We start from the raw sequence: 144,179 nt of genomic DNA on the forward strand, positions 1-144,179 counted from the left end.
CTTCTCTGGTATTGTTACATTCCATCCTGGATTTTCCATTGTTTGATATCAGCTTTCATATGTTTCATAAGAAATGTGGGTTTACAATAAGAGGCATTCCCTACAGTCAAAATATACAATTAAGTGTGACTATCACACTGGTATGTGCAGATAATTAGGACTTTGTGGGATGGGGTGTATTTAAATTCTTTGCTGTGGTCGATGACACTTTACCCATAGGATACTTCACACTTTCATGAACTCAGTACATAAAGCAGGGATATTCCTTGTAGCAAATTTTATTATGAAATAAGTGCACTGTTAATCAAGATGATTCCTTAGTAACACAGATATTATTCTGCAAATCTGCTATTCTCTTGACACATTTTAACACATTTCTCCAACTTCTAAGGCAACATGCAAATGGTACATGAAGCAACAAAATAAAGGGATTACAGAGCTTTTGGCACATTTTATTGTACATATAAATATATACCACTCATGTGTACATAAATTTTGTGTAACAACACATATCTGACTAGATCACAAGTGAATTAACATTCAAGAAAATCGATCACAAAATACAAGTCACCATCAAAAACAGACTTAATAACAGTTACATAGTACAAAAGGCAATTTCAATCAATAACCACATATCTCAAATACAGCAAGTCACAAAAATAATTTTTCTAGTGAAACTTTGTTCAGTCCCCTTCCCTGAAAGAGATTCAAACAGATTCCATACAACACCAACAATCATAAACTCTTTTCTAAAACTGTGTTATGGATAGATTTTTGTGAAACAATGACAAATATAATAACTGTACTTTATCTCAATTGTGCAAATGAAAGCACACACAAAAAATTTTAATCTGTTTTCTTGGCACTTGCATAGCTCCATTTTTGTTCCTTAAAATTGATTACAACAACTGTTATATTATCCAAGGAACCTCTGTAATATGATTGCAAAGTAATGCTCTTTGCACCATAATGGGGTTCATTTAGTCTCTCCTTAATGAAGGCAACTGCCTCCTCATTTGTGAAAGTGTCCCATAATCCATCTGAAGCTAATATTAAAAATTGTGGTTTATGGTCTGATAAATCAAATGTCAGAATGTCTGGATCAGCAATTACCAGCTTTTTATCTTTCAAAGGGTAATCACCAAGAGCTCGGGATGTAGCTAATATACCAGCCACACGCCACACTCCATTAAAAGTGACAAAACCACCAGCCTCTTTTATTCGTTTCTTTTCGCGCACCTGGGAAAATAAAGAGGAAAGCATATATGATTGAGGAATGTATGTCAATGGCAGTTGATGTGAACAGTCGAAAGAAAATGATACCAACGCTTACATTAATGATAATTTCTAACACCTTCTTAATAAATTCCCATTCATAGCAATTAAAGTTCAAGATAAATGTTTCAAAACAACATGTCAGGTCTGTGAAAAAACCCTAAGTATTAGACGTATTGCACAGAAAAGCTGCAACATGACTGCTTTCTAAATGGTTACAAAATTAACAGCTTTCTGCAGCTACCAGTGTGCAAAATGGATTCAGTTTAAATTCTGCTCTCAGTAAGAATTAAAATACAGCACATGGCATATAAATTATGTTTTGCATAGACTGGTAGTGGCTATCTTCTATGCCAAGCAACAACATTAATCAACTTTTCAAATTAAAAGTCAAATGTATATGAATTCCTAAGGGACCAAACTGCTGAGGTCATCAGTCCCTAGACTTACACACTACTTAAACTAACTTATGCTGAGAACACCACACACACACACACACACACACACACACACACACACACACACACACACACACACACACACGAGGGAAATTAAAAGTCTCATCATGCAGAAAGATTACTCTTTTACAAAGTAACACTCGCATTACCATTATTTTCTAGTTCGGAATGTTAGTGTCATAGCAAATTTTCCCTTCATTTTCTAATCATCTAGGAGTAGCCTGAGTGCTGAAGCAATTTATCTACAGCAAGCATATAAGGGTGATCTGCTACAACATTTTGGCTCATTTTCTGTCTGTCTTTGTCATTTTCTTTGTGCACTTGTATCCAAGCCACAATTATAATTAAGTGGTGCTCATTTTAAAGTCGTAGCAATTCAATGTTGTCAGCTCCAAATGTTTGTCAGATACTTTGAACTAGAATAAAATTAGCGTTTTTATGATTCCAATTTGAATGAAACCGGATTTCAAAGATATTTATCCTTTAAGAGAGTTTTAAATTTTAAAATATTGCTGAGGAAGTAATGAATTATTTGCTGAGTGAAGGACAGGTATAGCACCCATTTCAAGAAGAATCTCAACAGCCATATAAAAGCAAGAGCAAAGAAGTAACTAAAGACATAATACCCACTTTTGTAATTTTTAATTAGTTTAGCTCAAAGAGGTGGTGAGGAACTATAATCTTTTATAACACAATACATCCCAAATGTACCTGTTGCTTAAGACAAGACACCATTAAACATGTGGAATCATAACTGTATTAGTACTCCAGCGGACAGGTCATATGCATAAAGGATACTGGCAAAAATGTATTGGTGGTGAGAAGACTAGTGTTAGATGACAATTGGCTAGATATAGGTTTCAAACACATTGAGATTGTATCAAAGTGTATCTGAACGACAGATAACAACACAGCAAACATCTATCCCTCTCTCTCGCTCTTTTTAAGGATTCCGTGCCTCAGTTGTCCATCTGTCTGTCTGCTCACCATTAAGAACCCTTTTTCTCAGGAACAGCCCCATATATCAAGTTCAAATCTGTCACATATTAAGGTCTATGGGTCCTTTGGGGATGTAAAAATTTTAAGCTTTTAAGTCACTTCAATTGAAAAATAAGGCCATTTACGTCAAATATTTTGATACTTGAAAACTCACTGATCATAACCTATAGCGTGTTTCCAATTGACTGAGAATTATGAAATTTCGCAGCAAGCAAGGCTTCACAGCACAAGTAAAGGAAAAAGTCCGAAAACCGTTAATTTTTAATTATATCACACAATTTGTTTTCTTTTTCATCCTGTGTCTCTCTGTATGTCTTTTATGATCCCTTTTTCTCTCGAATATGTTGGCGTATCAAGTTCATATTTATGTTACATAATGAAGTGTATCATTCCTTGGCAGTGTAAAAAACTTAAGCTTCTACATCAATGGGAAAGGTTTGGTCATTTACGTCACACATTTTAAACAAACTCACTCTTGAAACACCTATAAGGTACTTCCTGTTTACATAGAATCATGAAATTCAGCATGAAGCAAGATTACACAGCACAAGTAAAAAAAAAAAAGAGAGAGAGACAGAGAGAGATCTGAAGCTTTTTAAATTACATCACATAAAAAAATCTTTTGCCATGTGAACACACACTACATTCATCATCCGTCAAAAGAATAACAGACGAACATTACTGTATGTAAACACAAAATGAAAGTTGTAGTCCTGTTGCAGTAAGTAAATAAAAATGTTTTATTTAAGTCCTCTTTTTCTACAAATATAAACCCAATTACTCTACTCGCTTCTGTCTGTATATCCAGGTTAGCCTAAGGAACTGCTGTAGAGGTTTTGATATGCTCTTGGAATTCCCAGGACCAATATCTTGCCAGTATCGATACTGATAACAGACAAAGATCATTGATATTCTTGAGCCCCAGGATGGATGAACTATACATATACATATTAAGTTTGTATGGAACACTCAGTGTGCGAGTCCTACTCACACTTGGCCAATTTTTATACAACACAATGGGAATTGCAGGCAACTAAATACCCGGGTTTGATTGTAAAACTGTTGTTTTAAATATGCTGATGTTTCCTTTACCTTAAGTCATTTAATAGCATTTTATTGTTAAACTTTTAAGATCTGTACAGTCACATCAATTCATTCACACTTTAAAGAAGTGTCCAAATGCTGCCTTTAAATTGTTACAAGTGATCATACTGAGGTGCAACATTAACCATTTATTTTTTAAATCTATCATTTGGCCAAGTAGTTTGTTTACTGTGAGAATATAAAGAAATAGCATTGTAAAAAAAAAAGAATTCAAATTTAGTTTTTGATCAGATGATTTTTTTATGATTTTTATAAATATCTAACTCAATGTCAATGCCTCAAATTGCTTGGTTCAACCATATAGTGCAGACACTGAGTTGCAGATAGGCACAACAAAAAGACTGTTATGAATAAGCTTTTGGCCAGCAAGGCCTTCATCAGAAATAGATGACACACACACACACACACACACACACATACACACAAGACTGTAGTCCCTGGCAACTGAAGTCTGGGTGAAATTTAAACTTTTTCAGCATACGGGAGAACTACCTGATGTCTGCAACTTGCTGTCGCGATATTTCAGCACAGAGTCTTTTGGTCATCTTCAGGCGAATACTGATGAAAATTAACTGAAGGAAGGAAGATTGAGTTTAACGTCCTGTTGACATCGAGGTCTTCAGAGACAGAGTACCAGCTTGGATTGAGGCAAGGATGGGGAAGGAAATCTGCTGTGCCCTTCTGGTGTATGCCTGAAGCGACTCAAGAAAATCGTGGAAAACCTGAATCTGGATAGCTGGATGCAGGTTTGAACTGAGGTCCTCCCAAATGTAGGTCCAGTGTGCTAACAACTGCATCACCTTGCTCGGTGAAAATGCACCGAGCTCATATATTTAAGACCCTCACTGGCACATGCTGGCTGTATCAGGTTGGTATAGGTCATGTGTTGTTTGAGTGCATATGCTTCTGCTCCAAGTCTGTACAATGTGCTGCGCAGCTCACCCTCTGTGGTGAAAGCTTACCTCACCAATATCAAATCAATTGTCTTTGTACAGATAATCACACAATGACCTTGGCTAGGCACAGCATGAAGTTTTTCTGTCACGGGATTCCACGCAAAATGTAACTGGAAACTGCCATCTCAATTTTAAATGCAGCAAGACCATCTTCATTGTCTTGGGAGTGGGTAGATGGTGTGACATGAACCAAAGCAAACTGGATTCACAACAATGCTATGAGGAGGCAGACTGCAAAGATTCTCAGACTGTCGACACAGATGTCACAGTAAGTTCCTACTCAACAATCCATTATCAACATGATGGAGAAATCTAGAGATGACGCAACTGTATCCATTTTGGCAAGAGGTCTTAATTTTGCTCCTACACTTGCTTCACCACCACTAGTGGACTTTGTCAGTACCATCAAAGAGGCTGTATGGCATCTTGCAACAGAGGCAGCTGAGGACACTCTTCATGAGTCATACCATATGTTGACAAGAGCCGCACCACCGAACAGCAATCTCTCACCTGCAGCAAGGGCAGCCCTCCTTAACTTATGAGCAGAAGTGGATATGGTAATCTGCAGGTCTGATACAGGTAATGCTACTGTGGTCATGCCACAGGAGAATATATTAATAAGAGCAATGTTTTTATTGTGTGACTCCATGTATCGCAAGATCAATAACGATTCTACTGACTGACTGATGCGAAAAATAGCAGAACTTCTATAGAAAAGTTCTCTACCAAAGGTGGACATTAAGAGACTGAGGCCAATCAGTTCAGTTCAATCTAGGCTTTATAGACCGCCCAATGTCCAAAAAGAAGAGGTGCAGTTGCATCCTACAGTGAGCAATATGACTTGGAGGTATTTGGTGTCTTTATTCAAACCCATCGTACACAGATGCCCACATCATATAAGAAATTCCAGCTATTTTATCAGATGACTTCAGTGACTTAAGCTGGAAAGAAATGACTTGGTCAGATTTGATGTTATTTCACTTTTTACATACATGCCTCTGGTGGACACTCTACATCTCATCAGCAATAGATTTGGGGCTGAATTAAATGTTGTTCGAGCATACTCCTCCCTGACATACTTTTTATTTAACAATGAGTTTTCCTGAACAGTCTAATGAAATCGCCATGGGGTGTCCTTCATATTCCCTGGTGGCCAATCTTTTTATGGAAGATGTTGAGGAGCAAGCTGTCACCTCAGCTATTTTAGAACCAACAATATTTTGGCAACACATTGATGACACTTTTATAGTTTGGTCTCATGGTTTGGACAGTCTCTAAGAGTTCCTTCAATGTCTGAACTCCACGCATGGAAACATAAAATTTGCTATGGAGATGGAGAAAGATGGTTGCTTGTCATTTTTATACATCTTCGCATGACGTATGGGCAACTGCGCACTTGGGCATTCGATGTTTAAAAAGCCCACTCATATAGATCTGTATTTACAAGCTACTAATTGCCACCATCTGGCACAAATGATGGGCATTCTAAAGACCATCTTGGATACCGATAAACTATAACTGGAACACCGGCAAACTATGTTCCTGAACAGTAGATAGTCACATATCAGCAGGTACAGTGAGCACTACAGACATATAAACAACAGAACAAAGAAGAGACTGGGGCCTCCAAAACAACAGCTTACCTACCACATATTGGAAATGTTTCAGTGAAAATACGCAGGATATTAAAAAGACAAAGCTGAAGTAATCTTTCATCCTCCTTCCAAAATCTTGGCACTATTGGTCCCTGTGAAGTGAAGGATGACTTAGAGCTGCCCTTTGTAAAGCATTAGCGGCTTATTCGCCTCCTCCAAGCCAATAAGTCAGCTATCGCCAAACACTGTATCTCCACTGGTCATTTGATGAAATACAATGAAACAAAAATTGTGGTCCACACATCAAACTTTTGGAGCTCCATCATCAATGAATCAGTGGGAAATACCACTGTTTGTATATCTTATTAATCAAGACAGTTGCTTGCAGTTAAATTCTGCAATGTGTCCTGTCACAAAAAAGCTTCATGCTCTGCATAGCTGGCATCGTTCTGCAATTTTACCAAATGAGGACAATTGATTTGATATTGCTGAGATGAGCTTTCACCATGGAGGGTGTGCAGCACAAGCGCATGTGCGACACCAACTGGACACACCACATGTGGCGGTGGCATCTTAAATACAGGAGCTCAGTGCATTTTCACCAGCATTCACTTGAAGATGGCCAAAAGACTGCAGTGAAATATAATGGCAGCAAGGTGCAGACATCTTGCAACTCTCCTGAAGTTTTATGGAACAACTGTCTGGGTATTCTAACACTGACCGAAACCAACAAAAGTGGTTCATTACTGAAGAAAATAGTCCCTTGTTTCTTTGGTTACAATGGACATGTCAAAATCATTGTTTTGTAGGATATAAAAACACTTAATGCTGAATGGTGTACAACTACTTGTTTGCCCCAGGTTATTAACGAAATTGGAAAACACAACAAAAAATAATCGCATCTTTCTTCATCGTGTCAATGCCAGCTGTCACGCAGAACATCAAACAGTTCATTATTTGACAGAAAAAGCTAGCTCTCTCTCTCTCTCTCTCTCTCTCACACACACACACACACACACACACACAAACACACACAAACACACACACAAACGCGCGCAGCACACGCACGCACCTGTGCGTGAGCAAAGTAGTAATTGACATCGACGCAACCATTACTTGTCACCGAACTGTTGAGGTAATTAATTAACTCAGTACATAATGAAAACAGCATGATGGCGGATAAAACTGCCTGATACTTGCAGTTGTGTAGTCAGATATCGGGCGCTACTTTTATTGCGAGTTTAATATATCTGCGAATACTATACCCTGCAGTCTCTCCAGAGTGCAATTCAGTTCCACGAATCTGCTTTTAACCTTTCTGCCAAACTGGATCACTCTATAAAGACATTATTAAAACTGATCATTTTAAGCTGGATTGTAATTAATATTCACTGTACGCACTCACCTGAATTATCACCTAACAACGTCTTTTTGTTCCCTCTTGTTAAATAAGGAATACACAGACAGCAATTTCCATCATTGTGAGAAGAGTTATCAAACCCTTCCAAAATAACATTTTTGAGGTAACATCAGAGTGCGAAAATATTTCCAGAATTAGTTAAAAATCCATATGAGAGTGTACAAATTTTAAATGTGAATATTTTGAGAAACAATAAAATAACCTGTGTCAAATGTTTTCCTCTAATTGTTCTTGGTAAAAGTTTAAAAAGTGGCCATCACAGACAAGAAAAATGTCAAAGTGTGTCGTGGTTCAGTGTGTGCCAAGCCTAATAGTATAACTGTTGTGCTCAAACCAACCTTCAAGTTGTGGACAACTTTACTATTGTTCAAATTTTCACAGCATCACTTTTTTACCAATCACTTCTTATTTTTATTGCAGTAAGTTTCCTTTGGTGGCAGGATAACTCAGGTGCTAATGTTCCTTGTGCTCGCAATTAAAAAAAGTAGACAACAGGTTTGAAAATGCTTTTATACTTCAATGTAATGTGCACATGACAGTGGTAGTACAATTTGCCTGAAAGCAGGCAGTATAAAAATGGATTGCCATTGTTGGAACCCAAGCCCAAGATCCAACATCTGTGGTAATTATGGTTCATATCTCATGGTAGTCATTGGAACACTGTAATGAAAGATCCGTTCTTTACATGTAGCGTTGTGGGTTCATCACTTACACCACCACAAGCACTGTATTTTTTGGTGATATATCCTCCATGTGGTACACTGAGACAGCTCGTACCAGTGGTAACAGTGTGCTTGGAATATAGTGACTGTACAACTGCCTCCGAGGCAATCTTCAGTTGCCAGGCCTATACAGTGTTATCATGATTTCAATTGCCAGAAAATTGTTGACTGCAATTGTATACATGATAAATGAAAGTCCTGGGTGGAATACAAATAATGGAAATAATTTATTGAACCTTACTCAGCTTTCAGACAATGTGCTTCCTCAGAGCACATACACAACTACCTTGTAACAGCAAATTAAATAGTCTTGATGCTACAGTTTGACTGGGCCAAAGAGCAGCCAAGTGGATTGGGAGAGGTAAACAAAGAGGCCAGGAGGGGAAAAGATAGTGATGGCTAGGAAGGAGATACAGTATGGGATGAGGTGGCAATGTGGCAGTGATGAGCCAAATCTGGCACAGGCAAGGCAAAGTTGCATGTGGTTCTCTATAAGGTGTAGGGATAGAACAGACCACAAAGGAGATTGCTGAGCCAAAGAAATGAAGTAAAGTAAATGACACAAGGACAGGGATACAGGTGGACAAAAACCACTTCCTTTCTCACCTCTCAATCATCCCCACCCCATTACAGCCTGGATCTACTGTTAATGTCAATGCCACGACCCTATATGCCATCATCCTATACCACAACATCCTAATGCCCTGCATTGGAAGTCTGCACAGAGTGAATATCTGCTATTAGAACTACTTGGCAGGTAGAAGACTGCAGAAAATGTGGATACATATACCAGTAAATCTGTGGATATATGCAACAATAATTACTTTTGGATAGAAGTTAAAGGACAGTATCAGTATTATAACTTTGGTCTATTTGCGCTGTAAGTAATCATAATACAAGGGTGTGCTGGAAAACGATTCCTCCGAATTTTTCATGTGAAAACTCTTAAAGCTTTATCTTCATTCTTCATATCTACATATTTGCAGCCCTCTAGTGCAGTGTGTAATGTAACTATGTTGGTGCATGAGAAACAGTGTGTTGTAGCCAAGTTTTGAATTCGAAGAATTCATCCACACATGGAGTACGCTCTTCTTCAGCATGACAATACCAGACCACTTATGAGAGCTTAGACATCTGCAAAGCACTCTGACACATTGTGTTCACTGTTATTGATCATCCTCCGTACAGTCCCTATCTGGCTCCATCCAATTTTCATCTGTTTCCAAAACTTAAAGAACATCTTCAGGACTTCACTTTGATAGTCATAAAGTTGTACAAGCAGAGGTGAGGTTGCGGCTCCAATAACAAAGTCAAACATAATACAGTGAGGACATCAACAAACTGGTCTCTCATTGGTACAAACATGTTCATCACGAGGCTTACTACGTAGAGAAATACAAGCAAATATGCAGACATAAAGAATAAGGATGTAGAAAGTTAACGTTCATTTTATTTAAAAACCTTTAAAAGTTCTCACATAAGAAAATCTGGATGTGTTACTTTTCAGCACCTCCTCATAATACTTGGAGTGACACTATATTTGTTTCAATGCACAGTGTCATAGAAAGGTTTGATGTGTTGTTGATGTATGCAAAGGCTAAGGAATGCAACATGGTCTTCTTCCCAGTATTATGTACAATTACACAAGCACCCTGTTCCCACTGAACCAATAATTGCCTTACGTCTGGTGAAAATTAGCTTTATGTGCCTAACCCTCCTACTTCCCTTCTCTCTCCTCAACACTCTCCAGCTACAGTTTGGTGCAATGCCTATTTGGGTGCCTTCCTGGCAGTGGTAGCTGGTGATATTTGAAACTGAGAGTTGCGCCAAAGTTTTCTGCATTACATTTTCTTAAGAGAAACTTAGAGGGAAACAATTGCTTAACCCGAAACCTCACTTCACGATACATCATCCCAATAAATTATACTTCAAAATACACCTTTCTGTGACCTTGTGCAGATTATCACACATAGAAACTCTAAAAATCTGACACCAAAATATAAGAAAGCAAAATGTGTGACTTCAGTTAATTCCAATATGTTGGACATGCAAAAGTCTGCCATCAGCTAGTAAGAATGCAGGAATGTTTTAACTCGTACCCTGGCCTCCATGCGAGTTCCCCACCAAGCAGGCACAGAACGCAGAATAGCACATTTTTAATGGCACAGTCACATAATCTCTATTTTTATAAATATTCATTATAAATGTTGTCTCAAACTGTTGATTTCCAGTATTAAAATTTTGCACAATATTTAAATCCAGTACTTGTGTTCCAAGAGTTTTTACTGTAAGTGTTACTCTCATAAGAAATCTAGGAAAGCTCTCTAACTTGTAACTTACACTATTCATTTTCACTCACACTCTATTACACTGAGAAAGTAAGGAATCTATCTGATATTGCAATACCTAGAACATTGTCTGTAACCAACACTCACAAATCATCTCCAAACACCACCAAATGCATAATTGACAAAAATATGAAAAGACGTTAAGCTGATGAGAAAACACTTCCTTTATCTGTGTATGAACCACATGTTTATGATTGTGATAAAATACATGTTGGTAAGTTGGTAATGTTGTGGGCGGACAGTAAAGCATATCCTAGCAGCACGGAAAGAAACTGCCATTATGAGAGTGGAGAAAGGAAGAATGAAATCATCTCTGCAGAGTTTTTCGATGCAATGATGACATTTGAAACTTGTTTTCTCAAAGGGGTTATGTGGTGTACTACTGTATACATGGACAAGTAAGTGCAAGCATTCTACCTGCTGCTAACTACAGGATCGGGTTAGGTGGTGTACTACTGTATACATGGACAAGTAAGTGCAAGCACTCTGCTTGCTGCTAACTACAGGATCAGACTCAGGATCATCCCCGATGAAACTACACTGCAGCATTCTGTCCATTGCTGAACAGCAGTAGGAAAGTTTGATCTGAAGCTGAAAGTTTTTATTGGTCCACTATGAACGACTGGGATACTGAGTGGTCAAAGATGATTGATTTTAACATAGGAGGGTGGTTTGAAAAGTTCTCGGAATCACCACGAGAGGTCAGCACTAGCACAAGTTGATCACGTGATATTCATTGGACTGTTGCCTGTAAACACATGCTACACCAGTGCTCTTGGAAGAGAGCTATGGCAGTGACAGGGCTCTGCTGTTGTTCCCACATAGTGATTTGTGAAGAGAGGGGGGCAAGGAAAAAAAAAAAAAAAAAAAAAAAAAAAAAAGGAAAAGAAACGAGATTCGAGCAGTGATTAAGTACTTCGTAAAGAAAGGTATGAAAGCAAAGGACATTCATGCTGATTTCCAGAATATACTTGGGGACTCTACTCTTTCATACTCAACTGTTGCCAAGTGGACAAATGAAGTTAAATTTGGCTAGGAGAGCTTAGATGATGATCTGCGCAGTGGTCAGCCAAGATGTGTCACTACTCCAGGAATCATTGCAAAAATTTACAAAATGGTCATGGAGGATTGCCAACTGAAAGTGCATGACATTGCTCACGCTTGCCAGATATCATTTGAAAGGGAATATCAGATTTTAACTGAAGAATTAAAAATGAAAAAATTATCTGCGATATGGGTGCCGCGACTCTTGACACTGGATCAAAAACGCATGAGAATGGACATATCGGAACAATGTTTGACCCATTTTAGGGGAAACAAACAAGATTTTTTGCACCGGTTTTTGACCACAGATGGAACTTCGGTGAACTAGTGTACCCCAGAGACAAAACAACAGTCAAAGCAGTGGAAATATGCTGATTCTCTGCCACCAATAAAAGCAACGACAATTTCTTCAGCGGGAAAGGTCATGGCATCACTGTTCTGGGATGAGAAGGGGATTCTGTTTGTAGATTATCTCCCCACTGGGCAAACAATTATCGGAGAATACTATTCCAACCTTCTGGACAAACTGCAACAAAAAATATGCAAAAAAAGGCCAGGTTTAGCAAGGAAGAAAGTTACCTTCCATCAAGACAATATGCCCATACACGTGCTGTCGCCATGGCCAAATTACGCAAACGAAGGTATGAAATGTCACCACACCCAACTTATTCATCTGATATGGCTCCGTCAGACTTCTACCTCTTCCCAAAACTGAAAATTTTTCTTGGTGGACGAAGATTCACTTCAAATGACAACTATTTCGCAAGCCTGGAGGAAACTCATTTTCAAGATGTGATCAAGGCACTGGAAAACCACTGGACCAAGTGCATTAATCTACAAGAAGACTACACTGAAAAATAAAAAAGTTTCAGTGATGCAAGTATTTTTTTTTTTTTTTTTTTTTTCCTATTCTGTTCCGAGAACTTTTCAAACCACCCTCATATTTTAGAGGATATGTTGAGTTTATTAAATTAAAACATTAGAAGAAAAGGCAGCAAGTGACTGGACAATTTTAAGAGTTGTGCAATGCTGCAATAACTCATCAGTCTCTCCATTTCCATTCTCCTTTCATCAAAATCTATTGGAAAATAAAAGCTATCTTTTCTTATTGCTCCACAACAATGTTGTTGCACTTCTTTCATGAGGGTTGAAAGTAAAATAGTCAATTTGAAAGCTGATTTCAACATCTCAGCTGCGCCCTTTGCTAAGTAAGATCCTATCAGAGGTACACAATTTCCTTTCCACCAACATGTTCCACCAACCACTAATACAAGGTCCTGTAGCTTAATATGGAATCTTAACAGTGGTGTAACTTTAATTTCATACACTCAAAACAATGCTTGAGGTAAGAGTCAAATTAGCTGTCTGAATAAATCCTAGGACCTACTAGGCAACGAATCCAGCACCAATAGTTTGAAACTTGACACCTACCAGTGGGTAATTATTATTTTAAAAAATGCCTAACTATAGCTCATCAGTGCTATTTTCTGCCCACTGTTTAATTTTCCCCATGTAAATTTCACACTGTTATAATCATTCAATTTTATTTGCCGTATAAACATTGCATCCCTATTTTACTGATTTGTTTGGGGTATTTAGAAACACAATGTAGTGCTTTACTTGAAATGATGTGTCTGCATGCTACACTTGACCATTTAACTTAGTGTCATATACACTGACGAGTCAAAATATAACTAGTGGCCACTGTGAGATTGAATGCAACCTGATGGCACTACAGGCACATATGCAGTAGGAAAAGTATATAAGCAATGCAGAGATGAACAAGAAATCACTCTAGTGACAATATAGGTTGCAAATAATTTTAGTGATGTAAGCTACTCTGACAAAAGGAAGATCGTTATGGCTTGGCATCTCAGAATGAATGTCTTGAAAATGGTGAAGCTGGTCTACTGTTCAGGCACTACTGTCATGAGCATCCATAGAAAGTGACTGAAGTATCGTGAAACCACAGGTAGGGGACTGTGACTGGGACATTCATGCCTCACCACAGAACATTGAGGTCGAAAGCTTGCCTGCTCTGTAAAGCAGGGAAGGCAGTGATCTGTGGCAGATCTGAACACTAAAATACAATGCTGGTGCAGGCACAAGTGTTTCAGAGCTCACATTGCTGATGACCCCTGCGTGTTCCCATGCTGATCTGAGAACATCATTGATTAAAACTGCATTGCTGACAGGATTGTCGAGATTGTACAGTGCACCAATGGAAATGTGTTGTATGATTAGATGATTAAAATTCCTAGTTACACCAGGTTGAGAGTCATGTTCGTCCAGATACACCACCATCCAGACCAAAAGTACTCGAGACATATAGCAGGCCATGGACACATGCCATTATAGACAGTACTTAGCTATGGAGGCCATGCATATGAACTTCTATGGGTAATTGAAGACACCATAACAGATGGAACACATTTGTATGCACAAACAGTTCGCCCATAATTTACGGGACTGAGTGACCTATGGTTAGACATATGGGGCTACATATCTCTTGAAACTACCAAGGACTTGTCAAATCCTTGCCATACAGATATGCAGCTCCACTGAATTCCAAAGGTCACTGAATACGGTATTGGTAAGTTTGTTGTAAAGTTTTGGCTCATCAGTGTGTATTCCATGGGCTACCACAATTCGATGTATATAAGTTACATATGTTACATACCATCTTTTGTGACTGTAATAAAAGTCTTATTATGGCCAAACATGTTTTGCTTTATTTTAAAACAACTTCAGTGGTCACTGTAACAATATGGTTTTTCCTCATAATTTTGTTTTCTAGGATCAGAACAGTTCTCGAGCTTTAACTTTCTACTATAAGCAGTACTAATTATTAACGTTACTAACTTGTTTGCTCCATACATCATTCTTCCTCTTCTTCTAAATATATGTGAAACAATGCCAGCTTGCCATTTAACATATATAAACAAAGATGATGTAACTTACCAAACGAAAGCACTGGCATGTTGATAGACACACAAACAAACACAAACATACACCAAAAATTCAAGCTTTTGCAACCAACGGTTGCTTCATCCGGAAGGAGGGAAGGAGAGGGAAAGACGAAAGGATGTGGGTTTTAAGGGAGAGGGTAAGGAGTCATTTCAATCCCGGGAACGGAAAGAGTTACCTTATGGGGAAAAAGGACAGGTATACACACACACACACACACACCCATATCCAGCCGCACATACACAGACACAAGCAGACATTGAAAATGTCAAGGTAATCCCATTCCTTATGTCCAGGCGGAGCTACAAGGAATCCTCAAAACCTTAGGCCCCCTACAAAACCTTTCACCTGACTCCATCAACCTCCTGACCCCACCAACACCCTGCACCCCTACCTTCTACCTTCTTCCTAAAATTCACAAACCCAATCATCCCGGCCGTCCCATTGTAGCCCCCACAGAACGTATTTCTGCCTACGTAGATCAACACCTTCAACCCATTACATGCAGTCTCCCATCCTTCATCAAGGACACCAACCACTTTCTCGAACGCCTGGAATCCTTACCCAGTCTGTTACCCCCGGAAACCATCCTTGTAACCATTGATGCCACTTCCTTATACACAAATATCCCGCACGTCCAGGGCCTCGCTGCGATGGAGCACTTCCTTTCACGCCGATCACCTGCCACCCTACCTAAAACCTCTTTCCTCATCACCTTAGCCAGCTTCATCCTGACCCACAACTTCTTCACTTTTGAAGGCCGGACATACCAACAATTAAAGGGAACGGCCATGGGTACCAGGATGGCCCCCCTCGTACGCCAACCTATTCATGGGTCGCTTAGAGGAAGCCTTCTTGGTTACCCAGGCCTGCCAACCCAAAGTTTGGTACAGATTTATTGATGACATCTTCATGATCTGGACTCACAGTGAAGAAGAACTCCAGAATTTCCTCTCCAACCTCAACTCCTTTGGTTCCATCAGATTCACCTGGTCCTACTCCAAATCCCATGCCACTTTCCTTGACATTGACCTCCATCTGTCCAATGGCCAGCTTCACACGTCCGTCCACATCAAACGCACCAACAAGCAACAGTACCTCAATTATGACAGCTGCCACCCATTCCACATCAAACAGTCCCTTCCCTACAGCCTAGGTCTTCCTGGCAAACGAATCTGCTCCAGTCCGGAATCCCTGAACCATTACACCAACAACCTGAAAACAGCTTTCGCATCCCTCAACTACCCTCCCGACCTGGTACAGAAGCAAATAACCAGAGCCACTTCCTCATCCCTTCAAACCCAGAACCTCCCAGAGAAGAACCACAAAAGTGCCCCACTTGTAACAGGATAATTTCCGAAACTGGACCAGACTCTGACCGGGGCTCTCCAGCAGGGATACGACTTCCTCAAATCCTGCCCTGAAATTAGATCCAGCCTTCATGAAATCCTCCCCACTCCACCAAGAGTGTCTTTCCGTCGTCCACCTAACCTTCGTAACCTCTTAGTTCATCCCTATGAAATCCCCCAACCACCTTCCCTACCCTCTGGCTCCTACCCATGTAACTGCCCCCGGTGTAAAACCTGTCCCATGCACCCTCCCACCACCACCTACTCCAGTCCTGTAACCCGGAAGGTGTACACGATCAAAGGCAGAGCCACGTGTGAAAGCACCCACGTGATTTACCAACTAACCTGCCTACACTGTGAAGCTTTCTATGTGGGAATGACCAGCAACAAACTGTCCATTCGCATGAATGGATACAGGCAGACAGTGTATGTTGGTAATGTGGATCACCCTGTGGCTAAACATGCCTTGGTGCACGGCCAGCACATCTTGGCACAGTGTTACACCGTCCGGGTTATCTGGATACTTCCCACTAACACCAACCTGTCAGAACTCCGGAGATGGGAACTTGCCCTTCAGTATATCCTCTCTTCTCGTTATCCGCCAGGCCTCAACCTCCGCTAATTTCAAGTTGCCGCCGCTCATACCTCACCTGTCGTTCAACAACATCTTTGCCCCTTTACTTCCGCCTCGACTGACATCTCTGCCCAAACTCTTTGCCTTTACAAATGTCTGCTTGTGTCTGTGGATGTGCGGATGGATGTGTGTGTGTGTGTGTGTGTGTGTGTGTGTGTGTGTGTATATACCCGTCCTTTTTACCCCCTAAGGTAAGTCTTTCCACTCCCGGGATTGGGATGACTCCTTACCCTCTCCCTTAAAACCCACATCCTTTCGCCTTTCCCTCTCCTTCCCTCTTTCCTGATGAAGCAACCGTTGGTTGCGAAAGCTAGAATTTTGTGTGTATGTTTGTGTGTCTATCGACCTGCCAGCACTTTTGTTTGGTAAGTCTTATCATCTTTGTTTTTAGATATATTTTTCCCACGTGGAATGTTTCCCTCTATTATATATATATAATGTCCGAACTTTTATTATACGTGTAAATTATTGCTTTACAATGGTACAGTGGGGGTGCTCTACGGCTCGGTATTGCCTAATTTATGACATTTTGTGGTGTCATGGGTTTTGTTCTTTATCTACTGTATGTTTTATTATTTTAAATTTTTGTTTGGTCATTTATTATATGTTTCTTCTCTATTGTTGCCTTTTGGATTTGGGAATTCTCTTGTAGGGTTACGAGATGTTTCTCATTACTGAATACTACTGTTTTCATGACTTTTTCTATTGTGATAGGGTGTTCTGCAAATGTTGAATGGCTAGTACCATATTTCCATACTCTTTTATATTATTTAAATCTTGTTTCAAAAGTTTGGTGGTCTGTGCTAAGTATAGAGCATCACAACTGTTACACTGGAGTTGGTAAATACCAGATTTTCTTTTTATATTCAGAGGAATATAATACCTGTGTACACTAAGACACTTGCGGGCACACTCAAATAACTTCTGCAAACCATTCAAATAAAAGGTCTTTGATTTTGAGTCCAACCAAGCATTCACAGCAATCAATCACTGCATCATCATTGTCAAATCATCATCCTTTGAGGTCTCTTTTTAAGTTTGGGAAAAGAAAACTGTCGGAAAAGAAAACACTCTGATGGAACCAATTCTGAAGAACATGGCAGATGACTTAACAATTCGAACCCACAGTCACACAAGAGTTTCCAGTGTTGTGAGGGCTTTGTGCTCCGGTGTGTTGTCCTGACGCAAAAGAACTCTGCGCGCCAATTTTCCTCGCCTTTTCCTCTTCATCTCTTCTCTCAAATGGCACAGGAGGGTGCAATAGTATGATGCATTGATAGTTATGCCCTTTTGCAAGTAATCCGCCAGAAGGGGCTTCTGCATCCCAGAAGACTGATGCCATCACCTTGCCAGCTGATTTTTGCACCCAGAATTGTTTTGGGTTAGGATATGAAAATGTTTCCATTGCTGCGACTGTTGTTTTGTTTCAGGTTCAAAGTGGTGAATCTACATTTCATACAGTGTCACACACCTTGCAAGAAAGGTATCTTCATCTGCTTTAAATTGGCGGACGATTTCTTCACAACACCGCACATGCTCCCAAATCTGATCTGTATTCAAGTCTTTTGGGATTAACTTAAGTGAAACTTTAAGTTTTGAACATGGCTGTGTTATCAGCGACTGTTTACAAAGCAAAATTAAAGCAACAACAGCCCTCAGTCGCAAAAATGAAGTTTTTTGACCTAGGTTTCAGCAACTATAAAGAGTGCCTTCATCAAAAGTAAAAAGTTCAAACTGGCATGTCACGTATAAAATAAGTACCAAGCAATAAAGCTTTATTGATATGAAACTTTCCACATTCCCAAAATACCCACAATAATGTCATGAATATGCCCATGGGAGATTCCAAATGTAATTTCAATGTGCTGCAACATTATTCAACAATCCTGCAAAATCTTATCATGAATTGCAGTCACTGCTTCATCAGTGGCGATGGTGACATGCCTTCCGATCCTTGGTGCATCTTCCAAATTTTTTCTTCCACATTTGGAGTCGGACAACCAGTTTCTGTGTCTCTAGATATCTGTGGTATTTTGGTTTTATTTTATTTTATTTTTATTCTTATAGTTCTTCTGGATTTTCTTGTTCAGAAAGAGCAAGCAGGTCAAATACACTTCCTAGATATATCCATTACAAAGAAAAATAACTGATATTCATTCAGCATTTACAGGAAAAACACCACAACACACTACATCAATCATCTAATCACTCACAGGCCCTAAAAGCAGCAGCTCTCAGATATATGCTCCACATATTAAACACAGTACCACTTGACAAAAACAACTGCAACAATGAGCTGGATATTACAATTCAGAATACAAAAAAAGATACCACGAATCTCAAGCTACAAAACTGAACAAAAAATCCACAGAAACATAAAAATTAAAAAAAATCAAGTAGAAATAAAAAATGACACCACTCAAATCCACAGATTCACAACACCCAACAACACCAACACTATACAACAAGGGCACAACACAGATACTCAGAAGACAAGCTGGTACACATACAGAAATAAACTGAAACACACAATTGTGAATATTCTACATCTACATCTACATCCATACTCCGCAAGCCACCTGACGGTGTGTGGCGGAGGGTACCTTGAGTACCTCTATCGGTTCTCCCTTCTATTCCAGTCTCGTATTGTTCGTGGAAAGAAGGATTGTCGGTATGCCTCTGTGTGGGCTCTAATCTCTCTGATTTTATCCTCATGGTCTCTTCGCGAGATATACATAGGAGGGAGCAATATACTGCTTGACTCTTCGGTGAAGGTATGTTCTCGAAACTTTGACAAAAGCCCGTACCGAGCTACTGAGCGTCTCTCCTGCAGAGTCTTCCACTGGAGTTTATCTATCATCTCCGTAACGCTTTCGCGATTACTAAATGATCCTGTAACGAAGCGCGCTGCTCTCCGTTGGATCTTCTCTATATCTTCTATCAACCCTCTCTGGTACGGATCCCACACTGCTGAGCAGTATTCAAGCAGTGGGCGAACAAGCGTACTGTGACCTACTTCCTTTGTTTTCGGATTGCATTTCCTTAGGATTCTTCCAATGAATCTCAGTCTGGCGTCTGCTTTACCGACGATGAACATTATATGATCATTCCATTTTAAATCACTCCTAATGCGTACTCCCAGATAATTTATGGTATTAACTGCTTCCAGTTGCTGACCTGCTATTTTGTAGCTAAATGATAAAGGATCTATCTTTCTGTGTATTCGCAGCACATTACACTTGTCTACATTGAGATTCAATTGCCACTTCCTGCACCATGCGTCAATTCGCTGCAGATCCTCCTGCATATCAGTACAATTTTCCATTGTTACAACCTCTCGATACACCACAGCATCATCTGCAAAAAGCCTCAGTGAACTTCCGATGTCATCCACAAGGTCATTTATGTATATTGTGAATAGCAACGATCCTATGACACTCCCCTGCGGCACACCTGAAATCACTCTTACTTCAGAAGACTTCTCTCCATTGAGAATGACATGCTGCGTCCTGTTATCTAGGAACTCCTCAATCCAATCACACAATTGGTCTGATAGTCCATATGCTCTTACTTTGTTCATTAAACGACTGTGGGGAACTGTATCGAACGCCTTGCGGAAGTCAAGAAACACGGCATCTACCTGTGAACCCGTGTCTATGGCCCTCTGAGTCTCGTGGACGAATAGCGCGAGCTGGGTTTCACATGACCGTCTTTTTCGAAACCCATGCTGATTCCTACAGAGTAGATTTCTAGTCTCCAGAAAATTCATTATACTCGAACACAATACGTGTTCCAAAATTCTACAACTGATCGACGTTAGAGATATAGGTCTATAGTTCTGCACATCTGCTCGATGTCCCTTCTTGAAAACGGGGATGACCTGTGCCCTTTTCCAATCCTTTGGAACGCTACGCTCTTCTAGAGACCTACGGTACACCGCTGCAAGAAGGGGGGCAAGACCCTTCGCGTACTCTGTATAAATTGAACTGGTATCCCATCAGGTCCAGAGGCCTTTCCTCTTTTGAGCGATTTTAATTGTTTCTCTATCCCTCTGTCGTCTATTTCGATATCTACCATTCTGTCATCTGTGCGACAATCTAGAGAAGGAATTACAGTGCAATCTTCCTCTGTGAAACAACTTTGGAAAAAGACATTTAGTATTTCGGCCTTTAGTCTGTCATCCTCTGTTTCAGTACCACTTTGGTCACAGAGTGTCTGGACCTTTTTGTTTTGATCCACCTACCGCTTTGACATAAGACCAAAATTTCTTAGGATTTTCTGCCAAGTCAGTACATAGAACTTTACTTTCGAATTCATTGAACGCCTCTCGCATAGCCCTCCTCACACTACATTTCGCTTCGCCTAATTTTTGTTTGTCTGCAAGGCTTTGGCTATGTTTATGTTTGCTGTGAAGTTCCCTTTGCTTCCGCAGCAGTTTTCTAACTCGGTTGTTGTACCACGGTGGCTCTTTTCCATCTCTTACGATCTTCTCAAGGAAGAAGAAATAAAAATAGCATACTAAAGCACTGACACAATACAGAAATGTCTAAAGAAGGAAGATGATATAAATATGGCATTTATCAACCCCAGTGTAACATTGTGATGCTCTATACTTAGGGCATACCAGCAGAACTTTTGAAACATGATTTAAATAAGATAAAAGAGGATGGAAATATGGTACCAGCCATTTGCAGAACACCTCTGACAAGAAAACCACCACCCTACCACAATAGAAAAAGATGTGAAAATAGTCATATTCAGTAATAAAGAGAAACATCTCTTAACCCTACAAGAGAACTTCCAAATTCAAAATGCAATAATAGAGAAGAAACACTTAATAAATGACCAAACAAATGTCAGCAATCAAATGTTACTTAAACTGATAACATATATAGTAGATAAAGAACAACCCCCTAGACACCACAAAATATCAAGCTAGGCAATATCCCCATTCTAGATCACCCCCACTGTACCATTGTAAAGCAATAACTGACACACATAGAAGTTAGGCAAATGCTCCTGCTACCATCAAAACAAGCAAAAGAACATATCTCGTAATAGCAAAACAAAGTACACTAAATGGTGAGATGGCAATGTTTCTTCACACAAAAACATGAATATATTTAGTCAAACAATGAAAAATCCAGGGTGGGGTGTTATTTAGTGTTAGCAAAAGGGCTGTATGTTAAAATCTACCACATATGTTTATAAGAACAGGAAGGATTATGTATGAAACAACCAAACTATAACGATAATACAGGGTGTACATAAAGTCCGGGAACACTTTCAATTATTTATTGGATAAGAACCAAACATTGTACAGATATCATAAATATGTCATTTTGAAGAGAAACCCTGAAAGTTTTTTTTCCACGTATACCACCACAGCATAGTTTGGTAATTTGCCAATAGTCAGCGCTAGTCACAAACATGGCCGTGATACAGAAGGGGACAGCTGTTTCATGAAATGGCCTCCCCAACCACCAGATCTCACTCCGTGTGACTTTTTTCTGTGAGGACACATTAAAGATCTGGTGCATGTACTGCCTCTACCAAGTGATGTAGCAGAGCCCCAGGAGAGAATACGGGAAGCGACTGCCACAGTCAACAATGCCATTCTGGGACAGGTATGGCAAGAATTCGATTACCGTATTGACATCTGCCAGGTCACTCATGGTTCACAAAACGAAGTTTGTAAAAAAAAAAACTTTCAGAGTTTCTCTTCAAAATGCAATATGTATGACATCTGTACAATGTTTAGTTCTTGTGCAATAAATAATTGAAAGTGTTCCCAGACTTTATGTAGACCCTGTACATTTACATCTACATGGATACTCTGCAAATCACATTTAAGTGACTGGCAGAGGGTTCTAACCACCTTCACAATTCTCTATTATTACAATCTCGTACAGTGCACGGAAAGAACGAACACCTATATCTTTTCGTACGAACTCTGATTTCCCTTATTTTATCGTGGTGATCTTTCTCCATATGTAGGTCGGTGTCAACAAAATATTTTCGAATTCGGAGGAGAAAGTTGGAGATTGGAATTTTGTGAGAAGATTCCGTCGCAACGAAAAACGATTTTCTTTTAATAATGTCCAGCCCAAATCCTGTATCATTTCAGTAACACTCTCTCCCGTATATCACGATAATACAAAATGTGCTGCCTTTCTTTGAACTTTTCAATGTACTCTGTCAGTCCTATCTGGTAAGGAACCCACACTGTGCAGCAATATTCTAAAAGAGGATGGACAAGCTTAGGGTAGCCAGTCTCCTTAGTAGTTCTGTTACATTTTCTAAGTGTCCTGCCAATAAAACACAGTCTTTGGATTGCCTACATTTTCTATGTGTTCCTTCCAATTTAAGTTGTTCGTAATTATAATACCTAGGTATTTAGTTGAATTTATGGCTTTTAAATTAGACTGATTAATCGTGTAACCAAAGTTTAACGAATTCCTTTCAGCATTCATGCACATGGCCTCACACTTTTCATCATTTAGGGTCAACTGCCAATTTTAGCACCATTCAGATGTTTTTTTCTAAATCATTTTGCAATTTGTATTGATCTTCTGATGACTTTATTAGTCGATAAACGACAGCATCATCTGTAAACAACCTAAGACAGCTGCTCAGATTGTCTCCCAAATTGTTTATATAGATAAGGAACAGCAAAGGGCCTGTAACACTGCCTTGGTGAATGCCAGAAATCATTTCTATTTTACTCGATGACTTTCCGTCAATTACTACAAACTGTGACCTCTCCGACAGGAAATCACAAATCCAGTCACATAACTGAGATGATATTCCATAAGCACACAATTTCACTGCAAACCGCTTATGTGGTACAGTGTCAAAAGCCATCCAGAAATACAGAATCTATCTGAAATCCCTTGTCAATAGCATCCAACATTTCATGTGAACGACGTTTTCTAAGCTCATGTTGACTGTGTGTCAATAGACTTTTCTTCAAGGTAATTCATAATGTTTGAACACAATATATGCTCCAGAATCCTGCTGCATATCGATGTTAACGATACGCTCCTGTAATTTAGTGGATTACTCCTGCGACCTTTCTTGAATATTGGTGTGACCTGTGCAACTTTCCAGTCTTTAGGTACGTATCTTTCATCAAGCACACAGTTGTATATGATTGTTAAGTCTGGAGCTAACGCAACAGCATATTCCGAAAGGAACCTAATTGGTATACAGTCTGGAATGAAGACTTCCTTTTATTACGTGATTCAAGTTACTTCACTACTCCAAGGATATTTACTTCTATGTTACTCATGTTGGCAGCTGTTCTCAATTCGAATTCTGAAATATTTACTTCCGTCTTCTTTTGTGAAGGCATTTCGGAAAGCTGTGTTTAGTAACTCTGCTTTGGCAGCACTGTCTTCGATAGTATTTCCATCGCTATTGTGCAGAGAAGGCATTGATCGTTTTTGCCACTGACATACGACCGGAATCTCTTTGGATTTTCTGTCAAGTTTCGAGACAAAGTTTCATTGCAGAAACTGTTGTAAGCATCTTGCATTGAAGTCTGCACTAAATTAATAATATATCAATATTGTTTAGAGTAGTAAGTTAAAGTTGAGAACTATTCACGATCCTAGAAAACAAAACTGTAAAAAAATAAAATAAAAGCCATATGTAAAACAAAGCAAAACTAATTTGTTATAAGACTTTCGTTAGTCGCACAAGATGGTACTTAAGGGGGCAAACCACATTAGGAGGTTAAAAAAAAATCTGATTTTTTAAAATTATATGTAACTTTAGTTTCACTATCCAAGAATACATTGTCAAAATTTCAAAGCAAAATTCGTGTTTGTTTACATTTTATGAGCACAGAACCGAGTGAACATTGGGTACAAGCTATAACTACATACTATTGTATGATTTACATGGATGAAAATCCTCGATATGAGTACTGCCCAGTGGTAGAAGACGCTGGTGCGAGTGGCAGAAATGAACAGCATCCTACTCCATTGCACCCCGACATACAGAAGGAAATTTTTCCAATATAAGAAGATTCATCAAGGGATGAATTACTGGAGAGATGTTTAGGTGATCACACACAAAATTCGAATGAAAATTTTAATTCCACTATTTGGCAATTAGCTCCTAAACACTTGCACTACGGACTAAAAGTCGTTGAATTGGCATCATATTTAGCAGCGGGCTTATTCAATGAAGGAAATTCATCCCTTCTGATGGTCATGAATGAGGTAGGAATTGTAGTAGACACGCAAAGCTTTGATTATGCCGAACAAATGACTAACCAGCGTGTGAGCCAGCAGAATCAATGTAGTTCATTGGAATCAAAGGAAGGTCAGAAAGCTTGGAAAGCGCTGTTGCAAGTGCAAAACAAAGCCTACGAGGAAAAAGAAGGATTACTATATGGTGCTGGAATCGCAGATTAATCAGTAAGCATTTTACATTATTGTTAACTTTGTTGAATTTCTAGTTTCCGATATTTTATTTTTGAAACGCAATTATCTCCAAATGACTTTTTTCACATTTGTGTGCAATCTAATTCAAAAACTATATAACTGATCATTACAAAAATTGATAGTGCGATTCTTTATAAAATTACGAATTATATGAACCAACTTCTGGGATGATATAATGATTTTAAGGGTATTTTTCTATGCATAATTAGAGAAAAAAATCGTGAAAATCAAAGTAAATTGTTCCAAAGCTTGCAAAATGTTTCATTTTCAATTATTTTCACCTGCATTGAGGTTCACATTCTTAGAAAGTAAGTTATTATTGTAAAATCAAAACCTTTTTGGTTTTAGATGAAAATTGGAATGGCTACATGGCACACAATTTGAGAACTATGCTCACAATCTTCAGTGGACGTCACAGTGTAACTTTGTAATTTTTGGCTGAAATTATTCCAAAAAATTCACAGAAACTGTTAGAAATATGAAAGAAATTATGTCAAAATTTGATTAAATTCTAATTAATTCTTCCCAGCAAAAAAAAAAAAATCACAAAAATCAGTGTCAAACAGCCTCATAATGTTGTTTCCCCCCTTAACCTATATAAGATGTACGACTGCAACTGTGGAAAAATAGGCCACAAAACAAAGAAGACAACATTAATATATATGTTTCAAATATTTAAGTAAATTATTGTGTCACGGTTACACAATGTGGCTTGCAGGGCTCCAAATGGTTTATGGGATACTAGGGGTTCCTTTATATCCGCCAAAGGCAGCAGGTACTGCTTTTCAAGTGGCACTTTGTTGGCCTAGTGGCAGGTATTGAACTATTTTGAAAGTACATCAGGTTATTTGAATACTTGATACTGTGTGTGTCAGCAACCAAGGACTTTGTGCCTCTTGATGATTGTTGCCTTTCAACATCTCATCTCAAGGGAGAGAAAATAATTTTTCTTGTTCCTCCCATACACATGGTGCAGAAGGAAGCCGAGTCTTGAGGTCGGCAATTTTCAAATAGAAAATTCAGTTGTGAACCTTCCGATTTACAAGAAACACCTGTGTAACAGAAGCTGTTCAGCCTTTTTTAACAAATTTATTAGTATTACTCATCACAGACAAGTGTAATAGGCTTGCAACAACACTATTCAGATTATTAATCTTTCCAGGCATTTAAATGACTTTGGTTTCCTAATATTCACATTATTAATCTTTTTAGGCATTTAAACGACTTTGGTTTCCTAATAAAGATGTACACACAGCACCAATATATTGTTTTGCAATTGTAACTCTCTTTATGAGAAGAACTAATAAAGTGAGCTAGTCTGAATACTGGTAAAAGGATTCTCTTCTTTGAAATGACATTATTTGTCAAACAATGTCCCATGATGATTACTTATTGTTGCTTTGGGTGCCACATTTTTACAATAACAATATTCCAGTTAAAGATTAAAACTTATACAAAATAAGGTCACTTGTTTGGTGTCCAAGAAGGATGTTCTGTATGGTTCTCATGCCATTCCAAAAAGTCTGTACTGGCCGAAGTTCCTTGTTGTTCAAATAACACTTGGTGTTCAAACAACACAAGCTATCTGAAAGAAGTGTTTATGCAAGATAGCCTGCACTGGTTTATACAAGATAGCCTACACTGGTGCAAACTGTGACACAGATACCAGTAATGACTATTTGGGAAAGACAGGAAATACTGTGACAAATTTTGGAAGCATATTTGTGAAGAGGACAGTCATATGCAAGCCCTAATCCCTCCAGTCCTTGCAGGAAAGAGTAACAAAAGCATTTGGTACAGTTCACATGATCAGGAAAGCCAAGTCAAAACTTGAAGGCAACCTACAAATGGGAGAAATGGAGTTTAGCTCAACAAACACTATGGTGAATATTGAATGGAATGACAAAAGAAATATAAATTTTGGACATGTGCGATACAGCCAAAATTATTTCAACTGGGGAATTGGACTAGCATATTTAATTCAATGGAATGTGCTCCCAAATTACAAAATGATACAAGAAAACTCTGTTATCCATACCTTGATACATGTGTTCTAAATTTTCAAGTCCTTTACAAGATACATAAGAGAAATATTACCAAGAAAGAATGGCATTAGCAGGTCTCAAATCAGATGAGAAAAATCGCATGTGACTTTCAGAAACGCACTTTCCAAGAGCTGCTGAATTTTCACTAAAACAAAATCACGCAGTAAAAAACATGCCAGATGCAACAAGAATAAAAAAAAAAACAATAAGAATTGCCTTAGTTCTGTAAACAAAGTGACGTTGGACAGTATGACGATACTTTTTTTGAAATATGTCACTAAAGAATTGAAATGTGCTTTTTTAAAAGTTATCCAGTTCTTGGTCAGAATAACTACATAAGAAGCAGGGAAAGTAACTACCTAGTGCAGAAGATGATGCAGTCTGTAGCACGTGAAAGCACTCAGAACAGTAGGCAATTACACGCGGAGTGCCAAGTTACACACAACAGTGAAATTATCAAGCATCATAGTGAACAACAAATAACAACACCAAATATACAGAGTTTAAAAATGAATAATATTTTGTGTGTGCAATAGAGCTATAAATGAAAGTGATATTTTACTAAGTAAGTTCATAGTTCCACCAAGGCAACAGCCACAATAAGTTCAAATAATGCATCAAAATGCATGTGCCACAAAATGCCACACATTTAGAAATGAAATTAAAGGTGTACTACTATGCCTACACAGTTGATTATTTGCACACTAGAGGGTGTAAAACCTGTAACTGATATTGTGATGCAACTCAGTTCTGAGAATACCATACAATAACAGTTTCACAACAACACTGTTGGGTTACAGAGTGTTAAAGAAAGTGTCCAAGAGTATACCCATAGGAGCAATGACATAACAATATTGTAAATAGAAGAGTCCATTCATAAACGATAATTTTATAACTGATACTATAGTCCTAGAGCTTAACTATCCAAAGAACATCAGAATGTCACACTACTCCAATATGTGAGGGTAAGTCAAAAAAATCTATACAATATTTTTCTTGTTTATTATGATGTCAGAACAACAGGGAAACATTCCACGTGGGAAAAATATATCTAAAAACAAAGATGATGTGACTTACCAAACGAAAGTGCTGGCAGGTCGTTGAACCCAACAATTACGTTTGTTGTTGTCACTGTTGCATTTCGAAATCTTTGCTGTCATCTTATTTTCTCTTTCTGTTTTTGCAAGTAGTTTCACTTTGTATTCACCTTCTCCTCTTTACCGAATCTACCATACAATTTTATCCCGCCTCTCCTTCCCTCTTTCCTGATGAAGCAGCCGTTTGTTGCGAAAGCTTGAATTTTGTGTGTACGTTTGTGTGTCTATCAACCTGCCAGCACTTCCGTTTGGTAAGTCACATCATCTTTGTTTTATATATAATAGAGGGAAACATTCCACGTGGGAAAAATATATCTAAAAACAAAGATGATGAGACTTACCAAACAAAAGCGCTGGCAGGTCGATAGACACACAAACAAACACAATCATACACACAAAATTCTAGCTTTCACAACCAACGGTTGCTTCATCAGGAAAGAGGGAAGGAGAGGGAAAGACGAAAGGATGTGGGTTTTAAGGGAGAGGGTAAGGAGTCATCCCAATCCCGGGAGTGGAAAGACTTACCTTAGGGGGTAAAAAGGACGGGTATACACACAAACACACACACACACACACACACACACACACACACACACATCCATCCACACATCCACAGACACAAGCAGACATTTGTAAAGGCAAAGAGTTTAGGCAGAGATGTCAGTCGAGGCGGAAGTAAAGAGGCAAAGATGTTGTTGAAAGACAGGTGAGGTATGAGCGGCGGCAACTTGAAATTAGCGGAGGTTGAGGCCTGGCGGATAACGAGAAGAGAGGATATACTGAAGGGCAAGTTCCCATCTCCGGAGTTCTGACAGGTTGGTGTTAGTGGGAAGTATCCAGATAACCCGGACGGTGTAACACTGTGCCAAGATGTGCTGGCCGTGCACCAAGGCATGTTTAGCCACAGGGTGATCCTCATTACCAACATACACTGTCTGCCTGTGTCCATTCATGCGAATGGACAGTTTGTTGCTGGTCATTCCCACATAGAAAGCTTCACAGTGTAGGTAGGTCAGTTGGTAAATCACGTGGATGCTTTCACACGTGGCTCTGCCTTTGATCGTGTACACCTTCCGGGTTACAGGACTGGAGTAGGTGGTGGTGGGAGGGTGCATGGGACAGGCTTTACACCTGGGGCGGTTACAAGGGTAGGAGCCAGAGAGTAGGGAAGGTGGTTTGGGGATTTCATAGGGATGAACTAAGAGGTTACGAAGGTTAGGTGGACGGCAGAAAGACACTCTTGGTGGAGTGGGGAGGATTTCATGAAGGATGGATCTCATTTCAGGGCAGGATTTCAGGAAGTCGTATCCCTGCTTTGAATGTGGCTTTTCAATGCACTTGGTCCATTGTTTCCAACACGCTCAGAAAAAAAGATGTTCTGCTGAGCACCAAACGACACATGCACTGCTTCCTTCACTGTTCCTCAGAGGTGAATCAATAGGCTCTTCAACCACCTTTAAGTGAACCGAACGAATGCAAAACATCTGATAACTGACCTCAGTTACCAAGCACATCACACTAACTGCTCCAGAACTGCCCCCTGTGTATTCCAAAAAACAGTTAGCATCACTTTCCTGCAGATGGTTGATTCTTTAATTTCTTTTCAGCTGCAGATTTAAGTGTTTCCATTCCATTTTTTGGCATTTGCTCTCTGGTTCAAAGAGTTGAACCCATTTTTCATCTCCAGCAGTGATTGATTCATAAAACATTTCAACTTCTTTAACATGGCTGTTCAAGTAGCTGCCAACAGGTTCTCACAAGACTGTGCTTGTTCTCTTTATTGAGTTGTTCATTTGACCAATCTTGCACAGACATTATGACAATTGAGCCTTTTATGAATGATGTATGCACAACCATGACTAATGTGTATTTGGTCTACAGCTTCATCAGCAGACACATGTTGGTTATTCAAAATTAGGCTCCACACTTGCTCAATGTTGGCCATCCTGCTCTTTCCTTGTTCTTCACACTTGTTCAGTCACTTACCAATTGTTCAATCCACTGGGAAAAACTACAACATGGTAAAATATTGTTCTTTTATTGTGTTAAGAGTCTTATATCAATTCCAGTTCCTGGTACACTTTCAGACCGCAAAACTGATCAGATAATGCTGTTCTTCATCGATGCAAAAGGAGAATAGCACAGCAATGTTTACTTCACAATAGCACAAAATGAACTGGAGTGACAATGTTGGAAACTGCCACAAGGAAACAGAATGGTGCCATCTAGCAGCTGGTGAGAGCACTAAGTCATGCTGCCAATTTGAAGACGATTAGAATGAAATCACAGATATTTACTGACTTAACCTCATACTATTACGAAGACAATTTTTTTCTGTATATTACATTATCAAATTAGTAATGCTTTTCAGTATAAATATACATACGTACCTGCTGTGGTTTGTGATCAAAAGACAGTGGTATAGCATTGCCGCGGCTGTCACACATCACTCCCCTTGAATCTCCAACATTTGCTACTACCAACTGATTGCCTTCCAACAAAGCAATCAGAGCGGTAGTACCTGCACACAAAATTTTACTTCAGTAAGGAAAGAAAAGGAACAGGTATGGTCCAACATACATTTTATTTTACCAAAATGACTTCTTACCACTTTGAACGCAGACAAAAGCACAAGCAATAAAATGTTTTACACAAATACATAATCATTTTAGAGATATACACAGAACTTCAATAAACTCTTCTCAGTTTACAAGTTGCGTCACTTCGAACACAAGCTCAAGCTTTTGACAGCTGTCTCCCCCATCACCATCAGGGATTGAATCACTCATAGTCAGGGATGGTATGATGTTATGATTTTATAGATGAAAAAGCTGCATCTTGAAATTTCCCGAGAGCCAAAGTGATGCACATACGGAAGGCAAGTTTGGCAGCTGTCCCTTCGGCCCTCTCCGATAGGTTCCAGACACTGCTTTTGTATCTGTGTAACCAGAACAGCTTGCCAGCCCCAACAGCCAATGATTTTAACTCCTGATGATAATGGTGGAGACAGTTATTGAAAGCTTGAAAAAGCAGCATCTTGAAATTTCCCGAGAGCCAAAGTGATGCACATACGGAAGGCAAGTTTGGCAGCTGTCCCTTCGGCCCTCTCCGATAGGTTCCAGACACTGCTTTTGTATCTGTGTAACCAGAACAGGTTGCCAGCCCCAACAGCCAATGATTTTAACTCCTGATGATAATGGTGGAGACAGTTATTGAAAGCTTGTGTGTTTCATTCGACGTGACACAGCTTGTAAACTGAGAAGATTTTATTAAAACATGCCACCATGAAAGACTCAGAGGATACATACATAGGACAGTTTTGTTTAATCATTAGTTCATCCTCTTGCATAGAGAGCACTGCATCGCGTAGTACTGTACTACACTGCTTAGTACACAGAGTGCACTTCACCCAGGACAACGATACCTGAATACTAATCATTTAATTCTATTAATGCATTTTACTATTGACAGCAGCAGTTTCAGTGATGAAGATTGGTTACTTTAATTTCATTTGTACACAGCACAGTACGAATGATACAGGCTGTTCTAAATAATTTTTTGTTATTGGATTATGACCAGGTAATTGAATTTGGCATTGAATACTCATCAGTGGCACTTGGTGGTTCCTAAATATGCTTTCTTCAAATACATACTGGTAAGTGGAAACTATGATTTAAGTGTTGACATGAACTGTTTCCTTGTTCACAACAGATTGACATGCAAGACAGAAGATGACTGGCACAAAAAAAGCAATATGGCTCCGCCTCAAATGTTATATATGCTCTTTGATCTTCGGGCATATTTTTTTTTTTTTTTTTTTAAGAATTAGGATCTGTGCCAATTCCAAGTATATCAATGGATACCTCAGCACAGTATGGCAAGGAAATATCTCTGTTAAATACTAACATGAGACTCAGCGACAACGAGTCCATGACAAGAGAAATTATTTTTGAAATACCTTAAGTATACTTTTCTCTATTACCTTCAGGAGTAGACAGGAGTGGGATCACATGGAGCAAGACAAGAGTGACTGACAAACCTGTGCTACAAAGTGGTGCTTCAAAAACAAGGGAGACAAAGCCTAAATACCCATAAAGTACAAGATTTAAAAGGAATAAACAAAAGTTAGGAAAAGAAATCACTCACATGCATGTGACTCGTACACAGATCTCAGAAACACTCAACAATACAGAAATGTTACTAAATTCCAGGTAAATCGTTCTGCATTCCACAAAATATTTCTTGCTCACACACTTTGGTTAATTTTTTTTACTGCACTGCGTCACCTCAGGGTTTATTACAGACTCATGGTGCCACATTTCACGCCAACACAGAAATAAAAGCAGAAAGGAGTAACTGACTCTGCGGAGCTGTAATAGGAGAATATGTCAAATACAACTTTCTTAGGCATCAGTGTTCTGGCTGGTATAATGCAACCTGCTACAAATTCCTCTCTCACACCAATCTCTTCATTTTAGAGTGGCACTTGCACTATACATACTCAATTATTTGTTGGATGTAATCCAATCCATTTCGGCCTCTACAGTTTTTACTCTCTGCAGCTCCCTCTAGTAGCATGGACGTTATTCCCTCATGTCTTTAACATATGTCCTGTCATCCAGTCCCTTCTTGTTGTCAGCATTTTCCTAATGTTCTGTGGAGAACCTCCTCATTCCTTACCTTATCGCTCCACTTAATTTTAAACATCCATTTACAGCACCACATCTCAATCACTGCCACATGGCAGTGCTCCAAATGTAGTACAGTCTCAGAAATTTATTCATCAAATTAAAATCTATTCTTGATACTAGTACACTCCTTTTGGCCAATAATGCCCTGTTTGCCTGTGCTAGTCTGCTTTTTATGTTCTATTTGCTTCACCCATCTTGTATTATATCAAAATATGGCAAGATTTGTTCAATGAACATACTGGAGGCCAGCACTTACTTTATCTTCTAATCATTAAATCATCTACATTTATTGAAATTTCAGACATTTTCTGTACAATTTAAGTGGTAATCAACTATTAAACAACTTCTACAATAATAAGCAACAGCTTATTTAAAGACATTCAAGGTCAACTGGTTACTTTAAATCATTTTGAGCTGTATCGGCTCATTTTCTGAGCTGTTACTTGCTTACTGGCACAGTCTGTTTTCCTATTACACCACTGGGTGGCGTTTCAGTCTTCTTGTAGTTGGCTCTCTGTTTACAAGGAGTCGGAGGCAGGTTGTTGATGGGTGGGGGCGGGGCAATGAGACAGAGAAGTCTGTTATGAACAGTGAGCATGCAATCATGGGGCCTGATCAGCAGTTGCTTGTCCAAGTGAGTGGCTATTTGTACAGGGCCATGTTCGAGTGGATTGTTGAGCTCTATGCTGTTGTGCCCGACTGGATTTGGGAGTGACCATCTGTTGATGTGGGGCGTCTTGATGATACTGATTTTCTCTGGTAGCCCTACCTTATTTTTGGGTAAGGCACTTCCATTTATGGATTTTGGCACATGTGCTCCGGTGTTGAACTTGCTCCCATTAGGCTAGTTTGCCCACTTTTCTTCGTCACTCTGTACCATTTGTTTAGTGATCCTTGTGAGTATTGCTTGGGTGTGAAATCTTGTTGTAATATGTTCTAGGGCATCACATATACTACTGACCACTGACATTGTATATTGACCCTGACCCTTAAGGTGGCAATGCCCGACTTATGTATGAATTGTAACATTGGGCATGGTCATGGTGAGCAAAAGCCAGTGGCCCGATGAATGTTGGCTTGTTTTCTGTACTCATGTTGGAAGGTCTTGTTGAGAGCCAGCACTTTTCTTAAAAGAAGGAATTTATTGTTTATTGTTGTATATTTTATTACTACTGTGATCTCGTGCTTAGGTATTAGTGCTCAAGCATTTCTTGCTACTTCTTAAGTTCACAGGTCTTGTGAACAGTTGGCTACTAAATCAAATTGTTATGTTTGGTCATTACTGTCAAATGATTAACTGGTTAATCACCTTTGTTCTAGTTGTGCAGTCACTGTAACACTTAGATTTTGGTTAGTGTCCGGGATAGGGTTTGAATTTGGTATTTTTGTGTTCGGTCTTGAGAATTTTCATACTTTTTATGCTCAGTCCTGGATGAATTATATGCCTGTTTGTTTGCCCTCTGCTTCCCAAGCTGTTTGTAGTGTTGCAACCGTTGGCCCCAGCTTGTTATCCACTACCCGCCGATTCATCAGGTGTGGCTAGTCCACGTCAGCTGTGTGCTTTTGTGCAGTGTGTGTTCTGCCTCCTATTTTGCAGTAGGTACTTGCTACGTCACCTTTCTATAAGTTAAGTGCTTAATCTTTATGGCATTTGGACTTAAGTTTAAATCAAATCGTCTGCTGCCCTAAGCCATCACAGCCAAGCCTTGGCTCCACCAGCCTTGATTTAAAGATCTTTCAATCCTTTAATTGTAAATTGCTGAATCTGTAAATTTTCAAATCTTTGTTACCTTTCTGTTCCAAAATTGCTCATGACCAAAGGGCACAACAGATCTTTTTATTGTAGCCCTGAACCTGTAAATTTTAAAATATTGTTGCCTTTCCTGATTGCAAAACTGCTTATGGCAAAGAGACTCTCCAGATTCATAAAATGCTGAAATTTTGTATCTTAAAAATTTTGTAACTGTTCCTGTTTGAGAAAGCGGTAATGTCCAAATGACTTCAAATTGTCAAACGCTGAACTTGTAAAATTTTGAATATTGTTACCTTCCTGTTTGAAAGGTTCCTAATGTCAAAGAGCTCATCCACTTCTGTTTCTAAATTGCTAGCGTCTTCAAGTTATTTTTAATTGTAATCCTCAACTTGTAATTTTTTTCTAAATAAGGGCCACCTTCCTTGTTTGAAGTTCACTACCTACTGAGTGGTTCTGAAATTGTTATGGTAATGCTCCTTCCATAATCTGCCTGGTCGAAATTTTATGAGTGCACAAAGGGCTCTTGAGTCGTATGTTTATGAATGTTGGACTTGTTATTATAAAGAGGCATTACTTGTTCTATTAAAAAAAAACTGCAACTCCTAAAAGAGGTATTTAAACCACCTTGTGTAACTTTTGATACCTTGCCTTAAACTTCCTATTCTGTGAAGTTTTCAGTATATCTTGTCAAATAAAGGTCACCCACTATTGTAAAGCAACAAATGGCATTCCATAAACTCAACCTGCACCTTCCTCCCACCGATTAAGTTATTGTCATATCCTGGGGCATCTGCCGAGATCTCCCATCTCTTCACAAATTAATCAAGTCAAACACACAGACCTGTACAGCAGACATATGTTCAATAACTCACAAAGAAGTAAAATATTTCAAATTAAATTTTTTAAGCAGAATTATGTGGAAACTTAGCTACAGATCAACAAGAAAAACAATGACCATCTACATCTACATCACTGCTTTGCAATTCACACTTAAGTGTCTGGTAGAGTGTTCTTCAAACCACCTTCAAACTATTTTTCTACCGTACCACGCATCTTAACAGCATGTGGGAAAAATGAACACTTAAATCTTTCTGCAGAAGCTCTGATTTCTCTTATTTTATTATGATAATCATTTCTCTCTATGTAGGGTGGTGACAGTTAAACATTTTCACATTCATTCACATTCACAGAAGAAATCTGGTAACTGAAATTTCATGCAAAGATCTCTCTACAACGAAGAATGCCTTTTATTTATTTATTTATTTATTTTTAATAAATCCCACTCCAACTCGCTCATCATATCCGTGACACTCTCTCCCCTATTTCACAATAGCACAAAACGAACTAGTGTCCTCTGGACTTTTTTGATGTTCTCCATCAATCCTATCTGATAAGGACCTCATACCACAAAGCAGTACTCTAGCAGAGGAGGGACAGGTGTAGTGTAGGCAGTCTCTTTAGAAAACTTGTTGCATCTTCTAAGTATTCTGCCTATAAATGGAGTATTGGGTTTGCTTTCGCCACAACATTATCTATGAGACTGATCCAATATAAGCTGTACATAATTGTAATTCCTACATATTTAGTCGTATGGTTTAGCATGTAACTGAAATTTAACAGCTCTCTTTTCGTACTCATGTGGATGACTCCACACTTTTCCTTATTAGGGAGCAATGCACTCAGCAGTTTGGTCCCGTAAGAACTTACCACAAATTTCCAAAGAAATTTTTCTTATTCAGAGAGAGACAACTGCCACTTTTTGTACATAGAGGTATCACGTCCAAGTCATTTTGCAACTGATTTTGATGTTCTGACAACTTTACAAGAGGCTAAATGACAGTATCATCTGAATCGGTAACACTCCCTTGGGAACGCTCGATAACACTTCTGTTCTAATCAGTGATTTTTCATCAGTTACTATGTACTGTGACCTTTCTGACAGGAAATCATGAATCCAGTCACACAACTGAAGCAATACTCCATAGGCACCAAATTTGGTTAGGTGTATCCTGTGAGGAACAATGTCAAAAACGTTCTGGAAATCTAAAAATATGGAACCAATTTTAGATCCCCTGTTGATAGCACCCATTACTTCATCCAAATAAAGAGCTAGTTATGATTCGCACAAAATATATTTTCTGAAACCATGCTGACTATGTATCAATACACCATTACCTTCAAGGTATTTCATAGTGTTCGAACACAGTGTATGTTCCAAAATCCTAATGAAAATTGATGTCACTTATACGGGTCCAAATTCACAAGATTACTCCTATCTCCTTTCTTGAATACTGGTGTGACCTGTGCAGCTTTCCAGTCTTTTGCTATGGATTTTTTGTCGAGTGAGTGGTCGTATATGATTGCTAAGTCTGGGGCTGTTGTGTCAGTATACTCAGAAAGAAAGCTAACTGGTATGCAATCTGGACCAGAAGACTTACTCTTATTAAGTGCTTTAAGCTGATTTGCTACACCAAAGATATCAATTTCTAAGATAGTCATGTAAGCTCTTGTTCTTGATTCTAATTCTGGAATATTCACTTTATATTCTTTGGTGAAGGAATTTCAGAAAAAAATATGTGTGTGTGTGTGTGTGTGTGTGTGTGTGTGTGTGTGGAGGGGGGGGGGGCAGGGGTGGTTAAAGTTATCAGTGCCCTTATGAACTCAGTAAAAACAGATGTGGTTAAAGCACTGGAAATGTGAGAAAAGATTTAAGAGCCTATCTGAGATAAAATCGCATTCACTCTCACCCATGATCACATGCACAATCATACTAGCTCACAGAAAGGAAGATGGCGTTTAAAGTGTTCAGAAGTTCTAAAATCATCAAGTAAAACTAAGGACGACAATAGGAAACTAAAATACACATATATTCACAGAAAACTTACAAAGAACATGGATGAACCAGCCATCCTGATAACACATTTAAAACATTGCCCTAAACTTTTAGGGGACAAGTTGAACAATTCACAAAATTTTACATCATAGCACATTCTTTTGACTGTCAGCTAAAATAGAGGGCAATCTAAATGATTAATGGAAAATCTCATACAAAGATGTGAAACAAATACTAACAAACTATGCCTCCATCTTTGCTACCCTCCCTGGTTACCTTTCCCCTGTTGCTTCATAACCTGGGTTGTGAGTAATTGAATCCACTTTCCCCTCTTCCCCCTTTTTCCCCTCTATCCTCCCTGACAAAGAAACGAAGTTCCAAAAGCTAGGAACATAAATTTTCTGCTCTGTTTTGTGTATCTATTGGCTATACTGAGCTGAGGTAAGTACTGGACAGCCCCTTTGTTAAAACAGACGGCAAGTTTGTCAGCAAATGAGCTGCCACCCTTTAGTCTCAAAATAAAACGCAGTGTAGTAAAATGTGGTACACTGTGATATGTGCATCACAAGCATCTCACACTGGAGGGTCATCTTGCTGGACGAAGAAGCCTTGCATCATAGGGCAGTGGCCTATGAAAAGATGAGTAAGGAGGGCCTCATTCCACCTGTGTGGCTGGAAGGAGGTATGCCATGGTCACATTGTAGACTTTACAAGACTCCGTTTATTGTCTGTCACTTCCAGTCAATCTTCTTCACATCAATGCATGACTCTGTGCTTCAACAGTTAGGTGAGAGTGTGCAGGAGGTTAGTGCACTGAACTAACTGAGGATTATGACTTGTCTCCTTGGCTGCTACATCTGCCCTTTCATTTCCTGCAGTACCCATGTGCCATGGCACCCAGCAGAAGACACTTCCTTTCCCAGGTTTTGTAGTTCAAGGAAGTTGTCCTGGATATTCTTGACTACTTTATCTGCTTCGTGCACATGTTATAGAAAGTGAAGAGCACTCAGAGAATCAGGACAGACAAGGAATTTAGAAACTGAAACATTTCTCCTCAGCTCCAGAGCCTGCAAGATTGCACATCATTGCATGTCAAAGATAATAAGGTCTTGAGGCAGTGGGATCTTGAAGACACAATCAGGAGAAAACAACAGAGCAACTAACAGATCCATCCATAAATACTACTACTGGGTAGTGATGCTCAGATAAAAGGTCACAAAACTATCTATTAAAAACATATGCAGGAGTGCAATCTGTCCTGCACTGCACTATATCTAAAATCACTCTGGGCCTCTCCAGTAACCAGGGTGGCAGGTGGTTAAAAATGTAGGTTTTGGACTGTATTTGCTCCACATCAACTGACTCCAGCACGTGCTGCATGCAGAGCCCAAATGACCTTGTAGCTCCTGAATGACTGGAGAAAAGGTGTTCTTGAGATGGACGAGCAACAGTATGTTGTGTACGTGAATTCAGAGCAGCGAGGAGCTTATATGCCTGATGCACCACGAGGAGCTGACACCAGACAGTGAAAGGCGATTCCCCAGCTTAAGTACAGAGACTGGATAAAGGGCTGGTCCTGTAAGCACGTGTGACTAGTCTAATCCTCTCATGGCGAATAGCTCCAGTAATCTTCAGATAAGAGGGCCTCACATACCTAAATACCATGCCCCAGTCCAGCCATGATCACACAAAAGTGCCATAAAACTGGAGCAGATGCATCCTGTCCACTCCCCAAGATCTGTGGCTACAACACTTCAAGATGTTCAGTGACTTCTGTCTTCTGGCTTTCAGTTCTTTCAGGTATGATAATCACAACAATTTGGAGTCAAAAATAAGGCCTAGAAACCTCACTGAGTCTATAAACTGAGAATGGTGTCCCTCATATGCAAATCAGGTAAATTAACAATATGACAAAAATGATTACAATGAACACATACAAGTTTTTCTTCAGAAAACTGAAAACCCATCTTAGAAGCTCAGTCCTCTAACCTCTGCACTGTAAGTTGCAACTGATTAAGTGCAGTGACAACACTGGAGGTGGAACAAAAAACTGCACAATCGTTCACAAATAGAGAGAACTGAACAGGGCTCTTCACCGTAGATGTGGTACTGTTTATGGCTATGGCAAGGAGAGTGACACTTAACACACTGCCCTGTGGAACACCATTCTCCTGCTCAAAACGATCCGACACCATGTCAACAACTCAGGACTAAAAAAAGGAAGGACCTTATGAAGATGGAAATATGGCCATAAAATCCCCATTGGTGGAGCTGCTCTAGAATTTTGTGTCTCCAAGTACTGTTATACGCTTTCCTGATACCAAAGATCATACTGATGGTTATGTAGCCTGATACATAGCTGCCTCTAGCGGGGTCAGGTTGTTGGCAGTGGCCTGAAACCTCCTGAACACACACTGAGAGCTATGAAGGAGTTGCCTGGTCTCTAACATCCAGATGAGATGATGGTTAACCATTCACTGTAGGGTCTTTCCTACATAGCTCGTTAAGGTGATGTTCCAGTAACTACTGCGATAAATTCAGTCCTCTCTTGGCTTGTGGAAAGGTATCAAAATGGCCTCTCTCCACTAGCTGGGAATGTGAGCTTTCTGCCAACAAATTAAAACATTCAAGGAGTATTTCCTTTGAAAATGCCTGCAATTGTTGAAGTGTGCTGGATTTGGTTGTGACCGGTTGCAGTATCGCGAGCCTGAGGCAGTGCCGTATGCAATTCCACGTGAATAAAGGGCAGTTGTAAGACTCAGAATTGTTGCATCTGAAGTCCAACTGGATCCTCTCTACAGTCGCATGGTAGCAATGGAATGCCAGTTCTTGGTTGGTATTTGCTGTAGTCGTTGAAAATGCTCTGCTGTTATCTGAGTGATGTATCTGGGCATCATTTGGAGACAACCTTCTTTCAGCACTGCTGCTACTGGTAAGAGGGGCATTAGAAAAGTCCGTGAAAAATCCGAGAGATAGCGCCACTGGTGCGAATCAAGGAAATAATGCACACCAAGTTTCAGCCATATTGGTCTATTTCTTTGTGTTCGGCATTTGTGTGAATCAAGGAAATCGAGCGATTGTCAAAAACTGGACGAAAACGAATTTCGTGTGGTGATTAAACATTACTTGGTGAAAGGCAAAACGACTCAGGAGATTAAACACAAGCTGACTCTGCACCTTTGATTAGAACAGTTTATAAGTGGTTTCAAAATTTTCGGAGTGGCCATATGGGCACAAGTGATGCTGAACGTTCTGAACTCCCTGTGGGAGGTTACGACTCGAGAAATCATCGATAAATCCATGATATGGTGATGGATGACAGAAGAGTTAAGGTGCGTGAGATTGCTAATGCTGTGGGCATCTCAAATGAACGGGTACTTTACATTTTGCATTACTGGAAAGCTATCTGCAAGATGGGTTCCGCGATTGCTCACGCTTGATCAAAAACAGAATCGTGTGAAGTGTTGCAAGGATGGTTTGCAGCTGTTCAGGACCTTAAGCATCGTTTCATCACTATGGATGAAACATGGATACATTACTATACTCTTGAAACCAAAGAACTATCTAAACAATGGGTTAGCAAGAGAGAATCTACACCAAAAAAGGCGAAGACCATTCCTTCGGCCGGAGAGGTCATGGCGATTGTCTCTTGGGATTCGCAAGAGATAATCCTCATTGATTATCTGGAAAAGGGTAAAACTATTACAGGTGCATATTATTCATTGTTACTGGACTGTTCGAAAACCGAGCTACACGAAAAACACAGGCGTTTGGACTGCAAAAAGTCCTTTTCCATCACGACAGTGCACCAGCACACCCCTCAGCAGTTGTTGTCACGAAATTAATGGAAATAGGATTCCTACTCATATCACATCCCCCCCTATTCTCCAGACTTGGCTCCCTCAGACTACTATTTGTTTCCAAATTTGAAGAAAAGGCCGGCAGGACAAAGATTTTATTCAAACGAGGAGGTGATTGCAGCAACTACTAGCTATTTTGCAGACTTGGACAATTCCTATAATTCGGAAGGGCTCAATAAATTAGAACAGCTTTGGATGATGTGTATAAGTCTAAAAGGAGACTATGTCGAAGAATAAAAAAGGTTTACCCTAAACACGTAAGTAGTGTTTGTTTTTGCAGGGACTTTTCAAATGCCCCTGATGACCTCCCATACTATTGTAGAAAAAGTGGAATGGTTGAGAGTGTCCAGGAACGCTTTCCATGACTTTTATTGCTTTCCTTAATAACACGTTGAACTTGGCTCTTGTGACTCTAAAGGATGCAAGATGGTCTGCTGTTGGGCAGCATTTTAGACCTTCTGGTGACAAACAGACCCGAACTATTTGAAACAGTTAACGCAGAACAGGGAATCAGCGACCATTAAGCGGTTACTGCATCAATGATTTCAGCCGTAAGTAGAAATAATAAAAAAGGTAGGAAGATTTTTCTGTTTAGCAAAAGTGACAAAAAGCAGATTACAGAGTACCTGATGGCTCAACACAAAAGTTTTGTCTCAAGTACAGATAGTGTTGAGGATCAGTGGACAAAATTCAAAACCATTGTATAATATGCGTTAGATGAGTATGTGCCAAGCAAGATCATAAAAGATGGAAAAGAGCCACCGTGGTACAACAACCGAGTTAGGAAACTGCTGCGGAAGCAAAGGGAACTTCACAGCACACATAAACGTAGCCAAAGCCTTGCAGACAAACAAAAATTACGCGAAGCAAAATGTGGTGTGAGGAGGGCTATGCAAGAGACGTTCAATGAATTCGAAAGTAAAGTTCTATGTACTGACTTGGCAGAAAATCCTAAGAAATTTTGGTCTTATGTCAAAGCGGTAGGTGGATCAAAACAAAATGTCCAGACACTCTGTGACCAAAATGGTACTGAAACAGAAGATGACAGACTAAAGGCCGAAATACTAAATGCCTTTTTCCAAAGCTGTTTCACAGAGGAAGACTGCACTGTAGTTCCTTCTCTAGATTGTCGCACAGATGACAGAATGGTAGATATCGAAATAGACGACAGAGGGATAGAGAAACAATTAAAATCGCTCAAAAGAGGAAAGGCCGCTGATGGGATACCAGTTCGATTTTACACAGAGTACGCAAAGGAACTTGCCCCCCTTCTTGCAGTGGTGTACCGTAGGTCTCTAGAAGAGCATAGTGTTCCAAAGGATTGGAAAAGGGCACAGGTCATACCCGTTTTCAAGAAGGGACGTCGAACAGATGTGCAGAACTATAGACCTATATCTCTAACGTCGATCAGTTGTAGAATTTTGGAACACGTATTATGTTCGAGTATAATGACTTTTCTGGAGACTAGAAATCTACTCTGTAGGAATCAGCATGGGTTTCGAAAAAGACGGTTGTGTGAAACCCAGCTCGCGCTATTCGTCCACGAGACTCAGAGGGCCATAGACACGGGTTCACAGGTAGATGCCGTGTTTCTTGACTTCCGCAAGGCGTTCGATACAGTTCCCCACAGTCGTTTAATGAACAAAGTAAGAGCATATGGACTATCAGACCAATTGCGTGATTGGATGGAAGAGTTCCTATATAACAGAACGCAGCATGTCATTCTCAATGGAGAGAAGTCTTCCGAAGTAAGAGTGAATTCAGGTGAGCCGCAGGGGAGTGTCATAGGATCGTTGCTATTCACAATATACATAAATGACCTTGCGGATGACATCGGAAGTTCACTGAGGCTTTTTGCAGATGATGCTGTGGTGTATCAAGAGGTTGTAACAATGGAAAATTGTACTGAAATGCAGGAGGATCTGCAGCGAATTGACGCATGGTGCAGGGAATGGCAATTGAATCTCAATGTAGACAAGTGTAATGTGCTGTGAATACATACAGGGTTACTACAAATGATTGAAGCGATTTCACAGCTCTACAATAACTTTATTATTTGAGATATTTTCACAATGCTTTGCACACACATACAAAAACTCAAAAAGTTTTTTAGGCATTCACAAATGTTCGATATGTGCTCCTTTAGTGATTCAGCAGACATCAAGCCGATAATCAAGTTCCTCCCACACTCGGCGCAGCATGTCCCCATCAATGAGTTCGAAAGCATCGTTGATGCGAGCTCGCAGTTCTGGCACGTTTCTTGGTAGAGGAGGTTTAAACACTGAATCTTTCACATAACCCCACAGAAAGAAATCGCATGGGGTTAAGTCGGGAGAGCGTGGAGGCCATGACATGAATTGCTGATCATGATCTCCACCACGACCGATCCATCGGTTTTCCAATCTCCTGTTTAAGAAATGCCGAACATCATGATGGAAGTGCGGTGGAGCAGCATCCTGTTGAAAGATGAAGTCGGCGCTGTCGGTCTCCAGTTGTGGCATGAGCCAATTTTCCAGCATGTCCAGATACACGTGTCCTGTAACGTTTTTTTCGCAGAAGAAAAAGGGGCCGTAAACTTTAAACCGTAAGATTGCACAAAACACGTTAACTTTTGGTGAATTGCGAATTTGCTGCACGAATGCGTGAGGATTCTTTACCGCCCAGATTCGCACATTGTGTCTGTTCACTTCACCCATTAAGAAAAAATGTTGCTTCATCACTAAAAACAAGTTTCGCACTGAAGACATCCTCTTCCATGAGCTGTTGCAACCGCGCCGAAAATTCAAAGCGTTTGACTTTGTCATCGGGTGTCAGGGCTTGTAGCAATTGTAAACGGTAAGGCTTCTGCTTTAGCCTTTTCCGTAAGATTTTCCAAACCGTCAGCTGTGGTACGTTTAGCTCCCTGCTTGCTTTATTCGTCGAGTTCCGCAGGCTACGCGTGAAACTTGCCCGCACGCGTTCAACCGTTTCTTCGCTCACTGCAGGCCGACCCGTTGATTTCCCCTTACAGAGGCATCCAGAAGCTTTAAACTGCACATACCATCTCCGAATGGAGTTAGCAGTTGGTGGATCTTTGTTGAACTTCGTCCTGAAGTGTCGTTGCACTGTTATGACTGATTGATGTGAGTGCATTTCAAGCACGACATACGCTTTCTCGGCTCCTGTCGCCATTTTGTCTCACTGCACTCTCGAGCGCTCTGGCGGCAGAAATCTGAAGTGCGGCTTCAGCCGAACAAAACTTTATGAGTTTTTCTACGTATTTGTAATGTGTCGTGACCATATGTCAATGAATGGAGCTACAGTGAATTTATGAAATCGCTTCAATCATTTGTAATAGCTCTGTAGAAAGATAGTTCCCTTATTTAGCTACAAAATAGCAGGTCAGCAACTGGAAGCAGTTAATTCCATAAATTATCTGGGAGTACGCATTAGAAGTGATTTAAAATGGAATGATCATATAAAGTTGATCGTCGGTAAAGCAGATGCCAGACTGAGATTCATTGGAAGAATCCTAAGGAAATGCAATCCGAAAACAAAGGAAGTAGGTTACAGTACGCTTGTTCGCCCACTGCTTGAATACTGCTCAGCAGTGTGGGATCCGTACCAGATAGGGTTGATGGAAGAGATAGAGAAGATCCAACGAAGAGCAGCGCGCTTCGTTACAGGATCATTTAGTAATCGCGAAAGTGTTACGGAGATGATAGATAAACTCCAGTGGAAGACTCTGCAGAAGAGATGCTCAGTAGCTCGGTACGGGCTTTTGTTAAAGTTTAGAGAACATATCTTTACCGAAGAGTCAAGCAGTATATTGCTCCCTCCTACGTATATCTCGCGAAGAGACCATGAGGATAAAATCAAAGATTAGAGCCCACACAGAAGCATACAGACAATCCTTCTTTCCACAAACAATACGAGACTGGAATAGAAGGGAGAACCGATAGAGGTACTCAGGGTACCCTCCACCACACACTGTCAGGTGGCTTGCGGAGTATGGATGTAGATGTAGATGTAGATTTAAACTGTCATTGTGCCGCACACCTGACCCACATTGCTGAGAAGCATTCATTGGTCCACCAAGATACAGATTGCCTCCTCAGATGATCTGAGGACTTTGGGATGGACAAATCTGCAGCATGACAGGTCACTCATATGATGTGGTCCACCCACTGGACACTGCCTTAGTGTTCGCAGCCAGCTGGCTGAACAGCGTCCAGTTAGTTCCACTGACCACCCATTTTGGTGACTTCCTGTGTAGTAATACTCCATATGGTCGGGGAATTGACAGTGGGAAGTGGTCACTGGAATGAAAGTCATCAGTTGCTTCACACTCAGCAGAATCTGCAAGTGCTGGAAAGCAGCAAGAGAGGTCGATAGGTGAGGATGATCTTGTAGCCGCTAAGAAATGAGTAGGATTGCACATTTTGAGAATCCACAGCTCCTAAAACAGCTCTCCAAAACCTCCCCCAGGGCGAGTTGAGTCTGAGCTCCATAACACACTACAGACACTAAAAACTCATCAAGCAGGAGAAATAGGTTGAGAGCGGGGTGGGGCGGAGGGGGGGGGGGGGGGGGGGAGCAGTTTCTCTATAAGACCTGTGATAGCTTCGGAGTTTATTGCATCTCGTGAAGGTAAATACAGTGAGCAAACAGTGATCCTCTGACACATACGAATTTCAACTGCAACTGCTTGTAGGTCAGTAGCCAGGGGGAGGGCAGAAGAGATGTGGGAATTACTGACAAACACAGCAACCCCTCCCTTGGCTCTTCCCTGAGCGAGATCATCCTTGTGATGGAGGGTATAGCCCCATAGTAACGAGTGCATCAGACACTTTAAAATTCATTTCCCGCAAACTCTAGTACAGGGGGTGTTCCTGTGCTACGAGTTTCAGTTCCTCCACATGTCTCCTGAACCGATTAATGTTACACTGTAGTATGAGAGCTATTATCATGGTGGTTGAACTTTCACCATTTCTTTTTGCTGGCAAGTAGAGCCAGTAGGTGGAGGCTCGGTCTTGGTGAGATAAATGCTCTCCGCCAACAACAAGGTCCATCAGCTTGAAAGACAAACAATAAGAGACGTCAGGTAGAAAGAAGTTAATATTGTTGGACTGTTACTTTCCATCTTAGTCAGTGACTGATGCTTTGCCTTTTATTTTTTGGCCGGGGAGGTTTAGGAGCCACAACTGAGGCAGTAGTAGTGGCACCACTGGATGGTGGATCAGACTGAACCTTTGGAGGGGCAGAGACCTCAGTGACGTTTGCAACCACACCCTTTCTGATATTTTATATTCTTGGAAGTAACTGCAGCAGCACAAGTGCACTGACATAGGCAGGTACCAGTGCTGACACTAGCAACCTCTGTTTGTGCAACAGAATTTCTTTTCTAAACAGGTTTTTAAAGAGCTGAAGTAAATGAGATAGCGATCACAGGGGGGGGGGGGGGGGGGGGGAGGGAGGGGGGCGGCATGACCTTATACATCTCTTTGGCCTCAACATACAGGATGCACTTTGTAGTTTTAAGCTCTTGTATCTTCTGTTCTTCCAAATATACGCTGCAGTCCCTACTCCACACAGGGTCACCTCCAGAGAAATTCACACATTTCAAAGCAGATGAACGAACATCTCCTTCGTGGGCGGCCTTATTACATTTGCCACAAGTGGCTTTTCGCTTACGGCCTAAAGTGGTGGGTTTGGGACATAGGGCCTCATGTGTAAGTGAAGCAAACCTGCCTTGGCATTATCTAGGAGTTTTGTGCTACTGAACGTAAAGATGGAGGAGTTGGATATTATCAGATCCCCATCCATCCTCTTCATGATATCTTGAGCGCCGTGCATCTTCCAATTCTGCTTTGGGGATGTTCACTAGGTCTCTGCAAGTAACAACTCATTTGCTGCAATTCAAGGTTTCAAGGTAGTGTGTAGCTCAGTTTCAATGGCATACTCTTAAAGGCTTTTCACTTTCTGCAGGTTTGTCACTTGTTGCGAACTAGAGGTTTTGACCAACCGTGTCCCACTGTGTGACCACTTAACAGATTTTAATTTACCTGCTATACCCTCTAAACCCTTCTGAATACAGAAAGGGGAGACTTTCTTAAAACTTGCCTCTTTTTGTTTTAACTCTAAAAAACACATTCTGACCCACAGCACGCATTCTGTTACTAAAACCTGAAGTACTCAGAATCTGGAGGACTCATTACACAAGGCCTCTTGAGAGATTGTGTGCCGATACCTACCAGTGACCCATCCATTTCGCTGGAAGGTAGAGAGAAAATTTCGAAGGTTCCATCTTGGTCCTACAAACAACTAGGAAAATTAGTCCAATCGGACTGAACCCCGTTTGCTTGAGCAACCCCTATACAATGAAGGTGCAGCAGATTCCCCAACAGTTGCCCGCTAACAAACGTTTCACCTAAACAACCATGCATCTCATTAAAACACAGATACCTTAGGACTGGTTTATTTTTATTTTTAAAGAGGTTTTTACCATCCTTGCGATCAAGCCCCAATCCTTGTGGCACACAACATTCCACCACTGTGCCATATAGTTGTTGCTGAAGCATGCCCAGAGCTTACTTTGACAGAGGACTGGCAATGCTTACCAGTCTCAGCTCAATAACCCTAGGTTTGCCAAGCCTGAACCCAGAAAATGAATTCTGAGCCCCTGAGGGTCTGTGTTTAACAACTCTGCTTCAGTGGCGCTGTCATTACACCTAGTAGTCATTGGTATCATGCGGTGAAAGTATTGATGTGACTTGTAGTTTACAAATGACCAGAATCTCTATGGATTTTCTGTCAGATTTCAAGACAGATTTTCCTTGTGGAAGCTTTTAAAAGCATCTCCCACTGAAGTCCACACTGAGGTTCAAGCATTAGTGAAATTTGCCAATCTTGGTGATTTTGCATTTTTTTAGCATGTTTTTTCGTTACTTCTGCAACAGTGTTACGTCCTTTTTTGTGAAGCATAGGCGATCAGTACCATCATTTATTAATGTATTCAGTTTAATTCTCTCAACTGCCTAATATATTATTTCTTTAAAGTCAAGCCACATATGGTCTACACCTACATACTTAGCTGAGAGAAGTGGAGACTGTCTCTTAGGAAGGAGTCAAGCAAATTTTATCTGATTTTTTAAATAGCTATATCTTACATTTACTTTTGGTGGATTTAAATGTTGTGGTTATCAGTCTCATTACAACGAACTTGTGATCACTAACCCCTGTACCTGTCATGATGCTCACTATTTGTTCAGGATTATTTGTCACTAAGAGGTCAGTATGTCTTCATAACTATTCACACTTCAAGCAGGCTCCTTAACTAAATGCTCACAATAATTTTCAGAGAAAGCATTTAGTAGAATTTCTGATGTTGTTTTATACTTAACACCAGCTTGGAACATGTATTTTGGCCACCACCAACTGTAATTATACAAGTGGGGGTACCTATTTGAGATGACACTCAAGTTTTCTTTGAACTGTTCAGCAACTCAATCATATGAGTTATTATTAATTTATTCCAGTTGTCAATTACCCATACTAACCCACAGGAATTATCGACTTTCACAAGGTAAATGACCTCTAACAGCAAAAAATACACTGCCTCCAATTGTATTTAATCTATTCTTTCTGAACACCATTAGGTCATTTGTGAAAATTTCAACTGAACTTATCTTTTGGCTTTAGCAAGCTTTTGGTACCTATAACAATATTAGCTTCACTGCTTTCTGTTAGCACCTAGACTTCTGGTATTTATAAGCACTACTTTGCATCAAACACAACACATCATCTCATTGTGGCATTATTAATTATGTCATCCAATAATGTAGTTTTAATCTGATTGATTAGTGCAGATAACATATATACGATGTCTGCCTTTCAGACACACTGTATACCCTTTGTCATACTTCTCTTCATTATTGGTCTCCATAATTCTGAACTGGAGGTAGTTGGCTTTGGCCAATCGTGTTTTTTGTCTAGCCATTGTCAACCTTCCAGAATTAGCAATACCAATTTTGTATGTAGTGCTTACAGATACTTTGTTTCAAAACAAGTGATGAAACAATTCCAGGCGCAACATGGGCTTTTCTTGAAACTCCTCAGGGAAGAGATTTACAACACAAAGCACACCAGGGGTGCATGGGTGTCCTTGTGATCCTTATAATAGTCTAGGGGGGGGAGGGGGGGGGGGAGGTACAGAATATTTTGGAAGACGAATGGTGACTTGGTAAGTAGCCATAAAAAATTAGATTCTGTCCCTATTAACAACTTGCATAATACTAACCTTTAAATCTTTTCATGAAATAAAAACACAGACTAAACTATAGAAACTATAGTTTTTCCTTTCCTTCAGACTGCAGGGAGGGGGATGTGCAGCCCCCTCTCCCCTTTCTTGCTCCTGGGTATGGACACCCTCGCAAAGCACAGTGTGTGTAACTTCTACATTCATATGTGCTCAGTACAAAGGTCAATGCAGATGTGTAGAACCAACACATTATGAGAAGGGCAGCACTTAATCCCTTCCAATGCTCACCTCTCTGCAGCATCTATTTGCTTGGCTGAGCTTCTCGAAGTTCGAGAAATAGTAATTCAAGTTTATGACAGACTTTGAACCTCCTTACAACTATATTTTCATAATTTAAATCACTGCAACAGGAGACAAAAAATGCAGTAGAAAATAGTCTGTTTGAAATGACATTATTCACAGATTATGCCACCTATATCAAAAGCATGATAAGAACAGTATCTTACAGTGCTAAGTAGATCAGTACTACTTATCAACCTAGGAAATTTGTAAAAGTTACCTGCAACATCCAGACTCTTTTTTGCAGCTTCAACTAACAGATGATCAGCAGCAAGTACTTCATCTGTAAGAAGTCGTCCATAATCAATTGTACCTGAGGCATCCAGGTATCGAATCGGAGGGTTCGTAGGAGGTGGAGGAGCAGTTGAGGGTCGTGCCTCCCGTGTTATCGTTCTTGTACTGAGAGAACCGAGTCGCTGTAGCAGCTCGGGATCCGTTACCCCAGGAATGCCTCCAGCACGCTTTTTTACACAATCATCTGTTTGTGAAGCTGCTTTCCTGAAACTTTTCTTTCTGTCTACTGCTGGTGACCCCCCTGTTTTATTTGATTCTTGTGGCTTCTCTGCTTGTGTTGTGACATTTTCACATTCTCTGTATTTACCCTCTGCCTTCAATCTTTTGAGTTCAATGACTTTGTTGTACAAATTTTGAATCAGTTTGTCACGAGCATAGTTGGCAGCAAACTGAAAGAAAATAAAAGTAAGTTTATTGAAAACTGTCATAGAGAATTTCACAAATCTGTACAAAATGATTTTAAAGTAAATCACATTTTTTAAAAAAATATCCTGTCTCGAAATTACAGAACACTTCTTTCAAATTATCGCTGATTTAATAAATGGAATGATAACTGTAAGGAGTAAGAGCTTTATTCAAGTGGGTTGAGGCGTAGACATCATTACGCAAAAGAAACATTGTGCCTATAGGTGCACTGCTTACACTAGCATTGTGTTACAATGACTGCTCCAAATATTTGCAAAGGCGCTTCTCAGATATTATTACACGATTCTCCATCAGTACTTGGCAGCATGTGATATGATAATTATAATTACAATAAAATAAACAAAACTGAAGTTCCACGGCAATTTTATTTATCCAGAATGATATATTCACACTGCAGTGGTGTGTGCGCTGATATGAAACTTCCTGGCAGATTAAAATTGTGTGCCGGACCAAGACTCAAACTGGGGACCTTTGTCTTTCATAGACAAGTGCTCTACCGACTGAGCTACCCAAGCAGTACCTTGTCTCCTACCTTCCAAACTTCACAGACGCTCTTCTGCAGTTTGAAAGGTAGAAGACTAGGTACTGGTAGAATTGAACCTGTGAAGACGGGTTGTGAGTCGTGCTTGGGTAGCTCAGTCCGTAGAGCACTTGCCTGCGAAAGGCAAAGGTCCCCAGTTTGAGTCTCAGCTGCACACAGTTTTAATCTGCCAGGAAGCTACAATTCTATTTATTTACAAACTGGTATTCAGATTTGTACCAAGGAAGAACAGAAAGTAACACACGATAGTTTTACTACCAAAAAGCTTAACAGGAAACAAAACAAAAGTATCACAAATGAACTTACATCTTTTACCTACTTTTCTACATAGTCACCAAAGTTCTCAATACACTTCTCCCATTGTGGTACCAGTTTCAATGTGCCCGGTTCATAGTAGTCCATTTGGTAGGAGTAAAGTTATCTGTGGATTGTTGACTTCATTTCTGCATCTGGTGCAAAGCATTGGCAAGCAAGGATTTTTTTCATGGTACCAAATAGATGAAAGTCTGATGGTGCAAGGTCCGTACTATTTGGTGAATGCTGAAGCACTTTCCACCCAAATTTGATGATTTTCTCACGGACAGAAGCAGCAACACAGAGGTAAGCATTGTCTTGAATAACTTTGACACCATCAGCATTAATGTTGTGGTATTTGTCATGAAAGGTGCAATGCAGCTTAACCAAAGTTTTAATGTAGGCTGCAGCATTCACTGTGGTCCCTGTTCAGCAAAGTATGCCAATAACACACCTTGCACATCCCATAACACAGCCACAGGCACATTCCTCACAGACTGAGTCACTTTGACTTTTTTTGTACTTGGGAACAAGCATGTTCCCATTTCTTGGTTTCAGGTGTGTAGTGGTAAGCCCACACTTCATCACCAGTGATGAGCCCTTTCAGAAAGCCATGCCTTTCTGTGACGTAAGATGTCATCATTCACTGGCCTTGTGGTTGCCTGTCCAGTTCTTAGTCACAAAGTGAGTATTAACTTTAAAAAATTTCAACATCTCATGAATAATATCATACACCCCTACCACAGCAAATGTTTAACTGCTCTGGTAAGGTTCGCAGCTGCACAGACTGGTCATTCAAAATAGCTGCCTCAGTGGCTCTGACATTCTGTGGGGTTGCAGCTGTTACCAGACACCCAGAGCATGGCAAATCACTCTGGTTCACGTAGCCTCTTGGAAGAATGTACACCCCCGGAGACATTGCTACTGTCCATATAGTCGTCCTCATATATGCATGTTCCTGTGAATATCATTCAGTTTATGACCTTTGGCCCACAAGTATCAAACTACACCTCACTGCCCACCACAAGTTGATGATAGTAACATGCCTAGAAGTTGGTTGAGGGGGGGGGGGGGGGGGGGGTAATTTGGTGGGGGGGGGGGGTTGGTGGAGTGGAATATCACTTAAGAAAAGGAGAGTTGGGCCCTGCCACCGACAAATTGGTAAAATTTGGTGTTGCTTAAAGCAGTTTTGGAGTTCAGGGTAAAAAAATGTGTATTAATAAACAAGAAGATACCCATTTTAAGTTAAACGATATTTATTGGTTCACATAGTAAGCTATTTGCCGCTCTTATTCTTTTGTTAAAACGTATTTTAAATACACTGCAACCTATATTGCTACATAATTATTATAAAAATAATTTACTCTTTTGGACTAATATATTTGCTGATTTCTGAAGTCATTTTATCCAGTGTAATATGATACCCCATTGGGGGGGGGGGGGGGGGGGGCGGAGGGGGGGCTATAGCCCCCATACCCCCTCCCCTTGCCACCACCTGTGTGTGTGTGTGTGTGTGTGTGTGTGTGTGTGTAAAAATCAAGGAGGTGGCCTGAGACAACCCCCATCCCTCTGAGGTGTCAGAATCAGTATCTAGATGACTTGTGACTGTTAAAAGTCTCCAGCCCTGATACACTCTCCACTTTAGCAACACGTACTAGAGCCACAGTAACCCAACCATTACCATGTGCACTAACATTGGCATTAGTAAGTGTAAAATTCAGTATGCATCCACAAAACACTGAAGGTCCGTGCAGAATAAGTTGTGCACCTACTCCATTCTTCGTACTGATAGAAATATTATCAATGTTTATATACTGTAAGGCGCAAATGCCTTCTCCTCCTAAAATAATGCGGTGTAACAAATATATATATTTTTGTGTCATAGTTATGACCTATCTTGCTAGAGCTCTCTGTAGCACAAACTTCACATTACATCGTCATGAAATTTCAACATTCTAGCTGCAATACCAGGGGAGAAAAAAATTATTGTGCATTACTTTCCAATCCTCCTTTGTATGTTATCTTTCAGTGACAACTACCTGCTGCAATAACAAATAAAATAACCATGTAACAGAGGTACAAAGTAATACATGTTGTTGTTGTTGTTGTGGTCTTCAGTCCTGAGACTGGTTTGATGCAGCTCTTCATGCTACTCTATCCTGTGCAAGCCTCTTCATCTTCCAGTACCTACTGCAACCTACATCCTTCTGAATCTGCTTAGTGTATTCATCTCTTGGTCTCCCTCTACGATTTTTACCCTCCACGCTGCCCTCTGATACTAAATTGGTGATCCCTTGATGCCTCAGAACACGTCCTACCAACCAATCCCTTCTTCTGGTCAAGTTGTGCCACAAACTCCTCTTCTCCCCAATTCTATTCAATACCTCCTCATTAGTTATGTGATCTACCCATCTAATCTTCAGCATTCTTCTGCAGCACCACATTTCGAAAGCTTCTATTCTCTTCTAGTCCAAACTATTTATCGTCCATGTTTCACTTCCATACATGGCCACACTCCATACAAATACTTTCAGAAATGACTTCCTGACACTTAAATCTATACTCGATGTTAACAAATTTCTCTTCTTCAGAAACGCTTTCCTTGCCATTGCCAGCCTACATTTTATATCCTCTCTACTTCGACCATCATCAGTTATTTTGCTCCCCAAATAGCAAAATTCCTTTACTACTTTAAGTGCCTCATTTCCTAATCTAATTCCCTCAGCATCACCCAACTTAATTCGACTACATTCCATTATCCTCGTTTTGCTTTTGTTGATGTTCATCTTATATCCCCCTTTCAAGACACTGTCCATTCCGTTCAACTGTTCTTCCAAGTCCTTTGCTGTCTCTGACAGAATTACAATGTCATCAGCGAACCTCAAAAGTTTTTATTTCTTCTCCATCGATTTTAATACCTACTCCGAATTTTTCTTTTGTTTCCTTTACTGCTTGCTCAATATACAGATTGAATAACATCGGGGAGAGGCTACAACCCTGTCTCACTCCCTTCCCAACCACTGCTTCCCTTTCATGTCCCTCGACTCATATAACTGCCATCTGGTTTCTGTACAAATTGTAAATAGCCATTCGCTCCCTGTATTTTACCCCTGCCACCTTTAGAATTTGAAAGAGAGTATTCCAGTCAACACTGTCAAAAGCTTTCTCTAAGTCTACAAATGCTAGAAACGTAGGTTTGCCTTTCCTTAATCTTTCTTCTAAGACAAGTCGTAAGGTCAGTATTGCCTCACGTGTTCCAGTGTTTCTACGGAATCCAAACTGATCTTCCCCGAGCTCGGCTTCAACTAGTTTTTCCATTCGTCTGTAAAGAATTCGTGTTAGTATTTTGCAGCTGTGGCTTATTAAACTGATTGTTCGGTAATTTTCACACCTGTCAACACCTGCTTTCTTTAGGATTGGAATTATTATATTCTTCTTGAAGTCTGAGGGTATTTCGCCTGTTTCATACATCTTGCTCACCAGATGATAGAGTTTTGTCAGGACTGGCTCTCCCAAGGCTGTCAGTAGTTCCAATGGAATGTTGTCTACTCCCGGGGCCTTGTTTCGACTCAGGTCTTTCAGTGCTCTGCCAAACTCTTCACGCAATATCGTATCTCCCATTTCATCTTCATCTACATCCTCTTCCATTTCCATAATATTGTCCTCAAGTACATCGCCCTTGTATAGACCCTCTATATACTCCTTCGACCTTTCTGCTTTCCCTTCTTTGCTTAGAACTGGGTTTCCATCTGAACTCTTGATATTCATACAAGTGGTTCTCTTATCTCCAAAGGTCTCTTTAATTTTCCTGTAGGCAGTATCTATCTTACCCCTAGTGAGATAAGCCTCTACATCTTTACATTTGTCCTCTAGCCATCCCTGCTTAGCCATTTTGCACTTCCTGTCGATATCATTTTTGAGACGTTTGTATTCCTTTTTGCCTGCTTCATTTACTACATTTTTATATTTTCTCCTTTCATCAATTAAATTCAATATTTCTTCTGTTACCCAAGGATTTCTACTAGCCCTCGTCTTTTTACCTACTTGATCCTTTGCTGCCTTCACTACTTCATCCCTCAAAGCTACCCATTCTTCTTCTACTGTATTTCTTTCCCCCATTCCTGTCAATTGTTCCCTTATGCTCTCCCTGAAACTCTGTACAACCTCTGTTTCTTTCAGTTTATCCAAGTCCCATCTCCTTAAATTCCCACCTTTTTGCAGTTTCTTCAGTTTTAATCTACAGGTCATAACCAATATATTGTGGTTAGAGTCCACATCTGCCCCTGGAAATGTGTTACAATTTAAAACCTGGTTCCTAAATCTCTGTCTTACCATTATGTAATCTATCTGATACCTTTTAGTATCTCCAGGGTTCTTCCATGTATACAACCTTCTTTCATGATTCTTAAACCAAGTGTTAGCTATGATTATGTTGTGCTCTGTGCAAAATTCTACCAGGCGGCTTCCTCTTTCATTTCTTAGCCCTAATCCATATTCACCTACTACATTTCCTTCTCTCCCTTTTCCTACACTCGAATTCCAGTCACCCATGACTATTAAATTTTCGTCTCCCTTCACTATCTGAATAATTTCTTTTATTTCATCATACATTTCTTCAATTTCTTCGTCATCTGCAGAGGTAGTTGGCATATGAACTTGTACTGCTGTAGTAGGTGTGGGCTTCGTATCTATCTTGGCCACAATAATGCGTTCACTATGCTGTTTGTAGTAGCTTACCCGCATTCCTATTTTCCTATTCAATATTAAATCTACTCCTGCATTACCGCTATTTGATTTGGTGTTTATAACCCTGTATTCACCTGACCAGAAGTCTTGTTCCTCCTGCCACCGAACTTCACTAATTCCCACTATATCTAACTTTAACCTCTCCATTTCCCTTTTTAAATTTTCTAACCTACCTGCCCGATTAAGGGATCTGAAATTCCACGCTCCGATACATAACTTATGACATTTACAAATGTAAAGTTGATCTCAAATAGGTCTAAAACAAGTGGCTATATTTTAATACATAAATCTGATCTTATCATTTAATTACATAGTTTTTTCATAAATGCATAAACGAAATTACTGATGAAACTTTCCCTAAAGGAGGAGACTCGAAAACTGATGGTTCTTTTAAAACTATGCTAGTCTTCTATTTTGTCTATTTATTGATTTTTAATATTTACATCTTTCTTTCTTAGTTATATGAAGCATACGATTCATATATTACATGGATGGTTTCCATTAGGTCACATTCAGCAAATAGTGAATCAGGTTTCTGCAGTCCTCAGTCTCCCTCTGGTTTGACACCCGAATAGCTATGATTACCCATTATTGACCTAAATAGAATTTCTCATGGTGTTACTCGATTTGCCACTAAACTACGTGTTTATTAATATAAAACAAGGGTCTGCACTTGTAGTGTTTCAACATGTTTGCAAGAATCAAAGGGTGCAACACTTTTTTATGCTTCTGTGTGGTTCGCAGTGGCCAGCACACACAAATACAATTTTTCATTTTCTTCTTTTAGTGCAGAGTGTTATTAGAAATGTACGAACTGTACCCACTACTGAAAACGATGCGACTGATTTTCTGTAACCCCTTTTGAAAGTCTAATTTGGAGTACGCAACAAAGATGAGATGATGCATCAAAGTCACTGAAGAAATGTAAAAGCAAAGGCACATGAAGATGACTATGTTACATCAAAACTGATTACAGATGGAAGACAAAGTGATATAAATGGGACTTCACAGAATTCCGTTTGAGTAGAGACAAGCTTCAAAAGTGGAATAATACATTCCTTTTCTATTTTACCAGGAAGGAGACAGAACATACAAAAACAACCATACACCTACCAGCCCCCTTTCTGTGAAGAATAAAACTTTCATGCAAAAACCACTGAATTTTAAGCAAGCTCAGGAAACATTTTATGTCTTAATTCCATACATGTATGGAGTGTGGGAAGGCTGACGTCCATATTTCGGCAAACAATGCGAGAACAATACTGCATACCATCCCAACATTCCATTTAAGTTCACTGATAATCTCGGTTAACCTTTTGTATTGGCTATAATATTATTATTTACTGAATTTTTTTCTGGTCGCTGCTAGAGGAAGGAAGTGTAGTTGGGAGGGGGGGGACTGGAAGAGGAGACAATAGGTCCCATCCACAGACACAAATTATACAGGTAGAGAAGTGCTGCTAGGAGAGGCAGTGCCCTGCACTTTCAGTGCTGAGCAATATGTACTGAGCATCACAATAAAAATAGAGAATAATTAAACAATGGAAAAGCCAGAATAGAATGTAACAATATTATGAAAAGGAAAGTTGCCACTCACCATACAGTGAAGGTGCTGAGTCGCAGATAGGCACAACAAAAAGACTGTCACAAATAAAGCTTTCAGCCATTAAGGCCTTGTGTGTGTGTGTGTGTGTGTGTGTGTGTGTGTGTGTGTGTGTGTGTGTGTGTGTGTTCTATTGTTGACGAAGACATTAATGGTCAAAAGCTTTATTTGTGACAGTCATTTTGTTGTGCCTATCTGCGACTCAGCACCTCCACTACATGATGCGTAGCAACTTCCCTTTTCATAATAAAGAATAATTAAATCTTTCATGAAATTTCTTTACTGGCATGTTCATTTTTAATCTTTGTATGTATTACATAAAATTCTGTATCAATTGTCCCCAGCAGCATTCAATTAACTGTTACAATGAGCCAGATTTGTTTCGTCATATAGTTTGAAGCAAACGTATCCAACAGCGCAACGTAACATTACATGCTCTACATACTGTAATGGCTGCTACAAGCAATACTGCTACACACAGTACTGTCTGTTATTGTTAGATATGTGTAAGAGTGGCAATAGCTGGGTGGCCCAGTTTTCCGATTACCTCCAACATTGATCTATTATGCTGCTACAAACATGTGTCTGAATTTTCCGAGTGTCAGTTGTATTTGATGTAACACAATGCACCACTTGAAAGTCTAGTACAAAATTATAAACTGAGTAAAATCATCAAATTTCATGGAATTCACAGATTTTGAGAACATTCTGTCTCATATTCAATAAAACCTGTACTGATAACCCTTGAAGTACAAGGCATGGATTTGATACATGTCAGCAAACAAAAAGCATAAACATCAATCCAACAAGACAGTGAGAAATTTAGAATTTTAAGGAATTCTGTTCTGAGATTCTGGAGATGGCGGTCATGTGTGCGTGAGGTGTACTTGTTTGTGTGAATGAATGGTGTGTGTTTCTCTTTCTTTTGGTGATGAGGGCCGTGGCTGAAAGCTTATGTGTAAGAATCTTTTAATTGTACCTTTCTGAAACTTAATGTGTCATCTTTGTGGTAAGTAGCAATCTATCTTACATTACTGATATCCCAACCCGGAGTTTCCATTGTTTGAACTGTAAGAAATATCAGGTAAGGGGATTCTGTCTCACCAAAAGTTATTCTTAACAAACCTAGGGGAAGTTTAGGGATCTAAAACTGAGAAGAAGAAAGAATACATGCTGATGAAACATCACAGATGAACCGTCTTATTTTCACTGATAATGCTATACTGTATGCCTGTGGATAAAATACACTTTGACAACTAATTGAAGAACTTAATACAATGAGTTTGAAAGTTGGCCTGAAAATCTTTTGTATTTACACTAAAATAAGGGACACTTAACACATTAATACAAAGAATATTACACATTAATAATCAAGTCACTGAATCAGTGGGTGAGATTTTATATTTAGGGCAGTTTATGACAACTAAAGGGACAGCTGAAGAAATAAAGAGTAGTAAGAACGGTCTGGAGTGCTTTTGGTAAACTAAATAAGGTTTTCACAACAAAGGTTTCAATATCTCAGAAACAAAGTTTATAGCACAATTTATCAAGTATAGCAGGATTGGAGTCTGTGGCTGTTATGTGATACAAATTGGTAAATGTGTCATTGTGGGTATTAATAACTGCTTCAGCTGTATTGTTGGATCACTACCAGTTCTGTGGCACTAAAAGCCACATCTTCAGGCGAACATCTGTATAACAATAAATCCAGAAGGAATAGCAACCCTGAAACATATGCTGGTATGGTTAATTATTTAAAGATTTTTAAAATTTGTTAAAAATATTATAAACTTTTACAAGAGAATATCAAAATGTTAGTAATCGCATGACTAAACATTCGAGTGGAAAAGATCGGAATCTTTTTACCCAACATTCACTGTCCGTCAGAACAAAACACCATTAAAAGGCAGTATGTCACAGAATAAAACAGCTGGATTCCAATACAGAGGATGGGCCCTAAACAAATCATACCACAGTGATTCACTGGTATGGAGAAAATAAATGAAAACTATTAAGACCTAATTTTGGGCCAGAATGAATTTTTAAAACTTTAAAATGATTTATCATACTAGTGTATATCTCAGGGTTGTTATTCCTTTTGGATTTATTGTTGCACAAGTGTTCACATGAAGATGTGGCTTTTAGTGCCACGAAACCAGTAGTGATCCAATAATAAAGGACTGAATACAGCTGAAGTGGTTATTAATACCCAATATGATATTCATAGCTGTGGTTGCCCTACCAACAGATTTTTCTGTTAACTGTGTACAGCAGGAAGCAGTCACAAATTGGTCCTGGTTCACTTTATTGAAAAGTACTCTTACGGGTTTTGAACGGACACAATTCATCATCAGATGACTCGCAAGCTTTCATCAAAACGCTAAATTAACTAGTAGTTTGATGACAGCATGGAAGCCATGTGATGATGGACTGCATCAGTGCAAAACCAGCAACAGTCCTTTTTCAATAAAGTAAACCAAAACCAATTTGTGGCTGGTTGCTGCAGTACAGCATCATCAAGAAATTTTATAATCAAATTGCGTTACCAGTTTTGAGTGGTATGTAGGGAATTTTAATGTAAAAATGACTCAAAAACTGAGGGTTGTTCAGTGAACAAAAGAGAGATGCAACTTTGAAATTATTAGGAATTATACGAATGGATCACAGAACAGATTGGAGTCAAAGATGAAATTATATCTGTAATGAAAGTGAAATGGAGGAGAAGATATGTAGTCAGTTGAACAGATGATAATTGATTGAGGATGCTTGGGATATGAGAAATACTGATTTATAATTATATTCTCTCACATTCCCTTGTTTCAGGAAAAGACCTGTTTTATTCATGTAGAAAACTTTAGGAATTGTCACTTTTCATAACAGCTACAAAACTCTCCAACAAGAGATCGTTCAATTTTCACCAACTCTGTTTCATGACTTACGTGCATATGTCAGTGATGTCTACTGCTTTTTTATCCTCAGAATCTGCAGAATTTCATCGATTTCTTACTCTTGTGTGACCTTTCATCTCACTTTTTTTTTTAGTCAATGTTCTTTCTGTCTCTAAAAGATTACATATCTCTTCCATTCTCCAAGATTTCTCTTACTGTAGTTCTGTCTTCAAAACCTTAATAATTCCATGTCTTCTGTCATTCTATTTTGAGATTTTATTTGTTTTTCCTTGCAGCTTTGTTTCTCATTTCTTCTCTCTGTGCCCATCTATGCTTCATTTCCTCCTTGATTTTTATCTGATTTTCCTGCAATGATTCTACAGGGCGTTAAACAAAAAGTATTTAAAACTTTGAGAGGTGGTAGTACTCATCAAAATAAGAAAAGTAAGTCCAATAAACATGGGTACAAAAATGCATACTTTCTGAGGTAAGTCCAATAAACATGGGTCCGGAAATGCATACTTTCTGCAGTAAACGTGTTTACAGGAGGGGTTCATTCATTCATTCATTCATTCATTCATTACAATGCACCCCTCTGTCTTTCGGCATAAGGAATGATGCACCATTTGAAGTAAAACCGGTTGTTGTTGTACCTCCTGGTACACACTGAAGAGGTGAACTTATAGTGCCTGCACACCATTGACTGGTTCAAAATTCTATTGTAAACCCTGCCTCGACAGTAAACAAAATCTTGGATGAGAACAGTGGATTTTCAGCACACTTCCACAACAGCCATTGACAGAACCGATGTCTGCAATGATGATCTCTTGGTCTTAGAGCATGAACATACTGTAGATGATATTGGTACAGCAAACGATGAACTACCCTCTAGATAAGAGGGCGAGACACGCCTTCTGCTACCGCTAATCGTCACACACCAGCCCCAGGGGTTTCTCCCATTAAACATAGCACACACACCACTATGTCAGGTGTGCAGACTGTACAGGCCCACAGTCAGTCTTCTGAGGTGCATGGCCACCTGTGTCTCTCAAACGCTGGAATGGATATTTTTCAGCGCAGAGAGCATGGGCTCACCAGCTACGTCCATTTGTTAAACCATACCAGAATATCATATCTGCCATTTCATTTGCCCAGTAGTAGACTTCGATTGCTAACAAGCAATGGAAGGGAGAAAATGTAAGTGTACTACATGCAATAGCAGTAAACACTTAGTGAATCTGCGTTTGGAAGAAGGTAAAATGCCATGACACATACCCAAGGTTGACAGTACTGTCCAATAAGACACACAAACATGAGGAAAGCTAAAACAGCCTGCGGCACGACTTGAACCACACAACTGACTGCAGAGCACCTAATGATAGGTAGAGTATTGTGAGTTAGACAACAGAACACCTTGCTGACACAGCTGATGGAGTGCCAATGCGACGACTGTGCTAATATCTGCAACCAAGCATTGTACAGCCCTCCCTATAAACAAGTGCTTATCTCGGAATATATGCATTTCCAGACCCGTGCTTATTGGACTTATTTTTCTTGTTTCAGTGAGTACTACCACCTCTCAAGGTATTCAACACTTTTTTTTAGCACCTGTATATTTATAAAATCACAGAGAGAGAGAGGGGGGGGGGGGGCTGGTCAGTACTCACGTTCAATTAGCTGACAGACGCAGGTTTGGGGTCTATTAATTTACTTCTCCAAGGGGAAAAAAGGGATAGGGTGGGAAAAATTAGAAAGGGCAGCAGGTCGCTCGGACCCTAGGAAGAGAGGGACCCACCTCTTGCACCAACAATGGGAAACAAAGATTCTATATTTTGGAAGAATTCGTTTGTGATCACCATCAACTTCCAGATACAGGTTATTATGTCTGGGCTTGAATCCCACTTCCACAATGCTGCCTCAATTATATTAGTTGACCTGGAATATTCTTGATATGGCACAACAGACCATTTAAAAGTCAATGATACATTATAAATTGAGGAAAATCACCAATTTTCCTGGGATTAATAGATTCTGAGAATCTTTGGGTTTACTTTCAGCACAATTCAATTTCTTATTCCCATGTGACCTTTCATCTTACTTCTTTTTGTTAAGGTTCTTTCTGTCTGTATTTTCAGTTGTACAAGATAAAATACATAATGTTTTCTGTGTGTTTTAGATTTTGGGTTACTGATTTGCATTGTATTATCTTCACAACTCCCACATCATTGTGAGGTGACCTTTGGGTAAATGACAACTAAATGAAAACATATACTGTCTTCTTCCAGAGCATTCATGGATTATTTTAATAATTATCATCTCATATTGATCACAGAAACCTACCAGTCTTGTACCCCTCTTACTCTGTTCCTGTAATCCAAAGTTCCCTTTTCTTTGCCAAAATAAACCACTCTACTAATGGCATGTATAAGTTTGCACATACATTTCATTTTTCTTCTGGTAGCCTGGCTCTTCGTGATCATTATTTGACGTTTTAGGGATGGAGCCCGAGTCTGAAGGCATGAATTTTAATTTATTACTTCCTTAATATTAACTCCATTTGCATCACATTTTGCAGGTAGTATCAGCAAATAATACTGCAAGTACATGCAAAATTATATCATCACACAACACACAGTTCAGCATATATGATGTCTCTGGCCATGGACCAGTGTCCAGGTGTGATCTGGGCCCATTTCTAAAGTGTTCATTCATTTGTAAAGTACGACTGAATGATAACCAGGTTTGTTAAGTTTCTGATGATATTCATGATATTCATCGTCACCACAAACATGGTAACATTTGCAAATTCACTAATTTAGCATTTGTTATTACTGCAACTTCACTGTATGCAATGTGCAGTGCCTCCTATTACAGTAGACTCTTGATAGTTCAAAATGAAAGGAACCATGACCACCTTGAATTATTGAATACTTGAACTATCAAAATTTATGTGGGGAAAGGAAAGGAAACGATGTTGAAAAGAATAAGTCACATGAACAAGGCCTCACTTGCTTTGTCAAACACCAATTTCTTTCAAGTTTTTCAGTTAAGAGATTATTTCTTTCAAAGAAACTGTTTTAATTCAGTCAGTTTCTTAGCCAGTCACAACGTTAGCTTCAATGACACTGTACTCAAGAAAAACTATTTTTACTGTTTATCCTTTCTCAAGTAACTTCTGTGCTTCCACTTAACATTCAAAGTCACAAATTAAATTTCCTTTCGTTTGTTACAGCACTCATCTGTAGGTGTACAATCAAATACAGTCAACAAAGGAAATAAAACGCAACAGTGTACTGTACCAACACTTTTGACAAAAGGTTTGCTTGTTTAAACAATTAAAAATCAGGAGAAGCATATGCATGGGGTGATTGACACCAACACAACTAAGAGTAGTGAGTTGTTAGACAGGCGTTTAGCTATGAGTGGGTCGGGGAAATGGATCAAGGATCGCTGCACTGTATAGTAGCTCTTTTCTTATTTTTTTGGAGGCTCGTATTCATGGGAAACTCATAATTCCAGGATTCAGAATATTGAGACTCTATTGTACAGGCTTATATATTTAAATTAGGCTTTTGTAGGACCACTGGGGTATATATGTTGTTACAGGATTTTGGTTAGAATATTATTTTTATACAGCAGCTACAGAGAAAGGAGGGGCTGGACCATTCATTCATGAGAAAATCACATACTTTTAAGAACACTGATAATAGTTATGTAATATAGATTTTGGTCAACATACGTTTTTGGATGTATCTAATGCTGATGGTGTTAAAACATCGACATTCACATCATTTTTCATGTTAGGAGAAATTATAAAAAAGAAAAAAAAATCAGAAAATGTGTCTACCTAACCAAATTTATATGGTAATGCAACATTGCCTTAGGGTCAATCCAAATGAAGTGGTGCAATAAAAATTAAGTTGGTTGCTTGACCATTTTTAAATATTTTAATTTGTTTATATGTGATTACCCTATAATTGAGAAGGTCAAAACAGTTTTTAGAAATATTATACATTTCACCTCTACTGAATGGTGGCCATTTTCGTTTGTGAGCACACGACAATGTTTCAGTTAAAGACGTTAGCAAAAATATGAATATCTCTGCACTGGGTTAAGTTACAACATTGCAATTGACATGATTGTTTTTAGAAAAGTGTCCTCTACAACATTTCTATTATACAAAATACCTAAATTCAAAAATAACCGGTCAAAATGATGTCCAAAATTTGGTATCCAAATTTTCAAAAATCCCCTTTTTAGGCCCAAAAATAACAAACAAGGAGTGATTTATGAGAGTCTATTTTTTCCTATAGTCAGGTATCATACACTACTAGCCTCATATAGAGCAAGAACACTTACAAATGTTTCCTTAATTTTTTATGAATTTTTGATATTTGAAAATTTTCATTTTTTGTAAAGTTTGGGGTTAGTTATCTCAGGTGGGACTGAATATGTTGTTGTTGTTGTTGTGGTCTTCAGTCCTGAGACTGGTCTGATGCAGCTCTCCATGCTAATCTATCCTGTGCAAGCTCCTTCATCTCCCAGTACCTACTGCAACCTACATCCTTCTGAATCTGCTTAGTGTATTCATCTCTTGGTCTCCCTCCACGATTTTTACCCTCCGCGCTGCTCTCCAAAGATAAATTTGTGATCCCTTGATGCCTCAGGACATGTCCTACCAACCGATCCCTTCTTCTAGTCAAGTTGTGCCACAAACTTCTCTGAATATAAAAATTGATTTTTGCACAGTTTGTACACCTATATGATAGCAACGTACTGTAAAAATTTCAACATTGATATCTGACTGTAAACAAAGATATGAATTTTTGAAAATGAGGAGATAATTCACATTACTCTACAACTGATCTTATGGCTGTTGCCTATTCATGTGTGATATTGGTGGGATATAAACCATTATTATTGAGGTAAGGTACGGAATTATATACAAAATGTGGAAACATCACTGAAATTAACATTTATATTATTTTGACATACTTAAAATAAATATTTTCAATTAACATCCTTCAAGATGTGACTGTTCCTAAACCTGGTGGTGAATGTTAAGAATACTTATTTCTTCAGACAGTTTCTGTGATATAGAATAGACCTCCTAGTTGCAGTAGAAAGTTCAAGCACTGAAAGTTTCTTTAAAACATTTTTCATTGGTATCCATTTCTTGAATGATGTTCTTGGGCCAGCAGGGTGGAAAAATGCACAAAAACATCACTGTTTTCCAAACTTGTTCTTTCAACCTCTGCAAGCCACCACTGTCCATCATATACACGTCACTATGTCATTCAATGTTAAAGAAAGAGATGTAATTTTACTGACACAATGATCCTCATAAATTTTGGTTTCTGATGTTACACAGCATTGAACTAAGTTTTCTGCAATGCCAAGGAATTTGTGGAAATGTCTTGTTTTCAAATCTGGTTTGAAGTGGTGTTTTCATATGCAGAACCACTTCTTATTTCTTGATCAGAAAATAGGTAATGCCTTTAATATTATCCTTGCAAAAGACATACATGTCCTGTACTGTGAGAATTTGGTCTGTGGTTGGTTTTTGTAGGCTGGTATTACTTACTTCATGTTTTGTTGTACCTCCTACTCCATCACATGCATTTTTACCATGGCAAGATGCAAAAAAGTGCCATTCAGCCTCCAACCCAAAGTCTACTTTGTGGTTGCACAGATTTGAAAAATTCTTTTTGTTCTTATACTGACTACCACTTCCATCTGAAAAGTATATCAGCTTCTCAACCTTGGGAAAATTTTCTTTTATGTAATTTATTACATACTTTTGAAACACATGTACAGCCAAAGTGTTGTGCTCCAAATAGTCGCTTAGAATGCAAACTGAAGGACTGCAAACTTCATCTTTCTCATTTTTAAAGTAGAGAATAAATGGATGCACTGTTGCCTGGTCATTGACCCAGTGGTACCCTTGTATTGCATCCTGAATCACAAATGTAAATTTTTTGCAAAATCAGCTATCACTATGAATTCAGTTTCACGAAGTTGTGCTTTTTCGTCCTACAAAAACTTACTTTGGATTTTGGAAACATAGTGGTGACTTTTGAGTTTTCGTAAGTTATCAATTACAGATTCCAAGTAGGCTATTCTTCCTGAGATTTAACCACTATTATCATTTCTGCCCTGTTAGTTGAGACCCACTGTTTGAAAGTAATACTGTCTGGCATTTCCTCATCATATTCATGAAACAATTCAATAATGGTTTCCTTACCAGGGCATTTATTACAAAAACTCATCATGCACTCATAACTGCTAGTGTCACAGACCATTAAATCTAGTAACTCTTTGTAGTTAAGATCACCGAGTTTTGCACCCGCAATCATCAGTTTGACAAACACATATGGAGTGTGTCCCTGAGGATCCAGGCGAAATACACCACTTAGGGTGGAGGTCACAAAATTTTGACCTTCCAATTTCGCATTCAGGATGAGAATTTTTGAAAGCTACATAAACTTTATTTAAACTTGACAGCACTAGTCGTTTCTGCTTTGTTACTTTAACTCCATTTATAACAACTCTTTTGCTATCTTTGCAACCTGGGCACATTCTACTGTTTTCATCATCTTCAAAAAACTGCTTTTTCAAGTTTTTTGAAACTGACACATAAACTGTTTTGTTTCTTCACTTATACCTACTCCTTTCTTCTTTCCTAAAACTGGAAGAATGCCTTGCTCTTTCACTAATTTTCAAGTTAGTTTAATCAAACGACGAGAAACACTGAATTCATGAACTAGGCCTATTTGCTCTCTTGACCACTAGCCAGGGAGCAATCTTAAAATTTTAACCTTTTCCTCTTTAGATGTCACTGAATATTTAATTTTTAATTTCTCTATTAAGCTCAAATATACAGTGTTGGATGTATCGGTATTATTAAAACATTATTCCAAGTCTTTTCTAATTTTGTCTGAAATTTGTTGTACCTTATTTTCAATAGCTACCATTATTTTTCTTTATTTTCGAACCACGAGATACGTCTGACTTAGAACAAGCAAAATCCAATATGCTAACAGCTTCCTCATTAGGAATATAAATGTCATTAACAAGGTTACATGGTTCTGGTTCTGGATTCACAACAAATATTTTTGAGTAACAATTTGGACAGAGGGAATTTTCTGGAATCACTTTATATTTTGCTTGAGAAGCTGTTTCACTCCAACACAACAAGGGCAAATTTTCAAGTTTTATTCCCTCAAACCCTTAGTAATAGGCTTCTTACGAATTTTAAGTGGATTACAGCAATTTCTTCCAAAAATGTGGTTGTACTTCTGAATATATTTCTTCTCATGATACTCACACACTGATGTTACAGAACAACTTACTCGGAATTTGAACAAAGTTTGTCTAACTTCATTAAAGTCATTGACATTTTTCAAGTTTTTTTAAACTGACACGTAAACTGTTTTGTGACACACTTCACTTGCTATCTGTCCAACAGAGCACTGTTCATTCATGTTATTGCATTCCAGTTAATCTTTCAAAATTAATTACAGATTACACCCACAACAACGCACGTAACACATTCTACACTCTCGATGAAGTACGTACATCCACTCTAACAGAGGCTTCAGAACAGACTGAATACAACAATGCCACACCCAGCAATAATATAGTTCTACAATGCCACACCCAGCAATAATGTACTTCTTTATTGTCAATAAACCTAAATGTAAATGGGCATTTTTATTACCATCGAACAAAAGTGAAAACTCCTATTGTTTAATATTGCATTATTAAAAATAAATAAACTAAATGAACATTGGGTGGTGGTGTTAACTAAATATATGTCACAATCAAATTTTATCGCAATGAAACAATAAACCATTTAAATAGGCAACAGCCATAAGATCAGTTGTAGAGTAATGTGAATTATCTCCTCATTTTCAAAAATTCATATCTTTGTTCACAGTCAGATATCAATACAGTACATTGCTATCATATAGGCTTACAAACTGTGCAAAAAACATATTTTTATATTCAGTCCAACCTGAGATAACTAACCTCAAACTTAACAAAAAACGAAAATTTTCAAATTTCTAAAATTCATAAAAAAATTAAGGAAATGTTTGTAAGTGTTCTTGCTCTATATGAAGCTAGTATTTTATGATATCTAACAATAGGAAAAAATAGACACTAATAAAGCACTCCTTGTTTGTTATTTTTGGGCCTAAAAAGTGGATTTTTGAAAATTTGGATGCCAAACTTTGGAGGTCATATTGACTGGTTATTTTTTAATTTAGGGTATTTTGTGTAATAGACCATGTTGCAGAGGACACTTTTCTAAAAACAATCATGTCAATTGCAACGTTGTAACTTAACCGAGCGCAGATACATTCAAATTTTCACTAATGTCTCCAGACTGAAAAATTGTCGCGCACCTACAAATAAAAATGGCCACAGTACAGTAAAGGTGCAAGATAAATTATTTTAAAAAACTGTTTTGAACTTCTCAAATATAGGGTAATCACACATTAAAAAAGTTTAAAATATTTAAAATGGTCAAGCAAGCATCACTGGCCCACTTCATATGGATTGACCCTGTAACGTACTTTTTTGCATATAAGTAATAAATTAGATACAGTCACTTAGAAGTTGCTCTACTTTGAAAGTAATGAAAAATCACCCTTTATCATGAAAATGTCATGAAGAAAATCAATACTCAGTCTCAAGAAGGTGGTTCTTCGACTCATGCTCACATACATTAGGTTACTGCTAATCTGTCATGATTATCCGTTTCTTGCACTCCGTTTGACACCAACTACTACTCTTTTAATGCCTTGCTGTCATTCTGAGTAAACATCCAAGTTTGACTCTAACACATTTCAATATAAGTGGGGAACCCGAGTTCTTTGACATGCATTAACTTCCTCATTTGGAGCCAATGGAAATTACACCTTACTAGGTTTTGTTCCTGGTAATACTGGGGAGAGAGTTTTCATATTCTTGAGATGGTTAGAAGTAGGCTCCAATGCTTTGGTGAATAGCTAAGTCTCGGTTTTATATGCAGAGGTGGGAAGAGAATCATTTCCTGAAACACAAATGGTCGACATGTCAAATTTTCATGAACAACTACCAGCTCATCTCTTGTCGGTTACTTAACACGTCTGTAGAACCTCCCAGCATCCTTACTGTCCCATAACTAACTAAGCAAATAAAACATCGGTGATTTGTGTAGCCAGCTTGCAAACCCAACAAGAATGTGATATTTTCAAAATTACCTACTCCGCTCCAGTGTTCCACATAACAGCTTAGGATTTCTGTAATCTCCTTTCAATTTTATCAAATGACCTATCAGAACACTGTGGTGTTTGTTTCCATTAAGTAATAAGCAAGCTTTCAAGCTCTATAGGAGCTGTTAGTGGAAAGACATCAGTTTTGTGGATTGTAGGGATACTACTTTTTTAAAATAGACCCTCAACATATTGGCAGCAGCACAATTCATCTTAGAGCAGGAAGTGCTAAGAGAGTGTATGGTGGAAATTTCCTTTGAGTAGATATCTTGTAATTACTTAAAAGTAACACTTCAACATCATATACAGTCTGTTTCATTGTACTGGCAGGGTGAGAGGAAAAAAGATGCAAAGATGACAAAGAGGAGTGGAGTGAAGGATGGCTGAAATTTGGGAGTGAGAGGCAACAGGCAGCAATGGGGCAGGATAGGAAAGGTGGTGCCATTGAGCTTGCACTGGGACAGGCAGAAGGCGTGTGTAACATGCAATGAAGAAGAGGATTTAATTGGGAGAGTGAGATCAATATACAGGAAGAGAGAGATTGGAGAAACGAGCCCCACTGTGGTTGCAGACAAGAGAGGGTAGAGAGGGAGGGAGAGATTGAGGGAGGGTAGAATGAAGAAGTGTGGGAGCCGGGAGATGCACAAAGATAGGTGGAAATGGATGTAAACACGGCTACTGGAGTTTGAGGTTACAAGCATTGCAAGATCAAAGGATAAGTTACATGGGTACCATCCATCCATGTTAAGTCAAAAAAGCTGGTACAGGGGCAGGAGGGGCAGGGAGAGGAGGATCCACATGACAGGGGTTCTGACGCAGCCAAAGAGGTCAAGGATGTTATGCTTCTATGTGGTGAACTCCACTTTTGGCACTTCAACAGGGTAGGCTGCTGGTCATTGTCTTGTCCACATGAAGGGCTATTTAAAAGTTACACCAGAACTGGAATACGACATGACTGCTTTCATAGGTGTTCCTGTCTGTGACAGGGCAGAATGTTGCTGTAATCAGACTGTAGTAAGATGTACTGAGTGAGTGCAAAAGACAGGTCTTGCAACTGGGTCTTTCACAGGAATATGACCGATCTGGTACATAGTTTGAAGCAAGTGTGGCATAAGCGTGGACCTGAATATTTCTTGACTGTGTGAATGACAAAATACAGCCTTGGGAGAGATGAGAAGGGTGATCCTTATTTCAGGGAATAAGGAAAGTTATCTATGCCCTGAGGAAGACACCAGCTGGTTATGGTCCAGAGTGATATTGGGTTGTTCCTCTGCAGCTCATTCATGGGATTGGTTGAAGGAGTAAGGGCATGTGAGGATATGTGCAGATCTGTCTGGAGACAAGGTCTGGAGGGTATTGCCTGTCACTGCAGACTTTAGAATGATTTTCAGCATACAGGGCAAGGAATTGGTCCTCCCTGTAGATGCACAATCCACAACATGTGACAGAGACATTCTAGTATGGAAGGGATTGCGGCTATTAAAATGGAGGTCTGTTTCTGATTATGTGTCTTGACAGGGACAGAGTTTTTATGGAACCATCGGAGACATCATCCAAGAAAACGGCACACTGGGCTAGGGAGGACCAAGTGAAGTAGATAGGAGAGAAGGCATTGAGACTTTGACGGGAGGAGCATAATGTCTCTTAGCCCTGCATCCATATTGTGAAGCTTGCATCAATAAACCTAAATCAGAAATGGGGTTTAGAATCTTGGTGTGGTCAGGAAGGTTTCCTTTATACATTCCATAAAAAGGATGGAAAAGAAAATCATGGATTTGTCAGATGACACTCAGTTTGGCCTTAGGAATAAACAGTTGTTGCTGACACTGCTATCCTCATTGAAAGTGAAGAAAAATTATAGACGTGTTGAATGGAATGAGCAGACTAATGAGTACAGAATATGGATTGAGAGTAAATTGAAAGATGAAACCAATGAGAAGTTGCAGAAATGAGAACAGTGAGACACTTAATCCATTGGAATTGGGGGTCAAGAAGTACACCAAATTGAGGAATTCTGCTGCTTTGAAAGCAAAATAAACTGTGATGGACGAAGCAAGGAGGGCAAAAGTAAACTAGCACAAAGAAAGAAGGCATTCCTGGCCAAAAGAAGTCTACTATCATCGAACATAGACGTTTATTTGAGGAAGAAATTTCTGAGAATGTACATTTGGAGCACAACATTGTGTGGCTGTAAATCAAGTACTGTGAGAAAACCAGAAAAGAAAAGAATCTAACCATTTGAGAAGTGGTGCTACATAACAATATACCAGAGAAAAATGTCCATGTTATTATGGGGAGCTGTAGAAAGAAGAAACTGCAGCAGAATACAGAGATTGGAATACATCCGACAAACAACTGAAAGTGTAGAAGGCAAATGCTACTCTGTCTGAAGAGATTGGCACAGGAGAGGAGTTCATGGCAGGCTATATCAAACCAGCCACAAGATTGATGTTCAAAAAAATGTTAGCACATTGGGACGCCATACAGGTTCCCACAGCTGTGTCACTGATTTGCCTGCCTCCCCCTTGCAAGAGCATAGTTATAGTTGAAGGATATACTTTGTCAGGTGCATAATGAATGAGCTGGTGGGTTTGGAGTCTGTAAGACATTATGAGGTATGATTCAAAAGCGGCAACAGCAAAGACACGGGGGAGGATGATGTAAAAGGAGGGGGTTCCACAGTGATGAGTAGGGATCTGGGAGGTAATATGGTAGGAACAGTTGAGAGGTGATGAAGGAAGTGGTTTGTGTACTTGATATGGGAATCTTAACCAGGGGCAATTGATTGGAGGTGTTGGTAAAAAAAAGTGGAGAGCCCTTCAAAGATCACACAGTAACCAGCTACAAAAGAGCTCCTTTCGCAGTCTCCCTCTTCCCATAATTCATATTGTTAACTTACGCACTAGGATAAGCAACTGCTCAAAAACTGATGTTGATATTATCTTTACAGACAGGTCTAATTAATTATAAAACCAAGAAATAGGCAGGTCTAATTAGTTACAAAACCAATATTCAAAGGGCTCTAGCCTTATGTCTGTATTAGTATTGACAGTGATAGAAAATCAAATCCCACTGAGGTGAAGACAACAGTTAATAAGGCAAATGATTAATATTTTAGGATACTGTTCAAAAATAAGAAATGGACATATGTTTACAGTGCTCTTGATATGAATGAAAAATATTATGTTTATTAATAATGTCCTCATTTTATAAGAAAACTGTTCACGGAATCAATACTACGAATAACAACAACCTACGTAATAACTTAAAATCATTTACTCATCCAGAAATATATATATTTTATCCAAGATTCCACCTTTTTAACCACTTGCCAGCAGTCATAAAATGTTTAACTACTAATAAAGTACCCTAAATGATTTATTGGTGGCAAGATGATCCTACTACATTGGCAGTTTTTTAGCAAACAAACTAATGTACAGAAGATTTGTCACATAATGTGAATATTTTGTAATATGCGCTTTCTCCATCTTTAGGGGCCTTGTGTGGTTAACTAAGTAACGAACCAAAATTTCTGATAAAATTGAGAAATATTAACTACTTTACAGTATTTTTTTCCATTTAGATTATGCCTTTAAGCTGTAAAAATGGCTAAACAAGTATATTGTAACACAAAATGCTTGGGTAATTCAGAAAGAGAAGTTTCTCTCTCCTTATTTACACAAATCACTTTCTTGAGCACTGTAATTTCTGGTCTTAAAGGGAACTTGCAATAGTTATAATGTAGCAGGTACTGAAATTAAAACAATGTCAGTGAGGCTAATTTGCAGTTAATTGGTTAGTGTTCAAGCAAAAATGACCATGAACTGCCTAAAACGGGTGTGTTACGCAAAATGCTGTGAGTCATGCACCAGTGATAGCGAAGGTACCTCAACTACTATCCTCATCAATGATTTTGTCTGCTTCGCAAACAGTACGAACTATCACTGCTTGGCCTTTCAGTGGTATGTCTATGTGGCCCTTTTCTATCCCACTCTGCATAGGCAGATCAAAATTTATGACAATTCAGAATGGTGGAAACATAGAGATCAGTAGAACGAAATAAGTGTTCTGGAGCTAAATGGCAGCAGACCTCAGGAAGTGAATGAATAACCAAAATAAGTTCAGAGCATAGCAGTCATCTTAATTGTAGACAACAAGTAAGGGAGCAATCCAGATCACAAACATAACTTAGGCAAGGTCAAAATTTCACTGTTCAATGGATGTAACTTAAAGCTTCAGATACTAGTGAGACACTAGCTAACAACAGCCAGGCTGTGGAATTAAGAGGGCAGCATCATCTCATGTGACTGCCACAGCCACTGCGCCTCATGTGGGGGCGAGCTGCGGCATTCATTCATATGGAGCCCAACTATCTCTGGCATGTTCTCCGCAATGATACTTGGACTAGGCAGAAATCCAAATAACTGTCAATACTACAGCCCCTGTGTAGTAGAGGTGAGAACCAAAGAAAACTCTGGGTATTACACAAATCTCCCTAACATTTCCTTAATTTGCCTCCCGTTGATATGAGACACAGGATGGTTCTCGGTTGGTGAAGTGTGTTTAACTGCATCATTAGAAGTCGCTGATTTATGGAACCATTAAAAAAACTATGCAGGAGTGGCTGGGTGTTAACTTTAAGTCCATTTATCCCAGAATATAGGACCAGTATTTTTGCCACTGCCTGCAATACAATGAATGGGTTACAATGCTTACAGAAATTCACTGAGGTATGTGGAATACAGTTTTGATGCACTATTTTAGTTACTGCACAAAATTTGTAATAGTTCTGTGGTTCCGCAAAACAAGTGCCCTGTACATCCACACCTGGTAAATAAGACATTTCATATTTATGGGTGTATACTCGACACCCAGTCTCGTTGGCAAGTCATTCCCAAATGAGAAAGTAAACTACAGAGTTTCTAGTAGTTCAGATGACAAAAAAGCATCAGAAGAATAGAATTTCATGTATTGAAATGCTTCAAGCAATATCAGCATGTGAGATGCTACAAAAAGCAAGAGCTGAATGATTTATACTTAAGGCAATCTATGAAGACTCCATCTCCTCACATAAAAAGATCAAACAATAATCAAACAGAGAAACTGAAGGAAGTACAAGATGAAATTGGACAGAATGCCTGGTTCAGCAATTGTGAGCAACACCTACGTAAGTCAATACATAGTGCAGAAGTATACAAAAAGCAGTTTATTATTTTCTTGTACTACATATGGTATTATCACTGAATTTAGTAACACTTCTCAAACGCCTTAGAAAAACTTTTCAAAGTAACATGAAATTAGTTTTCCAGTCTTAACATAACTGTGAACATAAAAACTGTCCTGCTTACAGAAGGAAAACCAATTCACATTACATGAACCATTACTTTAAAGTGGAACAAAATACTGCGAGTCCACTACAATTATACTACAATTGCTCTACACAGCATGCGCTTTCAAAACATCTTTCTCATTTGATTCACTTATATAACAAATGCCTCCATTTGAATTTGGTCCTTAAACTAATTAGAATAGAAGACTAAGAAGTCTGTGGCACAAGTCTGTGACCAGACTATCTGTCTGCCTGCAGCCCTGCCATCCACTGCAGCATTAGGGAGGTAGGGATGGCAGATATCCCCCTCCCCCCCCCAGGAAAGTTCTCTGATACGCATTTGTGTATCTGGAACCATCCTTGAGGGATCACAACAAAGAAAAAAGCTAGTTACAATAACTGAACATGTTGTCTTAGTTTCTTCATGATAATTTGTAATTACTTGACATGTAACATCCAACTGAGAAAGTCCTGTCAGTAGCAGTATAAGAGGTACCAGATTTCTATCACTGGCAGACCTCATATTTACTCGTTGAATATAACGTCCATTACTTTAATGCATTTCATTCAAACAGTCAGTAAAAGCTATTATATGTAAGACCCTCCACAGCTAACACTGACATCTCAGTGTCATAATGAATTCAGGCTACTGATACATCCATTACAACTTTGTTCTTTTCTGTTGTACTAATATCACACGTACACATATTGCAAATACAGGGACTTGTAGGCTAAATGAGAAAGTGACAACATGGACTACTTCAAGAGACTTTATTTAGTCACACGCAGGAAAGGCCACTGACTGATATGATAAATTCAACTGCAGAAAAAAGTGATAATTCGTCAATTTTTCCAAGTTCAAATTAAAACAGTCTTGATCACATAAAAACATTTATTACAATGGTGACCCATTTGAGTGTATTTTTAGACCGTCTTCTGACCTTTCTCCAATGGCAGTGGGAGGTGGTGGTGGTGGTATCACCTGTTGAGAGATGAATGTCAACTGCTCTCAACAAGCAATACCTGCTCCGTGCACCACTTCTGTTCACTACCACTGGAGATTGGCCTGAAGGTAGTCTAAGATTGGACTGAAACTGTTCATCCCTGTAATAAATGTTTTTAAGCACTCAAGACTTTTAATTTTCAACTTTCAAAACATTTTTTGCATTGAGATAGCTGTTCTTATAATGTTTACAAAAACTTTATTTCCTAATTGTACTCCCAAAGTAAAGTAGTTTCTCTACATTAAGGTGAAACAAAAACTAACATGGAAACTACACGCCAATTACCATCACATCTGTTTTATTTCTGACAGAGTCAGTAGGTCCTACATTATTAGAAAGTGCATAATCTACCATGGAAGTATGAGTAAGTCCAGAACAGTGACTGAAACATAATCTATGCCTCCTGATTTTCTATGATTTAATGTCTGTATTGTCTTCCTGACTTCAAGCTCCTTTGTGGGAAACATCATTGTAGTTCTTGTGTAAGTCACCATGATTGCTAAATGTATATAATGAAGATTTTGCTGCAACTTCTCTGCAATACCAGAGAAATACCCAATTAATAAATTCACAAATTCCCCGGGATTTGTACCAATGAAGAGTAGAATATAAGTTACCTTGAGCAAAATGTGCATGCATAAAAGAAGCCAACAGAATGAGGTATAGCTGTTGTTAAGAGACTGACCTCATATTCAGGAGGATGGAGTTACTCTTTCTGGCCCATCTGATATAGATTTTCCTACTTGGCAAATGGCGGGATGGCTCTTTCATCAAGGCCATGGCCAGCCACGTATCCTACCTACATAATTTTACACTTATATATTCTGTGCATATATAAATATCTGTGCTAGTTATTTTTGTTGTTTTATGATGACAAATCTCTTATCATTTTAAGATGATCCCTAGATGAATGAATAAATAAATCAAATATATAAATAACTGACTAGGTAAGTCTGCTCAATAGATGATGCCAAGTAAAGCATAGTGGTGTTCAAACCTAACTTCTGATTGTAGCTATATCTTTTCTACAGGTACGCACAAAAAATACACCAAAATACTTGGAGACTCGTCTATCACCTGATACAGCTTTTCTGAATATAAATTACAAATTTAGCTATCATAATGAAAAGTGTGTTAAGTATGGTGCGAAAGTAGACATCATTTATACAGGTCGAGAGGAATATTTTTTAGGACTCGCTAACTTCAGCCACTGAGGTAATGTTAATGGTTGCTGTAACATCACCTTTTGATGCGTATGTTCACAGTCTTGTTGTTAGTTGGCAAGGTCAACAAACATGAAAGCAGAACAACCTGGTTATGGTGACAAATTGATCTGTAGATTAGGCCGAGTTCTACATTAGGAAAGTGTCAGTTTCTACAGCTACATACATACTCCGCAATCCACCATACAGTGCGTGGCGGAGGGTACCTTGTACCACAACTAGCATCTTCTCTCCCTGTTCCACTCCCAAACAGAACGAGGGAAAAATGACTGCCTATATGCCTCTGTACGAGCCCTAATCTCTCTTATCTTATCTTTTTGGTCTTTCCGCGAAATATAAGTTGGCGGCAGTAAAATTGTACTGCAGTCAGCCTCAAATGCTGGTTCTCTAAATTTCCTCAGTAGTGATTCATGAAAAGAATGCCTCCTTTACTCCAGAGACTCCCACCCGAGTTCCTGAAGCATTTCCGTAACACTCACGTGATGATCAAACCTACCAGTAACAAATCTAGCAGCCCACCTCTGAATTGCTTCTATGCCTCCCTCAATCCAACCTGATAAGGATCCCAAACGCTCGAGCAGTACTCAAGAATAGGTCGTATTAGTGTTTTATAAGTGGAACCATGGACCTTGCCGTTGGTGGGGAGGCATGCGTGCCTCAGCGATACAGATGGCCGTACCGTAGGTGCAACCACAACGGAGGGGTATCTGTTGAGAGGCCAGACAAACGTGTGGTTCCTGAAGAGGTGCAGCAGCCTTTTCAGTAGTTGCAGGGGCAACAGTCTGGATGATTGACTGATCTGGCCTTGCAACACTAACCAAAACGGCCTTGCTGTGCTGGTACTGCGAACAGCTGAAAGCAAGGGGAAACTACAGCCGTAATTTTTCCCGAGGGCATGCAGCTTTACTGTACAGATAAATGATGATGGTGTCCTCTTGGGTAAAATATTCCGGAGGTAAAATAGTCCCCCCATTTGGATCTCCGGGCGGGGACTACTCAAGAGGATGCCGTTATCAGGAGAAAGAAAACTGGCGTTCTACGGATTGGAGCGTAGAATGTCAGATCCCTTAATCAGGCAGGTAGGTTAGAAAATTTAAAAAGGGAAATGGATAGGTTAAAGTTAGATATAGTGGGAATTAGTGAAGTTCGGTGCCAGGAGGAACAAGACTTTTGGTCAGGTGAATACATGGTTATAAATACAAAATCAAATAGGGGTAATGCACGAGTAGGTTTAATAATGAATTAAAAAATAGGACTGCGGGTAAGCTATTTCCAACAGCATAGTGAACACATTATCGTGGCCAAGACAGACACGAAGCCCATGCCTACTACAGTAGTACAAGTTTATATGCCAACTAGCTCTGCAGATGATGAAGAAATTGATGAAATGTATGATGAGATAAAAGAAATTATTCAGGTAGTGAAGGGAGACGAAAAATTTAGTAGTCATGGGTGACTGGAATTCAAGAGTAGGAAAAGGGAGAGAAAGAAACATAGTGGGTGAATATGGATTGGGGGAGAGAAATGAAAGAGGAAGCCATCTGGTAGAATTTTGCACAGAGGATAACTTAATCATAGCTAACACTTGGTTCAAGAATCATAAGAGAAGGTTGTATACATGGAAGAATCCTGGAGATACTAGAAGGTAACAGATAGATTATATAATGGTAAGACAGAGATTTAGGAACCAGGTTTTAAATTGTCAGACATTTCCAGGGCCAGATGTGGACTCTGACCACAATCTATTGGTTATGAACTGTAAATTAAAACTGAAGAAACTGCAAAAAGGTGGGAATTTAAGGAGATGGGACCTGGATAAACTGACTAAACCAGAGGTTGTACAGAGTTTCAGGGAGAGCATAAGGGAACAATTGACAGGAATGGGGGAAAGAAATACAGTAGAAGAAGAATGGGTAGCTTTGAAGGATGAAGTAGTGAAGGCAGCAGAGGATCAAGTAGGTAAAAATCCTTGGGTAACAGAAGAGATAATGAATTTAATTGACGAAATGAGAAAATACAAATATGCAGTAAATGAAGCAGGCAAAAAGGAATACAAACGTCTCAAAAACGAGATCGACAGGAAGTGCAAAATGGCTAAGCAGGGATGGCTAGGGGACCAATGTAAGGATGTAGAGGCTTATCTCACTAGGGGTAAGATAGATACTGCCTACAGGAAAATTAAAGAGACCTTTGGAGTAAAGAGAGGCACTTGTATCAATATCAAGAGCTCAGATGGAAACCCAGTTCTAAGCAAAGAAGGGAAAGCAGAAAGGTGGAAGCAGTATACAGAGGGTCTATACAAGGGTGATGTAATTGAGGACAATATTATGGAAATGGAAGAGGATGTAGATGAAGATGAAATGGGAGATACGATATTGCGTGAAGAGTTTGACAGTGCACTGAAAGACCTGAGCCGAAACAAGGCCCCGGGAGCAGACAACATTCCATTAGAACTACTGACGGCCTTGGGAAAGCCAGTCCTGACAAAACTCTACCATCTGGTAAGCAAGATGAATGAGACAGTCAAAATACCCTCAGACTTCAAGAAGAATATAATAATTCCAATCCCAAAGAAAGCAGGTGTTGACAGATGTGAAAATTACCGAACTATCAGTTTAATAAGTCACAGCTGCAAAATACTAACACGAATTCTTTACAGACAAATGGAAAAACTGGTAGAAGCCGACTGCGGGGAACATCAGTTTGGACTCCATAGAAATGTTGGAACACGTGAGGCAATACTGACCTTATGACTTATCTTAGAAGAAAGAGTAAGGAAAGGCAAACCTACATTTCTAGCATTTGTAGACTTAGAGAAAGCTTTTGACAATGTTGACTGGAAAACTCTTTTTCAAATTCTAAAGGTGGCAGGGGTCAAATACAGGGAGCGAAAGGCTATTTACAATTTGTACAGAAACCAGATGGCAGTTATAAGAGTCGAGGGGCATGAAAGGGAAGCAGTGGCTGGGAAGGGAGTGAGACAGGGTTGTAGCCTCTCCCCGATGTTATTCAATCTGTATATTGAGCAAAGCCGATGACATTGTAATTCTGTCGGAGACAGCAAAGGACTTGGTAGAGCAGTTGAACGAAATGGACAGTGTCTTGAAACAAGGATACAAGATGAACATCAACAAAAGCAAAACTAAGATAATGGAATGTAGTCGAATTAAGTCGGGTGATGCTGAGGGAATTAGATTAGGAAATGAGACACTGAAAGTAGAAAATGGGTTTTGTTATTTGAGGAGCAAAATAATTGATGATGGTCGAAGTAGAGAGGATATAAAATGTAGAATGGCAATGGCAAGGAAAGTGTTTATGAAGAAGAAAAATTTGTTAACATCGAGTATAGATTTAAGTGTCAAGAAGTCGTTTCTGAAAGTATTTGTATGGAGTGTAGCCATGTATGGAAGTGAAACTTGGACGATAAATAGTTTGGACAAGAAGAGAATAGAAGCTTTGGAAATGTGGTGCTACAGAAGAATGCTGAAGATTAGATGGGTAGATCACATAACTAATGAGGAGGTATTGAACAGAATTGGGGAGAAGAGGAGTTGGTGGCACAACTTGACAAGAAGAAGGGACCGGTTGGTAGGACATGTTCTGAGGCATCAAGGGATCACAAGTTTAGCATTGGAGGGCAGCGTGGAGGGTAAAAATCGTAGAGGGAGACCAAGAGATGAATACACTAAGCAAATTCAGAAGGATGTAGGTTGCAGTAAGTACTGGTAGATGAAGAAGCTTGCACAGGATAGAGTAGCATGGAGAGCTGCATCAAACCAGTTTCAGGATTGAAGACAACAACAACAAGTGGTCTACTTTACAGATGAACCATATCTTCCCAAAATTCTACCAATTAACCGAAGATGACTATTCGCCTTCCCCACAACTGCCATTACATGCTTGTCCCACTTCATATCGCTCTGCAATGCTACGCCCAAATACTTAATCAACGTGACTGTGTCAAGCGCTACACTACTAATGGAGTATTCAAACATTACGGGATTCTTTTTCCTATACATCTGCATTAATTTACATTTATCTATATTTAGAGTTAGCAGCCATTCTTTACACCAATCACAAATCCTGTCCAAGTCATCTTGTATCCTCCTACAGTCACTCAACGACGACACCTTCCCGTACACCACAGCATCATCAGCAAACAGCCGCACATTGCTATCCATCCTATCCAAAAGATCATTTATGTAGACAGAAAACAACAGCGGACCCACCACACTTCCCTGGGGCACTCCAGATGATACCATCACCTCCGATGAACACTCACCATCGAGGACAACGTACTGGGTTCTATTACTTAAGAAGTCTTCGAGCCACTCACATATTTGTGAACCAATCCCATACGCTCGTACCTTAGTTAGGAGTCTGCAGTGGGGCACCGAGTCAAACGGTTTCCGGAAGTCAAGGAATATGGCATCCGCCTGATCCCCTTCATCCATGGTTCACAAGGTATCACGTGAAAAAAGGACGAGTTGCATTTCGCAGAAGCGGTGCTTTCTAAAGCTGTGCTGATGCATGGACGGCAACTTCGCTGTCTCCAGGAAATTCATTATATTCGAACTGAGAATATGTTTGAGAATCGTGCAACAAAGGATATTGGTCTGTAATTTTGAGGATCCATCCTTCTACCCTTCTTATATACAGGCGTCACCTGCGCTTTTTTCCAGTCGCTCAGGACTTTACATTGGGCAAGAGATTCGCGATAAATGCAAGCTAAGTAAGGAGCCAATGCAGTAGAGTACTCTCTGTAAAATCGAATTGGAATCCCATCAGGACCTGGCGATTTATTTTCAACCCATTCAGCTGCTTCACAACCCCAGGGATGTCTATCACTATGTCCTCCATACGGGAATCTGTACGAGACTCAAACGGCAGTATGTTTGTATGATCATCCTGTGTGAAAGATTTCTCAAATGCTAAATTTAAAATTTCAGCTTTTGTTTTGCTGTCTTCCACTGCCAGGCCAGACTGATCAGTGAGTGACTGGATGGAAGCCTTCGACCCGCTTACCGATTTTATGTAAGACCAGAATTTCCTTGGGTTTTCAGCATGATCTTTTGCTAAGGTATGACGGTGCTAGTGGTTGTATGCTTCGTGCATCGCTCTTTTTACAGCAGCACGAATCTCTACTAACTTTTGCCTGTCCTCATTCTCCTGATCTTTCTTGTACAGCGAGTGCAACTGTCTTTGCTTCCTGAGCATTCTTCGAATTGCGCTGTTAAACCACGGTGGGTCTTTTCCGTCCATAACCCACTTATTTGGCACATACTTGTCCAATGCGTGATTTACAATGTGTTTAAAATTTGCCCATAATCCTTTCACATCCATCATACCTGAAGTAAATGAAGTCGATTCATTTACTAAGTGGGATGCTAACAACTGCTTATCTGCTCTTTCTAGTAAGACTACTCTCCTAGCCTTCTTGACAGACTTTTTAACTTTCGTAACCATAGTCGTAATGACAACATCATGATCACTAATCCCTGTCTCAACACTGACTCCCTCGATGATGTCTGGTCTGTTTGTGGCTACCAGATCTAAAATATTTCCATTACGCGTTGGCTGTTAGACAGTTTTTGGATAATGTGTTCAAAAGTAATTCACATGACGGCTTGTCTGTACCACCTGTAATGAATCCGTAGACATCCCAGTCTATACTAGGTAGGTTGAAGTCGCCTCCAACTAATATAGCATGATCCGGGTACTTCTGCGATACATAATGTAGACTCCCTTTGAATGATTCTAGAACTGTCACAGTGGAACCTGGCGGCTGGTAATAACACCCAACAATTAACTTTATTTCTCCTAGCCCTGTTAAACGTGTCCAGATAACTTCACAATCACACTCTACTTCGGCCTCAGTGGACACAATATTTTTGTCAACTGCAATGAAGACACCATCTCCCACGGTGTCCAATCCGTCTTTCCAATACATGTTCCAACCCTCACTAAATATTTCAGAACTTCCTATCTCAGTTCAGCCAGGTCTCAGTCCCGAGAATAATTTGCATGCCACACGCTTCCTGGAGGGCAGTAAATTCAGGAACTTTATTCCGAACACTCTGAAAAATTACTGCTAATATCTTGATAGCTGAAGTGTCTTTACACTCAGCGTGTTCTGATTTCCTTGCATGCATGTCGAATGGTGAGTGTTCATCAGGACACCTCGCACTAATGCCTAGCCTAAAAAAAAACCATGTGGTTGTGAGTTGACGAAGCAAAACCAAGTTCATATTAGTTTGAAACCTGGTTGTGGTGACAGACTGATATGTATCTTTGGCCAAAGTCTAGTTTATGTTGGAAAGTAGCAGATAGCTTGTTAGTTTGCAAAGCCGACAAATGTGAAACTTAGAAAAAAAATCTGGTTGCAGTGACAAACTGATCTGTAGCAGTTTGAAAAAAATCACCACTGATATCACTTTATAGTCACCATATTAATTGTTGTGTTTACCGGTATCACATGTTACCTATATCACAGGTCAAAGCCGACAATTCATGCTGAATATTCCTCTTTATATGGCTATTCCTGGAAAAAACTGTTACCACAATCTTTATGTTATATTCACATTCATTGAATTTGCAAACACCCAGCCAAATTTTCATGTGCAAAACTAACCCAGACCTTGGCTTAAACTACAGATCAGTCTATCACAACAAAAAAGACTTAAGGAGGGACAGGGGCACACAATCACACACTGACCTAGCTTTATTGACAAAGACATACACATATACAAGATTGGATCACAAGTTCATGAAACAAGGACAATCCTGAATTACCTTCAAAGGATCCCATAACAGCTGGTTGAATCATAAACAACAAATTACCACACATAATAAACAGAGTGAAGAGGAAAAATAAATGCTCAGAAATAAACATAAAAATACATAGTCTACCTAACACCAGAATCTTTAGAAACTAATTACTGGAGAACGGAATTAAAAAAAAAAAAAAATTAAACACTTGCATACCGTACTTAATTTATATGTTTTCCTCCTGGAATGTTTCTGATACTGAACATTCTGTTTGTTTCAAATGCTTTCACGCAAACAGCAGACAGCTGAAGAAAAGATTACTAAGGAATGTTTGTTGTAATGTCAGTAGTGATATGCTCTACAAACGCGTTTTTCCTGGTAAATATTATTAGTAGTAACCGTATTATGTCTGTTGGAGGTTTGCTTGTTTATATACTATGACACGTACAGTACTTACTACTTTGTAAAACTGTCAGTAACAAATAACTATTACTACTGATTTCTCAAACAGGGCAGCAAACTGTGATATGTAACTCTCTTTCAGTTAACTGTATCAAGTCTCTGCCGGTAAACAAAACTCAAGTTTGGGACAGGAAACCCACAATTTTAATATTACAGATTGATTAGATCGAGCATCTTCAAACTGCAAACAAAGGTGCTGTGGTCTGCTCACTTGTACAAAGTACCCTTACAAAATCCCTAAGTAGAATTTGTGCCATCAGCAAATGGTACTGGTGCAACTACAATTACTGACAGCACAAGTTATAATGAAAACTGTAGGAATAGTAACCTCGCCTCCGTGGCCATCGAATACTGCGTACAGCGACACTCCAGTCTTATTAATATCTTCATTCACAACAAAACGGTCTTCCATTCGTGGCCTCCGACCTTGAACTGCATATGCCGCTATATTTCCTTCGCGCAGTTCCCAGCTCAATTTTTCTCCTCCAGTTACTGGTCCACTGACCAAATACTGTAACTTCTGCACTTGTGCAGCTGAGCGACCTAAAGCAGTATACTGTAACCTACCGAGCAGAGAACGACTCCATACATCAAGAGCTTGTACATAAATTAAGATTAAAAATAGAATTGCACTAAACAACAACACTTCTGGTTTCAAGACATATATTCGTAAGAAACGCCACATGCAGCTTATAGAATTTGTGTTCAAGGGAACGCCAACAGCAAACCGCGATATCAGTTTCATATGCGATATGTATGTTTGGTACAGCACACGATCCTCCAACTCGTCCTCCATATCTCACAACACAGATGTGCAAACAAAAACACTGTGATGCTTGTGAAGGGCGATATCGCACACGGCAAATCAGAGACCTCTGCTCAAAGCTAAGTACCTGCGAAGTCGAATACAGTGTTCGTTCATAACCATCGTATGTATCTATGCATCAGAAAAAGTATGATACATGAGCTCTAAAAACAGATCTGAAGAAAGAACATCTGCTGTAAATTTATTCCAACAGTTAAAAATATGGTTCACAAATTTTTAGACGTAAATGCAGTTATTCCCTTTCTGCATCGAAGTAGCAGAATGGAACCTGATAAATCATAACCATTCAGGAATTGCAGACAAAATAAATGTTCATAAGCTGTTGTGATCGAAACGATCATCGCCAAGCAACACAAAATTGTTTAAGTAACTTCTATAGTAAAATATCTCACTACAGTTTACTAAGATTGCTCACTTGGATACATGCATTTTATAACTGACTACAGTGACGCATTATGAACGTGTATAATTTTATTTTTTGTTGTGGTCACAGTAAAAATGGTGCAATATAAGCTGCCATAACGAATTTACATTGCTCGATGATGATCATTTCGATCGAAATTAATAGAAAATAAAGATTTGTTTTATCAGTACCTCCTAGTGGGGCATAAATGATAGGTAATCTAAGGAAAAGTAACCTCTGGTATATATCACATAACGATTTGCAGGTACAGATGTAATAAACCTCTTTAACGTCAGAGTAACATTGAAGCCTAATGAGAGCTACTGAAAATTAAGAGAAATGATTTGTCAGAATATGTATTTGCTTGTATTTAATTATTCACACTTTTATAGGGTGAACTTATAAACTTCAGACTATCAACATAAAAAAACTATACCTGTAAATTTGGAGTCTATAATATGTGAAGATAAAAAGCAATGTGAACTTCACACACCAAAATATCAGAGGATTAAAAAATAAAATCAATAAGTGTCTTATTTGTTTAGACGAATTGCAGCCCATAAAACATGTACATCCAATATGTATTTCTGAACACCATTTGTCTAATGAAATAACAATGCTAAACCTGTATGGATATGCCTTAGCATCCAGCAATTGCTGGCTAGCTACACTGAAAGGAGAAAAAAAAGAAAGAATAAGGTTTAACGTCTCATAGACAGTGATGTCATTGGAGATGGAGGTTGTTTCAGGTGTTGTAGTTGTTGTTGTTGTGGTCTTCAGTCCTGAGACTGGTTTGATGCAGCTCTCCATCCTACTCTATCCTGTGCAAGCTTCTTCATCTCCCAGTACCCACTGCAACCTACATCCTTCTGAATCTGCTTAGTGTATTCATCTCTTGGTCTCCCTCTACGATTTTTACCCTCCACGCTGCCCTCCAATGCTAAATTTGTGATCCCTTGATGCCTCAAAACATGTCCTACCAACCGATTCCTTCTTCTAGTCAAGTTCTGCCACAAACTTCTCTTCTCCCCAATCCTATTCAATAGCTCCTCATTAATTACGTGATCTACCCACATTATCTTCAGCATTCTTCTGTAGCACCACATTTCGAAAGCTTCTATTCTCTTCTTGTCCAAACTGGTTATCGTCCAGGTTTCACTTCCAAACATGGCTACACTCCATACAAATACTTTCAGAAACGACTTCCTGACACTTAAATCTATACTCGATGTTAACAAATTTCTCTTCTTCAGAAACGATTTCTTAGCCATTGCCAGTCTACATTTTATATCCTCTCTACTTCGACCATCATCAGTTATTTTGCTCCCCAAATAGCAAAACTCCTTTACTACTTTAAGTGTCTCATTTCTTAATCTAATCCCCTCAGAATCACCCGATTTAATTTTTTACTACATTCCATTATCCTCGTTTTGCTTTTGTTGATGTTCATCTTATATCCTCCTTTCAAGACACTGTCCATTCCGTTTAACTGCTTTTCCAAGTCCTTTGCTGTCTCTGACAGAATTACAATGTCATCGGCGACCCTCAATTTTTTTACTTCTTCTCCATTAATTTTAATACCTACTCCGAATTTTTCTTTTATTTCCTTTACTGCTTGCTCAATATACAGATTGAATAACATCGGGGAGAGGCTACAACCCTGTCTCACTCCTTTCCCAACCACTGCTTCCCTTTCATGCCCCTCGACTCTTATAACTGCCATCTGGTTTCTGTACAAATTGTAAATAGCCTTTCGCTCCCTGTATTTTACCCCTGCCACCTTCAGAACTTGAAAGAGAGTATTCCAGTTAACGTTGTCAAAAGCTTTCTCTAAGTCTACAAATGCTAGAAACGTAGGTTTGCCTTTTCTTAATCTTTCTTCTAAAATAAGTCATAAGGTTAGTATTGCCACACGTGTTCCAAAATGTCTACGGAATCCAAACTGATCTTCCCCAAGGTCTGCTTCTACCAGTTTTTCCATTCGTCTGTAAAGAATTCACGTTAGTATTTTGCAGCTGTGACTTATTAAACTGATAGTTCGGTAATTTTCACATTTGTCAACACCTGCTTTCTTTGGGATTGGAATTATTATATTCTTCTTGAAGTCTGAGGGTATTTCGCCTGTCTCATACATCTTGCTCACCAGATGGTAGAGTTTTGTCATGACTGGCTCTCCCAAGGCCATAAGTAGTTCTAATGGAATGTTTTCTACTCGCGGGGCCTTGTTTCGACTCAGGTCTTTCACTGCTCTGTCAAACTCTTCACGCAGTATCTTATCTCCCATTTCATCTTCATCTACATCCTCTTCCATTTCCATAATATTGTCCCTTGTATAAACCCTCTATATACTCCTTCCACCTTTCTGCCTTCCCTTCTTTGCTTAGAACTGGGTTGCCATCTGAGCTCTTGATATTCATACAAGTGGTTCTCTTCTCTCCAAAGGTCTCTTTAATTTTCCTGTAGGCAGTATCTATCTTACCCCTAGTGAGACAAGACTCTACATCCTTACATTTGTCCTCTAGCCATCCCTGCTTAGCCATTTTGCACTTCCTGTCGATATCATTTTTGAGACGTCTGTATTCCTTTTTGCCTGCTTCATTTACTGCATTTTTATATTTTCTCCTTTCATCAATTAAATTCAATATTTCTTCTGTTACCCAAGGATTTCTATTAGCCCTCGTCTTTTTACCTACTTGATCCTCTACTGCCTTCACTACTTCATCCCTCAGGGCTACCCATTCTTCTTCTACTGTATTTCTTTCCCCCATTCCTGTCAATTGTTCCCTTATGCTCTCCCTGAAACTCTCTACAACCTCTGGTTCTTTCAGTTTATCCAGATCCCATCTCCTTAAATTCCCAGCTTTTTGCAGTTTCTTCAGTTTCAATCTGTAGTTCATAACCAATAGATTGTGGTCAGAATCCACATCTGCCCCTGGAAATGTCTTACAATTTAAAACCTGGTTCCTAAATCTCTGTCTTACCATTATATAATCTATCTGATACCCTTTAGTATCTCCAGGATTCTTCCAGGTATACAACCTTCTTTTATGATTCTTGAACCAAGTGTTAGCTATGATTAAGTTATGCTCTGTGCAAAATTCTACAAGGCGGCTTCCTCTGTCATTTCTTCCTCCAAATCCATATTCACCTACTATGTTTCCTTCTCTCCCTTTTCCTACTGACGAATTCCAGTCACCCATGACTATTAAATTTTCGTCTCCCTTCACTACCTGAATAATTTCTTTTATCTTGTCATACATTTCATCAATTTCTTCATCATCTGCAGAGCTAGTTGGCATATAAACTTGTACTACTGTAGTAGGCATGGGCTTTGTGTCTATCTTGGCCACAATAATGCGTTCACTACGCTGTTTGTAGTAGCTAACCCGCACTCCTATTTTTTTATTCATTATTAAACCTACTCCTGCATTACCCCTATTTGATTTTGTATTTATAACCCTGTAATCACCTGACCAAAAGTCTTGTTCCTCCTGGCACCGAACTTCACTAATTCCCACTATATCTAACTATCCATTTCCCTTTTTAAATTTTCTAACCTATCTGCCCGATTAAGGGATCTGACATTCCACGCTCCGATCCGTAGAATGCCAGTTTTCTTTCTCTTGATAACGACGCCCTCTTGAGTAGTCCCCACCCGGAGATCCGAATGGGGGATATTTTACCTCCGGAATATTTTACCCAAGAGGACACCATCATCATTTAATCATACAGTAAAGCTGCATGTCCTCGGGAAAAATTACGGCTGTAGTTTCCCCTTGCTTTCAGCCGTTCGCAGTACCAGCACTACAAGGCCGTTTTGGTTAATGTCACAAGGCCAGATCAGTCAATCATCCAGACTGTTGCCCCTGCAACTACTGAAAAGGCTGCTGCCCCTCTTCAGGAACCACATGTTTGTCTGGCCTCTCAACAGATACCCCTCCGTTGTGGTTGCACCTACGGTACGGCCATCTGTATCGCTGAGGCACACAAGCCTCCCCACCAATGGCAAGGTCCATGGTTCATGTGGGGTTGTTTCAAGTATGGGGAAGGAAATCGATTGGGCCCTTTCAAAAGAACTATCCCGGCATTTGCCTGGAACGATCATGCAGGGTGGCTGGACATGTATTTGCATGACGACCTCCCGAATATGGTAAAAAGGAGGAGGTATAACTTACATGTGGAAGAGGTACTTAGCACTAACCATTCAGGTTTTGGGTCAAGTGTGGGGTAAATACTCATAACTTGTACAAAGCCAACTATCCCAAACAATTTAACAAGGCGTGACTGACTGTCCTTAAAAAGATGAATTGCGGCAAGGAAAAAGAATATATGCCAGTGCTGAAATTTGGAACAAGGAACGCATACACTCCAGCAGATAGAAGCTATGAATAGCATTGAGGAAGGGACACTAAGGTATGGAATGAGAGTTGATGCACTTCAAGAAATCAGGTAGAAGGGAAGTGGTGATTTTCCTAAGCAGATATTCTTCCGTATTTAAGAAAAGATTAAAGTAAGGGGGAGCATGAAGTTGGGTTTATAGTCTCCAAGGGTACACATAGATCTGCTATTGCTTTCACTTCGGATAATGAGTGAATATGTACTGTGCTTAGCTAAGGCAAATTTCACACTGTGACCTCTGTGAATGTATAAGTACTAACAGAAGAATGAGATAAAAATATGGTAGATTCTTCCCTGATCAGCTATGGAAGTTTGGGATAGTATACTTAGCTATAACTCCAAAATAGTCCTCGGTGACTATAATGCCAAACTGGGCAAGGATGAGATTTTCAGAAGTGTGTTTGGTAAGTAAAGTCTCCATGATAAAACTAGTAAAAATACTATGATGATTCACTAAATTTGACTCCACGTGTAACTGCTGTGTACAACGACTGCATATTATTATAAGGAAGTATAGAAATACTGCAATCAGTCGCAATCCCAATTTTTTTTTTAATTATCCTTCCATATCCAGATTTCAGCTATAAATGGCCGTCTTCCATGCATTTAAGTGAATTACAGTTCAAAAATCTCCCAGCAGTGCATGTCATCATACAACTTCATTGGTCTATAGGCAGGAGGAAACACCTGCCTGTACACCAATGAAGTTGTGTGATGATTTGTGCTGCTGGGAGTTGGTTGGTTTACAACTCACTCGAATACACTAAATAAGGCTATTTATAACAGAAATCTGGGTATGAAGATCGCTCAGTTCGCTTCTGTGGCCGTGTTAAGAGCTTCAAGTACATGTTCCCCAAGAAAAAATATTTACAAAGGAAATGGAAAATACCAATAACAAATGCAGCAAGCCAAATAGATTATATTTTTAGTGTCAAAGAGGTGGAAATCTGAGGGGCTAATTTCGATACTGACCATTAACTAGTAGGAGCTAAAATGAGACAGAAACTTGCTACAGCTTCCAAAGTAAATAGTACCAGAGTAAAGAAATGGAATACAGAACAACTGGAAGATATGTCTACTCTTCAAGAGTATCAGAACAGATTGAGGCAGAAAAAATAAACGAGAGTCTGGAGACCACACAGCATTGACAGGGAGAGCGAGCATCTGGAGCGTGAATAGTAGGTGGTGGCAGCAACTTCTTTTGGGAGCAACCAGGCTGCAGCGAGGGTGCTCCTTGATACTCCTGCATACTGGAGCCTTCGCCATCGCCAGCCTAGGGGGTGAGAGATCATTGCTTTGACTGAACCACCCAAGGACGCGAGATGGTATGCTTTGGTTCGGGAGCAGGCACTGCAGTAGCCGCCGCCACCTCCCACGTGGCAACAAGTAGCGCTTTGCACGGCGGTGCACGCCACTCGGGTGTGTGTTTGACACCTGCCCCCACAACCACTGCTCTAGGTGCACATGCCACAGCAAGCTCTTGTCACAGTGGTGTTATGGTCACCTCTGTAACATACGAATAAAGGGAAAAAATTAAACACAATGCTCAAGATTTTTTAAAAATATATGATGTAACCAATGACATTTAAGTAAATCACCATTCCTGAATAATAATTACGTGCTTAAACGGTGGCGGTCTCAACCTTTATCAGTGAGTATACATGCAACGAATGCAACAGTAACCCAACCATTACCAAGGCTGGAAGAAGTGGTACTTTTCATTAGAGAAAAATTAAATTTCGCGCCACAAAACAAGGTAGGCCCATTTAAAAGTAAAAATTGAGCAGTTTTACCTACTCCCCTAAGAACATTCTTGCCCTTAGCTGTAGATGCAGCAGCACCAAGTGTGCCGTCCACATTTACAAGTGTTTTGTAAACAAGCAATCCTAAAACAAGCAATTCCTACGATCAGCAGATGCATTTTCTCTGGTGTTTCAGCAGGTATTTGCAGCTTCGTTTTTGTACTGCGTAGCTGCAATTAGCCCCAAAAATTAGCGGTTTTAAGTCTTTGTTGCGTCTCCCAGAGTAGATGGAAGACATCTGTTTGTTTATTGCCCATTCAATAGAGGAGTCCCACATTAGTGCATTTGTTTTAGCGCCAAGCATGCTGTGTTGCTGAGTCGCTGCTGGATTGCTATTTTTCATGGAGGTATACCTCCATGCTATTTTTCCTAGTGTTTTACTGTCCTTGTTGGTACTGATCGATAAAACAAATATCGAACTAGACTAATTTGTAAGCGCTCTATCCAATGGGCAATCGAATGGGCATGCAATTCCGATTTAAGAGTAATTTTGATTGTAATCAGAAACAAACCAACACTTTCTGTTGATAAATGAAAGACATGATGAGTAGTATTTCTTTGGTCTGACTTATCTACATAAAAAACTAAATTCTAAATATATGCTGTAAAAACCAGAGAAAATGCGCCTGACGATTCTATGGAGAGAAGTCCAGTGTATTGACTTATAATAGTAAATATACAGAGAGACTCTAAGAAGCCCCTGCAGGCAGCTCTGTTAGAAACAGCACGTATTAATATCCTTTCTCGTTTTTTTAAGTTCAGCTATTTTTTTAAGTTTAACAATCTTTTGAACTTCTGCAGATTTTCCCTGGAAGATTGTAACACAGTATACCATAGAATGGAAATATTCAAAATATGACAACAGAATTGTTTCTTTGTCTCTGCGTTGAGCTTCTTTGCAAATTAGTCCATTTTCTCTGTCCATCTTAACTGACTGTCCATCTGGATAGGTAGGAATTTTGCATATGTGATCTCATTAATTTTCTGATTGTTGATATCATTCCAGGAACATAAATTTGTTTGTTTGTAATATAACACTGGATAATATTATTTATAGATTCTTCCATTACTTCTTGGTAGGACAGTTCCATATTTAGTTTTGAGTAATAAGTAAACATTTTTGTTCTACCGATTTTTATTTATTTCTGGTTTTCTCTTGTTGTCTTATTGGGCCATGTTCGTAGGCTGGATACAGGAAGAACAACTAAAAAGGTTTTTGTATGGTCGCCAACTGAAAGAAAGCAGAGAAGAGCACTAAAGCCATGAGTAGACAGTTTGGAAGAAGATATAAAACCTCCTAGAGTCAGATGGTGGTGGAAGATCGAGCTGGAGAGTGCAGAATGAGGAAACTTGTTGAAGAGGATAAGAGCTATGCATTGTTGTAAGACCATGAAAAGAAGAAGACTAAGTTTAGTTAATTTTTGCCTATAAATAATATTTTGCACTGATATTAGAAGTGTCTTGTAGCAAGTTTTATACAGACTAAACAAAATGCCTTATAAATTTACCACTAACACCGAAAAACAGTTTTTCAGTAATAGTAATGATAACAGATGGTAAGTAACAACCAAATATTGTAAATATCGCAAAAACACAGAAAATCATTTTTTTAGTAGCACATAATAAAGATAACGACCACTAGCCCACATTTCTTTACATGAAAACTTACTGGCATAAAGAAAATTGATGAAGTTATTCATGTACACTACTCTCCAGAAAAATCATAGTCATTTAAACAAACTGAAAAATGTTTTTCAAGACACTGTTTTCCACTTAGTCAATACATTATCTTCTTTTGTATTTTCAGCAGTATACTTGGTCTTCCTTTTTTTCCTGCTTCAGAAAATTGGTTTCTGCAAACAGAGTTCCACAGAGCTCGATCCTTGGGCCACTGATTTTCTCGATCTACAATAAAGATCTACGAATTACAGTTAATAACAGAGCAAAAATATTGATGTTTGTTGATGATACAAGTAATCTGCTTCAAGGGCCCAACCCCATAACACAATATGTACGCCGATAGTCACTAATCAAGTGTAAAAATTGTCCTCAGCAAATAGCCTAACACTAAATTTTTCAAAAACTGATATTTTACAAGCATACTGAGCCAAAGTTTTGTAGATGTTGAAAATTGAAACTTGATGCTGATAGGTTATCAAAGTTATTATTTTCCTTCCCAGAGAAACTCATGTACATAGTCTTCGTTTCGCTGATAGAAAGGCCTCTATGTTGTGTGGCGTCATTCAGATCATTAATTTTTCTCATCAGTGAAACTCTTCTTCTACTAATAATTCCTACATCATCAGCATATGCACATATCTAGGTTGACTCTGTGCCTAAGTAACCAGATATTTTAAGCTTTCGAATGGCTGCTTCAAGAGTCAGATTGAAAAGCATTGAAGAGAGGAAGGGGCATCCCCTTGTCTGATTCCTTTACCAATGATAAACCTTTTACCCAATTCTCCGTCCACCTGCACCGCAGCCTTAGAACCAGCCAATGTTGCTTGAGTGAGAGAAACATATTTAGATGGTACACCAAGGATAGCAAATCATTTAGCATTTCTGACCTATGAAGACTGTTGAAGTGCTTCTTGAAGCCTACCTAGTGGTTATCAAGCTCAATATTTCACTCAATGTACCTTGTCATTTATTTGCCTTGGCACAAATATCTGATCTATTATTGACCTACTTAAGTTGAAACCCACACTAACTTCCTCCCACAATCTCTTCTGCTAAGTTGAAACCAACACTAACTTCCTCCCACAATCTCTTCTGCATGTGGAGCTAGCCTGTGGTAGGTAATACTAGAGAGAATCTTATAAGTTACATTCAGTAACGTAATTACTTGGTAATTCGAATAACGTTTCTGTCTCCTTTCTTATAGATTGGTTAAATTTCATGTAAGATTCGTTCTTCCAACATTCTTTTCTGATTTTGTAGCAACTTTCTTTTGAAGACATGTATATCATTTTTCAACAGTTCTGCATTTATTCTATCAGTTTCTTGTGCTTTGTAACTTTTTAGACGTTGCGCTACCTACTATACTTTCTCTATTGTGGGTTCTTCTGTCTCTTGATCTACTGTATAATAGTGTGGCTGCTCACTCCTGGTTGGATAGTCTTCCAGAATTCTCTATCTTAGTCTTGTTTGTCTGTCAGCAGATTTCCCTCTTTATACTTACATGCTGTTATTTTTTGTTTATATTCTTGGGTTCCTTTTTTAATTTTCTTATAAAATATTCTGCTCTTATTCTTTTGGTTTTCTTCTATCTTTCTCCTTATGACTTCCCTTTTGTTCCTACATGCCACTGCTGTCTCTGCTCTCTTTTCATTATATAATGCATGATTTTATCTCGTATTTCACTGTAAGCTCTTCAGTGTTGCTTCCTTTTTCTGTTACAGTGCTTGTCTACATCCATCATCATATCAGTCTTCGCTTCTAAGTCTCCCTGTTTCGCCTATTATTTCATATGTTGTTGTCAAAATGACATTTCAATAGAGTTCCATTTTAAAAGACGTCTGATGGACTGTGAATCCAAGGAACCGGTATGTGTTGTTTGTTGTTATGCCTACACAAGAAAACAAGTTCATTAAAGTCAAGAATGCTCACTACCAGGAACGATGTTCATTTGTTTTATATGCAGATGTCGAATGTCTCCTTGCCCCTATCACCTGCTGTGAATGGAACCCCTTAGCCTCACACACCACCTTCACGCAAAAACACGTACAATATGCAGTGGTGTACCAAATTGCATATTCATATGATTCAAGTTTTAACCACTATGAATCTTATGCCAGGGATAATTCTGGCCCGGTCGGAGTGGCAGAGCGGTTCTAGATGCTACAGTCTGGAACTGCGCGACTGCTATGGTCGCAGGTTCGAATCCTGCCTCGGGCATGGATGTGTGTGATGTCCTTAGGTTAGTTAGGTTAAGTAGTTCTAAGTTCTAGGGGACTGATGACCTCAGAAGTTAAGACTCATGTGCTCAGAGCCATTTGAACCATTTTTTGGATAATCCTGTGGTTTGGTTGCTCACTGAGATTGAAAAACTCTAATGGATGTTGACAGGCTTTACAGCACCAACATCCCCATGACCAAATCAGGGGAGGATAAAAAATTATACAATCATGCGGTTAACTGTCATAGCTGTGGGCTGCTGTTAGACAGAAAAAGCTGAAACTTCACGTAGCGATCATTGTCAACTTACGGGGAAGTTCTACGGTGCAGCTCACAAGGCATGCAATTGGAAGTATCACTTACCACAACATATACCCATTTTCTTCCTAATTTAAGTGGGTATGATGCTCACTTTCTAGATGAGCAATTGGTTAATTTCAGTTTGGAGAAAAATCAGGTCAGTGTCCTGCCTGAGAGCGTTGAGATGTATATTTCATTCTCCAAATGAATGACACCAAAAATTATGCTCCACTTCCTTGACACACTACGTTTTATGCAGTCGCCACTCCAGAAACTCGTTGAAGCTCGATCTTGGGAGGATATGCATATAATCCAGTTTGCTCAACCATACAAGAAAAAGTTTTAGCTTGTGACTAGGAAAGAAGTTTTCCCTTATGAATATCTGGATAGTAAGGCAATACTAGACTAAACCAGACTGGCCAACATATCTGTATTTACCAGTACTCTCACAGGCGATGCCATTACTAGTGCAGATTATGAGCATGCCGTGAATGTCTGGCGGGAATTCAACATTCCAAATTTGGGTGAATATGCAAGACTATACACGGACAGCGACATGCACTTGGTTGCGGATGTTTTTCAGAAGTTCCAGAATGTATGTGCGACCACGTACTCTTTGGATCCTGACACCTGGATTGTCCTGGGATGCAATGCTCAAAAAAACAAGGTGCAGCATCGAACTTTTAACTGATACGAGTATGCTTCTTTTCTTTGAGTGTGGGATCCGTGAAGCACTTTGGCAGGGTCGCCATAGACATACCAAGGCAAATAATCCACATATGGATGCAGGGTTCAACGCATCCCTCAAGTTATATTCTATATTTGGATGTGAATAACTTATACTGCCAGACCATGGTGCAGCCAGTGCCGGTTGGTGGGTTTCAGTGGGTGCCCAAAAACGAATTAGAGGGATCATGTGGAAAAATATTGGGTCTGGCGGCTGATTCTGATGTAGGGTTCGTGGTGGAGGTAAATCTCATATATTCTGTTAGTTTGCATGAAATGACAAGCGACTTGCCGCTATGTCCAGAGCAACAAGTTCTATGAGGAAACAGTATCTCTAAACTGATGACCACTGTTGGACACAAGCAGAGGTATGTAATTCATTATCACGGGCTATCTCCTTCAATCTGTCCTCCTAGTTGAAGGAGTATATTGAATTAAATACCGCAAAGACGGAGGTCGCGTCTAGTGATTTAGAAAAAGAATTTTACAAATAAATGAATAATTCCATTTTCGGTAAAACCATGCAGAATGTAAGAAATGAACGCGATATTTTGATCAGGACCGAATGGGATGGGCTGTGGGACGTAAAAAAGTGCATCACCAAGTCAAATTTCAAGTGGGTCACAATTTTCAGTGAGAACTTTAGTTGCTGTAGAGATGTGGAAGGTTTCAGTAGAGTTTATGAAACCAATCTGTTTGGGTATGTGTATACCGGACATCTCCAAACTCCATATGTACCGCTTCCATAATGAGTTTGATAATACTTATTTCATGGAACCAAAGTTACTTCATATGGATACAGATAGCTTCATCTATTGTATGAAGAACTACAATCCATATGAAGTAATTAAGAGTCATGTTAATGAATTCGACACATTGGGATATCCAGCCGATAATCCTTTTGGTATTGTTCCTCAGAACAGGAAGGTTATTGACTTAATGAAAGATGAGGCGGATGGATTGCCAATTGTAGAGTTTGTGGGTCTAAGATCCAAAATGTATGCATATTGTGCAGTAGATGGAGCCACCCAGAGGCAAGCTAAGGGTGTGTGACATGTAGCATTAGATGTCCTCACGGTCAAAGGCTACTTACAGTGCCTGTTTGGTGGCGTCCGCAGTGCTCTGCATTTAGTAAAGCAAACTAGTATTCGATCACAAGGTCACAAGGTGTATTCTGTGCTGCAATCTAAAGTCGGATTGTCACCTCATGACGATACAACAGCCATTTGTGATGATGGGATCGAAACCCTCCTGTACTCACACTATTTACCTTGAAGCTCGAGAAGGGGGGGGGGGGGGGGGAATCCGACGGTGTGAATGTGAGTGAGAGCTTGTACCTAATAGTATGGCTCTTTTATCATAGTTTAAATATTGTATGTGTGATGTATGGTGCACCTGCATGTGTGAGTGCTTAAGTGTGTCCATGAGTATGCTTGTGAGTGCGTTTGGTGTGGATGTCTGTGTAAAATGCCAGTGTGTAAATATATTCTTTTTTTCTAAATAGATACCATAATATCTAGGCATATATAAGTAGTATGTGCGGGGAAAAAATTATAAAAAAGTTATTAAAAAATTAAAAACGTGCAATGTATTTATGAAAAAGATTTAAAAATTGAACCAAAATCATCGTAAAAAAATTAAGGAAAAAATAGTTTACCATATTTCTCGCTTTTGCACTTCATGTGCGTGTGTGATGGTGTGAGAGCATGTGTAAATAGATTAGTTTTTAAATTTCACCTACTGCCAGCTATCCAAGTCATATTAGTTTTAAGTGTGAGATCCACCCAGTTCATTTTAGTGCAGCTGTTTGGGATGAGATTTTAGGGCCATCCCCTTCATTGTATTATTAAGTTATTTCAGCTGCTTGAGGTGGAAAATGTTTAGCGCCATCCAGTTCAAAGTATAAATTAAGTCTTCTGTTTGCGTGGAATTTCATTAGTAATAGTATTAGTGTAAGAGAAACTATACCTCTGCAATAGCTGTAAACACAAGTGCAATGTAAAGTGCAATTTTTTTCGATCAGTACTAGTATTTTTAAAAACCAAGAACTGTAAATAAAAAATTCAAACAGTAACAAGAACTTTGAATTTAAAAGCAATATTACTTCGTGTATTGTAAAAACAACAAGATTTGTGGATGTAAAGCTGTATTACTACTGTGAGTATTTATGTCTGGATAAAATATCGTTATTCGTTACCATACGTCTTTGTTGTTATTTCACAAATCCCTACCCTTACAAATGAACTTAAAGGCACATGACTTTAGTTTAAAGCATGAAGGGGCCGGCCGCAGTGGCCAAGCGGTTCTAGGCGCAACAGTCTCGAGCCGCGCGACCGCTACGGTCGCAGGTTCGAATCCTGAATCGGGCATAGATGTGTGTGATGTCCTTAGGTTAGTTACGTTTAAGTAGTTCTAAGTTGTAGGGGACTGATGACATCAGAAGTTAAGTCCCATAGTGCTCAGAGCCATTTGAACCATTTAAAAGCATGAGGGACGTGAAGTTTGAGATGGACGATAACAAAATACATGTAATTATTGCTTGGGATTTCGCCTGTTGTACTGCACGTATAGGTTTTTGGGAACAGTCGGGAAGTGATCGTGTCCGCTTCCAAAGACATATAGTAAACATGGCTGAAATTATATCTCCTCTCCTTGAATAAAGCCACAAACATAGGATCTGGGCAAAGCTACTCACTATGTAAGTAGGAGTTAGGTAGAAAGAATAAAAAACACAGAATGTGAGGTAAAAAATTCATTTATCTTCATTAATCCAACTTAAAAGTAATTTTACATTTACACAAGCAGACACAAAACTATTTTGCAACAGCTTCTTCTTGTTGAGGTTATGGATAGCAGGACACGCATAGAATTCCAGGTCTTGAATATATGCAAACTTGAAGATTCGCTGCATCCATGAGATCTTCTCCTTGTCTTTAACATAAATGATCGTCCAGTGGAAACCATGAAAGAAATGTGTTGGCCACTTCACACTTCTCCATGTTTTAGCACAGTTCACATCCTTGAAGGGCCTCAGTGGTGCAATTCTTGCTAAGAATGTTTCTATTACACCATCATCTTCTATGTATGGTAGGCGTGCAACATATTTAAATACGAATTGTCTGCACTGATCGTCATAGAAACCTTGAATGTCAGCAACAACGTTCACACTGCAAGTTGTCATTGTGAAATGCTCTGGGCATGTCACAGCACTTGGTCATTTATACAGCACACTGCACAACACCGGTAAGTGGGCAATAGTTAATCACATGGTCATGTACAACTTGAGCATATGCTGCAGTGTGTTCTGGGAAATATGATGAAGATTGAAATTCGATTCCTACATCTGGCGGTCGTGATTTATGTATCTCATTCTGCTTAGAACAGTCTATCACGACGATGGGTTCCAGCTCCTTGAATTTCCGTGGACTGAGTAAGAATCCTTCCTCTTCAACACCTTCATAGTAAGAAGCACAGAACCTTGTATATATGTCAAATGCTAGACTATATACATTCCGACCCCACTGTAGCAGTAAATTGCCATAGTGATAGAATTCGGAATTCAAGTAGACTTTGGCTTTAGTTAAATTACAGTGGTCAAATATGGTGGAATCATTTGCTAAATTCCCCCTTCTATTGGTCTGGAATACAAGTATGATGAATCTTGGTGTTTCCAGCTGCACCGAGGTTTTAGTAGCCTGCGTTTGTCTGCTCGCTGTTGGTAGCACTGGGATCTCAAAACCCTCCCATGAGCGGAAAGTTAATGGCAGATATGTATCGGTATTCAGAGCTTTTAAAAGCTTCAAGCGCTCCTCGTCTGCCACAGTGATGTGCGGCATTTTCCATATAATTTTATTGATGATGAACTGATTCTCCTCTTGAGCTCCTTGAATGTATGTGTTGCTATCAGTTGCACTCCGTACCAAAATAAGCTCCTGTTTAGCATTCATAATAATTCGCTGCAGGTCCTCAAAGTACCCCATAAGCAATTCAGTACATCGTCGGTACTCTTCTGCTGTTCTGCCCACAGGCTCGTCTATGAACCATCCTGCAATTTCTAAGCCATTCAAACCCGAGGATGAGGATGAGACTTATGTTTTAAAGGTTGGTGCTACACCAACAGTACGTGTATGATCAATCTCTACCCTATTAAGTTCATAACGTATTTCCTGGTCTAGGAATGCCAAAGCGTTACACGTAAGCCTTGTATGGCTGCAATATTTTTTCTTATAGGATCCATCGAAATATATGAAACTTTTGCATGGAAAAATTAAAGCGTCTTGATGCTGGATGACAAGCCTAATTTCATCGTTCTTGTTAAATGTCATTGAAACATAAAGTTTATGCGAGAAGTATTTCTGGGGTACGATTGGCTCATCATATGCCACTGGGTGAGATATATTGAGCGACGACGTCATTGCGAGGTTTCAAGCCTACTGATTTTAGAAACGTGTTATCACCTTGCGGTTCTGCTGCGAAGTGCTGTACTGTGCATGACATGCACTGGTTTCATACTGCCCATCTTGCCGTAGATGTAGTCGTACAACGATTTCCTCAACACGAAAGCCAGCAAGTTGGTTATTCTGATCCACAATAAGCAGCTCCAGGTAGTCCAGTGTCTGAACTGTCAATGGAATGTATGCAGCGGTGGTAGGAGTCTCAACAATCTTATATCCTGTTCCGACTGATGAGAAGAATCTCTATCACTGAGATATGAGTTCGTTACAATCTTACATTCAACACAGATTGTGCTGACAGGGAAAACATCCACTGTTTGTAAAATTTATTGGGATCTGTCTTCAAAACCTGTCCCTTTGTGAAACCCAATAGTGGGCCTATTGAACCTTTCTGCTTAAAGTCAATAGAAGCGTTCACCATCCTTATTTCTGATTTAACCGTACTGATGTATGCATGGAGCTCAGTCCCTTTTCCAGACTGTTTTAAAACTTCGTTTAAATCACCAATATTGTATGCACCAGGTTCAATTTCTACAATTTATTCTTTACCATTAATTTCCAGATGTAGTTTATTGTTAGCCTCTGTGATTTTGGGATGGTGTTGTACGTCTTCAGTCCAATCAGCGCTTTGCTCCACTCTCCAACACTTAAATCAATTGGTGGGAAGTAATTCGCACATAGTACAGACGATTGTTCATTTAATGTCAGAGTGTATGGCATTGTATCTAAACATCGACTGGTGAATGGGTGCTTAATAACCGGTCTTATATATCATTTGTAAAAGTCAGAAGGACATGATGCATAGATGACCACACAGGAATGTATTTAAGTCTTGGTAGCGTCGAAAATTGTAGAATACATGACTTTGGCCTCTGAAGTGCCATAGTAATTCTTCTTGGGGTTGCATGTCGCTGAATGTGTCGAAATAGTAGACGGTATTTGTATTTATTTTTTTAACATATGCTACCCAGTGAGTTCCAGGTTATCCTGCTGCATCCCAATTCACAATTCCGCAGTCTCCTGATTTCCACATAGTCTTTGGTAATGTATTCTGCATAAACACACCTCGGAATGTTGAATTTCTTCATAACAAACTTAAGCAGATCTGTATTTGTAAGACTGATGACCTCAGAAGTTAAGTCCCATAGAGCTCAGCGCCATTTGTATTTGTAAGCGCCCTGTGTGGTAGGACTGTTATGGGGCTTTTTTTTTTTTTTTGTTTATGAAGAAACCTAGTCCTTTCTTGTATGGTTTCAAGTATAGCTTTTTTCCGATGGCTGCTACCTCCATCATGCGGTTATGTCGTCGTTCCTCCTGCAGTTGCCCCTGAGAGCTTTGTGCATTCTTGACTGTCCTGGAAATGGCTGCAGCACTCCCAGTCATCATACCCACCGCTGAGAGACCAGCTAAGGGAGGAATGAGGAAGGGAATAATTCCAACTGACGTCTTGGGTATTGGTAGAACTCTGGGTGCTTTAATCGATCTTTTTTTTCTCACTCCTTTCTACTCCAGGGCTCTTTTAGCTGCAGACAACGCTGTCAGAATACAGTCTTTCATGAACCCTTTGGTTTTCATCTTCTTCCTTAGCGCCCTACGTGCAATGTTCATAACTTGGCTGAACATCTTCACACCCAAACCCAAGCTAACTTTACCACACATAGCTTTTTCAACTGCAAATGCTGCAATGCATTGACCAATACCAAAATCCTTTTCGCACGTATTGCCTTAGCTTTATCAGCTTAAATTCGATCGGCGGTTTGACGATCTTTATTTGCTGCGTAAGTGATGTCAGTTCCATACTAAATTCGTTGAGTAGGTTTATTCCCTTATCACCGCGTGCCAATCGTTTTTGAAGTTTTGTTCCAGATCCACAGTAATTATATCCAAGAACGTGTAATGCGTTAGGTAGTTTGCCGAGAATACCTCCTCCTCCTCTAAATAGGTAGGTTCTAGTATTCGTTCTCTGCACGTTGGAAACTGTGAATATTTCGGTTGACCAGCTTGGCGTGTATGACTTCTCAAATGTTGTCTTGTGTTTTTGAAATACGTACTAAATCACTTACATTAAATTGCTGTTTGCTCGGATCTACCATTTTAATGCGATTGTATACTTTATCTAGAAATCTATTACCGTGAACATCGATTGGTCTCATTTTTATTGTTCGATGTTTGGTTTGATTATACTGAGCAATTATTTGTGGGAGAATATCAATCCATCTGTGTGAGTCATGAAGATTGAACTGCACTCACATATGAATTTTCACTGTTCTGTTCAAACATTCCATGACACTCGTCTTCAGGTGGGTAAACGTCGAGTAGTGATGTATTTCATACCGCTCCTTCACGGCCTTGAAATATTTATTGTAAAACCTGCCGCTGAGACCTGTTTGAAGGTTCTCTGGGCTTCAATTCGTCCCTATCTGCAGGAATCCATCAAACACATGCGCGACTTCCTTCGCTGTTTTTGCTTTCACGGGTAATGCCCCGGCATGTTTAGGAGTATCAATAACCATTAAAATATATCTGAATGCGTTATTCACACGTGAATATTCCCTCATGTCGACAAGATCCGCCTGCCACAGGCCGTTCAAACTTATAACCTCTTAATGTACCTATTTCTGACACAAAACTTTGAGAATCTTACCTTTTTTTCTACATAATTTTACACTCTCTTGAAAATGCATTCATTTTTACGTTTATCTTGAGAAATCAAAGGAGATATTGCAGTTGGGAGTAGCTAAACAGTATTATCCTGAGATAATCCACTCCTCCCATTGTACAGTTGTAGTCAAGCATAAGCTTTGGCTTTATTACTTTATGCAATCTTTTCTGAGTCTCCACCATATTCAAAGTGTGGGTAGTTGAAAGAAGTACCACATCCTTCTTTTCCTTCCAGTGCAAAACTAGTGCTTTTCTTTGTCTTTCAGCTGCAATTATCCTTTCGTAATTTCAGATTTTGGAGAGGTTGTGGCATTTCTTTATGGGTCACTCTTACTGTTCCTAACTATCAGTGGACTTCAAAATCAGGAAATCTGCTAACTGTGGAGATGTGTATAAGTTATCTGTCGTTAGACAGTAACCTTGCTTTAGGAGTGGTTTTGCAAGTGTCAAGACAACTTGTGACAACATTGGCAAGTCAGTGAAGTCTGCATCCAGCTTTGTCCCTTTCCCCGTGTAAATAATCAGGGACTGCACATATCTACTAGCCGATTCACTCAACATGTAGAATTTTATTCCAAATCTCGCCATTTTCAGTGGGATATACTGTACCCAACTCAATCTGCCCTTTCATCCATTTTAATGTTCCGTTCAGGAATATAAGCACTTTTAAATTTATTTTCAAGGTGCTGGTAAACTGGCCAAATTTTGTTCAAATTATGATTTGGGTGATTTGTGGCATCATATACTTCGTTGTCAGAAAAATGAAGATACTTTTTTCATTTGGCAAAACATCTTGCAGGACGTTATGTCATTGAAAAATGGAGTTGATATGCTTGCCGCCGTGACCAGTACACCTGCAGTTCAGGTTTCTGTCCAACACTTAGTAAAATAATTAGAGCAAAGAAAACCCGAAGTTCTTCACATGACGCGAACAAAACGTTACAGCCTGTGGTCGAAACACATTGGCGATATATTTAGCAGTTTCCGCCTGTAATATTTCCAGTAAATCCCTGTCAAGAAAGTGTTAAAATATTTGAAGTTCATCATCAGCAAAAGGAATCGTACAACCAGGATTAGCAGAAAACAGAAATCTTGGAGGAGCACAATCAGTATTTGGATTGACAACATGCCACACTATCACCTGAGACCAGTCTGTATCGGCGTCTTCCTTTCATTATTCTTCACTTGACAAAAATTCAAAAGAATCATCACCAGATTCCGAAACAGAGATGTGTTCCCAATGGTTTTCTTCACTGGAATGATCACTATTCGTTTTACACGATTCCGAACAGGTGTAATACTGCGACAACTGCACCAAAACGCTAATAAAGGTTGCGGAATTGTTGCAACGATAATAGAAACGCTACTGACGCGAGTATAATCTAGCTGGAAAATATCCCTCAACCCCCAAGCCACAGAACAAGAAAAAACCCCAAGCCTCCCAAAGGCATCAAGAGCAACACTCAGCAGCAATACACCGAAGAAGAACACGAAAAACACCAACTAGCGGCAGCAGGAGGAACAGCAACGACTATAACTGGTCGCTGGTGCTAACTAGCGGTAGCGGAAGGAACTATAACCAGTATAATTCGAATGAGCTGTATTACCAGCGGCAGCTAATGCAATGAGCATTGGCTAGTTGGGGTTGTCGTAATGTCTTTACTGCGGGAGTCAATTGCTCACTATTTTACGCTGGATGTCAATACCATCACCGCTACTATCTCTTTCATCATCCAAAATAGGTCTTATAATGCATTTGTATTTCACATTGCTTCGACTTTTTGCATTCTTATACAGATCAATTAAAAGCAATATTTCATGATACATTTCCAGATCTTTAGGCGAATAATTTACAGTTTTTGTGGATCTTAGGAAAATAATGTTCAGTAGATCGGGCGTTCTTTGAAATTTGTTTATCGCCGATCTGTATCGTTTTTTTATAGGCCCAACATGTATGGTTTCTCACCACTAATACCGAATGTTTTGTCTATACTAGCGTCGCTGTGACGGTTAATGAAATCGGCAATAGCGTCATCGTCGTCGTTGCGGAATTTCGCTGAGAGTTCATGGAGAGATTCAGTAACTGGTGTAAAGGTTTCTCGCACTGTCTGCTCCCGCTAACCTCAGCAACCGTAAATTCTCGCGAACGGCCTTCCGTGCCTCCATTACTTTATGCTTAATTGACATCTCGGTGTATACTAATCAGACTTCAGTGCAGCGTGAGGTTTTATATATCCGCTCTTCTTCATCTTATGCTGCCCCCCTTCTCAGTAACAGCTATTTTCTCTTCAGTTTAGTTGCCTATTTTCTTTTCAATTGCGTTAACCCATTCGCACAATATACCGTTCTCAATGACAGCTATTCCCCATTCAGTTAAACCGTTTACTTTCTTCTCTATTGCGTTAACCCAGTCATTCAGTGTATTGTTCAATCTCATAATTTTTGACAATATGTCTCTAGTTCCTTGCGTACACCTACAACTTTATATTCGAGAGTTTGAATTTTCGCGTCCACGTACAAGCGAATGTTTTGTCTATGTACACCCATCTTATCAAACTGAGCTCCCGTCATGCGTGCAAATTTATCCATGGTGATGCATATACTGATGTACTCACCTCTTTGCATGGCTATAGGAGCTCCTGGAAGTTCTGTCAGTACATCCTATCATTCAGTTTTCTTGTTTTATCAATAACGAGAAACCCATTCTGTGATTGATTCCAGTAGTCTGCACGTATCTTTACAAAATCATTGAACGACATGTCGGGTCCTACATGAGCCTGATAAACGTGTTTTAATTTCAGATTGTCCTGTCTGAATGCTATAATTAGATTTGCATTAGCCCTCACTAGCTGTTTTGGGATTCTGGAATATGTCTGACTCAGATAAAATACATCAATAGCCATATGGCAACCCAAACAGAAATATCGACTAATGTGATCTTGGATTTCCACAGCAACATCATCAAATATGAACACTGTGTTTGGCTTTACTTTTTCCGGTGGAGGGACATCGCTGCTCTCACTGAATGTTGTGCATGTCACACCTTCTACAACCTGCAGAATCTCTTGTAATAGTTGGTATTTGGGCTGAAACAGTGTTTTTGAAAATGCATATACATGCTCGAAGCAGACTCTATCCAGATGTGTTAGCAGCGACATGAGAACATTTGCCTTGCCACAGTTGGATGGTCCTACAATTGTTGCACGTATGTTGTCAGGAAGGAGTGCGCCATTATTCTTCTTCCGGTCTTCTTGCACACTGTCACAGCTCCAGCCGCTTACAACGAAGTCTTGATGCTTCATCTACCTTGCCATGCTACCTACTACGTCAGATACTGGCGTGCAATGGGTTTTTATAGAAAACAATGAACACTATACCCTTTCCATGATACCGACCATTTCAGGCACTGGCGTGCAATGGGCTTTTATGGAGGATGTTTCCGCTGTTGCGTGTTTCCAGTGAAAATACTGGGACAATAGCTTTAGTAATGGGAATATACTAAGAGGTAAGAAATAAAAAAAAATTACATTGTTATAAACATTTTTTTATTCAGTAATCACACACGGAATGCACTAAATCAGCTGGTTCTTTCTTTATCTTAAAGGCAGTACAGAATATATAAAATAAAGCCTTCTTGTAAGCACAGAATTCAGCAAGTATTCCTCTCAAACTTATTGGTATACATTAGTTTTCGCCGGCACCATGCTGACCCACTGTTCGAAGTCGTCTACAAGCACACTGCTCATACTTAGATAATCTGCAACGTCTCTATACACAGCTTTAACATAAGGCAGCCGTCTGTTCAGTCTTTCCAACATAATGGATAGCACCATCTGTAGATCGAAAAAGTTTTGAACGGTGGAGTTACCTGATTCCACACGGTGTACAGAGTCATTGAACATTGTTGTAATGGATAGAGTTAGAGCAGCACGGTAAATGTCCAGAGAAGGACGGCTCGTAAGATACTCGGCGGTCAACTGCTGCTTGATATACGCTTTTGCTCGACACAGTTCATCCCATGCCACCTCCATAAATCGCACTTTAATTCTTTTAGCTGCATTCTCTATCTCTGTCACAATACGCCACTCTATGTCTATGGTTGCTTCTACACCAATATGTAAACGTTTGGAACCACTAGCGGTTAAATTATTCACTGAAGAGAAGAGTAGTGGTGCACAGGGCTCAATTGGTATCTTCTCATCCACAGCATCCACACTTTATCCATGCAGTATCACCGGAATATTCTGCAATGGCGCATATGATGGAGGCCAGAACCAACCTGCATCATGCTGATTTGGACCCCAGGTGTACTTCAGCGAGTCAGGGGCTGGCTAGGTGTCTTCAACCGACAATAACAGCTGATTGTCCTGCGCCATTAAGGTGACCACGTGCACGACAGGATCCCAGGATGCTGCTGCTGCTGTTGCTGCGGGTTCCGACAGGCTGGTACATGTCGCTGTTGCAGACCCTAACAGGCTGGATGACGTCATATCCGCTGAAGAGCAAAGAAGAAAAACCGTTACAAGGGATGACAGAAGCACAAATACCCTCACACGGAAGTAAACACAGACATTAAGCAGGGGTACTTACTCTTCCGCGGCTTATTGGTATTCTATTGATGCTGTGGCTGGATGGCGCTGAACGATCTCGACTGGCGCTTCATTCTGCGTGACTGACAGCAACTGAGACTGCAGAACTGCTGGGCCCGCCTCATGTCCCAGATGTGATCGGATGCTGCGTTCCTATTGGCTATTACCAATTTCAGGCGTCTCTGGTGGTATAATTCTGTTATGAGGGGTGCACTTGGGCTTTCCATCCAGTATAATCAAGGTTCGAGTCCCGGAAAGGGTACCACCGATTTTAATTTCACTCCAGTTCAGGGTTGGGTGGTGGGGTGGGATGACAGCACATCCCTGGGACAAATAAATGGCCCACATGCAGGTCGAGAAAAACACATGATGTCATCTGCGGGTGGGGGATGGACATGCTCGGGGGTGGGGTATTAATTGATCAATGTAATTAGTTTGCATGTCAATTTGATATCAAAATTGGGCTGATGCCGCCAACTTCCTACTATTATCATTAAAGTGACTTATTCAATTGAACTGCCCATTTCCTCCAACAATAAGCAATACGCGAGGCCTTGACGAGTCTGGGAACTTACCAAATAACATTTTCCTATACGCAGATCACTTGAATTTTCAAACAGCCTATTAACTTCAAAAAGGTAATCTATCATTTTATATGATTTCTGGTGATAGATTCGGCATCAGTCTAATCTGCATACCCATAGAGCACCTGACGAGCAAGAGGTTGTGTTCACAGCACACCTGGCTTCTGGCATGCTATTACATTACACTAGACGTCTAGGGACTATGTAAGATATTTTCTCCTTCCTTACACAGAGACTATTAAGAAAAATAAACACATATGTGTATAGGAGATTGGCTCTTTCCAACCATTACTGAAAATATATTCTTGATACAAAAAGAAATATATCACAACCCCTTGAGCACTAAAAGTTATTCTATTAGATGAGTAGACTTCAAGGCTTCAACAAAAAATCTGAGGACTTCATCAGTTTGAATCCTGTTAGAACGTTATTTAACAGCTACAATTCTCAGTGTTAAACGCATAAGTTATGCTCATTATACAGGTACATAATTATTTAAAAAAAGAGCAAGTAGAAAAAAGGAAAAAAAATCATCTACACAAAAATACCCATATTGAGGTAAAACATCATGCTTTATAACCATTATAATTTTCTGTATATAATTTTTATTGTGTTTCATAAAGAAACTTTATATTGTTAAACTGTAGCATGTACTGACTGAGGATAAAGAGGTTCCTTTACACAGCTTTAACACAAGTATTCACCAAAATTAAGTTGCATACGAAAGTGAGTAATAATTACGGCTAAGGCATTTTTCATTGGTGTTACTTCATGATTTTCCAAGTATTACGCAAGTAATTTAGCTTACAGCTGTTTTTGTTAGAATTAAGTATCCTTAGGAAGTTTCTTTAGTTAGTTAATGACGACTTTATATTTTGATTTAACATAAGACTAACAACGGAAACCCCCCATCGCACTCCCCTCAAATTTGGTGGCAAGAGGGCTCAGTGGATAGCTCGTCAAAAACTGAACACAGATCAAGCATGAAAACAGGAAGAAGGTGTACCTAACTAAAAAAAAAACGGCGGTTTGCAACGCGAGGTGCAAGGAAGGGACCTATACTGAAAGCTGATTCTGCACAACTGCTCTATTAGCAGCCGAAAGGAAGTAGCTTTCGAATGGGAACTGCAAACGTTTGATGACAAGTCGCTCAGTCAACCAAATCTTCCACTGGAAAACACGTCTGGTGTGTCACACACGTCAACTGGGGCAGTATGTGTGTCATTTTATAGAATTTTCTTATCGACACACCTATGTTGTACGCCGGGTGAGCGAATTAGATATGCCACCTTGCCCAATTTAGACGTTCGTATAAATGTGATCACTCCCAAGGAAGTGATGAAAACATAATTGTTTGTCACATAAGCTGCAACAAATAAACACAACAGTTTCACAATCACACAGTTTGTCTGTGCTCTGTCAAAACATATGTTTTAATGTTTTTATTAAGTTGCGTTCCAAAATGGAACGCAACTTCGAAATCGTTAAAAGCTTACGTTTTGACAGGGCACATACAGTTTGTGTTGTTGTAACATAGCTCACACCTCGTTTATTTGTTGTTTTCATTTCTGTGGCAAATCTGTGTGGTATCTGACTTGCTCTCGCTATTCATCACATTTACGTGTGACGGTAATGTACATCTATTCTTACCGCATCACTCATATTCTACAACCAATGTATAGTATGACAACTGCCAAGACTGCAGAAAGAGAACAAACATTTCAATTACCAGACGGACAGTTCTTACTGCTGTAGGGAAAAAAATTAATAGCACGAGATAGTTTTGATTCCAGCGCGTCCACTTTGTAGTCTAACACCAGGACCACTTACCCACAACATCACAGCTCGTCGAGGCTCCTCAATGTGGCACTGTTAAGCTAGGACCGTTCGCTGTTTCTAATTTGCTTTTTTTCACAATTCAGTAATCCTTCTTCCTGTTTTCGTGCTTGATCAATGTTCACTTTTTGACAGGCTACCCAATGGGCCAACTTACCACTAAAACTGAGGGAGTTTCCCTTGTAAGTGGACTCAATGCCTTCAATGCCTCAATACTTGAGTATTGCTCATCAGTGTGGGATCCGTACCAGGTCGGGTTGACGGAGGAGATAGAAAAGATCCAAAGAAGAGCGGCGCGTTTCGTCACCGGGTTATTTGGTAACCGTGATAGCGTTACGGAGATGTTTAATAAACTCAAGTGGCAGACTCTGCAAGAGAGGCGCTCTGCATCGCGGTGTAGCTTGCTGTCCAGGTTTCGAGAGGGTGCGTTTCTGGATGAGGTATCGAATATATTGCTTCCCCCTACTTATACCTCCCGAGGAGATCACGAATGTAAAATTAGAGAGATTAGAGCGCGCACGGAGGCTTTCAGACAGTCGTTCTTCCCACGAACCATACGCGACTGGAACAGGAAAGGGAGGTAATGACAGTGGCACGTAAAGTGCCCTCCGCCACACACCGTTGGGTGGCTTGCGGAGTATCAATGTAGATGTAGATGTAGATGTAGATGTACGGGTGACAGCAAATGAACTGAGAAAAATTTTACTGAATATAACTCAAGGTAGACTTCTTGTCTTTAGATATTCGAGCGACGGTACTCAATACAGTGCAAAGTAAACTAGACGACTAGTGATGTACAGGTGACTGTGACGATTTTAACCAGCGAGGTGTGAATTCAGAAAATGTTCACTGAATATAATGTCAAATAGACTCATTGTCCTCATATGCACGTGCGACAGCAGATGAACCGAGAAAAATTCCACTGAATATAATGTAAAGAAGACTCGTTGTCCACGGATGTACTGACGTTTGTAAATAAATTAACTCATTACTGGCCAAAACTCTATCAGATCATTTTTTGCAAACTTTTATACATAAATACGTTACATTGAGTAATTAATTGAATAAAAAGTTGTTTTGAAAATTTTCAGATTATTAGATCAAAAACTATAGACCATCCCATTTTTAGGACATTGGCCAAATGCGCTATCCAAATTCACAACCTTATTCTCCATGCATAATATTGTAAGAAACAACACAAACGATAAATAAAGAATGTTTTAAGAGTATTGAATGTCTATTCAGTATGAAATGAAGCAAAACACTTATCGTGTACACCAACATTGCACCTATCACAAATTTCTGTTGTTTTTTTTTCTTGCAGTAAGCACATCTCTTCTGTGTTTTACTTGGCACAATGAAATGATTTCCAAGATCTAGTCGTACATCTGTGCTCACCCGTCCTCCCATTAATTTGCTTCGTTGTGGTCCTCTGCGCTTTGGTACTGATCCTGTTTTCTTTGATAGGTAAAACATCACTATTCTCCGCCGGACATCCAAAAGTGAGTTAGCAATTTGGTTGCACGCCATGTGATTACTATGCAGATATTTATCATCTGTGTGGATAATGGCCACCACCATTTCTTTGACCTTATCCTCGTCCTAGAAAGTGATATTGCTTGTCCAGTAGCTCTACGCCACCCATATGGGGAAATCAACAATAAATGATAGTGTAACATGCCATTGTCCCATTATTGGGACGCATAAAATATATCAATATTGCACTTACTTGAAAAAATCTGAAGTTTACGTAATCTTACACAGACATCCATATGTTCATAACAAACACGCCCAGACAACTAAATCACAGCTCATTGTCGTCCAGGAACTATCAGCAGACACACAGTGCTGCCAAGTGCGAGAACAAAAAATCGGTAAGTTTATAATTTTCCTGACATGAAGCACTTGGAAAATAGTTATTTATTTTACATTTACAGGCATTATAGCAGTTAGTTGAACCTACAGGTGCAACAATAAAGGTTAAAAGCTCCATTGCTTACGTAGAAATAAGTAAAATATACGCGTCCCAAAAAAGGGACAATGGCCAGTAATGGGTTAAGAAACTTTTCACTGCGTAGAGTGCAAAGTAGACTCATCTTCGTGTACTGCGTGGCATTGGGATCAGAATGGGGAAGGGGGCCATGCTTCCCCACCTCCCTACAGGTGTTGATTTCAGCCAAGCGCCATCACGTGATCATTGTAGTTGCAGCGGACCGTGTAGACAACTGATAATCACGTGCACAAAGCCAGAGTGGAGGTAGTACTGCCATCTCTCCCCGTCACCAAGTGGCAGTCATTAGGGATCCGTTGAGCTAGACAGTATGAGTGCAACATAGAGGCTGAAGAGCACAAAGCTGCCAATATCTAGATGCCTGATTAAAAAGCATATGATTGTTAAATAAAAGAAACTAACTAGTTAACGCGGTCACGATTCGTAACTGTAGGAACTTGTGTCACTCACTGATTTATCGTCGGTACGAATATTTATGTTTGCTGGCTTTGCAAACTACTTATACAAGAAGTAAACTGTTTTTTATTGCTCCTACTGGAGTCCATAGTACAGTGCTTCCGCTTTCTTATTAATACAAATAACCGCGCTGCACATACTAGTAGTGTCTCTTTATAGCACATCGTTATCACTCGAGCACAGCGAGCATCTTTAAAAACAAGCACTCGATACAGCACGGCAACAATTAAGTTGGTAACAGTGCCCATTATTGTCTATGGCCGTTTCCACAGGCAACTCGTCGTGGGAATAATACTTAACCCTTACAGTAACAACGTATTTTTCATAACGTGCAGTACCAAGGGGGTGGGCACTTTTTACCATCCCAGAAAATTTTATAATTCAAATTTCTTTAATTTGTACTTACCTTTACTAAAAAAATATTTTATAAAGAGCTACCGATGTGTAAAGAAGGCACAGAAACTTTAAATTTCTTTTAGCACTCTCTACAAAAACGCATTTAGTATTTTTCACTTTTTTTCGTCCTTTATTTGGTCTTATTTTCTTGGCCGGTAACTCTGTACGTTGGTAGTGAAAGTCATTATAGAGCATTGAAGAACACTTCATTACAATTCAAAAATTTTACAGATATTTTAGGTTACATACAACAGTTTACATTACACAGTTACAACGTTTCGCACTTTGAACAAATAATAGCTTTCTTTCTGTGTTTACTGCTTGTACATCACTTACAGTTGTTACATATCTTTGTTGTTTTGTTCACTTTATTGCACCTCATTGCTTTTGACTGACTTTCACGACAACAGAAATGAGATCTTCCTTTGCAGCGAATTTGTGCTTGATATTCCGTCCGAGAATACCTCCCTTGGCTGAAACAACACACTTCTGGAGTCCTCTAATATGCGTAGCCCTTTACTCAATGTGTGGTTTCGTGAGCTATTGTCCCAATTCTTGAAGAAAAAGCCGTCGCTTATTAAATTTCGCCTTATTTCACTCTGGGAAGTTGAGCCGAAACGATGTATAACCATTTAACCCTGCTATGTCCACAAGAATATAGGAAAAGGATAGCGGCCACTTCTTGTGGCCGTCCTAGTTGAAAATTTCTTCACCATTTGATCGATTGTGTCAACGCTGCCTTTCGTTTATGACTGTTTTCTTCTTAATGTCAGTAGGTGAACCAATCGCAGTGCCATAATGTTGAGACGATAGCAACAGAACGTTTCTTTTGGGTTTTACACGGGAGATGCAAGAAACAATTATGACTGGGATACTTACAGGACTAGAATCACTGAGTACTGGAGTATAACTTTCTTCTTGAGATGTCTTTCAGTCTTCACGGTATACGTCTCCTATTAGCTTCTAATGCTCCCACCAGGGAATATTCGGCCAAACTAACTGAAGTGTAATATCTCTCCATGTTGACACTACACACTGAATTATGTAAAGGAACAACTAAGCGTTTCACTACAGTTACAGCTGAATTTGATTGTTGTGGACTATAAGTTTTCTTCCCTGCATACGGCTTCATGCTGTGAACATACCTGGTTTTAGAGTCTGTGAGCGTTCCTATGAGTGTACCATACTTACCAGGTTTTTCCTTCATGAGGACCTTGAAGGGACACATGCCAAGCAACAATGACAACATTTCATCAATAACGGTGGGCACCCAGTACAATAATATCTTGGCAGTAATTCGTTCACCGAGATGGGTGACCCAGTGGTTAGCACACTGGACTCGCATTTGGGAGGACAACGGTTCAAACCCGCGTCCAGCCATGCAGATTTTTATTTTCAGCGATTTCCCTAAATCACATCAGGTAAATGCCGGAATAGTTTTTTTGAAAGAGCATGGCTGATTTCCTTCCTCATCCTAGACACAAACCGAGTTTGTGCTCCACCTGTAATGACCTTAGTGTTGATGGGACGTTAATCCCAGTCTTCCTTCCCTTTTTTAGTAATTCATACATTTTATCAAATGCTCTCATATTGCAGAAGACCTATTTTCTTCCCTGCGCTCATTTCGAGTCTCTCTGTCATGAAATCTTACTGTTATAGTAAACCGATGGAATCCAGTTCTATTCATAGTAACGGTATAAACAAAGCTTCCTGAAATTTTGGATCATAAATCATCCCCACAATAACATTTAACCATACATATGCCATGAATTCAAGTCTGTCCGTTTTGGGTGAATTCTGTCTGAATGCTTCTTTGCGAGGTGCCAGGGTGGAGAAGAGTTTGTACCTCTTTAATTCAGACGAACTTTTCATGAGAACTGGACATGCACTCGACCCCCTCCTTACATACCACCTAATTGATTATGTGCGCAACGGTAACGGAAGAAAATGATGGTGGACCCTGCTGGTTGGTAAAATAAGGAGTGCACACTCACAATAATTTAATAAAAATAGGAATCTACTCAGAAAAAAGAGAACATTATCATAATAAACAACAGGAAATGGGGTTCTACATATATCTACAAAATGATACGCGGATTAAATATTACAATGAGATTTATTATACATCAGAACATAAATGTACGTGATTATCGACACAAACAGTGGGTTTGGTGGTAGGGTATACTGAAATATTATGAGAATAAGAGTTGGCTCGAGAACAAAGGGCCCCTACTCTCTGTGATGCAATAGATTGACGATAATGACTAGAGGTCCTAATGAATCAAATAGTAATCTCCCAACTATATAGCAGTATCGCAATTAGTAGTGAGAGCTCAGATGCGAGCACATGGAGAAACAACCAAGGTGGACTAGTAGCAAAGCGAGCGCGCGTGCTGTTGAGGGATTCAGTATAAAACTGATAAGGTCCTACAATGCCGGAGCCGCAAAATACTGTACCAGTACTGAAATCTGCAGCACGTCGTCTGTAGGCAGCGTCCTGATGTTGTTGTTGTTGCTGTTGTTGTGGTCTTCAGTCCTGAGACTGGTTGATGCAGCTCTCCATGCTACTCTATCCTGTGCAAGCTTCTTCATCTCCCAGTACTTACTGCAACCCACATACTTCTGAATCTGCTTAGGGTATTCATCTCTTGGTCTCCCTCTACGATTTTTACCCCCCACGCTGCCATCCAATGCTAAATTTGTGATCCCTTGATGCCTCAGAACATGTCCCACCAACCGGTCCCTTCTTCTTGTCAAGTTGTGCCACAAACTCCTCCCCAATTCTATTCAATACCTCCTCATTAGTTATGTGATCTACCCATCTAATCTTCAGCATTCTTCTGTAGCACCACATTTCGAAAGCTTCTATTATTTCTTGTCCAAACTATTTATCGTCCATGTTTCACTTCCATACATGGGTACACTCCATACAAATACTTTCAGAAACGACTTCCTGACACTTAAATCTATACTCGATGTTAACAAATTTCTCTTCTTCAGAAACGCTTTTCTTGCCATTGCCAGTCTACATTTTATATCCTCTCTACTTCGACCATCATCAATTATTTTGCTCCCCAAATAGCAAAACTGCTTTACTACTTTAAGTGTCTCATTTCCTAATATAATTCCCTCAGCATCACCCGACTTAATTCGACTACATTCCATTATCCTCGTTTTGCTTTTGTTGATGTTCATCTTATATCCTTGTTTCAAGACACTCTCCATTCCGTTCAACTGCTCTTCCAAGTCCTTTGCTGTCTCTGACAGAATTACAATGTCATCTGCGAACCTCAAAGTTTTTATTTCGTCTCCAGGGATTTTAATACCTACTCCGAATTTTTCTTTTGTTTCCTTTACTGCTTGCTCAATATACAGATTGAATAACATCGGGGAGAGGCTACAACCCTGTCTCACTCCCTTCCCAACCACTGCTTCCCTTTCATGCCCCTCGACTCTTATAACTGCCATCTGGTTTCTGTACAAATTGTAAATAGCCTTTCGCTCCCTGTATTTGACCCCTGCCACCTTCAGAATTTGAAAGAGAGTATTCCAGTCAACATCGTCAAAAACTTTCTCTAAGTCTACAAATGCTATAAATGTAGGTTTGCCTTTCCTTAATCTTTCTTCTAAGGTAAGTCATAAGGTCAGTATTGCCTCACGTGTTCCAACATTTCTATGGAATCCAAACTGATGTTCCTCGTGGTCGGCTTCTACCAGTTTTTCCATTCGTCTGTAAAGAATTCGAGTTAGTATTTTGCAGCTGTAACTTATTAAACTGATAGTTCGGTAATTTTCACATCTGTCAACACCTGCTTTCTTTGGGATTGGAATTATTATATTCTTCTTGAAGTCTGAGGGTATTTCGACTGTCTCATTCATCTTGCTTACCAAGATGGTAGAGTTTTGTCGGGACTGGCTCTCCCAAGGCCGTCAGTAGTTCTAATGGAATGTTGTCTGCTCCCGGGGCCTTGTTTCGGCTCAGGTCTTTCAGTGCTCTGTCAAACTCTTCACGCGGTATCGTATCTCCTATTTCAACTTCATCTGCATCCTCTTCCATTTCCATAACATTGTCCTCAAGTACATCACCCGTGTATAGACCCTCTACATACTTCTTCCACCTTTCTGCTTTCCTTTCTTTGCTTAGAACTGGATTTCCTTCTGAGCTCTTGATATTCATACAAGTGGTTCTCTTATCTCCAAAGGTCTCTTTAATTTTCCTTTAGGCAGTATCTATCTTACCCCTAGTGAGATAAGCCTCTACATCCTTACATTTGTCCTCTAGCTATCCCTGTTTATCCATTTTGCACTTCCTGTCGATCTCATTTTTGAGACGTTTGTATTCCTTTTTGTCTGCTTCATTTGCTGCATATTTGTATTTTTATATTTTCTCCTTTCATCAATTAAATTCAATATTTCCTCTGCTGCCTTCAATACTTCATCCCTCAGAGCTACCCGTTCTTCTACTGTATTTCTTTCCCCCATTCCTGTCAATTGTTCCCTTATGCTCTCCCTGAAACTCTGTACAACCTTTGGTTCTTTCAGTTTATCCAGGTCCCATCTCCTTAAATTCCCAGCTTTTTGCAGTTTCTTCAGTTTTAATCTACACTTCATAACCAACAGATCGTGGTCAGAGTCCACATCTGCCCCTGGAAATGTCTTACAATTTAAAACCTTGTTCCTAAATCTCTGTCTTACCATTATATAATCTATCTGTTACCTTCTAGTATCTCCAGGATTCTTCCATGTACACAACCTTCTTTTATGATTCTTGAACCAAGTGTTAGCAATGATTAAGTTATGCTCTGTGCAAAATTCTACAAGGCGGCTTCCTCTGTCATTTCTTCCCCCAAATCCATATTCACCTACTATGTTTCCTTCTCTCCCTTTTCCTACTGACGAATTCCAGTCACCCATGACTATTAAATTTTCGTCTCCCTTCACTACCTGAATAATTTCTTTTATCTCATCATACATTTCCTCAATTTCTTCATCATCTGAAGAGCTAGTTGGCATATAAACTTGTACTACTGTAGTAGGCATGGGCTTCGTGTCTATCTTGGTCACAATAATGCGTTCACTATGCTGTTTGTAGTAGCTTACCCGCCTCCTATTTTTTTATTCGTTATTAAACCTCCTCCTGCATTACCCCTATTTGATTTTGTATTTATAACCATGTATTCACCTGACCAAAAGTCTTGTTCCTCTTGCCACCGACCTTCACTAATTCCCACTATATCTAACTTTTACCTATCCATTTCCCTTTTTAAATTTTCTAACCTACCTGCCTGATTAAGGGATCTGACATTCCATGCTCCGATCCGTAGAACGCCAGTTTTCTTTCTCCTGATAACGACGTCCTCTTGAGTAGTCCCCGCCCGGAGATCCGAATGGGGGACTATTTTACCTCCAGAATATTTTACCCAAGAGGACGCCATCATCATTTAACCGTACAGTAAAGCTGCATGCCCTCGGGAAAAATTACGGCTGTAGTTTCCCCTTGCTTTCAGCCGTTCGTAGTACCAGCACAGCAAGGCCGTTTTGGTTAGTGTTACAAGGCCAGATCAGTCAATCATCCAGACTGTTGCCCCTGCAACTAGTGAAAAGACTGCTGCCCCTCTTCAGGAACCACACGTTTGTGTGGCCTCCAAACAGATACCCCTCCGTTGTGGTTGCACCCACGGTATGGCCATCTGTATCGCTGAGGCACACAAGCCTCCCCACCAACGGCAAGGTCCATGGTTCATGGAAGAGGCTTGATGATGTAGGCGCCGACTTCTGCCGTGCAGCAACTCTGTGCCAAGCCCTGGCCACGAAGGCTGTCCGAGAATTCGAAGTTCTTCTGAAACAGAGCGACCAAGTCGCAAGACCGTCCGACTCCGACGAAGATCCGATCCTGATTCCCCTCTGTGATGCGATGCAAGCAGCAAAGCCAGCATTGCTCAGTTCCCTACTCTCCTCAAAAACTGCGAATCAGCATTTAGTTCTGATTCCAAAATCTCCCACACTGTCTCAGAGCATCATTCGCGCCAATAGCGACTCTCCCTCCAATTTCGAGCAGGGCTTTATGACGTCAGCTAGCCTCAGTTTAAGTTGATCAATCACGCCTCTGCTATTCAGCTGAGGGCACTGAACGTGCCGTTTGTCCGGCTACGAAAACAACCTGCCTAGACCACCGGTCATCTGGCGCCAGATAGTCGCAACCAGTAGGGCACAGTCCTTAGGTATTCTCAGAATCAAGGGGACAATGCACTCAGTTGGTGCCGGGAATGTTCGTTCCGCACGCGCCAGAACGGTAAACACATAAACTGCGGCAACACTCAGATGTCTCGCAAGGCGTTTCGCCCTGCATACAATAGGCGAAACTCGACCGACGTGTCGTTCCGCCATGTGCTTAAGCCTATTGTACGAACAGCACAGAATTCAGGGAAGTGCAGCCTCAAACCGGAAACGCAGTGTGCCGCGTCCTCCGATGCTTGCCTCGCACAGGCCACCCAAGGAAGTAAAACAACATGTTCAGGAATCAAGTGAAAAGTAGTTTTTGAGCTCTCAGTACAAATACTCTCATTACAACAACCTTATTCAGTCTGTTACTGCCATGCAATGACATAGAACATTAATAAAATTGATGAAAATGAGAGGAGACGTGCAAAAGATGGCATGGAACCTCTCATCTTCATTGGTATGCTTTATTAAGGCGTTACCAATTTCTGGAGAAAAAATCTTTTCAAATGATTATCTTATTGTTCCTACTTTATCTTCATTTCTTATGCCTTCTCGCTATTTCACTACGTTTTGTGCTACATGCCTTGTAACATGAGGGGTTTTGGACTTAAAAACTGTTCCAGTGGTTGCAAAATACTTCTCATTGACCTCACTAGCTCCGTCATCATCCGCTGTAGGTACTCAAGAGTTCGTCTTCAGAGTCTGTTTGTACACCATCACTATCACCAAATTCAATTTCAGAATGTGCAGTCATCTAAAACGTGTAATACTGATCTTTTAGTAAGAGAGCGACAGTACATTTTCAATCACAGTTGTCTCTAACATTGGACAAAAAGCACTGAATAAGAAGGCACAAGAAACAATCAGAAACCAAGCAGAAATGATTCATTGTTATCATTGTTGCTACCCATACAGAGAAGTTCAGTGCACGGACGGTCTACACTGTCAAAATGTTATAATTTATGGAATAAGACATTCGTTGTCAAGTCACATCTACTAATAAGAAAGTAGACTTTATACCTACCACTGTTTGACTCAAATTGACGTATTTTGTTTAGCTGAAAAAATTTACGTATTTATAAGACCTGGAGACCTGGTAGAGGAAATAATAAAAAACAATAAATATTTTTATCAGAAGTTTTGAATTTGTAATACCAATCTAAATTACAATATTTAGAAAATGTGGGCATATTGTATCCCCCCACCCTCAATCCTTGGTACTAAAAGGGTTTTAAGGCATCTACAGATGCGTCTTTCAAAAGTGTCTGTGTTGTAAGTGTCCTGCAGATTCACATGGTTTTTTGCATTCGTCGAATTCATCACTCTTTTCCACCCTACTTGCAGCTGGGCGGAGGCAAGTGCCTTCCCACGTTGCAACTTCATATTTTTCATCTGCACTTTGTTGTTACTTCGATGAGACAGCTTCTCGCATACAAACGTCGCACGTCTGTTTGATTCACCAAGAGTGTTGCTTTCAAATACGTTATTCGTGGGTTTGTACTAGATGTTTGTCCTTGACAAGAACTAGTATCTTTTTCGCTATAGAGTCCAGATCGTGATAATTTTTCTTTTTATAGTATTTTTATGTTACACATTTTATTTACAAATTATAATGATAGCTTATACATAAATCCTTTATTTTTATATCATTCTTTAAAGGTTTTATTCCTAATTACGGAATGAATCAGTCAGACACATTCTGTCCCAGTAACCTAGTCACTAGGAATTGGATTATCGAAAAGGTTAGGACAGCAAATTCTCTACACACATCGATAACGTTTTAGATACCTAACGTTTCGTTATGCATCAGAAAATTAGCAAAACACAGGGACGCTAGTGAAATGTGCATTAATGCATGAAAGAATGACTTCCTAGTACTTCGCGTTCTCCAACATTTATCAAAAGAACTCATGGCTCAGTTTACCTTACGATACCACGGCAAGACAAGTACACTGAGAACTGATTCATACAAAATTACCCATTAAGGGCCGATTGCATAAAGTATGTAATCTTAGGTTAAGGCAGAAAATGACCTTAGATTAAGCTTAACCTGGCAACCTGCGTTGTATAAACGTTAACCCTAGATCATATTACCATGAAGTCGGATCGTATTTGACTGGCGGAATTTCACTGTTCAAAGTCAAGTTCAGCTCCAATTGTCATTTTATAGTGTAGTGGCGCTTCTGTTTTTAGCAGATAACAACTGAAATAATAAAACGTTGTTATTAACACAAAAAATTGGAAAGTAAATGTGTGACTACGTCATTCCCACGCTGTTGATGCTCAAAATACTTTTTTTTCGATGTGGGAGGTTAGGTTAAGGAAATTACGGCTACCGTGTGTACTTAATGATCAGTCTCATAACAACTCTTGCGAGTCGACTTGTAATTTATGTGATTAGTTCAAAGGCATTTTATAGACTATTAGCAGCAGATTAAGAAAGGAAAATTCGGAATATTTGCAGTGCACAGTTTAGTATGGGGATTTTGACAGCAGCCAATAACGATTCAACATCACTTACATATGTTATCTTTAGCAATAACTATGCAATTCGTATTAAATTTTTAACTACCGAACACGTCCTTAAACTGCTATGACATTCCCACGTGAATTGATAAATAGGACATAAGTGCGTTGAGTCCGCAGCTCGTGGTCTACTGGCTAGCTTTGCTGCCTCGGGATCATGGGGTCCCAGGTTCGATTCCCGGCCGGCTTGGGGATTTTCCTTGCCCGGGAGCTGGGTGTTTGTGTTGTCCTCATAATTTCACAATCATCATTCGTGACAGAGGCTAGACTGGATTGTGTAACAATTTGGACTGTGGAACAATTGGGACTTGGTACGGGCGCCGATGACCACGCAGTTGAGCGCCCCACAAATCAGATATCATCATCATCATCACACATAAGTGCGTTGAAATAATCAAAACACATACCTTTGTTTCATTAATTTCGGCAGCTCAGAGGTAGCCGACACGATAGTACAAAAAAAAAAAAGAATGGATCAACGACGCACTTCGTAGGAAGTCATGGGACGTCCACTCCGGGCAAACGCAACGAACACTACCGCACAAAATGAGATTAAAAAAGAAATGTTCGAATCCACGCCAATTGCTGAACTTTTTCATTTGTTATTACTTTCTCCGCATTATTAATCGTAAATGTCTGCTTTAAACGGGTCACCAGCCACTATTTGAAAGGTTCCTGTGGTGTAAAATATTAAGGTTAACAGCAACTTGCGCATCGCAGTCAGTTCCACACTTAACTGTTCACTGCTAATATTTCGAATTTTCCTGACCTAAGATAACGCCATTCCACACCATTGAAACCATACCATACTTCCGATTTACGAGCATTCTGGACCCTTGTTGGGCAAAATTCTATGTACAATAACACTACGCGGTGTGAATTTCCTTGTTTCCTTTCGTTTACTTAACAAATATCTGAGCATTCAATTAAGTTCATACTCCCCGTACGTTCCGTAAAAGGGTGAACCCACTCTTGGAGCTAAATAACAAGCTGAGATCTCCTTTGGAGAATAGTACTGCTGAGCCCTTGGAACTAAGGCTCAGAGACGATCTGACTAAACCAACCAAAAGAAACATGGGTTTTCGTGTAGTTCTCGAAAATATTGAAAAATATAGCCCATTTCGTGTTAGTTCATCCTTAAATTGTATTGGCGTTTGGTTGCGGTGTCAAAACATACCTGAGTAGCGCTCCGGCAAGCAAGTGCGACAGCGTAATCAGCGGCAGCGGGGCTGCTTGCAGACAGCCGTTCGCTCTTTCGTCTCCGTGGTTGTTTCTCGCGAGGCAAACTTTTTGTTTACTTTTCTGTTCAGTTTGTAGCTGTGTACTGTAAGTGTATTTAGTTTGCTTTCTTGTTTAGTGCTGTTTTGGAGTCTGAAGATTGATCTTTCTATGTGTAAAATTTTGAAGATGGATACGATTTCCCGTAGAGATACGATCAAGTTGTCGTTCACTGGTGAAAGTCCTAACACGAGTTCACTTGAAATTCGTAAGTTTGTCACTGGAGCGGCAGGAATCACCTTATCTCACATAACCGGAAGTGTAGTATCGCAGATTGATGCTGTGGTTTACCTCAAATTATCGGATAACTAATTGTGTAATCGAGCTGTAGAAAAATGTGGCGGTACTTTAAAGTACACTCACACGGATGGGAATATTAGTGAGGTGAAGGTGTCGCATGCAGGAATGGGCTTCCGTACTGCCCACATGTTTGAGTGGTGATTGCACCTGATCATATTAGCCTGGCGCTTAGTCAATATGGGCGTGTACAAGCATATTCAGTTACTGAGGAGAGGTGGGGTAGCGGTTTTCCACTGCCTGAACGGCGTTCGCCAGATGAAAATTGATTTGGTGTAACACACCCCATCATTCATCATTGTGCCAAGCTATAGAGTACTGGTCATGTGTGATGGACAGCCGAGAACGTGCGCCATTTGCGACTCTCCGGATCACGTACGCGCCGAGTGTCCGCGCGTTCTCGTGGCCGAGCTGCCGCCCGGCGGCGACGCGGCCCACACAGCCGCTGCCGTGGCCGCAACTCCAACGGCCTCCGCGCGTGATAGCCCACCCGTGGAACAGACATAGCATGTAGACCGGACGGCACCTGTCACCTCCCAACAGAAGATTGCGGATACTTCTTCGTCCGCTCCACTAGCTGACCAGTCGATGACAGTAGAGACGCCTGTCACATATGCGACACCCGTCCCATCCGTAGTGCAAACCGTAACTCAGCTCCCTCTGCCGGAAGTCAGTCAGATGTTCCCCTCCAGGAAGCACGTACATCTACGAGTACGGAAGGTGTCGTTACTGCACTCATTGTCAAACCTAGTGACCCAAAATTTGCAAAAACCTCTCAAGGACACAGCACTAAGCGCAGAAACCGAAAATGCGTTGTCTGACGATTCCGAATCGCCTTTGAAACACAAGAAGAAAAGACGCAAGGCAGAAACGTTAGTTCCTAAAACTAAAGAGAAACTATCACAGACGCAAAAAAACGAGACAGAACAAAATTCGAGCGCAAGTGACTGTGGCAAGAACAAAAACACCAAAGACTGCCGCCCGGTGTGGCCGTGCGGTTCTAGGCGCTTCAGTCTGGAACCGCGTGACCGCTACGGTCGCAGGTTCGAATCCTGCATCGGGCATGGATGTGTGTGATGTCCTTAGGTTTAAGTAGTTCTAAGTTCTAGGGGACTGATGACTACAGACGTTAAGTCCCATAGTGCTCAGAGCCATTTGAACCATTTTTTTCAACCACTAAATACTCTGAAGGCAATGTCAGTCACAATGTTTCTGGTGTCGATACTAGTACGTAAAGGACGAACAAACGGCGGGGCGCCGGCCGGAGTGGCCGTGCGGTTCTAGGCGCTACAATCTAGAACCGAGCGACCGCTGCGGTCGCAGGTTCGAATCCTGCCTCGGGCATGGGTGTGTGTGATGTCCTTAGGTTAGTTAGGTTTAAATAGTTCTAAGTTCTAGGCGACTGATGACCTCAGAAGTTAAGTCGTATAGTGCTCAGAGCCATTTGAACCAACGGCGGGGCAATCGCCAAAAAACTGTGATCCCAAAAAAAAAAAAAAAAAAAAAAAAAAAAAAAAAAAAAAAAAAAACGCGTGACGAAGTGGATCATAACATTGGCTGGGCCAATGGCGCCATTAAGAGTACAACTGTGCCGCCAGACGTCCTAGGTGTAGAAGGCGCAGCATTTGAAGTGTTACTTCAGGAAAGAATCGCCCTCTGTCTGAGTGACTCCGTTGGGCGAATGTCAGTTCAGCGTCCACTCTTCTGTCACCATGAAGTATCCCATGTAATCTGAATCATGGAGGTTTGAGTGATTACTGACGTAATTTATTCCCTTCATCCTCTACAACCACGAATCATAAGTATAGTATAACAATCTTAAACATCAATAGAGTGCAATCTCCGGTGAAAGTGCTTTGAAGGAGTTTCTATATGACTCAAGACACGTCATGTGGAACAGCCTATTTAGTTAGAGTAGTTGTTGCAAATGTAAACTATTTAGAATCATGGACAGGGATTAGTTGTCTGATTCTTGATGAGACACTTATAACTATTTATGCTCCATCTGGTAATAATTCGAAACAGGAGTGTGTCGTGTTCTTTAAACAAGAGATTTTGTACCTCCCGAATAATGACGCCGAACACATAATAATTGGTGGCTATTGGAACTGTGACTTAGAGACGAGGACAAGACAACAAATTTCAATTCTTCTCGTGAACTCTCTGATTTAGTTAAAAATTTGCAAATGAAGGATGTTTTGAGCTCGTATATCCACCTACTGTCAAGTTTACGTTTCTCACCAACGTGGCAGCAAGCCGTCTGGATAGAATATATATAACACGTAATCTTGGCCGGCCACTGTGGCTGAGCCGTTCTAGGCGCTTCAGTCCGGAACCGCGCTGCTGCTACGGTCGCAGGTTCGAATCCTGCCTCGGGCATGGATGTGTGTGATGTCCTTAATTTAGTTAGGTTTAAGTAGTTCTAAGTCTAGGGGACTGATGACCTCAGATGTTAAGTTCCAAAGTGCTTAGAGCCATTTGAACCATTTTGAATGTAATCTGGAATGTAGTGTTTCTTCTGCTGAAGTAATCCCGGCTAGTTTCACATATCACTGTGCAGTGAAATGTTGTATCAAAATGAGCAAACAGAAAACACACTGGCGGCGTAGTCATTGGAAGCTGAAAGAGAGTATACTCGACAACAGCGAGTTAGAAGAATACATACGAAGCATTTGGGGTGCATGTCACAGAGCCCGTCCTGGGCACAACTCTGACATTGCTTGGTGGACATCGTGTAGAAAGAAGAAGTTAAGATCTGCAGTGATTACGTATGGGAAAGAGAGGCTCAATTAACAAAAAACACGATGGAATTTTACTATACGTGCCTCAGGGAGCTCTGTGATCGATCATCGGATTCCATTGCGGATTGCATGAAAATTAAAAAGATTAAAGCGAAACTGATAGCTTTAAAACGAAAACAGCTCGAAGGTCTAACAATACGATCTAAGCCCAGAACGACCCTCAAGATGAGAGAGTCTCGTTATACCACTTGTTGAGACTCGCGCGGAAGTTCATCGACAAAATGATCTTTGGAGACAATGTGTTGCTGGAAGAGCGAAATGACACAGTCAGTGGGGTGCACCGTTTCTTCTCCGATTTACACAGTGAAACTGCTTGCAATGAGCACTCTGTAGACGAATTGCTTGAAGGCATCAATGAGAGCGTCTCATCAAGAGGAAACAAGAATCTTGTGACATGCTTCTCAAATGAAGATCTAGTGGACAGAGTAATTGCTGCGGTTTCGAAGAAAACACCTGGTCCCGACGGTTTGCCTGTTGAATTTTACAGAAAATTCTGGAACGTTATTGGTGGCAAATATACAGATATTGTAATGGTTCAAATGGCTCTGAGCACTATAGGACTTAACTTCTGAGGTCATCAGTCCCCTAGAACTTAGAACTACTTAAACCTAACTAACCTAAGGACATCACACACATCCATGCCCGAGGCAGGATTCGAACCCGCGACCGTAGCGGTCGCGCGGCTCCAGACTGTAGCGCCTAGCACCGCTCGGCCACTCTGGACGATTACAGATATTGTAAACGAAGTATTATATGGAGAACCAATTCCCAGCGATTTTAAACAAAGTCTTACAATTCTTAATCATAAAGGGAAGGGTACCAAAGACATCAATAAAACACGCCCAATATGCCTGCTGAATACCGACTTCAAGCTGATAGCCCGTGCCATCAAATCACGTGTAACGAGCGTTCTGAAGCGCATAATAGGTACAGACCCAGCCTGCCCAGCCGGCCGCAGTATCATTGCAACCATAAGCGAGTATAGAGACATTAACTCCATTTCCTCTACGAACAACTTAAAAGGAGCCCTAGTATTTATCAATTTCACAAAAGCGTTTGACAGTGTGAGACATAAATACCTGTTCAAGACATTGTTTAAAATGAGTTTTTCAAACAGATTCCTGCAAGCGAAGGGGAATATGGTGAGAGGGATATCGACAAAAATAATTAATGGCCAGTGCACAATACAAATCGACATTAAAAGAGGAATCCCGCCATCGATGTTGTTCTTTGTGATAGCGTTGAAATGGTTGAAATGGCTCTGAGCACTATGCGACTTAACTTCTGAGGTCATCAGTCGCCTAGAACTTAGAACTAATTAAACCTAACTAACCTAAGGACATCACACACATCCATGCCCGAGGCAGGATTCGAACCTGCGACCGTAGCGGTCGTTCGACTCCAGACTGCAGCGCCTAGAACCGCACGGCCACTCCGGCCGGTGTGTTAGCGTTGGAGCCATTGGTAAGGAAGTTACACAGTAACTTGGAAGGCACCACCGTTATGGGCACTAAAAAAGTTACAAACGCCACGCCTATGCTGACGACTTAGGTGTGTTAATCAGGAGCAGAGAAGATCTGAGTGTTTGGAAAACTGCACTGGACCAGTACAGTCAGGCTTCAGGAGTAATCATCAGGGAGACCAAAAGTCCCTCGCTAAACTTGAGGGGTTTTTGCACAGATGAAATTAGACTGCGCAAAATACGCGGAGCAACTCACATCCCTAGACATCATCTTCCATAAGTGCCCTCTTAAAATGAATGCCATAAATTGGAAGGCAATATTACGAAATATTAGATCCGCCACAAGAGAAACAGATTCAGAAATCTGAGTGTCTTGCAGAAGATTCAATTTGTTAATATAGTTAATATAACAATTCAGACAAAAGTGCTCTATTTAGGACAATGTTTGCCAATCCCCGAAGGGATAGCTAGGTCGATAATGACGGAAGTGTGTGGTTATATATGGCAAATGCACCTATTCCGCGTCGTATCTAGTGCTTTAACACTAAAGATGGGCGGAGGAAGCCTAGGTCTCGTAGGTATTCATAAAAAAGTAACAGCCTTGTATTTAAAGATAAATTTAGAGTACACTGAAAACCATCCGGACACAGTCACTGTTGCACTGCTAAAAGCGAAAGAGCCCAAGAGACTCGATCCGTCGACGAATGTCACATCGATCAATCCTAAATTAAAACTTGCACGACAATTTTACATCGAACTCAGTCACATCAGAATCAAGCGAAGAAACCAGTCAGACGCAAACAACCGTTCGATCGTAGAAGTGATAATGAAATGGAACAAAACTGAACAGAAATATTCAGAAAAGAATTGGAAGATAGTCTGGAAATCTGGCCATGAATGTTCCATCAAGTGAAGTGAACGACTCCTGGTATAGAGTCGTCGATAATGTTATAACCACAAATGAGGGCCTTAATGATATTGGTTTATGCGACACAAATCTATATCAGAAATGCCTTCTTGTTGACAAGCTCTCACACAGATTTACATGCAGTCTCTATTTAGATATAAGGATGATCATCAAAAGAAAAATAACTTTGCTGAAACGACCTCATAGTAAAAATGTAGAAATCTCCGACTTGTTGCTTCCAGATCAGGTACCGCTATAATGTGTCTATTCAGGATTTATGACAATTATGTTATTAAGAAAAAAGAAGACGACAGCTTACTGGAGTTCAAAATGTATATCGAAAAAGAGTATTTTCGCACTCTCTCATTAAAAGATCACAAAGCACAATTTGGAAATATGGTAAACATTCATCTCCAAAAGTCGGGTGCAGGATAACTAAAATGTAGCTGCTCATTTTGTTGTTGTGGATCGTGTAGGGGTGATGACATCAACTACGGGACAGCTGCTAAGGGTGAAGTACGGTGGGGTTTTCGTGGCCTCCGAAGCCTCTACCGTAGCCGTGAAGGCTCGTCAAGAGACAGTGCAAGTAATTACGAACGAAAATGATAAAGTACTCAAAAGAAATTAAAACTCGAACTAAAGACTGAAGAAATTAGGTGGACTGTAGAGATTCTGTAAGCAGAAATCCATAGGCCACCGGTTCGAATCTGGCCCGGAAGTAACATTCTTACAGCTGTAGCTTGGAAGGACAATTGACACACTAGGTGACAGTTGTTCTTCGCGCGGCACGGGAATTTTCTTTCACCGGATTGAATCTTCACATGGGCGACGATCATTTATTCTGGCCACGATACAGTTTATGTGTATGTTTGGCGCTACTGAAAGCTACGTGTATATTATTTGTATCTCATACTTCAGTTGACCTATGTATATGTACACTGTTAACGAAAACGTGGAAATAGACGTACATTACATTTGCAACCTGTACCTCAGTTGAACTACGCGAAGAGGCAATAAGACGACACATTTGCAATTTGTATCCCGCACTCCAATATGAGGTACAGTTTTTTTTTTTTTTTTTTTTTTTGCCTTCGAAGCTAATAGTATCGACTGAAAGTTATAGTTTTCATCACAGCAGTGACAATAGTATCCCATTCTTTAGTTGAGCTATAAGGATATCTCAAACACCAACAGTACGTGATCTTCATAATGTCTCTCAAGGCGAGCTTAGATTTTTCGAACCACGTCCCTCGTCTAATGGATTTCCACAACCGATCTTTGATGCAGCGCCATACGAATAAGTCCTGAGTATGGCGCATGTACACTCGTGAGGCGCATGTATTCGCCGCACTCACGACATAGAAACATACTCGGCAACGAGACCACACATTTGTAAAAAACAAATTGTGCTCAACATGTCTACGCCCATAGCCTCTCTCAAATCATCCAGGTTCATCAGAACAGATAAAACCATACCTACAAACCGAAATGAGATACTAAAAATTGTCCTAAAATAAGAAATTAATAGTCCAAATCACCTCAATATCACTAAGAATGAAATTAAGTACTGAATGGATGGCATATAAACAATTATTTAAGTAAACGCACACGAAGAATATTTTGAGCAATATGTAACGATCTCTTTTAAAATCACATTCAATCATTTTAATGTACAATGATAGCACTTGTCCAGAACACAGAAGTGTTTTATTAACTATGGCTGAAAGTGAAGACATTATTATCTGTGAGTAATGTATGACGTCATTGGTCAAAGCCGACGGGTTGTATCCCTTGCTTCACTAGACCCGGTGATTTGGACTATTAGTTTCTTATTTTAGGATAATTATTAGTATCTCATTTTCGTTTGTAGGTATGGCTTTATCTGTTCCGATGAACCTGGATGATTTGAGAGAGGCTAAGGTCTCCTTTTCTGTTTACTTGTTCCCATGGTTAAAGCACGACACCTTCGATATAAATACAACGTATCTACGGTGTGCGATAGATATCTGCGATCGAAACTCAATAATCATGTCGACAGCCGATTTCAGCCGTGTTGCCAAGCATTTTATGTGCTACCTAAGATCAAATCTCAACCTGGTTCGGTGGATCCGGCTTCGATTTATACAATAGAGCTGAGGCCTGAACATAGTTCACTTTCAGATCTAATGTCAAATTTGATCTCCAGACAGCGATTTTTATACAATCTACCCTAAGAAGCAAGTATCAAACGGTGTATCAAAGAAAACATAGCATAGTGATTTGATGACTAACTAACCATTTCTTATGGTATGTCACTTAATCTAAGGTATATCATCGTGCGTATTTTCTGTACTGTCATTTCATTTCACAGTCCTTTGCTGAAGAGATGTTTCTTCATCTAGTAATAAGACAAATTCTTCGAGATTTTTCGACAATTTATGCCACCTCCCTAGAGGTTTGACAATCTTTGACTATCTAAATCTAAACATGTACTTACCGCATATGAAATCTACAAAAATCAATACTCTGTAGCCTACTAGCTACGTATTCCTTATATAACTAACAGATCTTCGCTTGGAACATAATCACCGCATATTTACAGTGAGATATCTCAAAATCATAGGACGAAAATATAGTTACATGGTACAATTATGTTACATGACACATTTGTTGACTATTCATTTGCATTTAGCTCAAGGGTTTCCTCGCTGGAAATTAACCTTTCATTCTTCCTTAAATATTAAAAATATAACAGGCGCTACGATACAGCATTGACATACATACATACTACAGAATCACAAAAATGTGATCTTGAACATACACTTCACAAATAAAAATCCTCTTACTGAATGCTTTGGAAACCTCGTTGGTGGTATAAACCGCTTATGTTGTCAAAGCACCCTTTATGAGGAAACAGCCTTCTGAATTTCTTTACTCTATTCATCTCTCGCTCTCCCTCTACAGTTTCTACCCCATCATTTCCCTCCAATACTAAGGGCCGATTGCACCAATGTTGATTAAAAGTTAACCACGGTCAAGTCACCATTTAATCCTGACTAACTCGAGATTCGGCTGCACCAACCTTGATCAAAGTTAATCGATTTATATGATCACGATTAAAGTTAACCGAGCTCGAAGGTTCGATTGTCTTGAATTGATCGCGGCTAACTTATTGTAAACACGTAACATGGCACCTCGTTTTGACGTTTTAGATGGCATAGAAGACGAAGAAATGCTATATCTTCAACATATAAATCGTCGCAACCGTGTTGGTGTACTTGTGGAAAGGGGAAATCCTTTCGATGATTAGGTAACCGGAAATTTGAAGAGAGGTTTCCACTTTCAAAAGAAACAGTGTGGTGGTTATTGGATCAAATCCACGATAGGTTAGAATTTCCAACTTACCGAAATAATCCGGTCTCGCCCATGAACAGACTTCTGATGACATTAGGGGCATACACAACTGGAGCATTTAATATAGCATTTGGTGACAGTGTTAATGTACATTCTACAACGGCATAAAGAATTATAAGTAAAGTGTCAGGAATCGTAGCAACAATGTCTCGTCAATACATAAAGTTCCCTTCTCGAGCGGAAGTACGCTTTGTGATGGATGGTTTCAACACACTGGCTGGATTTCCTGGAGTCATTGGTACGCTGGATTGCACTCACATAAGGGTTCAGTCATCTGGGGGGCAGAATACAGAACTTTTCTGCAATAGGAAATCATATTTCTCCTTTAATTGTCAAACAATCAGTGACCACAATTTAATAATACGGGAAATTGTGTCTCAGTGGCCTGGCTCTGTGCACGATAGTACAATATTTCATAATTGCGCTCGAAGAGCACAGTTTGAAAATGGTGAAATACCAGTCGGTCACTTACTAGTAGATAGTGGCTATGCATGCAGACCTTACTTATTGACACCACTTTCAAATCCACAGAGTGCGGCAGAACACCGATATAATAAGTCTCACATTACAACAAGAAACCCTGTGGAGAGACAGCCTGCGCGGCGGCCGAGCGGTTCTAGGTGCTTCAGCCTGGAACCGTGCGACTGCTACGGTCGCAGGTTCGAATCCTGCCTCGGGCATGGATGTTCGTGGTGTCCTTAGGTTAGGTAGGTTTCAGTAGTTCTAAGTTCTATGGGACTGATGACCTCAGATGTTAAGTCCCATAGTGCTCAGAGCCATTTGAACCATTTTTGTGGAGAGACAATATGGTTTGTGGAAGAGGAGATTCCCCATTTTATCTATGGAATGAGGTGTAATCCACAAAAGACAACGGCAATTATAGTAAGTACGGCTGTCTTGCATAATATTGCAAGGAGCACAAGCAAGGAAGAGCCGCTAGAAGATACGGAAATTACGCTGGTGCTGAGGCTATTACGTAGCGACAGGGGCCCCGATATCGACGATAATGAGCCAATGCCTTCCGGTCAACAAATGTATCGTGATGACACATTACCAGGACGAGCAGTTCGTCACACTATAATTGATGAACATTTTCACTGAGGTAAACTGTTACTTAATACATGTAAAATATGTAATTATTTTTATTTGATATTATTATAGTGCACAAATAACAAAATTCATTCGGTAGAATTCTTCCCCTTCAAATACTTCTATTTTTCTTTTAGTGCCAAAATTATGAGATTTTTTACTCTCATTTCTTTCTTATATTCTCTCTTCATCATTTCCTGCTGCTGCTAGAGTACTTCCACCCTCTTCTGCATCACACTGTCCAGTGCAGAGGAGGAAGCTGGTTAAGGTCTCGGTGGAATCCTTCTCCGATTACATGTTTCTTGCGTTCCTGCACTTGAAGGTTTGGAGAAGGGTTGTTGAACATTCTCCATAACAACCTGTGATGGGATCAGGCTTCCGCCAGCTTCAGCAGCAATTACAATTCCATTACTGTTTGTGTACTGCTGGCATCACCAACTGCTGCATCATCAACAACATCTACATTTGGATCCATTATTACACTGTATTGTGCATCCGAATAAAAGGTATTTTTCCAGTGGCTTCAATGATGAGCCAACTATTGCCTGTAGTTTTTCCTCGTGTGGACTCTTTTTAGGTGCTGAGACTTGAACCTTCTCTTCAACCAAATCCTTCCACAACCTCCTCTTCAAATTCTCGTAACATGTTTTAAGACTTTCAGGCCTTCTTTCTGTTACACCTGAAATGGATATATTTTGTAGTAGCTGATATCATTTTTGTTGTGTGTATCTTGAATTGTTATTCAATATTAATCTAAGCACCATGAAAAATAGTGTTTTAATTTACATAAGTAACAGATATTTATTGATTTATGATTCAAATAAAATTTAATCTTACCTGGAGTTGAACTAAATAGTGTTGCTATGTATTCCCATGCATCCAGTTTTTCCCTAACTGTACAAACATCCGTTTTTTTTACACTCTAATATACTTGAATTGGAGGCAACCAACTCCAAAAGTATGTCTATTTCGAATTTGGAAAAATTCGGCGTCCTTTTCTTGTTCTACACAGTGCAGTAACAACGCTCACTTTACGCAAACAATATGAAAAGCTCGCGTAAGTACCACAGACCAAGGCGGTTACAACACCCTTGCCACAGGCAGACAGCGAATATCATTAACTTTGCATGTAAATGGGCGCTTTCCTTTGTAACATGGGGAGTTAACCGCGGTCAAACTCCCCATTACCTAACCTCGTTTTGGTAGTCGGTGTTTAAATTTGATGCAGCACAGAGGCAACTTAATCGCGATTAAGTTTTAACCGTGATCTCGGGACCCTCTGTTATCTCGCTTTTTAATCACCGTTAATGCAGTTAGTCATAAATTCGTGATCCGTTGATGTCTCAGAAAGTGTTCAATTAATCGATCCCTTCTTCTAATCAGGTTGTGCACAAATTTCTTTTCTCATCAATTCTCTTCGGTACCTCCTCATTAGTTAACGTAGTCTACCCACCTAACCTTCAGCATTTTTTTGTCTAAACTGTTTATCGTCTGTACTTCACTTCCAAACATGGCTACACTCCAGACGAATACTTTCATAAATGACTTCCTAACACTTAAATCTATATTAACTGTTAACAAATTTCTCTTCTTCAGAAACGCTTTTCTTGCGATTGCCAGTCTACAATTTACATCCTCTCTACTTCTGTCACCATCAGTTATTTTACAGCCACTACTGTAAGTGTCTCATTTCCTAATCTAATTCCCTCAACATCATCTGATGTGATTCGACTACATTCAATTCACCTTGTCTTGCTCTTATTGATGTTTATCTTACATTCTCCTTTCAAGGCACTGTCCATTCCATTTAGCTGCTCTTCCAAGTCCTTTGTTGTCTCTGACAGAATTGCAATGCCAATGGGAAACCTCAGAGTATTTGTTTCTTCTCCCTGAACATTAATTCTTACTCAAAATTTTTCTTTGGTTTTCTTTACTCTTTGCTCAGTGTACAGATTGAATAACATCAGGGCAGGCTACAACCCTGTCTCACTCCCTTCTCGACCACTGCTTCCATTCCATGCCCCTTGATTTTTGTAACTGCCACATGGTTTCTGTTCAAGTCGTAAATAGCGTTTCGCTCCCTCTATTTTACCCTCCTACCTTCAGAATTTCAAAGACAGTGCTCCAGTCAACATTGTCAAAATATTTCTCTAATCTACAAATGCTTTAAACGCAGCTTTGCCTTAGGGTCAGTTGTTGTTGTTGTGGTCTTCAGCCCTGAGACTGGTTTGATGCAGCTCTCCATGCTACTCTATCCTGTGCAAGCTTTTTCATCTCCCAGTACCTACTGCAACCTACATCCTTCTGAATCTGCTTAGTGTATTCATCTCTTGGTCTCCCTCTACGATTTTTACCCTCCACGCTGCCCTCCAATACTAAATTGGTGATCCCTTGATGCCTCAGAACATGTCCTACCAACCGATCCCTTCTTCTGGTCAAGTTGTGCCACAAACTTCTCTTCTCCCCAATCCTATTCAATACTTCCTCATTAGTTATGTGATCTACCCATCTAATCTTCAGCACTCTTCTGTAGCACCACATTTCGAAAGATTCTATTCTCTTCTTGTCCAAAATATTTATCATCCATGTTTCACTTCCATACATGGCCGCACTCCATACGAATACTTTCAGAAATGACTTCCTGACACTTAAATCTATACTCGATGTTAACAAATTTCTCTTCTTCAGAAACGCTTTTCTTGCCATTGCCAGTCTACATTTTATATCCTCTCTACTTCGACCATCATCAATTATTTTGCTCCCCAAATAGCAAAACTCCTTTACTACTTTAAGTGCCTCATTTCCTAATCTAATTCCCTCAGCATCACCCGACTTAATTACACTACATTCCATTATCCTTGTTTTGCTTTTGTTGATGTTCATCTTATATCCTCCTTTCAAGACACTGTCCATTCCATTCAACTGCTCTTCCAAGTCCTTTGCTGTCTCTGACAGAATTACGATGTCATCGGCGAACCTCAAAGTTTTTATTTCTTCTCCATGAATTTTAATACCTACTCCGAATTTTTCTTTTGTTTCCTTTACTGCTTGCTCAATATACAGACTGAACAACATCGGGGAGAGGCTACAACCCTGTCTTACTCCCTTCCCAACCACTGCTTCCCTTTCATGTCCCTCGACTCTTATAACTGCCATCTGGTTTCTGTACAAATTGTAAATAGCCTTTCGCTCCCTGTATTTTACCCCTGCCACCTTTAGAGTTTGAATGAGAGTATTCCAGTCAACATTGTCAAAAGCTTTCTCTAAGTCTACAAATGCTAGAAACGTAGGTTTGCCTTTCCTTAATCTTTCTTCTAAGATAAGTCAGTATCGCTTCGAATGCTCCTACATTTCTCGGAAATCCAAACTGACCTTCCCTGAGATCGGCTTTACTAGTTTATCCTTTCTTCTGTAAAGAATTCGTGTTAGTATTCTGGTACCACGACTTATTAAACTTATAGCTCTGTAATTTTCACACCTATTAGTGGCTGCTCTCTTTGGAAGTGCAATTATTACATTCTTCTTGAAGTCGAAGGGTGTTTAATCTTGTCACACACGTTGCACACCAGTTTCAGAGGTTTTCACAGGGAGACAGCAAACGCCAAACGCCGATGCTAAAGATTTCCGGATTGGTCGCCTTAAACGAAACGTTATTCTTACCTTTTAGAAGAGAAATGCTGATTGGCAGACGATATTCCTGACGCCTTGAGCAGAAGGAGTAATGGAAGAGACCGACAGATAAACCCCTTCACGTCTGGCATGGAGAGGGGCCGTTCTGTTGTCACTCTTGGAGCGAGAACACGTAATGAGAGCGTGCGCGCTCGTACGTGTACTCAAAGAGCGAGGAACAAGTCTCTCCTCGGTACTTCACTGGGAGAGCACCTCTGTCGAGAGTGACTCGGAGTCCTTGCGATTAAGTGTTGTTCACTGTGTTGGATGCCACACTTATTGTAAGGTGTGAACAGACAGAGTTATAGTTAAACGCCTGCGAGCGAATTTTTGAGTGGCATCGCGGTGGACTGGTTATCTGACCGGTGTACCACGCCAATAGTTAGACTAGGGGCGAATAGGAGTCCTTGACTTCATCAAGGTCGGAGGGAGTGGTTGATTGGCGAAGGTCAATCCAGATAGAACAAGTTATCTTACTTGTCAGCAGCGAGCGGCGCAGACAGCAGTCATTGCAGCTTAAGGTATTGTGCGCTACAGCTCTTGCGAGCCCCATATTTCCTCCAGAACAGTACACTTCACTGCATTTCACACGCGACAGCCTCGACCGTACCTAGCAACATTCTAACGGATAATTATTCAAGTTGAGCAGGCGCTGCTGTCAGCTATTCTGCCAAGTCAGTAACAATCTTAAACTTTGTATAGAAATTTCATAAGCGAATCCTATCCTTAAGAGGTAACTTCACATTCCGAAAAGAACCCGGAAATAACTTGTTCAGTTCATAATTAAAAGTGCCATTGTGATTTCTCAGAATTTTTGCAAAAGTACCCAAGTATCCCACTAGTTACGTAAGAAATTTTGTGAATTTTTGTGTCATTTCCTTACAGCGGACGACTCCAGAAGGTATTTATTGCTGAAAGTTTTTCAGGCATTTCTCTTTAGAACGTTAGGAGCGTCTGTCTTACTTCTGTAGTAGTGTGGGGGTGGAAAGTGCATCTTGCAGGAGCCACAGGGTAAAGGGTACATCTCAGATTAATCTGTTGCGCAGAATGACAGAACAGCACCCACACGCTCACAGCCGCAACTTCTCTACTCTGCGAGTATCATTGCGAATGTAGATAGATGATTGTGCAGTACATCCATTCATTACTAATTCTAAAATATATACATCATCAAAGTATACCAGACAGCGCTCTACATATGTCGGGCACCTCGAGCATAGTGCTTAATTTACGATCTGTCTCGTTGCGAATGGGAGTCACAGAGCATTCTCGCAGTCGTAGGATAAAATTAAGAGACTGAAAGACCCCCTTGCACTGTTATTGACCAACACGCCCTGCAGCACGTTACCGATTGTCTGCAGCCGACCAGAAGTACACCGCTACAATGCACGCCTCGTGAATGAATGGAGCTTGCCGAATCCTCGCCCATCCAAGTGCACAAGATTTCTCCAGATGCGCCCATGTCGAGGAGGTTAAAAATCATTATTGGTGTATATTAACAGATTTGAAACTGCTGTGATGTAATAGCAGAGAGTTAAAAAATCGATAGATTTGTGGAAAATACGTATAAATTGAGGGATTATACACCGAAATGTGGGGAAATTGAGGATGTACTTGCGTATCTTCTGGTTGGCGCAGAACAATTCTAGTACATGGGAACAAGAACACGACAGCAAGAGGAAACCGAGAAAACGTCGACATGGAAGCGAAGGGATCCAGGGAAACACTCGCTTTTTTTCTGTTGAGGCAGCATTCTACCGTATGTCTATCGAGGTATCAGTGATACACGCGAGTTGACTACTGTACTTGACACTTCTCAGGAAGACAGAGAACCATCTGCCTCTAAACTTACATGCATCAGCGTTAAAGAATGACACAGAGTGGGTGGAGTGGTTGGTTGAGATGGAGTCATAATGGGGTACAATTTAATGGTAGACTGATGATGCATTCTAGAGAGAGAGAGGGGGGGGGGGGGGGGAAGTTGCTGCAGATAATTTGACCATTTTTTTCCTGATGTTCTGTCAGGATGCATCAGTTGTGTGACATAGTCTGCATTCGACTCCTAAACAACCGTGTGTTCTGTGTGGGTCTTAGAGCAGTGTCTACTTCCGATCGTTGACAGTACATCCCTCGGTTATCAGAGGACTTCCATCGCATCTGTGATGAAACGTCACACATTCCTTTAAACGAACGAAGATTTATGTGATGTACTCCATTTCCCCGTCGTATCTTGGGTGTAAAATCGATACTTCAGTTTCATAACTTAGTTAGCGATAGGTGTCTGTGAGATGTTGCAATCCGTGTGTACACATCTGCTTGACAGATATGCTGTTTACAGATTTAGTGGCGGCATGAGTTGTAATTTCACATGTCGGACGCTGCTGCTATGCGTTTATCTGATTCCTTGTAAGAGGTATCCATTACCAACGATCATTTTATATAGGACTGATGTGGGCATAGTATAATTTCTGAACCGTGATCGGACGTGAACAGTGGACGCTATACATCTCTGGAAAGCTATATTGGGCATTTACCACACAGAGCCACTGTTTTAAGGAAGAATTGTTTTTTGTTTTATAGTTTGTTACCATAGTTTATCGTAGAGAAATCTGCAAGAAAGATTTATGTCATGTGCTGGAAATATATTTCTTTCATTGGAATATTAACAGCACTGCATTCCACACGACTGAAAGGTGGGAAACTCAATCGATCTAACATTATAGCCTGTTTTAAGTGCAGAACTGTGTAGCCTTATGAGTGCATTTTTTTATGTTCTCTCTTACCAATACGCTCCTGGTACTGATACCAGACACTAGAACAATACTTTAAAATTGATAACGTAGTTGATTTGCGTAAAATGCTTCGAACTCCATCAGTCTTTAGCTTCATCTTGCATAAAAATCACCTGATTCTTGTTCTTGTTAACCGTATGCTATTATATCACAACATTTTCAAATCTGTTACTATCCATCGATAAGGAGTGCTAAGCTCCTCGACATGGATGCATCTGGAGAAATCTTGTGAACTTGGATGGCTGAGGACTCGGCAAGCTCCATTCATTCACAAGACGTGGAATGTAGCGGTCCACTTCTGGTCGGCTGCAGATTAAATTGGTATCGGTGCCCAGGAACCTGAAAGAACTTCAGTCTGTGTTGGGCAAAATTACATATTATATTCGGTTTATACCAAATACAACGCAGATTGCAGCGCCTCTGTCACCTTCGGCGTAAGAGCGTTCCTTTTGTTTGGTCTTCGGAATGTGAATGTTACCACAAGCTCAAATCTGCTTTGTTGAGTGATCGCTGTTTGATTCCTTTCGATCCCTCCAAACCAGTTGTTTTGGCTGTCGATGCATCTTCTCACGGCATCGGAGCGGTTCTCTCTCACTGCATTAATTCTGTCGCCGCCCGATCGCTTTTCGTCTAAGTTGCTCAGTTCTGCCCAGCAAAACTATTCTCAAATGGAGAAAGAAGCTTTACCTATTGTCTATGAAGTAACTAAGTTTCATGATTTTTTTGTACGGTCGTAGGTTCTATTTGGTCACCGACCATAAGCCTTTGACTTCGTTGTTTCACCCGTCAAAGCCAGCTTCGGCTCGTACGGCACAAAAGTTGCAACGTTGGTCTTTGTTTTTGTCTAACTACAACTACGAAATTTTGTTTCAGCCTACGGCCCAGCATCGCAATGCTGACGCTTTGTCTCGTCTACCTATCGGTCCTGACGCAGTGTTTGATTCTTCCGAATTGTCATGCATGTTTATTGATTCGCAAGATAAGGAATTAGCTGATGGTTTTCCGGTGGATTTTCGTCGCATTGCTGCCGCGACAGCCGCCGATGCTTCTTTGCAGATTCTTTTGTAGTATATTCGTACTCAATGGCCTCCATCTGCTACACAGATTCGTGATCCACTAATTCGACGTTACTTTACACAACGTCACAACTTGTCTGTACACCATGGTGTTATCTTGTTACGAACTGACAACGATCAGTCTTGTGTGGTTGTACCTCGTTCGTTGCAGTCGGAAATCCTCCGTTTACTGCATGCTAGTCATTGGGGTGTATAGTACGGACGAAGCAATTAACGCGTCGTCACTGCACTTGGGTCGGCATTGTTAAATATATTGAGAATTTGCTTGCTAACTGTCGCTCTTGCGCCGAGCATCAATCTGCTCCCCGCCAGCGCTTCTTTGTGTGGCCGCGTCCTACTGCGCCTTGGCAGCGCGTTCATATTGATTTTGCGGGTCCTTTCTGGGACACCCTCTGGTTGATAGTTATTGATGCGTACAGCAACTTTCCTTTTGTCGTACCTATGTCTTCTGCTACATCTACCAGCAGTATTTGGGCTTTGACATCTATTTTTCGTATAGAGGACCTTCCTGAAGTTATTGTCTCCGACAATGGCCCCCAATTCGTGTCCTCAGAGTTTGAAACGCTCTGTGCTGCTAATGCCATTCGCCATCTGACCTCAGCCCCATTCAGCCCCCAGTCGAATGGCGAGGCTGAACACTTTGTGCGTACGTTTGTCACAGATGAGCATGTTGCGTGTCACTCACTCTCGTGAGCGCGCGCTCTGGACTTTCCTTGCTTCCTATCGCTCTCAGCCGCGCGGCACCCGTTCCCCAGCGGAATTGCTACATGGCCGCGCCCATCGGTCGCTCCTGCAGCTATTTCACCCACCGTTGCATGCTCCCGCTGCTTCGCCTCGTTCTGGCTTGGCGCCGCATGATTTGGTGTTCTATCGAGTTTTCTCTGGCAGGTAGCGCTGGGAGCAAGGGCGCATTCTTCGCGAACTTGGCCACGCCTTATTTCTCATTTCTGGTCCCTCCGGCACTGTCAAGCGACACCGGAACCAGATTCGTTTGTGCCATCCTCGGTTTCCTGCCGCTGGTTGTTTTCCGGCAGGATTGGAGGCTTCGCGGCTTCCGCCACCTCAGCCCACAACTGCACCGCCGGCGCCTCCTTCGCGGGCTCGCCTGCTGTCGCCGCCGCTGCCGGTCCGGTCACCTGCATCGGACGGGCGCCTCTCTCCACCGCCACGGGGCACCTTCGGTCGTCGTCGTCGACGTCGTCGCCGCCGCCGCCGCGGTGTCAGAACCGATGGACGCTGAGGCTGCCGCCACGCCGCCGACTCTGTCGCCCATGGAGATCGTTGCTCGGCCTCCTCATCTGAGCATTCCCAGTAGCGGTACGCGGCCTGGGCAGGTTTTCCACGGGGCGTTTTCCTCGCCCCCCCCCCCCCCTCTCACGAGCAATTCGGGGTCGTGGGTGGACAGCGCGCCCCGGCAGTTCCACTGTCCGCCCCCCCCCCCCCAGCTGCTCCGCCCCTTGGTCTCTCCACCCGCCGTCGGAAACCATACTCAATGACAGTGCGTCGTTTCAGAGGGAGGGATGTGGTATCGATAGCAACGATGCCACGGCGTATTAGAGTTATTAGGTTGGCATTACGACACACCGACGACAGCACCCTCTAGTCGAGCTGTGCAGATCTACAAGCTCCACTCCAGATTCAATCCATTCAATCAAGAGCAGACGGCCGGGACACTTCGCACCTCAATGCAAAGTTATGTAACCGTTTATCAACTTATTTTTGCCTGTAGTAAACATCTATAATTTGACAAGCAGTACCTACATGTTTTACCTCACCTGCTCCTGTTCGCTTGGTTCATTTGGCCAACCTTTCTGTTTCCAGGAACAGACCCACGCGCCGCCTTCCAGGCGGGATACAGTTGTGTTCCGACATGTGCAAAGGAAATGACTGTGTCCAGTCGTATGGAAGGTATGAATCTGATGTGGAATGCTGTGATAGCAAAGGGAGGAGTATGTCAAGTCATAAGAATAGTACTGATATTTCTATTTCCAGAGCCACAGCTGTCAGCAGGGTGTATTTCCGATACTTTCGTCATTGTCGAATGTCTTTCAACTGAGACCACAATTGTAACATTTAATTGTAAGTATAGCGATCAAACATATGTGACCGATTTCCTAGTATGATAATTCTGCTTATGGTGTGCAGTGCAGGTGGCCTGTGGCGGGAATGATTCACATTTCCCATTAACGGTAGGAGCTGTCTGACTGGAAAGGCCTGCTGGGATGCTGGAATGTAGCTGACTTAACTGTGTCGTCCTCTAGAGGGGTGAATAGCGAACTAATACTTACTATGTGTTGAGATTCAATATG

General features: G+C 40.1%; 1 protein-coding gene across 1 annotated transcript; it reads right to left on the minus strand.

The window, feature by feature from the left end:
- Window positions 1-431: 431 nt before the first annotated feature.
- Window positions 432-85,878, minus strand: LOC124607541 (protein phosphatase 1L). Its single transcript, XM_047139913.1, has 4 exons — window positions 85,348-85,878; window positions 50,402-50,864; window positions 30,857-30,987; window positions 432-1,239 (listed from the first exon to the last, which is right to left on the minus strand). The coding sequence occupies exons 1-4, from the start codon at window positions 85,813-85,815 to the stop codon at window positions 847-849; spliced, it is 1,455 nt and encodes a 484-aa protein (XP_046995869.1). The 5' UTR covers window positions 85,816-85,878; the 3' UTR covers window positions 432-846.
- Window positions 85,879-144,179: the final 58,301 nt, after the last annotated feature.

The sequence above is a fragment of the Schistocerca americana genome, chromosome 1 (assembly GCF_021461395.2).
Source record: "Schistocerca americana isolate TAMUIC-IGC-003095 chromosome 1, iqSchAmer2.1, whole genome shotgun sequence".
Lineage (NCBI taxonomy): Eukaryota > Metazoa > Arthropoda > Insecta > Orthoptera > Acrididae > Schistocerca > Schistocerca americana.

Bases quoted from the DNA above. Each gene is read 5' to 3' on its own strand.
- LOC124607541 (XM_047139913.1), bottom strand. From the start codon at position 85,815: ATGGAGGACGAGTTGGAGGATCGTGTGCTGTACCAAACATACATATCG. The intron at 50,865-85,347 runs GTTACTATTCCT...ATTTTCTTTCAG, and splicing joins TCGATGGCCACGGAGGCGAG to TTTGCTGCCAACTATGCTCG. The intron at 1,240-30,856 runs GTACGTATGTAT...TTATTTTCCCAG, and splicing joins TTGATCACAAACCACAGCAG to GTGCGCGAAAAGAAACGAAT.